Here is a 104,539-nt window from a genome sequence, read left to right on the forward strand (position 1 = left end):
GGGTGCTCTGGGTTGCGGAGCAGGGAAAACCCCGCCCGTAGGACCAGGGCCACGCAGCCAATAGGCAGAGCGATGTGAGTGGAGTGATTCTGCATCACGGCTCCGGGCCCGCGATTACATCATGTCAGTCCTGCGGGGATGGCGGACCGGCCACGTGGTCGCTCCGGAGTCGCTGAGACGTTTTCCTGAGCTCAGGCTGGGAGGAAACCGCAGGATGAGAAAGAAAACAAACCGGCCCCGGCATGGTTGGGCTCTGGCCACCGGGGCTACCGAGCCGGCCGGGCAGGCTGGTGCGGCTCCCGCGGGCATGGGGAGCATCTCCCCGAGCGGCTCCGGGCGTGCTGAGCCCGAACGCGGCAGCTCCAGAACGGAGCATCCCCGTCCTGCTGCCCCTCGCTCGGCCAGCTGGGCTCTCCCAGAGCGAGCCCCCGGCTGTTTCCCACCTGCCAGCACACCTCAGCGTGCCATGCTTCGTGCCCAGCCTCTGGCATCCTGCCTGCCCCGGGGTTTGTTTTGCTCCGGCAGAACGCGGCGTTAATCATTAATTTGTGTCGCAAACCGATTCAAAAGCCTCTTCTCTCCTTCACTGCGTGTAACTCGGCTTTGCCAGTTGTCCCTTCCTGAGAACTGCAGCTTGGGGAGGCACAGCCAGCTTTGGTGGCACTCCAGTGGAGCCCCACTCCAGGTTTATTTACCCTCGGGTTAAATGGGGAAAGGTAAATGACCTGTGGTCATTTCCTATTTGCACTGGCATCCAAACCTGCTGCCCAATGTCAGACAGCAGTAGCACTCAGCTTGCCCCAGGCTCTGCCCATGCGGGGCTCGGTGCCATGCTCTGTGCCCAGCCAGCAGCCCACGGTGGAGGGCAATGTGTGATGTGTGGAAGCCCCCAGCCCATGGTGGGAGTTTGCATGGTCACTGTGGGAGCAGGCTGGGAGAAGAGAATCCCATCAGGGTCCACAAACCTGGGCTCAGTTCGGGGAGTTGGATCACCAGAGGCTGGAGGGGCACACATGGGAAAAGCAAGTCCTGTGTGCTTGTGCTGCTCTTAAACTCTTCCCTTTGCACCCACTCTGGCCCCTGTTGGAGGCAGAATTTGGGGGGATCTTTCCTTCATGAGTGTAACTGTGGGGCTGAAGAGGACAATGTAGTGAAGTCCCTGGAAGGAGCAGCCCCCGCTCCCAATTCCCCACTCCCACGGCCCCTGCTCCCAAATCCCCCACTCCCACAGCCCTCATTCCCACAGCCCCTCCTGCACAGTGCTGGACATTTCCGACCCGGTGCTTTTTGTGTGATTCTGCCCTGTCAGGGCAGCAGCAGCAGCTGCACACCTTTCCCAGCAGATCCAGGCCAGGAGCCTCCCTGAATGCATCCCACACTGAGCCGGGCACATGATCAGTGAGGGGTAAACAAGCTGGGGCAGGGCTGTGTAATGCTAATATGTAGCTACAGGGAGGGGAAACCCTGTAGCTATTCCTGCTATTCCACACCCCCTTCCCCAGATTTTAACAATCAGGGTGGATCTCCTCGTGCAGAACAGAAGGCACCATTCTGCCAGCCTGGTTTGGTTTTGGCCAATGCCACTTCTCTGGGGTTCCTAAGCTGTTGCTCTTCCCTCTCTGCCTATCAAACCTGCCATCATAATGGGGATGTTGGAACAAACTCCTGTCTGATGAGTCAGGAAAGGGGCCCTTGGATGGGCTGGGAACATCACCCATCTCTTTTCAGGTCACCAGGGGGGTGACCCACAGTTGCCCTCCAAGGACTATCAGTTAAGCCCTGCCAGGTGGGCAGGCATCCCACCGAGCACCCAGGGTGGCACCCATGTGTCTGCCTGATGCCACCTCCAAAGATGTGCCAGAATTTAGTGGGACACGAATTCAGCAGCACTGGCAACACAGCACCGAGGGCAGCACGAGCCATACAGTGACACAAAGAGCAACTGCTGGGGACAAACCTTCTCCCAATGGGAATATCCAGGTTCTTTCTCCTGGAGGAGAACAAGGACTCCCAGTTTTGACATCTGGTGGGTACTCAAGGGCTGCACACGTCCCCTGTGCTCAGGCCAGGCAGTGGAGCCAAGCGAGTCCCCAGCTGACAGACAGACAGACAGACAGACAGACAGACAATAGCAGCCCCAGCTCACACTAACAGTGTATTTATTGGAATATCTCACATGCAGGAACCAAGGAGATGATTTCTGGAGCAAGTTAAACAATGGCAGATTAATACAGTTGTCTCATCCTTAACGGAAACACCTTCTACTTGAATACAGTGATGTTTTAGTGTTGGGTTTCTCTGCTTCTTGTGTATTTTGTTTCTCTTTACATAGTCAATCTCTTTACACAGTTATGTCCCCTCTCTCCCCCTACCCCATTCCCAAACAAAAAAATATCCAGTATCTTCAGTAAATAAATATTATCCACTTTTATCTGGAAAGCCTACAGCTGTAATATACAGAGAAGCTATTACACAGGTTACGTTTGTAGGGTTAGCAACAGCTCATAGGAACGTGTAGGGAATGAGGAGCTCGTACTCATAAAAACACGGAGCAGGGTGGGAATTCTGGAGTAGTGCGTTTGCCATGGGCTAAAGAGAACCAGCAGCAGAGCTCGGTGCTGCTCAAGGCCAGCTGGCTCTTGGTGACACACAGCCTCACCTCTCTCCAGGTGAGGAGGAGGAGGAGATGTGTGGAAGCTGGGGCTGGAGCAGGCAGGCACAGCCTGCTCTGGAGGCTGCGGTTTGGGATGGGTGGCTGGGAGGGACTCTGTGGGCACCTCGTCTCCTGGGCTGGTGGGAGCCCACAGCAGAGGAAGGGTTACCTCCAACACAGCTCTAAATCCACTCACTGCTTCACTATTTCCATAAAAATAACTGTTCTGAGCTGGTTTTTTTCCAGGGGAGGCTCTGCAAGGCTTGTGGTCAGCCCTGAGGAGGTAAACAATGACGGAGCTGGATGGGGATGGACGGGAATGGAGATAGCACAGACAGTTCCCACTCCAGGGCTCCCAGCTACCACAGGAGACTCAACAACTCACTGGATGAAACAGAGTGCTGGAAATCCATCTTGTTTGCTCTCCTGGGCTGCACATCCTGTCTCTGTAGGTGACACCAGGAGAGCAGGGCATGGAGGAGCAGGGACAGGCTGCGCTGCTCTGGGAGGGACCATCACCCCTGCCCTGGGCCTGAAACCACGGCCCGGGTCTGTTCTTCCACCACTGGAGGGAAACATCTCGCCACCACAGCCAGCTCCCAGTCCTCCATTTTAAAGTGGAAATAGCCAATGTACCCCATCAAAAAATGCTGAATGAAGTCAAACAAACAGAAATCCTCACTAAAAAAAATCCTTCAGCTTGGAGGTGCAAGACCAGCCCTGGGAATGACAGAGCTGGTTTGAGAAGCACATCCTAGGGATGGAGGCTGTGATAATCAGAAGGGAAAAGGTATGTTGGAGGCTACGTGAGGGTCCCAGTAAGGACCAGTCTCAGCATTTATGCTGTTCCCTTTAAGAGACACCGTGCTACGTTTTTATGAGCAGTTCTCCTATGAGCCTTACCTACACCCTAAACACCCTAAATGTCTGTACAGCACATTGTTACCTATTACACCTGCTGAAGATGCAGCTGAAATCTACACAGAACAATTTTTAAAAACCCAAAACCCAAAGGATATATTTAAATAGAAACCATTGATTCCTTACATCTCAGCACATGAAGAGTTAACAGAAGAGGTTAAAAAACACACTGGAAAGAAAATATATAGACAAAATAAATATTTTAACCTAGAACAGGGCACGATTAGACCTTACAAAGGACCCCGAGAATAATTTAGTGTCATTGAGTGTCAAGCTGTGATTCCTAATATGCCTAGAAAGCACTGGGATGTTATTTCTTATGGAAAGTGGATCAGGCTGCAGCTCCACCCCTGTTCTCCCAAGCATTGGAGCCACATGAGTCCTCTGCCCACTTGCACAGAGGAAGCACTTAAGAGTGAAAGCAGAGGAGGGATAAATCAAGAAGTTGGTCCCCTGAAGTGAAAAACCCCTTCCCTTTCCCTCAAACAGTTCCCACTGCTCCGGTTTTCAGCAGACCGCAAGAGGACAGGGAAGATGAGAGATCCTGATACAGGATATTTGGGAAGCTCTAGCGTAGCTCTTGTATTTGTTAAAGAAGGTTTTGGGCTAAACCACCTGTTCTGCCACACTCTGTTCCCTTTGGTGCTTCCAGCCCTGAGAGCCAAGTGTGGTGGATTTGGGCTCCAGATCCATCCTGGGTCCTTCCAAAAGTACATTTCCTCCCTAGGAAGGCATCTCCTGGGAGCTGCCCTACTTCCAGCAAAGCCACCACTTGTGCTGGTGGCACCTGCAAGCTTTCCAGAGGATAATGCAGAATGTCAGCAGGGACCATGGGTTGCCTGGGGCTGCACACACCAAAAGAGCCCCCTGAGCTCTGCCAACACATGCTCTGTATTTCCCCCCCAGCCCCAGCCTATTCTCATTCCACCTCTTTTCCTCCCAGCTGGAGAGAGCAATCACCGACAGCTCTGCAGAATCTTCCAGAAAGGGACCAGATTCTCCCTAAAGCAACACCTTGGAGGTCCCAGGACAGGTTTAGTGTGACAGAAAAAAGCATTAAATGGGGCTTGGCGACAGTGACATCCGTGCCACTCTGCACCATCTGACAGTGTCCCCATGCCTGAGCAATGCGATTATCACCTCTGGCTTGGCAGGGAAGCTGGATTAACATGCTTAGAATCACCTGATGTGGCCATTTACAGGGTCAATGTGTTTCAAGGATTTAGAAGAGAAAATACACACTTAAAACACCCACGGAGCTTTCTGCATTGACAGGAATACCAGCAATTCATTCTGTGCTGGTGAGACTGCTCAGGCCATCCCCAGATGCCGTCTGAAATCAAATCAGCCTTGCCACAGAAGTTTCCTCAGCTTTCTGGGAGCTGGTGGCCACATCTGACATGTTGCAGCAAGCTGGCAGTGCCAATCCCTGAGCGCTGGGCTCACCTTGTGTTGAGCAGTGAGGGCAGTGGGTGAGAGCAGGAGTGTGCAATGCAGCCAAGGCAGAGTGTTCCATTAGCCATGGAGAAGATGGAATGGGAGAAAGCCTCTGCAGACCCACACAGGAGGGCTTCAGCTGGAGAGACAGCCAGCAAGTGGGGAGAAAAGCTTGATCCCCAAGTTATCTCCATCCTTAAACTGGTTTTGCCTGTCCATTTGTAAGCTGTGCCACACAGAGCAGTGATGAGGTGCCACATCAGCGCAGAGGGGTGGCAGGACAGCCCTGCCTGGGCCCAGCTACATATGGAGGGATCCTGGAAGAGGCTACAGGCAGGGCAGGACAGAGAAGACAACGAGCAGGGAGAGTACAGAGTGAAACCTGACCTGGGATGGCCTGGAAATCCTGCACCAAACAACATTTCCCTTCAAAGATTAATGTGTCCGCTGTCAAAGTCCATCAGCGCTGCAATCAGACATTTGGTAACAGGCTTTGTGTGTCACAACATCCCAAAGGGGGTGGTCCTCAGAGAGTATGGTATGGGCTGATAAAATGCTATGCTCAGATAAAAGCTTCTATCACTTGGCCTAGAACAACTTTCAAGAGAGCTTGACACACATCAGCATCCTGGGAAGCTCAGACATGTCAGGTCAGAAGGAGATTGCCTAAGCCAAGGAACACCCTGAGGAAGAGGGGTTGGAGCCTGCTGCCTGCATGGGCTTTTAGCTGATAAAGTGCCTCTCTGTCAGGATGGGAGATTCTCCTGCCATGCACTGCTCAGCTCTCTCTTTGATCCTGCCTTCCTGCACCACTGGCTTCCTCCCAAGGAACGCGCTGGGGGACGCGGCGATGGCTGGAGCTGCCTGCTCCAGCTCTGCCTGTCAGCCCAGCAAGGCAGGCACACAGGCTGGAATCCCTTCTGGCAGCCCCAGAGGAGCAGGAATCCTGGCCATGCCTCTGGCAAGCAAGGGAGTATGTTTGCTTGCACAGAGACTGCAGCCCCGTAGGAGCTGGGAGTTAATGAAGGGCAGAAGGATCAAAAGACATTCCAAAAATTACAAATAGCACAGTCACAATCATTTCAGCACTTTCTCAGGCCTAAAACTGGAAGAAAATGAGGAGTTTCACCTCCAGCACAGGCTGGCACAGCTAATCCCTCCATGGTAACCACTTCTCTCAGCGTTCCATACAAACCTCTGAGGTTTGCTCTTTTCCTCATCCCTACCCCCAAGAACCAGCATATCTGTCCTACCAGGCATGGCAGGGAATCCAGGAAGCTCAGTTCACACCCAATCCATGAGCAAGTCCCATCCATCTGCACGGATGTTTACACCAAATGCAGAGCTCTAGAGTCACCAAAGAAGGAATCTAAGGTAAGGAGAAAATAACCAAGCTATTTTAAAAGGCAAACACACCAGGAAAATTCCTGTGTGAGAATGGTCTCCCAAAGAACGAGGTGCTTCCTGTGCCATCGTTACAGCATCCACTTAGCCCAGCATTTTCCATCCTTATCAACTGCCAGAGCTACTGGACATGGCCAACAGACTGCTTCAAATTAGAGCAAGCCCAGATAAAACACAAGGCAAAAAATACCCTGTGAGATTTAGAAATGAAACGCCACAGAAAGTGGGGAAAAGCGACCACCATATGGTACCAGGAGATGTGTGAGTGGGAGAGTAAAGGATTTTAACTTGTGAAGCACATGTTGAAAGGGGAACAGTTGTTCCTTGCTGTCGAATCCAACACGAAAGCCAATACATTAACATTTTATCTAAAAATAAAGACACACTCCTCCTGAACATTCCAGCTCAGTCAATTACATGCTGATTGACAGAGCCGTCTACTTGGCAGGACCTGCCTACAGAAGAGGATGATCCCTACATAAATTGAAGGGCAAGGCTGCTCTCTTCCCCCTGGGCTTTTGTTTCAGCCCAGTGTGACGTACTCGTGCATTCTGAAGGGGTTTTCAGCATCAAGAGCTGGTTTTGTGCAGCTGGGACAGGAAGGAGGGGATTAAGCGAGTGCTGGAGAATCGTGGTCTGGCAGGAATAGTGTTGGATTTAAATAGAAAGAGTCAGCTCGTGGGGGTGGATCATTTGGGGAGGGAGGGAAGGGGAAGCAAACTATGGAATGGGGGGGACGGGAGTCGTTGTTAGCCAAGGACTGTGGGAGGACAGAGTGGCCGTGCGGCGACATCGGCCGGGCGGAGCACAGGGGCGGGAGGGAGGGCGGCTCCGCGCCACCTTCACAGTGCAAAGAGGGCGTCCTCCGAGCGCTCCTGCTTTTTCCTGCTGGAAGGATTTGTCGGAGGGGTGGGGGCTTCCAGGGGAGGGGATGGCAGGTTGGGAACCATCTCCGCCGCTTTGGCTCGCTCTTCTAAAAATTTGTCAAACTCTGCAATGTAAAAACAGAAGGAAGACAGGTAAGAATGGGGCCCGTGGGTTTGGCCCCAGGGACAGAGGTTGGCAGGGGCTGAAATTCCAGGGCCTGGCATCCTGTCGGGCTGTGTTTGCAGGCACGAATACTGGTACAGCCTGACTTCCTCGGGAAAGGGTACAGCCGTCCTTGGAGACACCCGAGCCCAGGCAGCAGCTGGAATCAAACCCACACGATGCCACCGGCTGTGACAGAACCAGGGAAACATCATTCCAAAGGGCTGAGCAGCTTGGGGACACATTCCTGCTGGCACAAACACAGAGCACAGCCAAGGAAGATGGCAGGGAAGCACTTACAGCCAGGAGGGCTCCTCACACCATAAATATGAACCTTTTGCTGTGAAATGCTCTCCTCCTGCCTTTCTGAGCATGGAAGCATTTGCTGGGGAACATCAGGCTGGGAGAAAGCAGCGTCTCAGCAGGGATCAAAGCAAATTCCATCTGAGCACTAACCTGGGAATGGCTCATAGCCAGGGGCATCTCTGCTTACCTTCACTGGTCACTCCTTCTTCCAGTTCGTTGCCTTTCTGCAATGGAACAAAAAGGCACATGAGCACAGGCACTGCTTCCCCTTCCCTGTCATCCCCTCCAGCTTTAATACAACTGGACAGTTTCCACCACTTGTTTCCACATATTAACCATGGGAGCAGGGTGACCTGGGGAAATCACAGGGCTCCCACCTCGGGAGGCCAGTGGGGACTGACATTTCACTGTGCTGCAGATCAGGAGGACGAGCACTGAGGTGCCTCTGAAGATTGCTGGTGGACAGCTAAGCTTTCCCTGTTGGATCTGAATGTCAGTCCAGCGCTATTTCCCCTTCAGACAATAATTCTGGTCCAAATTTGAGCTGTGTGAGTCACACACACACTGTACCAGATGGCATCTTTTCTGTCATACAGTCCTTTAAAAAGTCAGGACTGCGGTTTGCATTGTGTCTTCAAGTAAAATGCCCTTTTAGCTGACAAAGGACACGTGCAAAATTGTTTGGGGTCAACGTTCCTCTTGTGAGAGTTCGTTTTGGGTTTCATACAAAAATATAGCAGCTTTCATGTGCCCATGCTGCACAAAGACAAGACTGGGGTGAGCTGGATGAAGGATACTGACAGCAGCTGGTGTTTGTCCATCAGAATCAAAGGCTGGGAATGCCACAGGGTCACTGCATTTCCACCAGTTTGTGCATTTTGCATTTCAATGTGCTTTTCAAATAATAAAATTAAAAGTCCAGGGATAGGCATCCTTGTCAATCTATCAGGATGTTTAAGATGGGTAAAAATACTGGTTGAAAACCTCATGGTGAAACTGCTTTGAAAAAGTAAAGTATTTGTCTATACTTGGCTTCTCTACCAGGAGTGGGATCACACTGACTGTCCTCACATTTTGGAGCCTGAGCATCTCCTGGCTCCTAATGCACTGAGCTTTCCAAAGGTTCACACAGAAGCCTCTTCACAGGCAGAGCTGCTGTTTGTCCCAGTGTACCCCAAAAAAGGGTAAGGAAATATCAATTATCTACCCTAACCTGCAGCTTCCTTGCCTGGGAAGCAGAGAATTGAAATGAGCTGTTAACAAAACAAGGAGGAGGGGATCCAGAGTGAAAAGCAAAAATCCAGTCCAAATTTTCACAGGCATCTCTCTGCTGCACCCACACAGGCTGGGATGGGGACCCAGGGACATCCCCAGGCTTGCTCAGGCATTTCTAGGACACTTCTCTGCTTTGTTCCTTTTGAGCAAGTCTGTGCTGGGGATGACAGATGCACAGAGCTACCTCCATATCTCTCCATCAGATCTCCTCTCCCTCTAAATTAATTTAAATGGCAAAGACAAAAGTTTACTGGTTAAGCAGAGTGGACATGCTACGTTTACTGTATTTCTTTAACAAAATGAGGCCAGTTTGTAATGAAATTTGAAAGTGACTCCTGTAGCAAGGCCTGACAAACCTACCTGCAGCTGGAACCCAGTGACATTTCAGAGCCAGCCAGTCAGTCTGCCAAAATCAAACACTGAACCTGGAATCTGTTTAAGCACTCCAGGCACCTTGGGAGAGCTGGAGAATTTTCTTCCTTCCAGTAGAGCCAGCTCCTCCAGTGCCAGAGCACAGGGCTGACGTGCCAGAGCGTGCCTGCAGCTCTGCTGAATCCCACAGCTCCCAGCTGGGAGCTGAGCAGGCAGCTCAAGGGGCTGGGGGACACCCTAAGGAGTTGGGAGTTTCTGCCTCAAGCTGGAAGAATGGAAGGAGATGATCCTTGGGGATATGGTGAGTGCAAGTTCAGCTCACTAAAACCACGTTGAAAAGAACAATGTGAACACAGCCCACCAGCCACCTCCCAAAATGCACTTGGCTGATTTGAGTCATATGCTTACACTGAAAAAAACCAAAATAGAATAAATGTGTACTAGTTTATCCTGCTTAAACCAAGTGTGTGTTGGGACAGCAAAACAAACTCCAGGGTGAAGGCAAAGCTACTTTAGTTCTGCTTTTTGTTTGTTTAATAATTACTAGACAATAATCATTTAGGTGAAAGTTATAAACACTGAAGAGAGACTGTTATAAATTTTTATTATTACTATTATGAAACATGTTACGATTGCCTGCCAGTTTAACAAAGACATCTTGATTTGAAAGGAATCTAAGCCCTGATCCAGCATCTCTTAAAAGCATGCCTCAACATAAGCATGAACTTAGATCCTGTCTAAAATAATGAAGCTTTAAACATGGACTTTAAGAAAAATTTAGGCCATATTTAATGCTTCCCTATTTGAGGATCACAATCCCACGTTTTCTGGAACATGTGCTATTCTGTGATGTTCACATGCAGAAGGGAAAATAAAACAGTTCAGAAAAAAAGTGTTTTGATTGAATTGCTGAACACGACCCTGACTCCTCTGCTTAGATATTTCTTTCAAAGGGAACCAAACTCTCTGTTTGGGAAGTTTTACTGCTTCCTGCTATGAGAAGTACCAGGAACTCAGCAATGCATTGAAATTTACCCGTGCAAGTGAAAAATGAAAATATAAAGAGTCTCACCAAGTCGGTACTGAGCCACTCCTCAATGTCATCCATGACAGAGGACTGTGCAACAGGGATCTAGGGAGTGCAGCGAGAGAACAGCAAGGCAGGCAAAAACCAAAACACATCCACAATCATGGCCACAGAGCGATGGAAAACGCCAGAAATAAGATTAAAAACAAAACAAAAACAAAGATGTAAGATGTGCTGGAAAAAAAAAAAAAAGAAGGCAACAAAATATAAATGGCATTTCAAATTAAAGAAACAACTTGGAAAGGAAATTATGAACAACAAGGCTAAAAAAAAAGGAGAAAGATTATGGGGAATGACGTGACTGGATGCCAGTGTAAGATGAGTAACTTCTCGACCACATATTAAAACCATCAAGATGGACTGATGATTCTAATCTTGATCGTGAAATGCTTTTAAGGGTAGAATACTGGATATCAGTTAGGTTTTGAAATGTTAAATTTACACCTTTTGTTTTTTAAAATGGGTATTAGCCACAGTGAAGGGTTAGAAAAAAGAGGGGCTCAAAGTCTTCAGGCAACACTCCTATGAAAACAAATTGGTTTTCCGTGCAGGTGGAGAAGTCAGAGCCCAGGGTACAGTCATGCTTCCTCCCAGATCCTCCTCCCACCACACCACCAAGCCCTGGCAAGCCTTGGCACAAGGGTTTAAAGCAAAACTGTCCCAGCTCCCAGTTCCCATTCCTCTGCCAAAGGTGACCCCTGGCAGCAGAGCCCAGATTGTGCCAGTGCAAAGTACAGAGGGAGGAAGAGGATGGGGCAGAGGAGGAGAGCACAGCCCCAGAGCTGCAGCAGGGCTCTCCAGAGCAGGTCAGGCTCCAGGGATAGTTTAACAGTCAGGCATGGAAGGCTTGCCTCTGCTCCTGCAGTGGAACTGGTCATGATACCAGTGTGATTACAACAGGCAGCACAGAGGCTGCTGAAGGGCAGCGATGTCACGCAGTGCTGAGGGTAACTGGGTCAGCAAAGGGAAATTACTGAGTATTAGGTGTAGAATTTCCTGACTTAACTACACTGCTTAAATACAGCAGAGGCCTGCCGAGGTAAACAGGAAAACACCACAATAGATCTGGTAAGGACAACCTGAGAAATAGTTGGAAAACAATGTCAGACATGCGAGTTCCAGGCCAGGGCACGGCAGCAGAGCAGCAGGGCTGGCAGGAGGAGACCTGGCACTGTTAGAGGGACTCTCCTAGGCAGAAAAGGTGTCAGGGGTTCTCCACAGCTTTGCCTGAAGCCTCTCACAGGAATTGCCCACCCTGGAAGTGATAAAAAAACCTTGTGGATGTGGTTAGGACATGGCTTAGTTGTGGCCTTGGCAGTGGTGGGTTAATGGTTGGACTTGATGGTCTTGGAGGTCTTTTCCAACCTTAATGACTCTGTGATTCAATAAGAAAAGCTGGAAGAGGCTCTGCAGATTAATTTCCTGGGAGATGGAGTTTTCTCAGGCATTTCTAGCAGGGGAAGATGGACAGATGCTGGATCACACAGGCTGAGGCTGTTTAGCAAAGCTCCTCAGGAATTTTTTCACAGAATCAAGTGGCCCTTTGTACTGAGGAGGCCAGTTAAGCCCTTGCTTGAGGTGAGGTGTGCTAAAGTGGGTTAGTTGTGTCCAAGAAATCCAGAGCTCAAGCCAAAGCATCTCCCCCAAAGAGCAGCACCAGGAAGGTGGCTGGGCTCTGACTTGACAAGTCACTGGACAAAGTGACAGTCCCCAGGGTCAGAGGTACAAGATGTCATTTTGCTTCCAGTGAATTCATAAAGATCCCAAACAGAAAATAAATTCCTGCAGTTTCCTCTGGAATGGGCCAGATTTAGGATAACTGTCCCTTTCTGATTTCCTGAATCATGCACACACAACACTATCACAGTGAGCTGGCCACTCACAAGGGAAGAGCTCTAAGCACCTTCCAACACATTCCTTCCCAAGGACAAGTTGCATCTTGTAAAACTGTCTCCTTGGTTTAACAGCTTTATAAAATACTGGCTTCAGAGATATAAAGTAATGATTTTATTCATCCTACAGCAACCTAAAACCTACTGCAGAATTTGCACTGCTGCCTCTCTCTTGTATTGCTTAATCCTGTGGAAGGTGCAGCCTCTGAGCTGTTGCTTGGGTTGCAGCTCAGAAAGGTGCCCATATTTCTCTAAGGATAAGAACATGTGCATGGAAGGGAGGAGGGAAAAACCTGGTTTATTTTTCCTTTTCTGTGAATAAAATTTACAGGAACACAGGGGGCTCCAAGAGAGCTGGAGGGGGATTTTGGATGAAGGCCTGGAGTGACAGGACAAGGAAGAATGGCTTTAAGCTGAAAAAGGGTGGATTTAGATTAGATATTAGAAGAGATTATTCCCTATGAGGCTGAAGAGGCCCTGGCACAGGTTGTCCAAAGAAACTGTGGCTGCCCCATCCCTGGAAGTGTTCCAGGCCAGGTTGGATGGGGCTTGGAGCAACCTGGGATAGTGGAAGGTGTCCCTGCCCATGGCAGGGGGTTGGAATGAGATGATCTTTTTTTCCAACCCAAACCACTCAAGGATTTTATTAAGAGCAGCTGTTCTAAAAAGTGTGGCAGTACTGTGCCCCTGTATTAGAAGGAACAGCAGCTCAAATCTTGATTATCCTCAAAACATGACAGATGACTGATCAAGTACTGAGTTCCTGAGAATCACGGGACTCTTGAATTTGCAGAAGTCCTCGAAGAACAGCTCAGCAGCACAAGAGTTTGTGCTGTGGTGTTTCGTAAGAATTGTAAAAAAATGGAAATAAAAAAAAGCAAAAAAAGGAATTCTACTTTCAGCTACAGCTACTTATAACAAACAAACAAAGCCCTCAGAAGTGCAAGAGCACTTCTTGCAGAGAAGCAGACAAAGCTGTAAGATAAACATCTGAGTGTGTCAGCCGTTTGCTATTCAGCACTGACCTTTTAAAAAGCTTTCCCTGTCTCCCAGCACACCCACAGAAGTGCTGAGGGTTCCTATCTATTGCTCCTTCCATGCACAAACTTCCAGTTTACCTTCCTAAGACTCTGAGCCCCATTTCCTCATAAAACATGGGTTACATGTGTCAGGTTTAATTTGTTCAAGAATAAAGAGGGAGGAAACTCTCAAAGAGCAACTGGAAATTTTAAATTATTTTAACGATAACATTGTAACATTTATTTTTCATTTTAAACTGAGAAGAGAACGTACAGAGAAGCTCAGGTTTTGCCAGTCGGTTGGGTACTTGGCAAGTCTTCCCCTTTCAGAAGCCCTAAACTGAAAAATGTGCAGGGGAATTTTGTTATAACTAACCCCTAAATCACAACAGAGGCAATATAAAAATAAAATAACTAGTTTACACCTTAAAAAAAGACAACAGTTTCTGGGAACAAGCAGCAGTGGCTGCCACAGACTACATGGAAAAAACTCTGGAATGGGACACTGCCTTGTTGATATTTTGATTATGCAAACTTGCATGGTCTAGTGAAGCTTTCAGTCTTGGCAAGAGAGCTCCCCAGATAGTGCAGGCTGCAAGAGCTGTTTGTATAAAGATATTGTGATTTTTTTTTTTTTAAGTCTATACTTACAGTAAATGGAAATTAAGTCACAAAATATTTTTGGGTACTTCAAGTAACTGGCTCTAATTAAAAGCTGGTCTGATTGTTTAAATTCCTTTTTTATTTAGTCTTTGGAAAATCCTACAAATGGGATCATCTCAACAGTCCTGAAAGAGAAATGGAAAAGGAGGGCTGGGAGAACAAAAGTGAGTGCTCAATCCCACAAAACCCACAGGAACCTGGAATTCAAGTTCCTACTTATCTAAGCTAGATTGTGTTGATGTTCCCACTAGCAATCAAAAGCCAAAGAGTATTGCCAATATTTTTCCTCAGAAGTCATAAAATCCAATATTCTACCCTTAAAAAGACGTTTAAGGTTATTATTATCACATTTTATTTCTATTAAAAATGATCCCACTGGAAAAGAAGCAGGTATGAAATGACAATTCAGGTCTCTAGGTGAGCTCATTAATGTTCTTAAAATGTTTAACAAGGTTTATGCTAATTGTTGCTAGACTACTGCCTTGTAATAGCTTAGTTAATTCCACTTCTTTCTAGATGTTTAACAAAGCTGACACCAGTTCTGGGTTAGTTGCTACTCACTCCCCCTCGCTGGTTAGCAGTAGTAAAGGTCTGTCATTCCTACAGCAGCACTAGGAGCCCACTAGCAGGTTACTCCAGCTTACTACTACAGCCTTACCATCTATTTAAAGCTGTTGTCATCTTGAAATAGCTGCTTGGCCTCAATATTGGGCCACGCTTGACTTTATGTGTAAGGATTAAATGAACTCCTTGGTTACTCCTGAGTGTGTTTGCACCCTGCAGGGCAGGGCAGGAGCTGGGCTGCAGCGTGTCCCCAGCACAGCCAGGCTCTGACAGCTGTACAACAGCAGCCCATCTGCATGTGACTGCCACTGCCACTGCCACCAGGGCTTGGGCTGTCCTTGCACAGTGCTCTGCAAACACCACGGCTGCCTAAGGAGACCCCCGTGCTCCTCGGCTGAGGGGAAGCTCCCGCTTGCCTTCAACAGGGAGAGGGGTCCCAGCACAGGGAAGAAATGAGATCTTCACGTGTCTGGTTTTGGGCTTATCCACAATTCAAGCACTTCAGTCTCCAAGAAGATGATGTTATTCAACACTCTCATGTTACCCAAGTCATTTCCACATCTCAGATCCTATCTCTCTCTTGAAGGCACATAGTGGCATCCCACTTGGTTACTAATTAACAGAGGTTTCATTTAATCTTTACTCACCTATCTTCCCTACAAAGAGGGCTCTCCTCTCTAGCCAGGCATGCTGCTGACAGTCAAGATAGAATGCTGAGTGGTGTTTTTATCACTTTCTGTGAATTCTGGTTCAGTTTCATCCTTCCCCTGCCAGTGTCCCAATTAATGTCCTAACATGGTGGCTTAAGCAACACCTACTTCTCACTTTCATAACAAATAACCCATTTGGTATGTGAGTGGGATGAGAGATTATTCTAAGAAAGGAATATATTAATGCAAATCTCTGTCCAATCTCATGAGAAGGGAACTGAGACCACCTGCACTAAAATGTGGCTCTGTGGTAAAGTCTGTGCCTGATTTCTGCTGATACAGACCCCTGTGTGAGACCTGCAAAACCCAGATCTGCCACTGAACAGCTCACCTCCCATCCCTCAACCATATAAAAACCAGAAAAAAATTCTGCCAATATAATTTTGTCTATTTTATAGTTTTGTAAGTAGAGCTGAGATGGATAAAAGTGTGGCTTGTGTCTGTCTCCAAGGTTCTGGCATCATCTTGATGGCAGAACTGAGCCACAAGTTAACTGGAAACAAGAACAACACCACCAAATTCATTGGGAGAGGAGAGCCAGAGACTGCAAAGGTGTGTGGTGAACTGGGATGCAGAGAAATGGAGTGGGAAGGACTCAGCCCAAAGCTGAAATGTATCACAGCTTGTAGAGAACAATGTCAGGTCGTGAGGGATGTGAGAACCACTCTGGCAGGTGGAGAATTCCTTTAGAGTGGTCTCAGTGTTGTGCAGGCTCAGGCAACAGCAGTGTCAGCTCACCCCTTTCCTCACCAAAATACAAAAAGTACCTCACAGAGTGGCCACATCAAGTTCATACCTGGGATTCTAGTTATCCACTGGCATTGTAAATGCTACAGGTCATATTAATAAACACTGTTAAGAACTACAGCCAGTTAAGAGAGAAACAGAGTTAATGATTAGTTTAGTTTTATTTTAGGTATTTCTCTCTTGTATTTAGCATACAAACAAGGTGACAGGTTTGTAAGAGCAGTGACTGGTTGACAGCCAGGCCCCCTTCCCTCCCCAAATCCATATGCCTCCATGAATGCTGCAGTATCCTTTTTCCAGACTGAATAACCACAAGCCAATGAAGGAATATGCTGTTTGCTTTTTTAATAAAGCAGTGGTGTGAGTGGTGTGAACAGCAGGGGTGCTGATTTCATGCTCCCCCGCTCTTGTAAACAGTGGAAAGGCAAAGAAGAAGAACTAACTCAATCACTGGATTATTCATTATGGATGAACATCTAACAGTGGCACAGCACACCCCTGGCTGCAACAGAGCCACTGAACAGCGAGAGCCTCTGTGAGCCACAGCCAACAGCATCCGAGGCAAAGCTGACACTGCTGCTCATTTTACAGCTTTTCACCCTCACCTTGTGAGCTGTGGGTGTCTGACAGCACCAAAATGACACTCTGGCTCCCAGGGACAGGTACCCACAGTGGGCTTATCCACGTGTGTGAGCAGCCATGGGGCTGCTTTTGGGCAGGCAGATACAGCACCTGGCCCATCACTATGTGTGCACCAGCTGTGCAAAATTCTGCCAAATTTCCAAGCTGGCCCTGAAAAATAATCTGGATTAGCCCTAAATCCAGAAGAATAAACGCAAGTGTTTCACAGAGTAGATACTGCACACTCTGGATTTTCTAAACTTACGTTTTCTGGGATGTTTCTCTTTTTTAAGCACTGGGCAGCTTAGTCTGGGGCATTCAGGGCTCTCCCTGGAGTGAGACATTCCTGCTCCTGGTGCCCAGCCCCACATGCTGCCCTGCCAGCACACCCCAGAGCAAAGGGAATTCTCCCTGCACTTCTCTGAACTCAGCTGCAGCCAGGACTGTCTCAGGAGGATTTTCTACAGTTAGGTCACATTATTGGTACTAATCTCAAACACTTAAAATGATGGATTACATCGTCCAAAAAAAAAATGGTCTTAGAACTTGGCTTTAAGGCATAGCTGAGGGTATTTTTCCTTTCCTCTGGCTTCTGCACCTAAGGAAAGCTTTGAACTTCTCTCTGCAAGCACATTGATGAAGGACAACTTCAAACAAGGTCAGAATGTGCACAGGTTCAGTGATCTTCAGAAGCCTGATTTTATCAAGGCACTGGCATCACCAGACACAGGAATTAAATCCTTAAAGCCAGAAACACTATTGTACCTTTTGGAGTCTGATTCCTAATGCCAGTGAGGTTGAAGATGCCAATCTGGGCAGCAGCTCTCCCATTCCCTTTCTTGCATAAAGAATGATCCCTACATTACTCAATTCAATTCAATATGATCCTACAACTTCCCCATGTTTATTCCAGACCATGAAGCTAAGTCCTACCAGAAAAAGCTGCTTTACAGACAGATAGCAATGTCCTCTTTATGAATAAGATCCATGAGACTTGTGTTTATCCCTCGAAAAGTGGATACTGCATAAATAAATCAAGACAGTAGAAGGAACCAATTGGATCCCCAGGCCTCCTCTGAAGGTGACGTGGGATCCTACAAATGATTCAGTTATTTAGAGGTCTTTGTGCTGTATAAAGCAGAAATTGGTGCAAATCTTTCCCTTTGCCCCGGGTAATGATGCAGGTGGGAAATAAACTCCTTGTACTGTCCGATTTGAAGCGGTTCAACAGGGCAGGACGAGAGGTGAATGGAGGATGGTTATTCTAGGTCAGGGACTGGGGTGGGCAGGAGGAATTGCTTCACTGGTGAAGTCCTCACCATTCCTTGTGTAATTAGCCACTTGTCTATGGGCTCCATGTCTGAGTTCCCACCTTTACCTCTCCTCTGTGTTGAGAACAGAAAGGTCCATAAAGAGAGAAACCACAGCAACAACCCGTGATAAAGTAATAAAACAGTTAAAAACTTCACATACACAGACACACACAAACACACACAGAGTTGCCTACAGTAGCTTCTGGCAGCAGCTGTGTCCCCCTCTGCCTGTCAGCTCTGTCCATAAGGGGACAGACCTCACCCAGAATTCTGCACTTCCTACAGACAGTTCACAGTGTTTTAGCACTCTCTCCATGATGTCCTTAAAGATAAAAACAATAATAATAAAATAAACCAATCACTGGCTAGTAGTGAGGCTGATGTTTGTCATCTTCTTAGAAGAAGGAAAAGTGAGGCTGTGCAAGCTACTGCAGGCAGTGAGACTGCACTGGAAACTCTTGTGTCACAGTCTGTGGAGTCCCCCTTGTTTATGAGGCTGTGGGTTGCAGCACCCCCTGCTCATGTCCTTGACCTCAGCAGACAGACTGTGCCCCACACAGACAGCACAGCAGCTCTGCAATGGTGTTGAGTGGAGGGAAGTCAGGGCAGTTTGCTGCAGTGTCCTGGCAGCCTTTCAAACTGCCCCTCTTGAAAAGCACAGAGGTTAAAGGACTGCTGATGCATCCAGCTCCCCTGAGCAGGCTGCAGACTGCATGGCACAGCACCACCAACACTCTAAGATGGTTTTGTGTCCTTCAGCACCTCCTCCCTGAGCCAGGGGATGCAGAGTCATCTCCAGCTCTGGAGGGGCTTGTCTGGGCTCAGCAGAGTGCAGTGGCTCCAGCCCAGGACTGGGTGAGCTCAGCAGAGAGCCACTGGTGTGTTATGTACACCCCCCCAGACACCTGCACACACAGGACACCTCCCTGTCCCCATTAACACAGGTAATGGAGAATCAGCTGCAATCTTTTATGTCTCATTTTATGAGGAAAAAAAAAAAAGGGGAAATCATTCCAATTTCATCTACTCTCTGTGTAACAGCAGAGAATTGTTTCTTGGACACCTCTCCTCCCGGTTGTGATCATGCAACAACTCAGTGGCAACAAAAGCAATTCCCAACATGGAAAAGCAATATTAAGAAAACAGTGTATTTTTAGCTCATCTTGTTTCCAGCTGCTAAATCACATTAAAAGACAGCTAATGCCACGTGATCAGCCCCGTCTCTGCAGACCATTCTGAGAATGACTGCATTAGAAACGTCGGATGTGCTGAATTCTGCCACTGGACAACTGTGCTGGAACGAGACGTGTGTGAAGAATGTGTTGCAAAGCTTTTGGCTCCTCCCCAGAGCTGTTCTTAAATTAGCTCTACCCAAATTAAAGCCTGTCTTTTCGTTTACTGAGCACTGCCAGTTTTTTGCTACACATGCTGGGGCTGGTAACTTTAGGAGAGTTTAATTTTTATTTCCTTTAAGAAGAGACACCCACAAGCCTCACAACAGTTGAGAAAAAGTGTTTACCAATTACAGAGCGACTGCATTTCAAAACGAGCTCTTCTGATTACACGTTACAGTCTCTAGGTCCTTTGAAAAGAGGCCAAAAGTCTCGACATCTCATAGCCCCAAGTTCCACAACCCAAAAGGCATTTACCCCAAAAAACTTTGACCTTCAGATGAGCTTAGCCACAGCCCTTTGACCTGACAGCACTTGGGGCACAGCAGCAGCTCTGCTGGTGTGAATGACATGTTGTGCTGGTGCCTAAAGCAGAACTGGCTGGGAAGAAAAGTGTTAATAAATAAAGACATGACCCTGAGGCCACGGGGGGAATACAGCCCCCTTGACCAGATAAATGCAAACCCCTTGCATTTGGTTAGCCAGGAACAAAGAGCAGGATCTCAAATCCTTCCCCAGGTCCTGCCAGTAACAGCTCAATGATACTGGAGGCTTGGGATGTCACACTGGATTCAGGAATTCCTGTGAAGGAATATTTCTGCCTCCTCATGCTTCTCCTTTTCCCTCAGTACTGCTGCCATGAGATTTTGTGGGGCTGAGCTCCAGCTGGTCATGGGGCTGACCTGGGTTATAAATTGCCCTTCCTGCAGGAGGACAGGGACAGGAAGAAGCAGGTAGGTTTGTGGGGTGGGGGATGCTCTGTGAGAGCTGAGGCCCTGCTCCCACTGAATGATGGCCTGGGCAGGCAGGCAGCTGTGATCTGACCCCAGCTGGCTCCCAACACAAATTCTCCCTGGCTTGGAGCACAAGCTGCCAGGCATGCTAGCTGCCCAGAGCACTCCCACTTCATGAAAGAACCAGGGTGGGATCAGCCAAGGCATGGGGAGGCAAATCTCCCCGGTGAGAGGCATGTGCACACTGCATTGGCTCTCCCATGCTAGCTGGCTCTGCCGTGCTCCCTAGCGGTCATCACAGCCCAAAACTGGACTGGAAAAGGCTCTGGCTCTGTCCTCTAAAAACTCTCACACAGCTGTGTACAAAAGAGCAGCAGTTTTTAAAAGCAGGGTGGTAGAAAGGGGTCGAGGGATGATCTGAAAGCTCCTTCACTTCTGCCTTCAGTGAGGGATGCAGACAAAGCTGCCCAAGCTCTCTCACCCGTGTTTGAAGTGTCAGCTGCTGTGAGGTGACAGCACATGGGGCTCTTCTGCCCACACAAGAGAGCAAGAGCCTGCCCTGGGCAGACAGAACAGGCGGCAAGCAAGGGCAGCTATGGCAAGGAATGTGAAGCATTCAATGTCTGCATCATTTCTCTCCCTGTAACTTGCTTGTGTAACCATGCACTTGAAGCAAAGTCTAGTAGATTAAGACTTTCATAAGCAAAACCAAACCAAGCCAATGCACATCAGTGTTCACAGGATATTCCCCATTTAATTCTTCTCAGCAGTGATTCCAGCTGCAAGGACACAGGAGAATTTACCCACTATGATTCTGAAGTCTTTTAGACTGAAGTGCAGCATCCCTTTAGAGATCATTACTGAGCAAGTATTTGCTCCCAGATATCAATTTCAAAATAGCCATTACTACCACGTTGCTGGAATACAGAATGAGAATCTCAGTCAAAGCAGCCACCTCCAGCTCAGATTCCACGTGGATAACAAAACTCAGAGCTGTGACCTACCCCTCCTGTGTTCTGTTTCCGAACATCCAGGGCAGATGCCAGTCCTTTGACAGCCTGTGGGTCCTCGTACGTCACACTGGAAGAGAAGAGCAAACCACAGAACTAGCAAGAAACTCCAGCAGTCACCCATCAGCAGTCATGGAATCATAGGAAGGCCTGGATTGGAAGGGATGTTAAAAGATCATCTCATTCCACCCCTGCCATGGGCAGGGACACCTTCCACCAACCCAGGCTGCTCCAAGCTCTGTCCAATCTGGCCTTGGACACTTCTAGGGATGGGGCAGCCACAGCTTCTCTGGGCAACCCGTGTCAGTGCTTCACCACCCTCAGAAGGAAGAATTTATTCCCAATAATCAATTTAGCCCTTCAAACTCTCTTAGTTTGAAGCCATTCCCCTTTGTCTTGTCACTCCAGACCCTTGTAAATAGTCTCTGCTCATCTTTCTTGTAGGCTCCCTTCAGGTATTTGAATTAGGTCACCCCAATTCCTTCTCTTTTCCAGGCTGAACAATCCCAATTCTCCCAGCCTTTCCTTATAGGAGAATAATACCCTGGATACCCTGATTTACTCCCCTGGGAACAAAAAGCACATTTTTTTTCTTAACAAGACTTGGAGGGTACTGTGTGTACCCCAAGGAGAGGAGCTTGCTCTGTACAAAGACCACCCATCAGTTTTGGAAAGCACCTTGAAGCAAGGAGAGTAATATCAGCATTGTGAAAGGCAGGCAAACAGGTCACGAGGCACCCTAAGAATGTCCAGGAGCAAGTGCAGGACTGTGAAAAGAGGCCTGATTGCAGATTATGTTTAACAAAGACTTGGAGATGACATCTGGAAGCCTGACCTTGCTGTGTGCATCGGGGGAAGGCAGAGCGAGACTCAAAGAGAGATGAAATGATGCAACTGCAGTGAAGCAGACAAAGGAATGCACTATTTACAGAGCTGTTAAAAGCTTCTTAAATTGCAATGCAAAAGGGACATGTAGCAGTCAGGTGACAGAGGCAGCAGCAGCATCTCACAGAGCACAGTGGTGAACCATGAGCTGCAGCAGACACAAACACGTGCCCATAAATCAGCTCCTGGGAGGGGGGGCCTGAGCAGGGGGAGCCCTCTCTCCTCCTCCTGCTGGCTTCTCCCAAGCTGTGAGCACAGCACCCAGAGCTCTCACACCCAGAGCTGTCACCTACACGCCACAGCAAGTCACACTCATGCCTCTCCTCCTCCCTGCTGCTCTGTTTATACAGTGCACAATCCAGGGAAGACAGAGCAACCCTCCCTTGTGAAATCATGGATGATCTGTGCTCCTTGTTCCATTAGGTACGGGTGGGAAGAGTAGTTTTGTGCTTCATTTAGCACAAGAGACAGAGGAACCTTGATTAGATCTCTCCTGCAATGCATCTCCTTTCTAACTGCACATTAAGGCTCCCAGCCCAAAATCTCCAGTGGTGGCTTACCCCTCTACATGACAGAATTTCTTCTGATACCATGGCTGAGGCAGTACCAATAGCTACATTGATAACTGCAAATAAAAGAGCCCAATAAATTTGTAGGCTCGAGTTTTCTAAATTTTTGATAAACTATTTAACAGCATTTCCTAGCTTGAGACAAGACATTGATGATGTTCTGACTACTTTCTCTAATGTGTGAAGCCAGGAGGCAAGAAATAATATATGGAAGAAAAATACCTGAGTGTGTCTTTTATTGAAGATCACTTGACAGGGATCAAAGGATTTCTTAGTAAGTGCATAGATTTATTTTACATTAAAATAATTTGACCTGTTAAATGCCCTTGAAAGTGCCAGATTTGCAGCTCTAGAGATGCAAGCCCTATGCATATAAACAAATTAGGGGTAGCATGAAGCCAGGCAAGCTACACTGCCTTGACAGCCCGTGAGAGTCTGACTGGGGCCAAAAGGAGAGTTAACTGGATGGTAATTCTGTTTCCAAGCCTTTGATGACAGTAATTCAGTCACCAAAGCACATCCATGACCTTCAGGTGAAGGACCCTTCTGCTCCTGTATCTCAAACATGGGTGGATGGGATGACAAGCCTTTAGGAGAAGGCAGGAGTACAGGCCAGCACACTTCCAAGTTTCCAGTGAGCTCATTAACTAAGACAGTACCCAGCCAATCTGCTCTGTCCAGCAGCAAGAACTTCTCCACTTGTTCATATTGATAACAACCAAAAGGATAGGGATTGGATTAAAAGCACAAAAACATGCACCAAAATTACTTTTTCAGTCTGAAGTCAAGAAGTTTCACATTTATGCCCTTAGAAAACAGCAGTGCCATGACTCAGTGCTGAAGACAACTTACTTCTTTCTCTGCTCAGCCAAGGAGCTGCCTCTTGTCTGTGCAAACATGTCAAAGTCATCACGAGGATTACTTTGCTGGAGGGAGCTGAGTGTGCCACTGACACTGTTTGTGCCCAAGTCTGCAACCAGAGGAGAAAAAATAGTGAACCAGTAAAATAGCAAACTATATGCAAACACCATCATCATTAACAGCTGCAGCACTGAGGACAGTTTTGTTCAGGAAAGGCTGGAGGATGCTAATCAGGTGTTCTTAAAAGAAAAATGTAGAGATTATCTAATTCATCTTGGAAGTAGCACTCCATAAATGCTCCTCATCAAGAAGCCAGCATTTGGGAATTGGTGTGAACCTGCTGCCAATATCCTGAGATATTTAGTGGTCACTAACACAGTCCAAAATTTTGGGCATGGACAGTAGTTTTCTCCTCAATAAATATTTCTCTCAGTGACTGACTGTGAAACCAACACTTTCAAACAAAGGGATATGGTATTGGTGCAGTGCTGAAAGAGGTGGAGAACCTTCAGTCAAACCCAGCGATCCAATCACACAATCTTTGGTTTGATTTAATGCAAACCACCTAAGAGTTTCATAAAACCTTTCACCCAAAGGTTTCAAATATTATTTGTAGAAGGGTAATCAAGAACATCAGCAGGCTGATTTCACAGAGAACTATAACTAAGCAGAAATAGAAGTAGTAGTACAAGTTCTACCATGAACAACAACCTGCACCCTCTCTGCCAGTCTTCCCTCTGATTAATAAATCCCTCCCTTTGTGCCAGGCTGGTTCTCAACTGCAGATTGCCACAGTGCAGGAGAGTGGGAATGCCTTCTAATCCCCCTGTGAGCAAAATACCCAAACCTTTTAGAGGCCACATGGCAACATTAATAGGTAGAGGAGAGCTTGATCTAGATCAGGCACTCACCAAGGCCTGCAAGCTGTGAAGAAAGTGAAGATGGAGGTGCTGAGTTTCCAACCATTGGGCTCACCACAGCTGGAGAGCCAGGACCCAAATCTATTAAATTATCTTCTGTCACCTCATTCAGTACCTGTCAGGACACAAGAAACACAGAAGTTACAAATGCCAGAAATTTCTTCTTGCAGTACAACATTAAACACCACAATTGTCCACATTAGGTATAAACTGTTTTCAGAAACAAAACTTCTTTGTTGTGACTGAAGTGTCAATACAGAGTCTTTGCTGAAGAAATGGTAAAGCACAGTAAACAGAGGAAATAGTTATGAATGCAGAAGAGAAAACATAATAGAAGTATAGATTCATCATGAACTCAGACCTTGAGCACTATAAAACAACTACAAAAGAATTTTCATTTAAAGAATAATTAGAACTCTTCAGCTTGGAAAGGGCTGCTTAAATAGGAGATAAGAGTGGTTCTTAAAATTATGAATGGCAGGAAGAAAATTAACCTGAACAGTGGTATTGTAAGACACAGTGAAGAAAAATTAGGTGAAGCAAACAAAAATCATTAAGTGACTTGATCAAATGTAAACAAAATATTTGTTATATATAAATGCAAAATAAATAGGTAAAAATGTATAGTGAAACTGTGGAACTTATTGCTTAAGGACATTGTGAACTCCTAAAGTCCACATAGACTCGAAAGCAATCAAAAAAGTTAATAGAGGAATGAAAATTCATCAAGGATTGTAAACATAGAGATGTTTTACTGTGAAGTGACTTCCTGAGCTAAAAGTTGTCCCTTGGGATTTGCCACATTCTTACTTTTCCTGGCATCCACCATTAGCCAGTACAGGCAGGACACAGGGCTGGGCAGGTAGAAGGTGGGATACTACTGATAGCACTGCAGTTGGTACGAATCAAAGGAGTGAGGTGTGATACTACTGGTAGTACTGCAGCTGGTATTAGAGAATCAAAGGAGTGAGGTGTGATACTACTGGTAGTACTGCAGTTGGTACGAATCAAAGGAGTGAGGTGTGATACTACTGATAGCACTGCAGTTGGTACGAATCAAAGGAGTGAGGTGTGATACTACTGGTAGTACTGCAGCTGGTATTAGAGAATCAAAGGAGTGAGATGCGATACTACTGATAGTACTGCAGCTGGTATTAGAGAATCAAAGGAGTGAGGTGTGATACTACTGGTAGTACTGCAGCTGGTATGAATCAAAGGAGTGAGGTGTGATACTACTGATAGTACTGCAGCTGGTATTAGAGAATCAAAGGAGTGAGGTACTTACTCCATTGCTGGCGTTCTGTGTTGAGCGTCCCGATCTGTATCGTTCAAATCTGTTCAGGAAAAAAACCCCAACACAGATTATCAAAGCCACCAATAAATAATAAAAAACATGAGTTTATAACCAAGCCATGACATGCTTGCCACTGAACTTAGTTTTCTCTGGCTCCAAAGGGAAGTCTGAAAGCTTAAACTCCAGGTCAGGACAAAAGGAGGATTGCTGAGAAGTTGCACTCTAGGCAAAGGTGGATTTTAAGTTGACTAATCTGATCTTGCAGAACAAACATGCTTGAAAACCACTGCAGGATTTGTCTTTTGGTTTGGGGGCTTTTTTTAATCATTAAGTGCTTTGTGACAGACTGTTGTGTGAGCCAAGGGACAGGAGGAACTGCAGCAAGATTGATGCTCACAGCTCAACAAGCCAAGCACTGCAGCTCGGCTCACTCCCACTTACCAGCTCCCTCTTGCTGCAATAATGTAAATGAGGAGCCATGTGTGTGTGGCACAGCCCAAGCCAGGCACACGTGGCACGAGGGACAATGGGCAGCAGATTCATTGCTTAAAACATCCTGAGACAACTCAAAGATGGTCACAGCCTATGCTCAGATAGGTTGGTACTTTCCAACAGGAAAAGTAATGATGTTGGATAAAACCTTGGTACTTCTAAGGAGAAGATGTCGGGTTAGTCAAGCTCTGATCTCTTCTTTATTCTGTGCATCTGGGGCAACAAACCTAAACCCAGCTTTTATGAAAGTCTTCAAGGCCAGGCTGGATGGAGCTTTGAGCAACCTGGTCTAGTGGAAGGTGTCCTCACCCATGGCAGGGGGTGGGATTAGATGAGTTTTGAGGTCCCTTCCAACCCAAACCATTCTGTAATTCTATGAACTCAAAACAGCAGGGGAACTACCTGCTCCCATAGCCTGTCTGAGGCCAGTCTGACCTCCTTCCTCACCATGGAAAAGCACCATGATTTCTTGGAGGTTTGAATTTTTCAAAGTAGTTTCAGAAGCAGTCTCTCTTTCCAGCAAAAATCATATAATCTTATGGGTTTTCTCCCAGATGGACAAAATACAACAGGGAATGTCAAGCAAACTAAAATGTTTTCTTAATGTAACAGAGGAAAATACAGACTTAAAAGGCAGCAAAACCAAATTCAGGCCCAAATTTCAATTTTAGGAAACTGTGGGTGTTTGCTATTACTGGAAATCCAACTCCCTTTGCTGGAAACCTAAGACACCTCCCACCTCATTTCTCACCAAAAGGCTTCTGTTCATTTACATCCCAACGCTTCACAGCAAAGGCCAGAGCTCCTGCTTGAGTCACTGATGGAGCTTGGTCCCTGTGCTAGAAATCAGCATGATGGATGGGGAGCTTTTGGAATAGCAGAGGAGGAACTGGAATTTATTGAATGCTCAGACCAGTGCAGCTATTCCACCACAAATGGCTTGCTAACATCGCTCAGCTCCCTTTTCATGAATAATGACTACAAACACATCAGCCACAGTCAGCAAAGTCGCAGATGGGGGGGAAATAGAAAAAATATTAAGGGTGACCAGACTAAACCTCAGTGATAGTTGCACTCTGCCACTTGTAGAACCCTGCTTGTGCATGAAACACACACCATTTCACACAAAAAGCCAGCGTTTGTTTCAAAGTTTGCCCCATCTCCTCTGAACGACAAAATCAAAGGCAAAATCGAGGGCACCGAGTCGTCTTTGCAGCCTTTGCCGTGACAGCACAAATTCACAGATCTAGAGTCTAATTTATTTTTAAAAGCTTGAGAAACAAAGCCCTGTGCTAAGAGCAAGGAACAAAGGCTACTCTTTGGTGCCTCGCTCCCCAGGCCTGTCATTAAGGGGAAGATTAAACTTTCCCAAGACTGCGGCATCACGTGTCACCTCCTGCAGCAGATGTGCCTGACAGCGCCTTTGTCTGACATGTCGAAAGACCTGTGCCCCAAGTCCTGTCCCTGGGGATGATTCCTGCAGACCAGCTCTTCGAAACATTAGCTCTGCACAAGACAGGCTTTTTTTGTTTTTCAAGATTTTAAGTGTTACTTAAAAACAAATCCTTTGCATGCTCAGTGCTCCCGCCCACCTCAGGCAGCTCCCCTTGCACCAGCACTGGGACTGAGAGCTCAGAGATCAGAGGGCAGAGAGAGCTCATGGGAGCCTCCCTAAGCCAGGAAGCAGCACAGAGATTTGTGCAGAGCCTGGGCTAGCAGGGGAACTAGTGACTGTGGCTGAGCTATTTTTGGTCCCAAGTCCCTACACCTGTACAGCCCTGCACAAAAGGGACTCGCAGACTCGAGCATTTTCACAAGGTTGCATTGCATTTTATGGATATGCCCTACAAAAATTCTATGCATAGTACAAAAAAAAAAAAAAAATCATAGTATTAAAAGAATCAACTGAAACAGGAATGTTACCATAAAAGGCCATAAAAACGCTGTGTAAATGGTTCCTGTGGTTTGGTTCTCTGTGTCATGTTAGACCCTTGGCCCAGAAGGCCCAATTTCACCAACTGACCTATTTTATTCTTATGTGAAAACCCTGAATGAATGTAAATGGTTGCTGGGAGAGATGCCCCACCTTTCATATCGGAGGAAGACGTTATTTAAATCATCATTCACATGCAGCAGCTCCTCTGTGACTTCTTCATTGGACACTCGTGAGATAAGCTCCACAATTCTCTGCTGCATGGCTCTGCAGGTTCGGTTCAGCTCCTAGGAGGAATGCATTGTGCACACACAGTCTGATAAGCAACAAGCAATAAGTAGATTTAGTTGAGCTCTGTTCACAGCCAAACATATCCCCCAACTGAGAAACACTAAGACAAGTTTATCTTTGCATGATTAAATGTCACCCAAAAGCACATCTAATCAAACGCCCTTCAAGAGATGCTGGCAGAAAACCTTGAGGGCCTATTCACAATTCAACTTCCTGATTCTTCTTTAACTCTGAGTACTTCAGAAAATAAATATCTGTATTTTAGTCATCTGTTTTAAGAATAAAACATGTTAATACAACATCTTCCCAGAAGAAAGCTTTCAAGGAAAATTCAATCTGCTCTTCCTGGCAGTATCATCCTTAAAAACTAAATGATGTGTAAGGTGGAACACGTGGGGGAAAAAAGGCTCATCAGGGCTACCACAAATACTAAGTGTGTGCTAGGACAAGAACTCACCAGCTTCAGAGAACATGAGGGTAAAGACAAACCAAGGAGCAGGAGCATGAAAAGGTGAGTGTTTCACACACCCTCCAGCACTGAGACACACAGAAATGTTCCCTTCCACTGAGCAAGTGCACTGACAAGAGACTGCACAAAGGCAATGGGGAGTTTCAGAAGAACATTTTAAGGAATGCAGAGGGAGGGCATTTATTTTAAAAGCCTGTCATCAAGAAATCTAGATTTCAGTTTGCCTAGACCAGGACTTCTCATGCTTCCAGGACATCTCTTCCATCACCAAATACTTAGCAGAATTCTGTAGTCCTGAAAGGCCTCAAGACTAAAGGTCAAACTGGTCTGCTGAGGAGAACAGCAAGAAGAAACATGACGTATGGCAGGGTGCCTCTGATCAGGCCAACGGTTTTACTTCAATAAGCACTGACACATTCCAGCTAAAGCATGTCCCTCTGTCATCTTCCACTCCTCCCAGCTCCACTTCACAGCAAAAATTCAGCACTAAACAAGGATGACTTGTTGGTACACAACCTTCAGGATGAAAGCAAAAATGTGTTTGTTTTCCTTGCATGGTCTGACATCCTAAGCTCTGGATAAATTTCACCTAGTGCAATCCAGCTGCCTTAACAGCTTGAGGAATGTGTTCTCCAATGTCAGTTTTGATCCCATCACTTTGGAAGCAGATTGTGACATTTCAGAGGTTTGTTTGCTGCCTTTCCGAGAGGGCTGACAGTACCTATCTATTCTGCTCAGAGCTGGCTCTCTCACAGGCTGTTTACATTTGATTGTTGGAGAAAATGTCAGGAATTATTTAAGGAGGAGGGCTATATAAACCTCAAAGCGAGGAGTCCTTGCATGCAGCACCCAGCTCAGAGCCCTCAAAAGGCTAACCATCCTTTGTGATCAAAAACGGGTTCTCCCCAGCTCTGTGATTCAGATTTAGGCTGCATCAGTCACAGAAGGGAACCAGCTGGAGTAAAGAATCGTTGCTGTCACTCCATTTTATGATCAAGTTCTTTCACCTTAAAGCTGTGCTCTAAGGTTACACTGTCAAGATGCTGGTGGCTGTTTCTCAGTGTAAGCAAACTGTTCGATTTCGGCCTGTCATGGTTTCCTGGAAGCTGCTTTTGTTTTGAGCAGTTCGACCCAAATGGGCAGTGACTGAAAGGCTCTTTATTGCAGAGCCTCTCATCAGCTGCCATGATGGCTCTGAGACAAACACACAATGCCACTGCATGGGAGAGACCAGTTTTTGGATGGATTTCAAACTCTGATGTATCACAGAGAGCAATTCCCTGCCTTCCTCCGAACGGATTGCTGTGGGAGCCCATCCTCCCTGCTGGAGGATCAGAACAGAAAGCTATTTCTGAAGCTGTGGAAAGGCAAATCCCACCCTAAGGGCAGCAGCTGGAATGTCAGATTGCAGTGCTCCTCATCTGTGGGACTCTGTGACTTTCCTCAGCCCAAAGGCCATCCCATGACCACTAGCCTGGGGAAATAGGTGTGAAGCCTGAGACACGAGCTCATTTTATACTGTATTCCTTCTTGAGATGCACAATGCTGCAATGGATTGCAGAGAATTCCCTCCTGATTACCCAGTCTAGCCCTCTGGACACCACAGAACCTCACCTGAGCACTTGCCTTAAGACACCACACCTTCAGGAAAACACATCTTCTGGAAAGACAATCAGTTCATAGATAAAATTTCAAGTGGTAGAGAACCCACAGACCCTTTGCATTCTTTGGTCCAGATGGAAATATGGAGTGCTTTTTCCTGCATGGTGACTGGGAATGTTTTGACACTGTACAAGTGGTGATGAGGAGTGTAAAAGAAGCAGGAATGCTCAGGGCTTACAGAACCTGTGGCAATTCTAAGCTGCTTAGTGGTAAAGGAGACCTGATATTCAACATTGGGAAAAATTTCTAGCTACACAAAGAGGAAAGCACTGGAACAAGTTTCAAGGGAAGTCAGGAAATCCTTGTCACTGGAAGCTTTAACAAATGAAAAAAATCAAAGTGATGGCACTTGCCAGGGTCAGGCACAGCCCAGATCCATTATGAATCCAAGCAAGGGCTGTGGAGTGAGCTACAACAAAACACACCCCCAGAGAAACACGAGCACAGAAAGGATCAGAATCATATCTTCTAGGAAACTTACCTGGAGTAACTCAAGGTCTGAGGAATCCTCTTGTCCAGGTACCATTTCTGTCAGCATTTCAGACATCACTTTTGTATTCCCACGAACAATATCCAGCTCACTGCGCAGCCGGGCAATCTAAATTGGGGTAACAAGACAGCAAAACACTGCATAATCTTTTAGTTGAAGCAGTTCATTTTCAAGAACTGACTTTGAGATATCTCTGGTTCTGTCTGACTTGATATCTCAGGCTCCAGACATTCTAGCAGGAAAAAACCAAAAGAGATAAAAAGTTTACCCAGGAGAAAAGGAAGAGAAAAAGAGAAGAATTATCATCACAAACCCAGATGTGCTGTGTCTGTATGGAAGGGAAGCAATTGCAAACAGCACCTAAAGCCAGACCTTGGCTGTGGTGCCTCATTCCAGTGTGGGGAAAGATGTACATATTTTAAGTAGAATCTTTGGCTCTGAAGTTATCATTTTGCAGGGAGAAAAGAAAATCCTCTATTAGGGCATTTGCAAGGGCTTGACTTCCTGCATCTGCAAGACATTCTGTGCCTTGAAAGGAGAGGGGCTAATGGGAATAACTGCTAAAATACTGCTGAGAGGGCTGGACCAGCAGATTGCGCTGCCATTACCAGGCCACAGAGACACATGCACAGCCCAGATTTTACAGTATAACAGGAAGAATGATTACTAAGTACAGCCAGACCTAGGAGACAAAGTCCAAAGGGTTAAAATGAAAGTTCCTCTGCTAATTAATTTCTAATTTGCTTTGCTGAAAGAGTCCCACTCGAAAGAATCAACATGCCAATACCTGTTCAGAGTTAGCAGTGATGGGACCAGTCACGTTCAAGGCTGGGGCCTGAGGAGCAGAATAGGCCGTTGGAGAGGACGAAGAGTAAGAACTGCTGCTCATCCTTTGCTGAGACTGGGAATTGTGCATATTTGCTGCAGGATCAACTTCAGGAACACTCTGCCACATCAGAAAGACAGGAGTTCAAAAGCTGAGCTGGGACAGCACTTGCTTTGTCAGCAACCTCAGGCCAAACAGGCTCAAATATAGAACATAATTGCACCTTGTGGGAAAGGTCAGTGCAGCTACTAGAAAAGACTGGCAGCTCCAAAAATCTTCCATGCCCATCTCTTTTGACCCAACCCACAAGCATTTAAGTCCATTTAGTTTTACAAGAGAAGTGAGAAGCAAAATAAAAACAAGAGGCAAAGAGAAATAATTATAAATTCTTTTAAACTAGGAATTAAGTTGCAGGCTTCCAAAAAATGATGTGATACGTAGATACTGAATTTAATTAACCTTGACACAAGAATTGTAATCTCTCAGTCCTTGATCACTTGCATTTGCTGCTTCAAAGATTCATTAACTTCAGTTTTCAGAGTGAATAATCAGAACACCTGTGATCATTAAGTTGCTTCCAAGCAGCAGTTCTGTTGACTTTCCAGACCTAACTTCCAGAGGTGTAAAGTTCTCACATTACTGTGGGATCAGAGAGATTCAGACTCTGTACACCCCTAATAGACAGGCAGACCTTGGCTCAGGGTTATCACCAAAAGAAGCAGCCACACTTTTGAGCAAAAGAAGTAAATCTCAATCATAAATCCTGCTGGGCTCTCTTTGAAGAATTTAGTTGCATTTGTTTGGTGGTTTTATGGTACAAGATTAAATGTTACAATTTACAACTCCTCAGATTGATGATTGACTCAAGGGAGGAGATAGCTTATCAGTCTGTATTATGCCCCTCTTACATGCCCTTTCACTATTAAAATGTCCTTCCAGGAGTGAGAAAATGAGCCAAATTCAGATAAATGGGAGAGGAAAAACGAGTAGTTATCCAGCTACTTAGACATCCTGGGAAAACACGCCTGGAATTGCAAGGCTGTAGCTTACCCTCTGTGGTGTGTGTATTGGAGACAGAGCATCGAGATCTGCCATGGGGAACTCGATGCCTTTCCTCTTGAGTTCTTCATAAATGTGCACTACTCCAGTTAAATCGGGGCTACTTCGGAAGGCATCAGCCCAAGCCTGGAAAACACGAGGGATGATCCATAAACCTTTCAAATGAAGCTCCAGCCCCACCATGACCTCAGATACTGACTGTAAAAGCTTTCATAGATTTCAGCTTCAAAGGAAAACTGGAATCATCAGACCTGGTCTAAAAGATCCGGCAAATATTAAGACAGTCACCCATACATTTTATTCAGATATAAAACAGACAGGAACCCAGTGCAGAGTAGCTCTGAGTAGCTCCTGACATCACCAAAATCTGTGAACATACATGAAAGTCTTTTCCCATCTCCTCTCCTCAGCAGTGATTGATGCTGATCTTTTCTGGCATATTGTACAGCAAATGACCCACCAGAAAAGGTCTGTGTGAAAGATTCAACAAATCTAACCAAAATTCCCAAAGCTGTACAATCATCTCAAGTAATCTTCATTCACTTTGTGAAACATCCTCATTTGTTGCCAAAGGAAAAAACAGAGCAACCAAGTTGTCTTCAGTGTTTTATTTGGACCAGACTTAAATTTAAAAAAAAAGGTCCTTTCTGAGGTTCTTGTCCTGTGAAAGAGACAGTCCCCTGAGCAGCAGAACTAACGACGCCTGGGCTCTGACAGAGCATATCCAACACTCAGGACACCCCAGTGTGGCACAAAGGATGAGTTTAAAAGAGAGAAATTCCCACAGCCAGAACATTCATAATATCTCTCCTGCATGAATTCTCTGGTGTCTAAAAAGACTTCAATTCACATTTGAGCTTTTCCTTCAGTGGGAGTCCTAAGTGCTTCTCTTGGCTAGCCAGCCTCCCGCACTCACGAAGCTGCTGGGAGCACGGCATGCTAAAAGCCTCAACCCCTCTCACTTGTGTTGGAAATGAACCAAATATTAAAAAGGTAGAGGAAGGAAAAACTGAAATACTATGACTCAATTAAAAAATGAAGCATTCCACAAACCCCCACATGTGTGGAGCAGGGTATCAGTGTGCTGGATCCAGAACTACTGCGAGACGCACGTGGGCTCAGAACTTAATTCATTTAGTCATCACTTTTACACTAATTCTTTGACTATTTTTACTTTAAAAGCTCTTTGAGCCATTTTTTATATTTGAGAGAGCAGAAATCCAAGATAGAAAAGTAAGATAAAAAATAATATTAATTTTTAACTTGCATTCCTATCCTGTTCAATTCTAAGAGAGCATTTCCTACCATCTGCGCCCAGGAGACAATCCATTATCAGGTGCAAGCAGACAATCCTGGGTTTGCTTCTCAGCTTTGTTAAGAGTAAATTAACTGCATCAACTGTTCTGATGCAGTGCAAGCCCAAACAGCCCTGCATGAGGCAGAGAAAACAGCTCTGACAGCACACAGCCATTGTTTCCTTGGAACTGACCTTCCAAAACATCCCCAATTCTGATGGAGGTTTTGACTGCACAAGTAACTCCACCTTTGCCATTTCACTGCCATTTCAATTTACATCAGAAGCCATCTGAATGATGCTTCTACATAATGGTGTTCACCACTTCAACTCTATTTGCAAGCAAAAGTGAAAAGTGTTAGGCAAGGAATGTTCTATTTAATAATCATCACTCAAAAGAAACTTAAGAGGCAAAAATATGCTGCATTCTGTCCCCAGTTTTTAGTGAAGCTTGTTTGTCCAGGAGGAAGAACTAATGCATCCCCTCTTTCACTGGCTTCCTGTGGATTTTGCAAAATGATCTCATTTCATCTGCACTCCACCTTTTAAAAATATTCTCTCTTCTGCAATTCTCTTCCCTGGAGAAAGGAGACACTTCCATTTGTATTCTTCTTCACCTGAGCTGGGAGCATTATCTACATTAGTGTGTCTCAGAGGTCACAAGCAGGACAGGCACTATTGTCCTAAGTGCTGTCTACACACATTGTAAGACAATCCCTGTCCTAGACAGCTTACAACCCAACCAGGTAGCTGCAATATCAGCTCTGCTTTATGGATAAAGAGCTACACTAGAGCTTAGGAGACCTGCCCATTGTCCAAACACGTGTAGGACAGAGGGGAAACTGAATTCAGAGCTTCTATAACTTTGGGCCAGATTATCAAACGTAGATATTTCAGGATAAATCCCACAGTGTGCCCAAACGGGTAATTTAAATACCATTGTAAATCAGGCCCCTAAATTGGGGACCATCCCAGTGTTTGGACACTGGATGACAGGCCAGCTCTTACCAGGGGCACAGTGACAAGGAATATTTCCAAGGCCTCCTAGCAAGGTGAAGAAGGAAGGATAAGCACTGTGTAACATATGCTAATTCATGTACACTGGGAAATAGGTTGAGAAAGTGAGACACAAGATGCTCAGCATCTCAAAACAAGTCTCTAGATAAGAAACTGGATGGCAGCTTTATCTACCCTTTTTATGGAAAGGCCCATGAATTTCCCAGCTGTGTGCCTGAAGATGTGTGCTGTTTGTACAGTTCTCTTGCATGCTTCCAAGTCTGGGCTATTAATCCTCTCATTTCCTTTCTTATTAATTCCCCAATAAAAAAACCTGGATATAGAAAGGGATAAATACAATGTTGGTGGGACAAAGCTGAGATCAGCCCTCTGGGACGGGGCTAACTCCAACCCCAGGGAGCTCTCCAGAGCACAGCCTAAGCTGAGTGAAGCTGTCACGAGGTATTTTGGGGGTGTGTGTCCATAGAGCACCTGGGATGAGTGGCTGCCATCACTCTTCCAAACTTGTCAGGCAATCTGGAAAACAAAGTCCCCTGCCACCTCCAGCTAAAGAGACACATACAGAACCCACCCACAGGCAACCTTCATCATTTTCAGGCTTTTTATATCAAAAGGCATTTAGTACCCAGAGTGAGGCTTTTAGCTCTACTGCACTAAGTCTCCTCAGATAAAGCTCTGTTTAATACACTGAGGCAATGACTGTGGCTTTCTGATTATGTTACAAATACTCCCATCTTAGCTGCATTCACCACTGGGAATCCATTTAAACCCAGAGCCCAGCAAAACCAACATTCCCTAAAATAACATGGAAACACACCCAGTTTATCTTTATGAGACAGTTTTTAACCTCATCTCCTGGTCACTGCATGCATCCACTCTCCCACCAAGGGAGGCAGAAACCTGAGGGCTCAGTCAGATGCACAAGAATTGCTTTTAATAATTTCATTAATTTTGTGCTATTTTTTTTGAATAGTCACAAAATCATATACCAGAAATAAAGGGACCCCAAAGACCCCAACTCAATGCCCATTAATTCCACCACCCTACCTATTTCCTGTTTGAAAATCACTTATTTACATTGTCATGCTCTAAGGATGCCCTATCCCTGTATCCAAATAAAAAATAAAGCAGCAGAAATCCAAGTGCATGCTTTGCCATAAAAATCAGAAGTATATCTGGCAAATGATGCTGTGCATTTGTAAATACCTCCCCACAAGGAACACTGCAGCAGGTTTATATCATTTTAAATACGCAGTGTCTTTTAGTCTCTGGTGTATGCAGTAGCCTGTGGAAGCTTAGTGATAAAGCTTCCTATAATTGTCAGATTTCCTCCAGGCAGCCACCAATGTTTCCTCATGTGTGGCTAATGGTTTGTGGAATTAACACGGCTGCTTATTGTTGTGCTGCACAGAAGGAGAAGTGGCAGACAGGCCCATGGCTGAACTTCCCACTGCAGGCAAGGATCTGACAGTGTGCTTTTACTGCACAATAACCACAGAAAAGACACCAAAAGCATTTTAATTCCTATATGGTCATTTACTTTTCTATAACCATCTTTGAAAGGAATGCAGAATGCTTTCAAATGGGGGGGAAACAGCTCCATTTTCCGGTCAGGGAAACAGACACAGAAAAGCAAGTGTTCTGCAGCTGACACCAAAAGCACAATCCTCTGAAATCTCCTGGCCTCAGATGACAAGCTCATCACCGAGGCAAGTCTCCAGCTTCTAGATATGACTGTTAAATTGCAAAAGCATCCATTTACCTTTTATTAAATCCCCCTGTTTTAGCGTGGTACCTCTCTGACTAGAATCCAGACAGCCCTCCCTGGATAAAATATCTATGTGTGTACATGTCTGCTTTTCCCCACCAATCTGGATATATTGTTTGAGTTTATATATAAAAAACTTGCCAGATTTTTAACGATGACAGCATGTTTAGTGATGCGTAGCATCGAAGCAGACAGTCCTTATTTCAGGCAGCAACATATGGAAGCAGAGACAAGCTGTGTACCTGAATCAGTGCTAGGACTTTATCCTGTACTATAGTGGGGGGGTTGTTCTTGGGTGAGATGATTTTCACCAGAACTCCATCGATGAAGTCACGGTTTGCCACCAAGACATGGAAGCGATGGCCACAGTTCTTCACACAGGTCTCCAACACCTACACACACAAAGAAAACCCAACATTCATTGTTGGAGCAAAGCTTGATCACACACACACAGCACCTGGTTTTTAAATTTATTTTAGATGTTTTGATGAGAGGGTGAGAAGATAGAGGGGAGATTACATTTATACTCTTACTACTCTTCTTCCCCAGTTTTGCCAGAAGACTTCTCTACACACACATTCAGCTGTACCTCACCCACTGTTAACATATCGGGCATTTTTGTGATCCATCTTTCCTATTTTCAAGGTAAAGAAATAGAAAGTTTCTTTGTCTTCAAAGCAGAACTTTCCAGCCAGTGCAGCTGAACAGCCAAGTACACAGCAGCACATCAGGAGCAGGTAAGACAGAGGACATCCTGTCACAGTGAGATATTATCGTGCTGTGCCACTCCACCATTTTCTATGTGCCTGGAACACAGCTGGACCCAGTTGCTCCGAGCTATAAGCCATGTTTTAGAGTTGGGAATTCAGGTGAATGATCTTCACTCATTCAAAACACTCCCCTGTGAATGCTCTGACAGGTTATACTTTGACACATTTTCCCCCTGCAACCTAGCTGGAGGCACCTTCCACTTGCCATTCAACTGCCATGGAAGAACAGCTGTTGATTTCTCTCTGAAGAACATGATTAGCATGGAGATAAATCCAACGCGTCACTTCTCCTTACAGCCATGCCTAATAACCACTGCGGCTCTGTACCGAGGAATCTGTAATTACTCTCCTCCTTCAGCCACTTTCATCAGCCATGATGACACGGGCTCATTCCTGATGGATTTTGCTCTTTCCTGCACAATGGATAATCTCATGGTTTGGACTTTGGTAATCTGTCAAAATGACAATCCAGGATAGGAAATGGCAAGAAGACAGAAAGTACGGTTACGCCTCGTCAGGGAGATGCAACAAGAGCTCTGTGAAAGAATCATGCAGATCACCTCCCCACAGCAGGACAACTCGATCTAGTTACTGCCAGAGCCCAGCACCCCACTCAGGAGGGCTGCACTACCCAGGAAAGCTCCAGCTAAAGCCATCAGCAGGAAAGGTCACTGCTAAATTATCCCACACCTTAGCAGTGCTGTCTGAATGCACAGAATATAATTTACACTTTATTGAGTGAAATTAGATCAGCATAAATTAATGCATTGTCTCCTACAGAGATTCATTCACAAGGGAAATTGTGCATCAGCTACTTATGAAGCTGAAAATATGGCAAGTTCATCGTCCTCACTCGCAGATACGTCCACAGCTGTTGCCTTGGAGTGGAGGAATGGTTGGACACAGGGAAATGAGAGTAGAAAGGAAAACCTCAAAGAGTAACAGACCCATTTGAGCCACTTTAACTCTCCTCAGTCAGTACTTGGGATGAATAAGAGCCACGAAAAGAAGCAGAAATCAATTGAGTTGGAAAACCACTATGCAAAGCTTCCAACAGCTCTCCCCAAGGAAGTGAGGAGGCAATTGGAGAGAAGAAAAGGGCAGAGCAGTGGCTGTTAAAGGAAATAGTGTGTACATTCAAGAGAGTGCCAGGAAGAGGAAAATGACAAAAGGGTTCTGCCCTTTGAAGCATTCCAGCCTGCCCCCACTCACCGTCAGCGCCAGCATGACCTCTCTGTAATTTTTGTTTCCATTCAGTCTCTTCTTCAGCGCTCGAATGGCATCCTTGGGCCTGAAGGAGAAACACACCATTTTAACAGACAGCTCAGACAGGCTTTTCACATCCCATAAACTGTGGGAAAATGAATCCTTTGCCATTTCCAGCTGGACATAAGAATGTGGGTTAATTTCAGACCATCTGACTATAACCAAACCAGGGTTATGGAGAAATACGTGAGGAGACAAGGCACCACAGAAATCAAGACAGGAGGAATGCCCCAAGTCTCCAAAAATTCAAGCTGTTGATTAGGCAGGGAAGACTGACAGCCACTCTGACAAGCCCAGGGAATAAGAGCAGTGATCAGTTCTCCTGCAGACTGCAAGCAGCAAAGCTTTCTGGTGCTGGAGGTGTGGCAGGAAAGCTGTCTACACAAACACCTGAAATTAAAGGCATTCCAAAGAGAGACACCTGCTGAAAAACAAAGGTGGCACCCTCTCCAAAAAGTTTTTCATGCCAGCCCTCCCAAGCAGAGACTGACCACAGAAACTATCACAGAATCATTTGAGTTAGGAAGGCCCTCTTAGGTCATTGAGTGCAACCATTAACTCAGCACTAAGCCCACCACTATACTACATCCCAAAATGCCACATCCAGGTGCTTTTTGAATCCTTCCAGGAATGGTGGTTCCACCACTTCCCTGGGCAGCATGACCCACTGCCTGACCACCCTTTCAGTGAAGAATTTTTTGCTAATACATCATCTAAATAAGTTGCTCTCCTGGCACAACTTGAGGCCATTTCCTCTCATCCTGAATCCTACAGGTACTCATCATACAGTATTTTCTGAGAGCAGGAGAGGTCTAAGGAGCAGGAAAACCAAGCAACTGATCTGCAAACTGCATTCACACCATGAGCATCTGTCCCCAGCCTCACTGCACCTCCTCACATGCTGAGTACAACCAGAGGAAGATTGTGTTCAGGGACCTTTCCAAGTCTGCTGAAATGGCACATACCCTTCTTCTGTCTCGTTGATAATGTCACAGATCTCCATGTTAAGTGTCCAGTCTTCACTCTGCAAAGAGCCATCTGTGGCCTTTTCTGTAAAGTAAAGAAAAATAAATCTTTTCATATCTTCCTGATTAGGTCTATACCTCAATCCATCTTCAGTTACTCTGAGCTGAAACTATTCAGTAACCGACAGAAAAAAACAAATCCCTGCTGACAGTAAACAATGTCAATCCTTCCATCCTGGTTTTAGGGATCAGCATAGAGGTTTCCAGACAGAATCAATTATCCCTCCAGCCCACATACATGGGCTGTTCTTCAAAGACTCCTGAATTCCTGGGAGAGTAGGAAAATGTCAGCTAATTCAAATTTAAACTCTTCAGATGCTGCTTTGCTGGCAAGTTATGAGCTAGGAAAATATCCCCCCAAACCAGTATGACCTCCTCCCTGTTTCAGCAGATAATACCTCCACATGGATTGAGGGAGGAAAAACAGCAACCTGGAGACAGAATTCAAGGAATTTCAGCATGAAAAGACCCACTAGCATGAGAAAACATTTAGCACGTAACAGTTCAGGTCATGGTATCATGACATCTGCCCCATGCTATGTCCCTCTCCATGCTGGGGCTCTGTACACACCTCCCAAGCTCTGCCTTCCTCCCAGACCTTCCCTCACTATTTTTGTGGCAGGTTAAGTCACTCTGGCATCACTCAATTCCCAGGGAAGGATGACCTATAGCACTGTGACAGTGGCAGATGCCAACTGCTGGCAGTTTAATTTATAGACGTCTGCAGGAGTAGCATAACCATAACTTGTAGTAATCAGTTGACAAGAACTATTTCCTCCTTGGGATTTCCTCCTAAATCAATATAGTTCTGTCTAGCAGTGCCTGGAACATCCCTGGAATTTTTCACACTCCTCACTTGCAGTATTCAAATCCTATCTGCTACCCACACTCAGGAATGATGTCAAGTTGAACATAAAAGCCTGTCACTAGAAAGATCTAAAAAGGGGACCTTTGAGCCAGGCATGACCTTCTCTAAATTACTCTGGGTTTTTCTACAGATCCCTGGCATCCAATGCTGGAAGGCAAAGGGGGTAAGCAAACCCACTTTTAAACATTTCAAAGCAGAAACAAAACCACAGGTACCATCCTCTCCAACTCTCCTTCTGTCTACATCTAACCCCAATCTGTACCCCAGGACAGGGCAGACTTTGGAAAGACCAGGCTCCAAGGACTTCACACATCTCTTTTTGTTTACCAACAGTGGTTTTTTCCTATTAATATTTCCATCACTGTGACTGAGGATACAGATGCCCACAGGCCATAATTATGGGACATTGTTTAGGGAAAGACTGTGCCTGGGTAATTCAAATTTCAGTGACTTGTCTACACCAAAATCATGGTTAAAGCAGCTCCACCAGGGACAGCAATTACAGAAGTTTGAGACAAACCAGACAGCTATGCAAAACCCCAGAAGGGAGAGCTGAACAGAAGGGAGAGGACACCATGGAAAAGGAGATTATGGAACAGGAAAATATTTGTTACAGACTTCACTTCTCATTCTGAGAAGCAGCAGTGCAGTGTAATCATTTGGGAGGGAATGGAGCCTGAAAATCTCCCAGCTGGATCTTTTTCAGCCATCACCACCTCATGGTAAAGTTCACTTTGGTCAATGAAAAGTCTTTATGCTTGAGAGATGCACAGCTTCCATAACGTCCAATAAATACTGGACAGGTTACTGAACATTTTTAAATTACTGCATTTAGAGTGCAGGCAGAGCTGTTTAATGTTTTCTAAGATACAGGAATTTATCTTTGTGCAAAGCTGCTTGTAAGAATCACTTCTGTTAGTTGCTTTGTGCTCTTACAGCCTACATATGGTTTTATTGCTACAGAATGTGATCTGCCTTCACCTCCATATAATGCTTATCAGTTAAGAAAACATTTTATTCAACATTAGAAAAAACCCTTAACATTCAGAGATAAAAATAAAAAACATCACTACATCTGATCTGCTAGAGAAGGTGATCCCCAGAGCTGCAAAGGATTTACAAGCCAAATGCTCCAAAATAAGAGATTGTGCTTTACAGAGAGAGTATTCCTTAAGCTGGGCACATCATTTGTTTCCTTAATCTTAAACTATATTAAGAAATTTGTGTGTTCTTGACAGTATTTGGCATCAGGCAGCAACTTAGCAATGTTCAGTCTCTCTGGTCTGCTATAATCACTTTTTATATATGATTTTGGGAAATGCTGAAATGCTGATCCTGCACAAAGTTGTGCTGGCAGCCAATTCACTCGCTGGTCTTGTAAAACCCATGGAGTTAAGGCTTATTTTGACAAAATGTGGATATGGGAGCACTCCATAGGTAAAAAAAGTGGTATTTTGAAGATAGCAGAGTGAAGAGATGCTGCTGCAGCACTGTACAGAGGTTAGCACTAGAATGCTCATCTGTGGTCCCTGATAACCTTGGTCATATTCCCTTTTTGAGATACTCCAGGAAAAACAAAATCCCCTTTCTCCCAAAAAATTGGTTACTACCTTTTTATTTTTGCATTTCTGCATACAAAGCTGAGACTGTGTGGGTTTAAGACATAACAGTTGCCTTCTTGAGAAATAGTTCTTTTCCCCTTGGGTAATTTTTAATTCGAGTAAGAGTCAGAAGCTAATTTTAGCCTCTTCTTTAGCAACAGAGAGCACACGAGCACTTGTCATCTGGAGTTGTGTGTCCTTTGTAGGGTGTGTGACCCAGATTTGCTGCTGCAGTGCTCTCAGCTGTACAAAGGAGTTCACTGGCTGCAGAGAAGGTTTGGGTGGGATTTGCCTGAAGAGCTGCATTGTGCTGCGACGAATTGAAAGCCCGCAGAGCTCTTCTAGAACCAAAACACAGGAGGTTGTAATTCTGGATTTCTAGTGAAACAGCTCTGCCTGCACTCAACTGTAGGAGAATCCCTACCCAACACAGCCAAAATGCAGGAAATTAAAAATACTCAATAACCGGTCCAGTGTTTCATGGACACTTTGGAAGGCTCCTCCTCAAACAGCACCCAGATACAGCTGACAAGATTAAACAGATTTTGGAAACTAACACAGAACAACAAAGGAATGGCACACAAATCATGCAAATCCCCTTTGAAAGAGTAATCAGTTCCTCAACCTCTTCCACACCCATTAAAAAGCACCAGTTCATTCACATATGAACTCTGGAATGTGACCAAAGGATTCCAGGGTGCAGTAAGAAATGTTACAAGGGAAGGTAATGAGGAGGAGTTTGCCTTGAACTGAAGAGTTTATGGTATAGTTTAATTGCATCACAGAAGGGCTGGCAGCTCCCAGCCTGGTGCCAAGGGCTCCTTGCACAGCTCCTGCCTCAGGAGCAGCTCTGATGAGCACTGGGATAATGCTGGGTTTGTGTCTCACACAGAGACATGATACCACCAGTGAGATTATCAGAAAGTCTCTCTCTGAAACAAGATGCTATCAGTTCCCACCACGTGTCCCAAATTAAAGCATAAATGTTCTGGTGGGAAGAAAGACAATCTGGCACTCCATGCCTGACACACAGCAGACCTTGGGCACTGCATATGCACACACAGCATCAGCTTATCTGTAGTCTGTGAGGAAAAGGAGAAAAAATGGTGCTATTTTTTTCATTCACACCTTCCCTCTGAGATCCAACTCTTGTGGCCGCATTTCCACGCTCTGCCAAACGGCAATATCAGCATTTCCCTGCTCATACTGAAATCCTGTATAATTTACAGCACCCAGAGGGTTCAGCAGTGTAAAGTTCCCAGTACAAACAGTCTCAGTGCACACACCCCCAGCCAAGCCTCTGCCCAAACAACCTGCTCTGACCTGAGATGTCACCACAAGGAAACCAGGTCAGAAATTCCCGTACAATCACCATGTAACAAACAGGTTACACAGGGCAGGGCAGCAATTAGCTTCTAAATGCAGGAAGAAAACAGAAGAACTTTTATCACCCATCCTGAAACCAAGGCAAAAGCGAACTCCCAGAGAAGCACCAACACTGGTTATCCTCAAGAAGCTCCTCTCTGCTCTCTTCAAGCCATTGTACTGCTCCATCTGCATGTTTGTACAGCTGAGATTGGAATTCTGACTGCTGGAAGCACTGAGAGCAGCTATTCCAGCCTGAATGATGACAGCACCAGGCTAAAAATCTCTCCAAAAGTCCATCTATAAGTACCAGTAAGTCTTTATGGTGCTGTAAAATGGTCTTGGGAGAAAAGGCAAAAGGGAAAGTTAAATGAGGCACTTTGCTAGAAATAACATGAAATGGAAACAGCACAACTGCAGTTTTCTGTTTGAATATCAGAATCTCATGAATGAACAGATTCTTGTGTTCAGAGAACTCACAGTTTTCTCTCTTGGGTCTTCTCCAGATGTTGCTTCAGAGACTCTCAATTCATACATTTGGGATGAACTACACACACAAAACCACCTTCTATTTATGCAAGAAACATGCACACCAGTGCATAGTGTTACAGAGATCCAAAACCAAGAAAGCTCCAAGTCCAAACTTCTCCCCTTCCCTCCAACAGTGTTTGGTGTTCAAATAGCACAAAACATCTTAGGGTTTGTGGTTGTTTTTTCTGTTTTGCTTGCAAGTTCATAAGATTGCACATCTTAGATCTTTGTCTTGTCTCTTAACAGTCCACCTGCCTACCAGCTGTGCTCCACCACTGAAATTAGCAAATCAAACAGCCAGATATGTTATATTTCACTCTGCATAATAAAGATCAGAAGGAGCCACAGTATCAGCAGGTTTTTGCTTCCATCCTGCTGGCTCCCCTCCCTTCAATGCAGCGTTGCTCTCTCAGAAGTGAGGGGCATCTGCTGAGGGTAAAAGCAAAATGCTTTTACAGACTGGGCTTCCAGGAAAATAGGAAGAGTTTTGCAAGGCAATGCAAACCAGACAGGATTGTTCAAACGAACGGGACAATGACATCTCTGAGCTGTAGCCTATAGAACTGTGTTACACTTCAAAGCACCATTACATTTCATGACTGCAGTTGTCTCTCTTGGATTCAATCATCAATGACCCCCACAGCACCATCAATAAGATCCAGGAAAAGACCATACAGAGGCCATGGAAACGTATTTCAGCTGTCCAAGCAAAATGAAGATAAGACCAAAGACCCCCAGCACTCAAAAAGCTGCTGAGTTCCAGGCATTTCACTTGGGAGACACAGACACACTCAAATAACACACTTGGATACTCCTGGACCCAACTGTCTATTCTTGTTTCTCTGTATTTGCTTTTAAAAAGACAGTCACGGCCACTTAGACATTATGGTAACCAACAGGAGGATTGTTCCTTTTTATCAAAACACTCCTATTAAAATATAAATGTGACTCATTCAAAATTCAAGATCAAAACTCAACTCTGGAGTGACTTACTCATAAAACCCTGCCAGCTTCTTTGTTAGAGCGCGCAGCTCCAAGAGCATTTTTCAATTAGCCACCTCACTGCTCCAAGTCCTTTTTCTACATTCCTTATTTCACACTGCTCTGAAAATGCTGAGCTTCACACTTCCCAGGAAAAAGGCAGTCAGCTAGAACAAACGGGCTCAATCTGAACAGCAAAGCACTACAGAAAACGTGATCTGGGTTGGACTGCTGCAGCACCGGCCACCACTTGTCATGACCACTGTGATTTTTCACTTGGTTTTTAGCTATGCTCACGCTAAAACTCTTTGGGATCAAATAATTTATCTTCCATTCATTGTTTTGCCAAAGTTTCTGGTGCTGAATAAATGAATAGTTGGTAATGGCTGCAGAGTCTGTGTTAAAATAAAATAAAGAGACTCTGTGGACAGGCACACGTGCAATCCTAAAGAGTATTTAGCTCGAGTGCTGTTGGAAGGCACAGCAGTAAACTGGGAACTGTCATTTTCTCCAATTAACTTTCAGGTTTTCTTCTTTTTGAAGGTGCCACCCAAATGCCAAACTTCCTCCAACCCGGTTTCCAGATCACACATACCTGCAATCATGAATATATAGTACATAATTACTGTGCCTTTTTAAGGACCTCATGGTACTCACAGTCATGCTACAACATTCTCGTGATTTAGATATGCTGCAGAAAAAAACATCACCCACAAATTCAGCCTCTCAGGTGCAGGAAACTCCAGGTGATTAACTGAGCATAGCTGCACTGCAGGGTCAGAAGCAGAGCAAGGTGAATGGATTAAGATATATTAAACAAATATTAACAGCTGTACAACAAAGAAGACTTTTCTTTCATACTCAGATCAGAGCTTCACCTGAACAAAAAGAAAACCAAAACAGAAAGCCTTATAATAATATCAGAGCAGGCAAGGGAACATATCAGCATGGCTCACTTAGTTTATCTCATCTCAAAGGTCTTGATACATTTGCAGGGTGTAAAACCAGTTGGACCTTCCCATCTGCAATTGTATTGCACAAGAAAGGCCTGGCAGGACAACCTGGTCCAGGCAGCTTCTGTGCTCAGATGTCTCTCATCTCAGGCATAAATGGTAGTTTAGTCACAGTCCTTAAAAGCATTTGGAAGCTGGATCCCAAGCAGAACGGTGTGTTTCTATACAATAAAGACTTTTGTTATGAATCTTCTCCCTGAAGTTCCCCCATCAGCAGAAATTGTTGCTGCTGACAGCAAACTCCACTGAATGACATGTGTATGTGAGTTGCTCTCTTCCAAAACAGATGGCAGAGAGACACTACTGCTTCTTTAAAACACAGCGAAATCCATCTGACTTCTCCATTCTACACAGCTTTAGAAACAAAGCACAGAAAGCCACCTTCCTCCCCTGCCCTGACACTCATCAGAGCTCACATGTTGACCCATGTACTGTAAATAGCCGTCCTTCAGAGCGAGGTCATACACAAGCAGCTCCCAGCTCATCAAGCCATTTGCATGATTCAGAGGCACTTTTCCCCAAAATTCAGCCTTCACTGCACGTTTCCTCATCTCTTTCAGCAGTGACCTTGGGTAGATTCCCACCTCGCTGCCAACCCACGATTTTCAGATGATGGTGCTACTTTCTGATTGACAAACAGGGCCCTGCTCACGTCAGGAATCGATACGCCCGAGCCTTCAATCACAAATGTCAAAGCAGTTTTCAAATCTGCACCCTGTATTAATGGATTTTAATGGATTTGAATGGGGATGTTTGATTTACAGTGGGGGAGCAACAAATCAATGATCCTTTATGACATGTCACATCTCGTGACAGTGTCCCCTGTCCCGTTGTGTCGGGGGGATGATGACTTGCCACTTCACAGACATCTGTGATCTATTAGGCAACACTTCCAGCAGTCTAATATCATCCCACTCGGAGTGTCCATCTTTCTTCTTGGGATGAGAGGCATGAAAGCATAAATTAAAATCTCCTGAGTGATGAAATGGTCTCCTTCAGATTTGCCTTTTCTAAATTTAACTGTGACTGCTGCGACGTGTCCGTACCATTCTGTGTGGGAGAATTTATCAGCACAGTGTGGTTGTAACAGGTCAGTGCATCAGGATGGGTACCCAAATCTCCTCCTCCTTTGAACACTGTCCAGCAGCCAGTGTTTTATAACACTGATCATCAACATTTAGTCATTTCCATAGCCAGACCTTAGACTGTAGCCCACCATTTGCCAAAGAGTTTTCATCCTGTTTTATTTTCTGGGATTTGGATGGTTGGAGGGGCTACCTCACGCCTTAACTTGGGCTACCAGTTCCTTAACTGGGAATCTCAAGTATTAAAGCACTGACATACTGGATGAATAACATCTGTTGATTAACACTAGAAATACCAGATTTTTAACAGTTTTGGCTCTCTGAAAAACCTCAAAAAACAAAAAAGAGGCTGAAAATATCATTTTCCAAACACCCATTAGTATCTGAGAACTACTCACATAGAGAATCCCAATAATCCAAAACCAATGACTGCGTTAATTTTTCTTAATCCCAAAAAAACTCAACTGCTAAAAAAAAAAAAGCAGAGAAAAAAAAGATTCCATTCATTTTATCAGCCTTAACTTATGGATCTCAGAGAAAGTAGAAAAGCAGGCAGAAAGGTATCACAATTCCATATCCCAGCAGCACAACATGCTGTAATCACCATCAAGAGTAAGGGGCTGTCCTGATCTGTGACTATCTGCCCCATTCAGGACTTCAACAGCAGCCAGTAATTACAGGTGAGCCCAAAAAAATGACTTTATGAAAAGTTATGGATGATCAGTGTGTCAGTGAGCTATATTTGAAATCTATCAGCTCTTGATGGCCAATTTTGTACTACATGAGTAAAGCAAGTTCTAATAACTCACTTGGGACTTCACTCCAGTACTTACAAGCTACGTGCTTTTCATATTCATAAAACAAAACTAATTGCCTTTCATGGATGAAATGTTCTAAGAATTTTTAATCCATGTCAGCTGCAAACTCTAAAAATCCATCCCCATATATTGCAAAATCCCCCTCCCAACTGCTCACTTGTAACATGTTTGCTGCAAACAAACTATGAGGCAGAAAGATTCATCACGCTCCTACATTAGAATTATTTGTATTATTTTTTAGAGGTGACTCCTAAAATCAGTCGCCCATATTTTCACATGCTTAAAATAAACTGAAAACACTATTAAGTGAGGGGAAAAAATAGGCAAAATCACCCATTTATACAAGAAGTCAGTCACAAGAAGAGGTTTATTCCTTTGCTGCAGCATGCTACATGGGATTTTTAAGCAAGTGTTCACACGTGGTAATTAAAATGTGTTACAAGTGAAATGAAACAACTCCTGCAGTAACTGTTCCACGTGCATGTTCCTACCCCCAGCTCTCCTACAACTAGGAAGGTGAGAGCTGCATCCTCTGGAAAACCCCAGTTATCCCACATGTAGAGTGAACTAGACAGAGGACTCTGCAGCTTTTCAGAGTTGATGGGTTGTGTTTTCTAGTGTGAAGGCTTCAGTTTGTATTTCAATTTTTCAGCCTTCCCTTGCACTGCTCTACAGAACAACAGCAGACCTGTGCAAAAGGCAGCAAGCTCCAACCCCATCCCAATTCTCCAAAATCTCCACGGCTTGAGGACCAGCACCTGGAATATCTGGAATACTCTAAGTGTTTTCACCATGGGAGGAGGGAAGGGCTGGCTCCTCTTCCTCTAGGTGACAGGAACTGCTTTTGCCATGCTGTGGTCACTGTGGAAAGGCTCCACTGCCAGCTGCCCATTCTGCTTGCTATGCCTGCAGAAGCTTAGCAGATAAACACTCCCAAGGAATCTCAGGAAACCCGAGTGCAAATCAGGCAACAGCAATAACAAGACACGTATGTGCAATCCCATCTTGGGGGCTGAGAAATGTGGATTTCTTGGTCTCTAATAACCCTACTAAAAATTCTGTTCCATTTTTACAGCCCCGTTTTCTCATGTGCTACTGCTGTAGATAAGCCTGAAAAAGACTGATAAATAGAAAATGTAAATACCAGAAGTTTAGGTCAAGTATGCAAATGCCTATTTCTGAGACTGTCATTTTAATTTTGCCTTAAGTCCCCATTCACCAACTTGTGCTATCTAGGCACACAACTTTGCAAATTCTTCAGGTCAGGAGCTGTCCCAATCCATTTCATGTTCCACTGCAATTGCCTCTATTACCTCACACCATTAGTGTGGCAAAATTAATAAAAATGCAAATGTATTGGGGGACTGCAGCGTAATTTTGGAAAATAACTCTACTGGTTTAACTGTTTTGGACAGTTAAAATTCTAACTAGAACACAAATTTTGAGCAAAGCTTACAAACATTTTGGCTTATTTTACTTGTGCAGCAGGGAAGCAAACCCCAGCAATGAAATAGGCTGATCTGGTGCAGAGTATGGACGGGAGGGTAACCTTCCCAATGAACATATGCAATATTTTGGAACTGCAGAGAACCAGCTCCTCCTGCTTGGGAAAGCCATGAGGATGAACAGCCTGCCCAGTCCACTGTGACCAGCTCTGGCCAAGGTCAGCCTCTCCTGGGCTTTCCCTCCTGTTTCTGGGTGAACTCTCCACTTGCTTTGGGTTTAATGCTCATGCACACTGTGCACATCCTTCCCCTGGGCCCAGCAGCAGCTCCCTGAGCAACCAGCAACTGTGTAATGCTGCCTCTAATGAAAGGGAGCCTTCAGAGGTGCAAAGGCTGAGCCAGGCTGCCCCAGCTCCCTCCTGGTGATCACCACAGCCAGGAGATGATTCTGCATCCAAACTGAGCTTTGCTTTAAGGAATGCTACACGTGAAATACCTCATTACTCACAGCAAGACTCCAGGCCAATACCCATTAAGGAACCTGGTAGGAAAAAGGGGTTTTTCTACTCATTGGCTATGCCAAGTCATTGGCACGGATGGGGATTTAAAAGGCAGTTTTAATTATAGTAGGTAAAACCCACAGATGATCAAGCTGCAGTGTCAGAAAACCATCAGAACTGAACACTGACCCATTTGGGTTGTTTGCTGAACTTTAATCACTTTCCAAGTCTGACAGCTGCTCAAACTTAATTGCTCATTACACTTGTAAATAAAAACTGATCTCACTCTCTGATTAGCCAACCATCTTATAGTTGCCATAACAACTCCTTGTCTAATAAGTGATTTCAGATTTACCATTATTTGTACTAGCAGAAAAATTCACAAAGGTCTGAGTTCGCTCTTTTCAGCAAAATACCCTTCTAATTAAAACCACAGAAAATCAGTAGAGAAAGGGCAGCTCAAAGATAATGAAAAAAACCCAAGCTATTTACTACAACAGCTTAAATGTGAGCTCAGGGTAACACAAACCCAAATACATGCTGCATCCAGCCCAACCTCTACATCCCACTATCAATCTTCTTATTATCATGCTTATATCCCATAACAACTGCTCAGGAAAATACCAGACAGAATTCAGGAAATAACTCAGGTCACAGTGTGGAGATGGATTTCAAAACTCACTCCAGATGAAATATTCCAATAAAATTCGCATATTTTCTCTCCTAATCCTTAAATTAGGAACCAATTAACTGGGGAAATTCCTTAACACTCTGTTAACTGATCAGAGAGGTTTTTGGTGAAAACTGAGGAGTTAAGATCCTCAACAACTTACGTAAAAGAGGGGAAATTGTTGAGCCCAACAGATTGCAGTCAGCGAGGTTTTGGAGGAAAAGCTACAACATAGTATCTCATCTCTGGATCATCTCAGTCAAAACCTTAGGCGGGGCTTATTGGACAAAACTACTAATTAAAGCCCTGCAGATGTTCTTAAAAAATTATCTCTACTTCAGTAAGTATTTGGTCACCAAACCTTAAGTGAAATGCTTCTATTCAATATACAGATGTATTTATTAGTCTCAGAGGACAAAGCTATGAAATATCTCTCACCTGTAGGCTCAGAATGTCATAAAACTTTCCAAAATTTGCTGGCAAAGCTGCTGAAGCTTGCAATATATTTAATATGCTCAAGGTAGCTTTTTGTGTTTATGGGCAAAGAAAGGCAAGGTAAAATAAATGCAGAAAGCTCTAAATTGAGACAAAATAAAAGTTTAAAAAAAAGGATCAGGAAATACCAGATTTTCAAAAGGGACTTTCTGCACTTATTAAGTTAGGCAAAAAATGGGAATTTTTCTTTTTTTGTTATTTGGGTCAAATAGGAAACCAGACACATTTCTTGCAGTAAATGCATCCCATGAAAATAAAGAGGATGCAACATGTTCAAGTTAACATGTTCAACATTCCTGACCACATTTGGGATGAAACAAAGTCTTTCCTGCCTTAAGAACACGAAACCAATGCTCTGAAAAATTCTTGGTATTCAAACACAGTTTGAACAGCTTACAACACAAATCTGTGCCTTCACTTTGTGTATGTTTTCTTTGATCTGAATCTGAAAAAATAATTTCTTCCCGAGCTAATTTAACCCAGAAGGTTTCTGAGGTCCAGCTGGGGAACAGGCTGCCCAACTCTCAAGGAATAAGCAGGCTACAAGGTAAACCACTTATTCAACAGGTTTCTTCTAAGTATCTCCTCATTTCTGAGTCTCCTGATGCTCCCTGAGACCACACGGAGCTGCCAACTGCTGTGAACCAAGAGCTACAGGAGCCTGGGTAAATAGTCCATACACAGCCATGCCAGGAATTGCTCAAACACAGACAGGGCATGGATTTTTTTCATCCTTAATCCTGGATTTTGAAATGAGCTATTGCATTGTGGAGCCCACCTTATAATTCTGGCAGGTAGAGAACAATTGTGGAGTATATATTTAAATGTAAAGACAATGCTGCCAAGTAATAGACTGGCTGGATTTATTTGCATTTCCCCTTCATGAGCAGTGGGAAATGTTACCTACAGCTGGAAGATCTGACCCTCTGGGTTGTATAAAAACATGAAAGGAGCTCCTCCTAAGGGAAGAGAGACCCAGCTCTAGCAAAGCTTTTAGACCAGTATCTTTTGTGCTGAAGAATCATCAATTTTAAAAGAGCCTTTTGCCACTGGCAGTAACTGAAATAAATGATGGGGCAGGACCATCAACAGAATAACTACACAAATACAGAAGATAAGCCTGATCTATCCTTGGTAGGATTTTTATGCTCAGCAACAAGTTTCTTTTACATAGAAAACTAGGAATTCCATAGGCAGATGTAAATGAGAAGGAGGAAAACCAGTTCTGGATGATCTGTGCTGTGTTTCACAGGCTTCTGGGTCATTTCCTCGCTTCACATTTCCCACAACTTTCTCCCTGTGCTCTTCAAACATTTATGCTCTTATCACCTACCCATTGTACAGATTTTAAACCCAAACACAGAGGATGAAATTACTTTTTGCCAAGCAGGAAACCCCAGATGAGGAAGGAGGTTTCCAGGCCAGCCTTGAGGAGCCCCAGCCCTGCAGGTATCAGGCAGCACCTTCCCATGGGAGGATCATCTCACCAAAACTTCTGCAAGAGCTGCTGTTGTCCCTCCACTGATCACTGTCACTGAGAACACCACAAATGCCTTCAACACCTTCAAAAGTTTTTCATTAAAAACTCAACATAGTTTATGAAATCATAGGAAGGTCTGCCTACCTTAAAACTGTTCCTCACTGAGGAAAACACAGAGTACTTTTATGGGGGAAAATTGTTTTGGATGAAATATTACATCAGTTGGAAGGGTTTGTGGGGATTTTCTGTGGTTTTAAGGCAAGCATATTTTAAATATGCAGTTGAAAAAATCTGCTGAGTTCATGAACAGAGCAGTACCAAACTGGGAACAAGCTGTCCTCACTCTCACATATAGATGGCTATTAGAAGCATATGGAATATACATTTAAGTGTACCAGGCTGAAAGAGATAAAACAGCATTACCCAAAAATACATGTTATAATACCTTCATGAACTACAATCTGCTTTTGTGCCTATAAAATAAATCCAGTCTTAGTAACCCAGTATTAAATGGCATTATACTAATTACCCAGCCTCACACGTGTACGTAGTTTCTCCAAGTTGCCAGACTCATGACTCAGTATTTATTTGCTCCTTTAAAGAGCAAAGATATCCATTTTCCTATTTCATGGAGATTGTCCTTACAGCATAATCCATTGTCATGAAGTGAAAGCAGACCCAAATAATCTTATAAAACTAAAAGCACTTTATCAGGCTCTTTTTGCATGACAAGCACAATTCTGAATGAGCAGTGGGGGGCTGGATTTCTAAAAACTGACCAGCTACAGGAGTACCTAGAAAAGTATTTCAGCTCTGAGGAGAGAACTTCTTGTACCCTTTTCACTGCAGGCAAAGGCAAAATTCATCTTTTTGATACAGCAAGAAAAGTTACTGCCACCTTGCATGGAGAAAAGCTTCCCTTAGAATAAGGGACAGTGCTTCCGTGGTTGTGGGTAAATGCAAAGGACTTTTTATTTTATTATAAGGCAATGAATGATGAGGGAGAAGATTCAGAGCCCAAAAGCACACTGCAAAAATGATATTTTACGTGGACCACATCCTAAGATTATAGTGTACACTTTAAACACTGATTTCTGGCATTGGGGAAAGGCTTATCTATTAAAAAAATATTTCACAGCACAGCAAAGTAGTAAGTTTACTCTGAAGGGAACTTAGGGAAATTGTGGACAAGAAAGCCTGGATTAATGCCTCCCACAGGACTACCATGGGCTGCTGGCTCTAATGCATTTCTCTGTTCCTACATGTAGTCATCAACTCAGTTATTTAGGAACTGTTTTTATTCTAAGAATCATAAAAATCTTAGAGATATAAGAAACCTGAAGAAAAGGCTCAAGTGCTTCTTACGGAGGGAAAATAAAAGGTGTTTTAAACCCCTTGAAGCACTTTCCCATTAAAAGGAAAAAAAAATAAAAGAAAAAAAACCAGGGGGGGAACAAAACAGCGGCTCTGAAAACAGCCTGTATCCACCATATATATATTATCAATTTAACAGCCTTGAATGGAAACTGCAAGTGCTTTGATAAAAATCAATTGAAAAGCTGTCTGCCTCACTGTTGCTTCAATAAAGTGCCTCTGTATCTTTTGCTGAAACCTTGTTTTTGTAGCCTCCTTAAATCACCACACTGTTTCTCCTCCAAAAACAGACTCCAAGTGCCCAGACCAGCACTGTGCATTGAAACTTCCCTTCTGCAGCAGGGATCAGGGTGTAAACCAGCAGCACCTGATCCCCACTCCCAGCCACACAGGACAACTTCATTTCTACATTGTTAAATGCAGAAACTGTTCTTCATTTCTTCATTGTTAAAAATTAACTTTCAAGTCTCGCTGCACTTCATTCAGGTGCTGAACTTCACTCCCAGAGGCCTTTGGCTCTGGCTTAGGCAGATTCGGGGCAGCAGTGAGAGGAGCTGAGTTCAGCAGCACACACAGCCCTGACCAGAGCCTGACCAAAACTGACCTGGATGCCCCTGTCCAGCACCCTGTGAGGAGCCCATTTCACACCTCAGTGCCCCAGGTCAGCCCTCTGCACCTGCATGAGGGGGCAGCAGCAGGGTTTGCTTTGGATTCAAACAAAGGAGCACCTTCCTGAAGCCTTTGCAAAGTCTCCAGAGTAAAACAAACAAAAAAACCTAAACCAGGCTTCCCTGCATCCTCCCATGTAAGCCATATGGCCACTCTCAAATAAGCAGAACGGCCAAAAAAGAGTCACCAGCACTCCCCATTCTTGTAATTCAATCTGCTTTAATCATCAGAGATGTTTTCACTAACCTGCAGCAAGGGTATTTGTTCTAATAACCTTGAATAGAGTGGTGACACTTTAAAGATGGCTCCACTGAACAAAGAAAGATAAAAAAGCAATTTATGGCAGGATGGTGAATCTCAAGGCAAATTCCCACTACTGTAAATTGCAGCTCTTTCTCTAGGCCAATCCCTCTCCACACACCAAGCACTCTGTCAGAGCTGCTTTACTACACATCTCCCTGCTCTTCTGCTCCTCACTGCTCAGGATATTCCTCAAGAAGGTATTTGCAGTGGTGATTGGAAAAAAATAAACAGTTCAGTCAGAGGAACTGGGCCAGCACCCAATGGCACAAAGGACCTTGTCAACCTCAATGTACTTGGCAGCCTATGAAACCCAGGGCACCCAATTCCACCCTCTAGACTCTCACCAGCCTTCACAAAAACCTTCTGAAAAACACCTCACAAAACCTTTGGGAAGTACTGGATTCTGCTACAAAATCCTGGGTGAGATTTTTGGTTTATATGTCAAATGATGCTATAAGCTCCCTTCACAGCAGCCTCCAGGTAAAAAGCAAAATGGAATGAAAATGTTGGTTTTTTTTTGAGTTCAGGAATCTCTCAGGTACAGCTGCCTGCTTTTCACACAGCCCCACCAAAAATCAACCACTCTTCTTCTCAGGAGAGGACTTTGTTGGAGACACAAGGGCAGCTGAGTGTCCACAGGTCCATCAAAGTATTATAGCAAAATTAGGTGAGGTTTGTAATTAGCAGCCATGGTGATGGCTTACATTGTTTCTGCTATGTCACCTCTGGGAGTTGAATAGAGGGTACCACACAAGCCAGTCCAAAAATCAGGTAGGTTTCAGCCATGAGGAACCTGGCTGCCATTTCAACTGGCATTTCAGATGCAGGAGACTCTATCCATCTCCATTACAAATCCTCTGAGCTCATCCTAGCATTACTTTCCCACATTAAGCAAAAGAGTTAACATAAAAAGCCTGCCTAGCTTCAGACATTATCCAGATAAAGAGGAGAAAAGAGAAAATCCCTTGTATTACCTCTCTCAGCTCTCCCCAAACCTTTTCTGACATCTTTGTTCTTTCAGACCTGGCATTTATCTGCAGATATTATAGAGCCCTAATTAAATCTTCTCGTGAACCTCTGCTACTTCCTGGCAGAGAACACACATTCTTGGTGTGCTGATGGACCTACAGGATTTTCTGCACCTCTCCCTTATGGTGAGTGTTAGGCCTTGCTTGAAAACATCACAACTGTGTACAACACAATATGTTTAAACAGAAATACAAAATTATTCCATTTCTTTCAAAGAATGAAGAGAAGCATAAGTGAAAATTATATTCCACAAGCTCATTGGAAAAACAAACTGTGGAAGCACTGGGCAAATAGCAGTGTCTGAGAACAAGGCATGCTTTTGTTTTACTGCTGTCTCAGAAAGGGATAACTGGCAGCGATAGGAGAAGCAGAAAAATTTGTCTTCCAAAATAAAATCTGCAGTTATCTCTTCCCCCTGGGAGTAAAGAAAAACATTCTGAAAGTGCAGCTGAATTTTGCATTAAGGGAAGCTGCACACCTCACCTTATCTGATGGAAGCAGCTCAGTGTTCAAAGCCTCCAAGCTGGCAGCGACTGCTTGCTCAGCGAGGGAAGGGATGTGAGAGCTGTGAAAACCTTCAGCTCTGGCCTTAAACAGGCAGAAGGCTAAAAAAGCAGATTTTACCACTCCTCCTTCCCTGCCCCCCAACAATTCTTCAGTTCCTTCAAGCTGATGCTAAGAGAAGTTGCCAATAAAGAGGAGAAAGTGATGCCTTCCCTCCCCAGGCTGAGGGCAGAGGCCTGGCCCAGCTGTCCTGGGTGCTCTGATGGCCAAACACAACGAAGCCTCTAAAATCACCTTTCTCTTGAGCTGTTCTCGTTATTCTCCTCTGATTCCCAGCACTCCTCTCCCTCAGCAGAAGAAACAAACAGCCCAGATGGCTGAGGATAAACAGCAAGTTCTACATATGCTCCATATAGCCTGACAAAGAGAGCCCAGCCACGCTCCAAGCACAGCGTGAGACTCACCCAGGCAAGGCCCTCTCACCTCAGCCAGGGCTGTCCCTGCACGTGGGCATGAGGAAAGGACTGGAAAAGAGGGTTGAGGCCATCAGCTGATACTCTGCAAAGTTCTCTCCACAATGGTTTTCAAAGACTTCCATCATTCCATAAATTAACAGAGAATAGCTATAGGCTGGACTGTGCATAGCTGTGTGTTATAGAAGCACAGAATGGTTTGGGTGGGAAGGGACAGTAGAGATCATCTCATTCCACCCCTGCCATGGGCAGGGACACCTTCCACTATCTCAGGGTGCTCCAAGCCCTGTCTAACCTGGCCTGGAACAGTCCCAGGCATGGAGCAGACACAGCTTCTCTGGGAAACCTGTGCCAGTGCCTCCCCACCCCCACAGGGAAGGATTTCTCCCCAATATTCCATCCACCCCTATTTTCTTGTCAGTTTGAAGCCATTCTCCCTTGTCCTGTCACTCCAGACCCTCTCTCTCCATCTTTCCTGCAGGTTCCCTTCAGATTTGGGAAGGCCACAATCAGGTCACCCCAAGGCTTCTCTTTCCCAGGCTGAACAATCCCAATTCTCCCAGCCTTCCCTGGCAGGAGACATGCTCAACTGAGCATCACCTTGGCTTTGGGACTGCCCTCCCTCCTGCACTGCAGGAACCTGAGCCAGCCTCTTCCTTCCCACTGCAATGTCACACATCTTAAATTTCTTCAGGGCCCAACAGAGGAAAGCAGGAGGCGCTGGGAGCCCACCCAGCTGAGATGAGAACTCAGAGTTACCAAACTCTGCACAAGTGATGCTCAAGCTTTCTCCTTTCTCTTCTTTGCCCCAGCCATGGCAACCCAGAGCAAAACATGAGTTGCCAGGAAAGAACACATCTGTGGGAGGGAGAGAGCAGCCACAGCAGCCCAGGGAGGCCTTGACTGGCCACGCAGTGAAAGCTGGCTCAGAATAACCTGCTAATGGCACCAAAGCATTACCAGAACCACAACTCAGCCTCCAGGCTGGAAAACCAGCACTCATTTGTGTCTCTAGGCCACATCACCCCCCTGCCCACTCAGAGGCGCAGGGAGGGTTCAGTACTTTGGGAAAGAGTGCATCAATGACTGGGTGGTCTGGAGGAAGGCACTCAACTTCAGGAAAAGGAGCTGGGGGATGCAACAACTTTCCTGCATCCATCTCGACGTAGAGTCGCTCTCTTCTCATGGACAGCAGCCTGGTCCCCAGACCTCCTCCGCCCTCTGATCTCTCCACGCCCTCCACTAACCCCACAGTCCTGCACTGAGGCCTCCAGCTCTCCCCGAACGCCTTCCAGCCCCTCCAAGGCCCTGGAACCCCTGGCACCCCTGCTCCCCAGAGATCCTCCCACACCTCCAGAGCCCCCAGAGCTCCCCCACCACCCCCAGCCCCACCATCAGCCCGCACTGATCCCCATAACCCCCCAACACCTCTCCTAAGCCCCGGAGCCCCTTACTGAGCCCACATTTCCCCCATGGACTCTCACAGACTCTGCCCCCACCGCTCCCACAGCCCCTCACGGACCCCCAGGGCCCCCCCAGCCCCTCAGCGACCCCCAGAGCCCCCCGCTGCCTCCAGCCCCGGCCGTCGGCCGAAGCCCCCGCGGTCTCCCCGGGCTCCCCCGGGCCCCTCCGCGCTCCCCAGGCCGCCGTACCGAGGCTCTGCCCCACCGGGGTGCTGAACGGGTTCCCCAGCAGAAACTCCATCTTGGGATGACAACAAACAGCGGCCCAGCGCCCACCCCTCCCGCACCGCGCCCTGACCGACAGCCGCGCGCACCAACCACAGCGCGCTCTGGCAGCTGAGTCCCGCCTCCCTGCGTTCAATTGGACATTTGCAGGACGCGCGGCAAAACTATTGGTTAAAGAGCGTGTCCATCACTGTCAAGAGAGGGGCCCGCCCCCACAGTAGTCCCGCCTCTTTCCCCGCCCTCCCTTTGATGGACAGCGGGGACAATGAGGCTGCCATTCCCCATTGGGCAAAGTCCGAACCTATCTGTAAGATTATTGGGCAAAGAGAACGTCAATCATTCGAGCCCTCTCCGCCCCGAGGGCACGGTCCCGGAGCTGATTGGCTGACACGGATTTCTTGCGCTCTGATTGGTAGCTGACCTCCCCACCCCCTCCACGCCCATTGGAGGCTGAGCCGGTCACGTGCCTCCCCTAGCAACGCACCTGGGCTTCCTTAGCGACGGGCGCTGAGGCGCGGGTGGGAACCGGGAACGGGAACGGGAACGGGAACGGGAACGGGAACGGGAACGGGAACCGACCCATACCCCTGGAGACCTGCGGTGAGAGGCCTGTGGGGCCGGGATCGGGGCCTCGGTGGGTCCTTGGAGCGGGAGGCGGCAGCTCCTTCCCACCCACCGGGCAGGGGTGGCTGGAACCGGCATTGACCGAAGAAACGCTGGACAAGTGACATCCCTGGAGTGTCCAGGGCCAGGTTGGATGGGGTTTGGAGCAATCTGGAACAGTGGAAGGTGTCCCTGCCCATGGCAGGGTGTATTTAGTGCAATACAACAGCAGGGGTGGCACTGGATGAGCTTTAAGGTCCCCCCCAACCCAAATAATTCTGTGATTGTACAACAAGGAGAGAGAGGAAGCTCAAGGATGGATAAATCCAGAGCCTGCTGCTCCTCGGTGTGTGCTGCACACAGCCACAGAGAGGTCTGGATTGTTAATGAAATGCCATAATGAGAACAGAACTCTCCAAACTCTGGCATTTATCATCGCTGTCCTATGCAAAAATAAATCAGAACTTGCTCTGTAATTATAAACATCTTACACAAGCAAAAGTTTGGAGATTCGAGTCCTTCACAGCGATTCATTAACTCTGCACAGTTTGAAAAAGACAAATAGTCTCATTGCCTCCAGGGCAACATTAGGGATACTTAAATTTCCATGAAAATTTTCTTCACTGAAAGGGTTGTCAAGCATTGGAACCGGCTGACAAGAGAAGTTGTGGATTCCCCATCCCTGGCAGTGTCCAAAGCCAGGCTGGAGGGGGCTTGGAGCACCCTGGGATAGTGGAAGGTGTCACTGCCCATGGCAGGAGTGGAATGAGATGAGCTTTAAGGTTCCTTCCCACCCAAACTATTCTGGGATTCTGTGATTCTATGACTGCTGGAAAGGGATTTAATTTATTTTCATTTTCATTTTTATAATCACTGCCAGGCAGTGATTTAATTTATTTTCTTTCCTGTCCTTTAAGGCTGATTCCTTCTCACAATGACTCAGTTTTTCAATAATATTGAGCCAAACGTTATTGATGATGAAATACTTCAGAAAGCCATTGAAGAGAAGTGTCCAGAGGACCTTGGAGATATTGCCAGAAAGGAAAGTATTAACGTTAAGGTTGTGACAGAGATACAATTTAGTTTTAAAAGTGAGTACCAGAATATATACAAATTTTTCCTCTTCTTTTCACAGAAGTGGGTAACTGGCAATTAAAGAACCATTATTAGCTGGGATTTATTATGTGAAAATTAACATCGGGACTTGGACTTTTGCTCATACCTGTATAAAGGAGCTTCATCAGAGGGAGCTTTTGCTGATGGGTGACTTCAGAGCTGCTTCACTTCCCACTCTCACTGTCACTGCTGTTCTCATTTAACATTTATATTGTGGTGACACCTACAGGCCACAGCCCTGTTGGGCCCCTCAGTTCGTGGCCAAACCCAGCCCTGGGCGGGCTCTGCCATGGCTGGTGGTTGTGTGGGAGCTGTTGGGGAGATTTTGGTGCTTACAGTCCAGTCTGATGGCATTCTCTGCTCATCCACACCATTACCGTGGCTTGCCTCTTACTGTCAAACCTGTCGTAAACTCGCACTCAAAAAAAATGGAAAGGAAGAACATTTGGATCAATATTTGAATATTTAAAGGAGGGGGGTAATTTCAGTTGATTATTCTTTGTGTGCTCCAGTAAAATAATGTGTGTATGAGTTGATTTTCTTAGAAAATATTCCATTGACCTGATCCTGCATAGATTTGTTTGCAAATCCAGAACTGTATGAATATTTTGTGCATGCAATTCCTTGGTTTATGGTGCCCTCACTAAATAAGGACAGCAGGACAGCAGGTGAAATCTTCTGGGAAGGCATTGCAGGGGAAAGAGAAATGGAAGTGAGAATATTCTGTATTTCCTCTCACCTTGGTTCTGACCCTTTGCTGTGGTGACCAACAGCCTGCCCTTGTCATTCTGTTTTTGGAGGAAACTAAATGCAGGGATATTGATTAGCTCTAAACTGCAGCCTTCACAGAAAGAGAAGACTCCAACCCTTCTCCTGTGCTGAGGATCCCAGGAGCAGGAGAATCATTTACAGCAGCAGGAGCTGGGCACTGCTGGACTGCAAATGCAGGGAAAAGCAGAGGCTCATCCCAAACCTCCTGCTTGCAGCTGGAGAGGAAGATGAAGGTCAGGGCATGCTGGCAGTGGGTTCAGGAAGGCTCTGGAGTGCAGGACCACGCTCAGCATCCCCTGCACGCCTGGTTGGCCTCACTGATGAGCAGCGTGTGCTGAGCAGGACACTGAGGTTAAGTGGGCTCTTCCATTGGGATCTCATCCAGCCAGGGCACCCCTGAGCTCTCCAGGGCACTCATCACACACTGCAAATCCTTCTGCAGGCAAGACTGGACGTGTTTTCCTTGTGCAAGGCAGTGTGGCTGCTAAACAAAGCTGGCTCACGTGGAAAGCAATTTTCTATTTTTTTTCTTTTTTTTCCTGTGGCTTTAGACATCCTGCAGATTGCCAATCTGTGGCCATTAGAGAATCTGACTAAACTACAGCTGGACAACAACGTGATTGAGAAGATAGAAGGTCTGGAGACTCTGGTTCACCTTGTATGGCTTGGTGAGATACAGGCAGGGGAGGGTGGATGCCTTTGCAGGTGCAAAGCAATCTGAGATAAAGCAGCATGTCACCTTCCCTCTCAACACCACTGATAGGAGCTTACCCTGGGAAGGCTGTCAGCTGTCTGTGTGTCTCCTTATTTGACTGTCAAATGTCAAAATGCCTGAGTATCGGAGCTGCAAAACAATCCTTCAAATGTTTAAAAACTGGGTTTAGTACATTTGGTGTGGCAGGAACAGGAAGCTGAGGTTTCAATGTTGTTTCCAAGGTTTCTATTGTGTTTAGGGGTGACTTTCAGGAATATTTATGGAAACACCTCTGTGATTTAGAAGCCTGAATTCTGTTTTCAAAGCTGCTGCAGGCATCCCAAAGCCTACAGCCCCTCTACCCTTAAGGGCTGTGTGTCATCATCGTCCCAAGGAGTGCCCATCCTTGTGGCCTTGTGTGACTGCTTGCAGCTACCCAGATGCACAGCTGAGAGCATTCCCTGCAACTGCAGCCACGTTGCTGGCTGGAATTCTAAATATATCCTCAGCATGCAGGGCTGGAGCTCATAATCACATTGTGAAATGTCTAATGGGCTCTCCCACCCCGTTGTCTGCACAGTTCTGCTCCAGAGATGACTGAGGCACTTGTGAATCACCAAGTGATCAGTGTGAGCACAGTGTTTTGAAGCACGCTCTCGTATTTTGTTTGCCCAAAGGCTGCAGTGGCTCAGCTGCTGCTGTACAAGTGTCTCAGCCACCCAAGAGACCTCATAAACTGGTTTTGGGCTCTTGGCTTGCTCAGTACTAATCCTCAGGCAAACCCTGCCCTTAGTCATGGTGAGTGTAGGTGTTAGGAGAGATGTTCTGGCAGGGGAAGAGGACATTTCAATAAGTGAAACAGCTGAAGTGAGCTTTGCATAACTCCACTGACATGGAGCTGCCTTGTCTTAGTGCTCTGGGAGTGACCACAACTGTGGCAGGACAGAGTCTGCAAGAAACAAGAGAGTGCCAGATTTATCACAGAAATTCCCCTCTAAGGGCATTTCCCCACCTCTTGTTTTGTGTTTCCCCATAAGGCAGAAGTCCCTTTCGGGCTGTATATGTGGACTCTGCATGGATTAACTTCAGCTTTTCCTCTCATTTAAAAGTTTCACAGACAATTGCAAGGAGGAGATGGGAATAAAGGATGATTTAATGCTGAGCTTTTCCTGTGGGACCTGGGCCACCCCTGAGAAAAACCTGTACATAAACTCCTGCATCCAGAACTAAAGAGCAGAATCAGGGTGTTCTGCAAGAAATAATTTAATGTTTGATTTATAAATTCTTCCCCAGACCTGTCCTTCAACAATATTGAAGTAATTGAGGGCCTGGATACTCTTGTCAAACTGCAGGACCTCAGTCTCTACAATAACAGAATATCTACAATTGAGCACATGGACACACTGCAAGAGCTGCAGATTTTCTCCATAGGGAAGAATAACCTGACCTTTCTGGAAGATGTGAGTGTTCCCTGGCTTTGCAAATATTCCCTGCTGAAGGATCAGATATTCTAAAACTGCCATTTGCCATTGTGTCCAAGCCCCTCTTTAGGTGATAAAATTCTCTTTAGGATTTCTAAGTAGTCTGAGCTATGGTTTTGGTCCTCTGGTGTTAAGTGCTTACTGCAGCCATTTTTCTTTTAGATTATTGACTCATGGGGGCCCAGATCTGTGACTGCTCTCAGCCATGGCAAAATTCCTATTGGCTCCCATGAAAGCTAGAAAAGGAATAAATGGCTACATATGAGAAAAGGGGGGAGGCTAGGATTTATTTGGGGTTCTTTAGAGGGCATCTTACCAATTTAGGACCTGTGATTTGTGCACCCCATCTGCCTTCTCTCTCCACCCATTGTCTAGTTATTGCCAACGTGAATTTAAGTATTTCCTTTCCCAAAGCCATTAGAAACTCATAATTGACTGTCATGTGAATTTGGCAGCAGAGCAGAATGCATATTGCAACTCAACTGTAATAAAAGCAATAAATTCCAAGGCTGTGTTTCCCCAGCCCTGGGAAATACAGAGCTCTTTCCCTTTGGCACAGGTTATCTACCTCAGGAGGTTAAAAAGCTTACAGACACTGAACCTCAGTGGGAACCCTTTCTGCAATGAGGAGCACTACAGGCTCTTTGTTGTTGCTCATCTTCCCAGCCTGGTGTACTTGGACTTCAAGCTCGTGAGAAACTCCACGGTGAGATTTCTGCATTCCCTGATTGGGAAATCAGGCAGCAGCATCTTACAGAGCCTTTGCTTTGTTGGTGTGCCAGCAATATTCCAGCACTGGGGGCAGGTTCCCTGCAGAAATCAGGCTCACAGAAACACACAGTGTTTATTCTGCTTCCACATAACAGCTGTGAACCTGTAGGCCAAATTCTGTCAAATCTGACAGAGAGGTAGAGGTGTCAGAAGCATGATGTCTTCACAGATTTTGTGAAAATCAGCAGCTGTGTGTGGGAGAGGGGCCTGGTTCGTGTTGCCACAGAGAGGCTGCAGTGTGAGTGCAAGTCTTTCTTAGGGAATCTCAGAGGAAATCAGTCTGGAGACGTGGATCCAGGGGGAAGGAGCCTTGGTGGTCCTGCTGCTCACAGAGTGATTTGTTTCAGCAGCAACCTGACAATCCAGGCAAGCAGGTGCCTGGATGCACTTCCCACTTTTGATTTCTGAGAATAAGACACTTCATCCTCACCAGTAACCTGTGGAGCTGCTTTATCATCCCAGGGCTCAAAGGAACAAAGATGGGATTTTTTGTTCAGGGTTTGTTTGCTTTTTTTTTCTTAGCAACCAAAGAACATGATTAATTGTAAATTTGCTTGGCACAGAGCAGGAGCTGTACTTGGAATGTACATTGCTCTTACCATAGGACTGGAAGGGTTTTCCAGGTCATGGAATGCAGTCCCTGCTCATCAGGGATGTCTGAGAATTGCATACTTAAATTTGTCAAGCTTCAGTTTCAAGCTAATGAGGTTCTTGCCCCTGGTACTACCTTGCCATCCACTCCTCCAAAGAATCTGCTCCTCCCTAGAAAATGAATTAACCTCACTGACTGATCAAATTGGAGCTCAAATTCTAGAAGTCAAAATAGAACTTACTGCTAAAAGAGGAAAAAAATCCAAAAAACTCTAAAGATGAGAAAATGGAGAGAGAAAAGCTTCCTGGGACTGAATTATCTCAGATGCATTGAATGCAGAAACAGAGAAATATGCCAGCAAAAAATGGGATGAGGATTAGATTAGAAACTTCATAAGTAGTTTAATAAAAAGCCCATGAGGAAATGGAGAGGCAGATGCCACTCTGGTGCATGCTCTAGAAAGATCACTTGCTTACACCCTGACTCACTGAGCAATGTAGGCTAATCCAATACAAATATTTTATTTATATTTCTCAGGGAAAAGCTGCAGCTTTAAAGTATCAACATCTTACTAAGCCATTGGAGCAAGAGGAGGCTCAGGTCCTGGCTCTGCAAGAGGTAGAAGATGCAAAGCAGAAAGAGCTGGAGCACCAGCAGGTGAGTTTTCTTTGGCTGGTTGTGTGTTGTCCCAGGAGAAAGGAGCACAACACATATTGACTTGTGTTCTCCCTGCCTGAAGATTTAATGAGAGGTTAACTTTGACTCTGCTGAAACTAAGGCTCAGATTAATCTCTGTGATCTCTGAATCTTATCTTTTGGGTAGAAAAGGAGCTGCTGTGGAATACACATGATGTGGGGGAACATAATTCTTTGGGCTGAACAATGAAACTACAGAGAGAGACCCTGCAAAGCTGAATAGTAAATCATACCCAGGGAGCTTATCAGCCTGACATGAGATTAGGAAAATTACAGCTCTGAGGGAAATGTTAACATTTTCATGGTGAAGTGACTTTTTTTTTTTCTCCTTCCCACTAAGTCAAGCTTTTCATTAGTTTTATGGTTAAACTCTCCAGGACATTTGGAGATCACTGTAGTCCTGTGACCAGGCTGAAAGCAAGACCAGGTGGAATGGTGCTTTCAGTTGTAGCCTGGCTCTGTATTCCAGACCTCTGGAAGATCAGAGTGGCTTCAGTTTAGTGTTGAGTGCCAGGGAGGATGCAGCAACTCTTCCCTTTGTACCTCCCCAGAGTTCACCAGCTCCTTATCTGAAAGACCAAATAGCCTTGCAGTCAGTGTTTGTATTGGTGATGTCTTGGACTGGCAGGGGGCACAGGTTGCCCAGAGAAACTGGCACCCCTGAAGAGTTCCAGGCCAGCTTGGATGGGGCTTGGAGCAGCCTGGGATAGTGGAAGGTGTCTCTGCCCATGGCAGGGGGTGTAATTAGATGATCTTTAATGTCCCTTCCAGCCCAAACCATTTTATGATTCAGTGAGCTGATACAAGATTAAACAGAGTTTTCTATCCTTAGGCTACAGAGCTGCAGCAGCAAAGCCCCTGGGGTGGGTTTCACTCCAAGTGCTTTGGTGGCTTGGTTGGTGTTTCTGCTGTGTTCATGTAACTGTGTCTGCACCCATGTTCTGCTGCTGCTGAGGTTCTTACAGGACAGACACATCCTGAGCACTGGCACCAGGCTGGCATCTCTATTTCACTTATTTTGCTCTGTTTCTCTTCAAAGGCAGCCTTTGTTGAGTACCTGAATGGACCATTCCTGTTTGACAGTCTGCATGAAGAGGATGGAGAAGCCACCAAACTGGTTTCCCTCCCTGGAGTGGAGGAGCTGCTGCAGGCATATCCTTCCTGGGTTTGGAATACCCACAGCTAACAGGTAATGCCTTGAGTTGAGAAGGAAGTGGATCCACAGGGACTCTTCATCTGTTGCTTTTGTCCAGAGCTGAAAGCTACATTGATCTAAGATCTGAGGCAGTCTGTGTTCAGTTTTGGAACAGTACCAAAAGTTACACTGCAAGGCTGTGAGACCACTGACAGCTTTAAGGCATGATATCTTGTGAAATATGAGGGCTCCAAACAAATGGTTTATATTACTGACAAGCTGGCCAGCCCAGCTTGAGACATCCCATTTGTAAAACCACTCATTTCTATCCCCAACAGGTCATGAGATCCCAGCTTTTTAAATTCTCACTGTTGTAATTACCATATTCCTTTTCCTTCCCTTGAATCAAACATGATTTTTGTAGCCTCCTTTTCTGACCCTTCAAGAATCAAGACTTTGTACTTTCTTTAAGTCTGGAATCCACTTAAAGTTTAAAATGAGCTGGAAGATAAATCTCTGTCTGTTAGATTGTAAGAGCACAGTTGCTAAAATCATGTTGAAATTGAAGTGGTAGGAGATAGGAACAGACTCATCAGAGTGATACAAGTCACATATCTCACAACCTGCCAGAACTGGCAAAGGGAACTTTCCAGGCCAGCACATTTTTCTGATCATTGCTCCTACACGGGGGAGCAGAAAGCAGACACTTTTTTTTTTCCCTTTTTTTCTTTTCTCATTCAGATTAATAGAGTATTGTCAAGGCCAGTAACTTGACCTTCCTTAAAATTGCATTACACTGTTGGAGAAAAATGCATCACAGCTTAACTACAATAGACTCCAGAAACAATTCCATTGCCAAGATAATAGCAGAAGAAAAATTGACGTTATTTTTGTGATGCTACCAAGTCAGTAGTTTATTCTGTGCTCTGGCTGTGGGCTCCAGAGCTGTATTTATTAACTACACAGGCACTGTATTCACACTTGTGAAGACAGATAGGGTTGTAGGCTTCCTTCTGCTGCTGTGTCAGAAGAGTCAGACAAGTGAATGTATTTTCTTCTCTTCCTCAAGGCCTTTTTCCCCCCTCAAGTTGCCATAGCTTTCTCCATACCCTTAAGGCAGCAAAATCCCATGCATAAAACGTGAGTGGGTGACCCAGCCCTGCCCCAGACTGAATATTTGGCAGCTCCCAGCAAGAACCACAGAGTTTACATAAAAGTAGCTCGTAGCTCTTGTTGCTCAGATTTGCAGAGGCAGAAGGAACACAATGTGTTGCTCCACTGAACAAGCAAAAGACCTTGACTCTGCTGTCACATACAAGGAGGAGTTTGTCTCAGTTTGTGAGAGCCTGTATAACTATGGACTGGAAGAGTATGAAAAACGAGAAGCTGAAGTCTCTAAATTCTACAAAAGACTCCATGAAATTCTGGCAGTCAACCAGGAAGAAAGCAAGAGAATAATCTCAGACTTTGAGAGTCGGAACGAAAGGGTAATGTTATACTTTTGTTTGTTTGATACATGATTTCTCTACATCCTGTACAATTAAAGTCGCAAATATTTAAGAAAATGGAAATGCTCAACCTTCCTTTTAGTTTAAATATTTTAATAAGTTGATTTTTAAGATAATTAGATAGATAGATGTTTACTGCTACTCCCCTTCTTTTTGAAGCTCCAATAACTCTTCCTTCATTGAAAAACCAGGAAGAAAAGGAAGGAAATTGCAGGGTATTCAGTTTATTTTCAAGTAATTTTCTGCCTCAGTTCATTTTCTCAACAACAGCTCAAAGAACTATAACCAGAAAAAATTAGAGAAAGTTATTTTAATGTATTTCTAGTCCTTTAAAGCAGAAACTCTTTTCATTCTGCTCGACCACAGCCACCCATTGTGGCTGCTCAGGGCGTAGCTTCTAGCTGGATCCCTTTCTAACCATGTATAATAGATGGATCATGATTTTGTTTCCACAGGGGGAAAAAAAAAAAAAAAGTAAATAAGGGAGGGCTGAAGCCTGGTAGCACTGTGAGCTGGGAGAGCAAGTCCCTGACAAGTGACACCAGCAGAGTCACAAGCGCTGGCTCCCGCTGGAAACCAGGTCACTTCTATTGCAGTGCCTGTCACAGGCTGACAGCTGCTGAGTCACTCTGCTCCCAGGGCCTTGAACCCTGCTGACTCACGCTGGAAACCTGCAGCCAGCAGCTTTAGGAGCTGGCAGCACCGCCAGAGTCACAGAACTGCAGGATGGTTTGGGTTGGAAGGGACCTTAAAGGGCATCTCGTTCCTAACAGAAGTTTGATTTGAATATTCAGTTGACTTGTGCTTGAATTCTCACTGTTACCTTCCATGAAAAAACCCTAAACCAGCAAAACAAACCCTGCAAAACAACAACAAAACCCAAATATTCACAGCTGAGGGCAGATTTTACCCCTTCACCTCTGTTTGAGCTACAGGCTCAGCTATGGATTGGGCTGCAAGGGGGAATGGCCTAAAGCTGAGGGAGTGGTGGCTTCGATGGGATATTAGGAAGAAATTGGATTAAATATTAGGAAGAAACCCTTCTCTGTGTGGGTGGGGAGGCCCTGGCACAGATTCCCAGAGCAGCTGTGGCTGCCCCTGGATCCCTGGAAGTGTCCAAGGCCAGGTTGGAAAGGGCTTGGAGCAGCCTGGGACAGTGGAAGGTGTCCCTGCCATGGCTGGGGGTGTGACTGGATGATCTTTAAGGTCTTTCTCAACCCAAACCATTCTGGGATTCTGTGATTCTCTATAAACAGGACAGAGGGTTCAGCATGCCAGTTTTCATATAAATATTAGAGGAGTTTGTATCAAAACCAAACACAGTGTTTTAACATCATTTCCCCATCATTTAAAATTGCTGGAGGAGTTCAAAAGGCACAGAGGTCCCAGCAGACTGCAGTCTGTGAGCTGTTCTTAGGGCTGTTTGTCTGTCTGTAATCCTTTCATGTAAACTTGGGTAACCTGTAAAATCACTGGGCTCTCTGAAGTTGGTTGTGGAGGATTAAAGGCCTTGAACTTTGAAGTTATTGCTCCCAGAGGTGCAGCTTGAGTGGTTCTGGAGCCTTTTGAGCCTCCTAACTTGTTTACATTAGAAAAGAAGACACCTTGCTCTCCCCTTCCCCCTTTTAAACTGCAAAGTTTGGGTAATCCACCCCATTTCCAGACACAAGCCTTGGCAGGGGTTTTTAACAGAATTCTTTATTTCACCCCATTCCATTCCCTCTCAGGAGAAGTGGATTAGACATCATAAAACATATATATTTTCCCTCCTTTTTTAAACAGTTGATTTTTAACTGATTTTAAACAGACTTGAAAATAACACATTCAGCTCAAGAGGATTTTTTTTTTTGATCCAAGCAAACATAAATCTTGCCTGATGCAAAAGTGCCATCAATACATAATTCTGAAGGGCAATAAATCCTTGCTGTAAAAGGAAGGCAGGCAATGATAGGTATTCCATATTCAGAATACTAAATCCTGACCCTACTGGAAGTCAGTCAAGATTCTCCTTGGCAGGAAGAGGATCAGGATTTACACCTGCCTTTCTTTCTCCAAAGCAATTGTTAATTTCATCTTCACAGCCAGCAATGTCAATAATTAAATATTGTTCTTTTTTTTTTTTTTGCTTGAAATGAACAAAAATTGGAACCATAGAAGGAGCAAAGTCTTCTGCTGAGTGGAGGATGAGGAAAAGTTTTCCCAATCCCCCTGCAGTAGCAAAGCTCAGAACTGTTGACTACCCACTATGTAAATCTGGAGACTTCCCTGAATCATCACATTTCATTTCAGCTAATCAGCAGCAGGAACTTTTCTCACACATGTAACAAGTTAATTAAATTGCAATGGAGTGCTGAACACAAACTATAATTCATGTATCTCTGTGTTTAGAGGCTGGATGAGCTTTATCAAGACGGGAGTGGTGAAATTGCTGACTCTAAACGAGCCCAGGGCAAGGAGGAGATCCAGCAGCTGTGGGATGCACTCATGACCTTGGAAGCTCTGGTATCCAACGACCTGGAGGTGAGATCCAAGCTCACACCCGTGGGACCTCACAGCCAGAAGGTTGTGGGGTCACCTCTCTGTCACTGCAGCCCTGTGTAGCAGTTTGCTCACAAAGAGGGGGGCCCAGGACTTCCACTCAGGAATAGGTTTCATCCCCATCTTTTCCTTTCTCTGTTCAAAGTTGATGGGAGTGAGATCAGGCCCTGGACATTGCTGCCTTCCAGCAGATTTCTGTTCCTCAGAGCAGAGCACAGTATGTCCATCACATCTATCCAAGCTGATTTCCCACACTTGAGAGGCAGGGAGGTTGTGCAATGACTTTATAGGTCTGCACAAGTTGCTGCATAGCATGGGGTATGCATTTGGAATTCTAGAGGTGTCATTCTTTGAAGCTGATCTTTGCTGTAAGATTACACACATTCCTGCTCAGCTTGCTGCATTTGCTTGCATAATAGCTGCCTTTTCCTCCCCAGCCTTTTCCTCAAGAACTAGGGCAGGGCTGCTGATGAGCATCTTCATCGAAGGCAAAAACCCAAAATAATCTGTTTAAAAATGAGCAGGCAGGAGCTGTGGCCTGTGTGCAGCAGTTTAGTTTTGTGAGCATGGATGGCAGAAAGCAGCAGCTCAAAATGGATCCTCACTGCATCAGGACTGTGCCTTTTTAGTATTTTCTGAGTTGGCCCTTACATATCTGATGGGATGAGCAGAAACATTTCTCCCTGTGTGCCCTGCTGGATTTGCAGGATTCAGCTACCAAGACATTTAAGTGCAACACTTCACAGATTCTCCATCAGCCATTTCTGAGAGAGGGAACAGGCAGCTGTAATTTTAATTTCTGAGGACTAAACCAAGAGCTGCAGTAAAGCCCAGGCAGAGGTTGTGCTTCTGACAAGAGGCTCTTCATACAGCCAAGGACAAGGAGGCTGCAGCAAGGCAGGGGATGGGAATGCAGCCCTCTCCAGGCACTGCTTAGGTGACAAAAGATCCCCTGGCTTACTCCAGACACTTTAAATGCTTAAGGCAGTTCAGTTTCTGACTGTGCTAATAACAGCAGTGAGTCCAAATTACAATAAGTTGTAGATTCCTCCTAGACTCCCTGACTCCCTGTTATGTTTGTGAAAGTTTTCATTGTGATATTTCCTCTTTTTTCCCTCTGTTAAGGAACTGTTACAGGATTTTAAAAGAAGCATTGATGTCACAGCATCAACATTCACTGAAAACATTCAAGGGATATATCCTTTTCACAGTAGGTTGGCCTGGACCTCCCAGTCATGCACCTACACCTCACCTCACCTCTAAATCCAAAAAATGAGGCTCCAGTATAAAAACTTTGGGGTTTTTTTATTTTATTCAATAGAAAATATCTTTTCCCAGCCTTAAGGAACGGTCATTTAAGGTGCCTATCTTCTTTATGTGGAGACTCTGGAGAGCACAGAAAGATCTAAATTCTACTGTGCTGAAAGTCTGTAGGATTTCACCCTGTTGGGAATCTTCCTTTCTTCTCCATGCAGAGAAGACAAAACAGAGGGAAGATCTGGTTAGACTGTTGTCTAGGTACATTCCTGCCACAGCACTAAATGAAATATCTTCAATTCTGGTTGAATACTCTTTAAATGGTGCTCATTTTTGTATTTTTGATGTGTGCTGAAAAAGTTATGTGAGAATACTGAAGTGCTTGAGTGTCAGGTCACGCTGCTTTAAATCTAGAAATCTGATGGCCTGGTGCAAATAACTGCAGAGCATTCAGAGCTTAGCTGTCACCTGGAGGCCTCTTCCAATTTCCCTGGCAATTCCTAGGTCCTCTCTCAGTCCTCTGTCATATTTGGCAGTAAAGATGAGACTCGGTGTGTGATTAGGAACTGAGAGTTTGTATCCTGATATCCTGACACCTCAGCAGCCTCTGGGAGCAGCCAGGCTCATTTCTGCAGGATCCCCCTGTGCAGACACTCAGTCCCAGTTACAGGAGGTGATTTAATCCCCACAGATGAGTGGGTGCTCAGCTTTTTCCTTAACCACGTTCTGTACGTTCAGCCAGTGCCGGGACCTGGAAAATCAACACTTTGAAAAGGTGATGGAGATTGTCCAGGCCACCCTGAAGAAAATCAGCCTCTTTGAGCTTAAAGAGGATTTTCCAGATGATCTTCAAACGGTGAGGGCACCAAAACAATTCATCTCTCTGAGAGTAGGCAAGAAAATGAGGCTGTAGCCTCTTCTCTGAAGGGACAGGATTTCCAGGAGGCTCAGTGCTGCCAGAGCCACGCCTGAACCACAGCATAACCTCCTTCCTAGAGGGTCCACCTGCTTGGCTGAACTGTGATGCCTCTGAGCATCTCCACTGAGTAGGACAGGGGATAACTGCACTGCAGGTTTCCCTGGGCACTGCCAGAGCTGGTGGCAGCAGCAGGAGAGGTGCTGAGGAAATCTCTCTCCTGCCTCCAGCACAACTCACTGCTCTGGCTGATTTCCAGGCACTCAGGCAGCATCTTTGCTGCACTCCCTCACAGCTGGTTTTGTTCAGACTCCCCCTGCTCCCTCAGCAGAATCCCAACACTGCTCTGAATTTCTTACACCAGGGCTCTGTTTGCCCCAGTGATTTCAAAATCCCTTCCTGGAGCTCCTGAGCCCATGAGCTGATCTGGAGGCAGGACATGACACTTTAAATGGAGCCTTCCACCGAGCCCTCACTCTTGCTGTGCAAACAAAGATCCCAGGAGCCTTTCCAAAAGCACCAACACTGTTTCAGTGCTCCACTCAGCAACACTGCTGCCCTTTTTGCCTCCATAATTCCTTCATTTAGTGGCTAAATTACTTAAATTTGCATTAGCTGTGGTTTTGCTCTGTCCAGATTATCCCAGCCCCCTGTCACTGCAGGTAATCACAAACTGACAGACACAAACCAGACCCCTGAGCCCCCGGGGAGCTGCTGCTTTATGGCCTGTGCAGATGGTGGTGGTTCTGCACCGCTGCCCTGCACCCATTTTGCTTCACTGCCATCCACTCCCATGGAGAAGGGAATTCATTTACCCAACAGCTGCACTTGGCTGCAGGAGGAGCCTCATTATGGGCTAGCAAAGCTACCCTCTATTTAGAGCCACGAGGGAAGTCACTGCTTCCATTAGAAGCTGGGACTCTCCAAAAATGAAGATTTACAGCCAGTGCCAGCAGTGCAGGAATCCCTTCCAAGTGTGATTTTCCATTTCCAGGCATGCTGGAGCATATACAGCCTTTCTTCCACACCAGCTGCACGGCAGCCCTGCTTGCACTGATCTCCCCATTCCAGCACATGGGGCCAAGGCTGCTGCCTCTGTTTCCCACCTGTGTTAGGGATAATGCCCCCTTACACCACAGCAAGGCCAGGGGTACAGCCCTGGATTTATCCCGATGAGAGAAGGGATTTGCCAGGTTGAGACAGAGAGTTTCTCCCTGTGAGCACTGCTGTGCTGCTCGTTCATTGTGTGCTCTCCCCTCCTCTCATCCTGTCACGTCATCTCCCAGCTCTTTGAGGACAAAACCACCGTTGTCAACATCATCAGCGTGTCCCACAGCATCCGCCTGCGCAAGATTGATAAGCGGGAGAGCGACATGCTCTCCAACACCTACCAGTGGCAGAAGTCAGTGATAGAGAAGGTAAGAGACCCTCACACTCAGGGGACAGGGACACTGAGGAGGGACACTCCCAGGTCTTTGCTGGACCTTGACACGGCTGCAGATTCACTGGTTGGTTTCAATCTGTCCAGGCTTTCCAAACCGAGAGCGACAGAAACCGCGCCTGTATCGAAAAGATCATTTCCCTCATGAACACTCTGCAGAAGGAGCTGGATAGCACAGTGATCCTGAAGCCTAAAGAATAGGGCTGGGGAGCTGCCTCAGCTGGGGCACACAGGACAGCGCCCAGCAGGAACAGCTGCCTCTCTATGGCCAAGCTGTCTGGGACATTTCAGAACAAATGCACATTTCTTCCGTCCACCATAAACTGCAAATAAAAGCGATTTCTTGACTGTGGAAAAGCATCCAAAGCCCAGTCTCTTCCATCACATGGGCACAAAGCCTGTGCACACAACTCAGACCTGGTCACAAGGGGTTATGGATCAGCTGTGAGCTGATTGAACCAAATCATTGTAGCATATAATGCCTGAAAGCTTCGGTACCTGGGAGCTCAGTGGCAGGAACCTGTGAGCTGCTGGCACGAGGCAGCAGCTCAGGAGAGGAACACTCTCCATCAAACCACCCCCGAGATAACAGCAGGTTTCCAGCTCAGCAAGCACAAAGCTGGCGGGGGCTCTATATGCCTGGGAGCCTCATCCTCTCACCCCTTCTCGCAATCAGCTTTCTGCAGCGTGAGCAGAGCAGCCCCCAGCCAGCAGGAAGGGAAATCAATGGTTCCACAGGAGCGACAGCCGAGTGAGGAGTCATTAATTCCCCTCCTTGCTCGGTGACAGGCTGCTCCTGAGGAACGCTGCCAGCCGGGGCGCTGCTGCTCCAGGCAGGCAGCAAGGAGAAGGTGGGAAGGTTAAATGAGAAAGTGGCTCTGTGTGCTGCCAGGGGCAGAGCAGGTCTCAGAAAAGAGAGAGCACCATGGCTGGTGCTGCCTGGTAAACACAGAGTCAGCTCATCATGTTCTGTGCTTCTGAAGATGGCTGGAGCCCAGATTTTACCCCTCTTGCTCCAGGACTACACAGTTGTCTCCTTGCTGCCTCCTCAGCTGCATGGAGTGGTTCACACAGTAGTTAGTGTCTGCTCTGGTCTGTGATTTTTAATACCTGGAGCCATCCCAGCACCTGCCCACAACCTGGCAGCTCAGGACCCACCCCACAGTTTGGTGAGTAAGACAAAGACACTCAGCTTTTGGTACCTCACAGGGGCAAGTCTTTAATGGAACACAGAGACCCTGGTGTTACAGACAGGCACGCCGAGGGATGAACAACAGATGCAGTGGAGTCTGTTTTCAGATTTCCATAACAAGTGTGTGTCAGGAGCTGGCAGCTATGAAGACATGTGGCATATGCTGGGTATGTCTGTGCCGTGCCCTGCCCAGGAAGCTGTTTCTTCCGTGGGAGCTCCTCTGATGAGTTACAGACACCAGGAAAGGACGGAGCTGCTGGCTTGAGGATTCAGAGGAAACTCACCTTGACCTCTCCTCCTTGTGTGCTGCACTGCAGCAGGCAATCCAACTCGAGTTGCCCACAAAACCACAGCACGTGAAGCTGATCCCAGGAAAAGTGGAATGGCAGGAAGGTAGCTACCATCCACTGGGTCAGGCCAGCAATTCCCAGCTGGACATTTTCTTTCTGTGCCCTGCCCAGCTGCCTCAGTCCTGCAAGAGCTTGTGTTTTACAGTTGAGCTCTCTGAGCAGAGGTGAACAAAGAGAGTCCCAGCTGCAGTGCGGGCACGCAGCTCACACAGGTCGTAGTCATGGGCCCACTCCACGTTGCCCCAGCGCCGTATCTGAAGGAGAGGAGGGACATGGATCATACCCAAAGCACCTCAGCAACTCTGAGCTTCCCTTCTCATGTTTGTGAAGCACAGGTAACCCTCCCCTGCCTCAGGAACTGAGATGATCCTTGACTGCTGAGGCAGGGATATCTCAAGATCAGGATCTGCTTCATCTGTACTGGGGTCTGAGGCAAAGCCTCTTAACGGGAGGATGAAAAGATTCCCAACTTCAGCCACTTTTGGGACAAGGAGAGCTTCACACCAAGCTAATTTCCAGCAAGCTTGATATCTTGGTGTCTACCAAAGCCTCCAGGCTGGATAACCCTCAGCAGGAGAAGTCAGCCACAACTTTGCACTTCAGATTAGAGAGGGAGAAAAGCAGCCATCTGGGCCCTGTGAAAAGAAACTGGCAGCCCTGGGAGCACTCTGGGCTGGTGTGCCCGTGGTGCTGCTCTGCAGCAGCACGCTCCAAACGCTCTCAGACACAGAGACTGGTGGAGTGGAACATCTCCTGCTATAGCAGGCACTTCCCCTGCCAGTTATTTGTGGTGGGGGATGCATTTGTCATGCTGAGATTATTGCTATTTGAATTATAGGGCTGTTTTGTAACATAATTTACCTGGTATTCTTCCTCCAGGCGAGACAGAAGCACAGCTTTCTCTACTGTAATGTGCCTGTCAATCAGGCTCATGGACAGAATCAGCGATTTCAGCTGGGTGATTACAAATTCTATACCTGGAAGGGAATAACCCAAACCAAACAAGATTCATGGCTGTTTTCTGCAGCATTACAGCAGCATCTTCACACACTCTGAAGAGACAGGCAGGCTGTGGTACCCCCTCAGGGAGGGCCAGTGGTCCTCCCACCTGCACCAGGGCACTCAGGTCTGTGGTTAACACCAGGCACAAAGCATTCTGCTGGCCCTGCCACCACAGTGACAAAGGCCATGCCCTGGACACCACCTCCTTTTATTCTGCCACAACCCTTCCCTGTGCAAAGGGGAGAGATATCCATCCAGGCTCAAGCATTCTGTGTCTTTTGTGGGTTTCACTGCCAGCTGCTCATTCAGGTCTGGAGCAAAGCAAACCTCCCTTCATTTCTTTATCTTTTGCTGTCATTCAGATGATTCAGGCAAGATTAAGTGGGATATAAAGATAAAAAAGTGAGGACAGTGCACAGTGTGGGCACTTTGGAGTACTAAGCCTTATTTCTTTTCCTGGTAACAACAAAGCTAGGGATTAAATCATTAGAAGGTTTGGCATTAAAGAAGTTACTTGTGCTAAGGTGGAGCAAGCACCTCATGGGACAGCACAGTCAGATCCTGAACACCAGTGACACTGAAGAGAATCCCTGCCTGTGACAAAAGCAGGTCAGGGCCTGGCCTGCAGATTTAAAACATAAACCTCCACACTTGGAGCAGGAGAAGAAAAACATTCCAGTCATTCTCCTGCCCTGTGGAGAGGAACCACCTCCTCCTCAGTGGCCCAGCCCCACTCACCTTGCAGGGCCCACATGTTGTAGGATGCCAGATGGCTGACAAAGGTCTCCTTGGTGCTGGCTGGAATGTTTGGCCCCAGGATGCTGGTCGAGGAGCCAATTGTCACATTGTACCTGGAATGATCACCCAAACCCTCAGCAAAGCCAAAGGCTCATGGAGCTTGAGCTCATAAAGCACCAGAGCTCCTGGGCTGAGCAGGGCAGGGCCTTAAGCAGCCAGGAACCCTCTGAGCTCTCACCTTTTCTCAACCCAGGCTACCACGGGATCCCATTCATTCTTCTGTAGCTCTGCCAAGGCTGGAGGCTCCTCCACACGATAGCTGGGACATGACAGAACAAAACCACCCTGGATGGTCACCCCCAGGCTGGGACACACCTCTGGGAAGGACACTGACCCCACCAGACCCACAGCAAGTGGGACAGGGACCTGCTGTCCACCCAGGCAATCCTCCAACTCTTCCCTAAATTCAGTCCTTTTTGTTATTCCAGGATGGACAATTCTGTCTTACTACAAAACAGAGCAGTGAACCAGCCAGCTGAAAACTGCAGGCAGCCCCAAGCCACAGACTGAAGTGAGGTTTAGCAGTTAGAGGAGGGTACAAACCTCGCTGCAACTTTTTGTGGGGCCACTCCTGCTTCTCCTTGCCCAGTGGCTCAGCTCAGCATTCCCTGCTTCCCCAGTCTGACCAAATCCACAAGGGCAGGTGGGGGAAGCCTGTTCCTCTCTCTCCACAGGAACTGTGCAGCTGCCAGTGGAGGTTGGGACAGGAGCCTGGGCATGAACAGGCTTGATCCTACAGCTCACGGGGACTTTAAGGAATGAAGGGCATTTGGGGACTGGTGGTACAAGTAGTCTGAGCTATCTGTACTGGCACAGGAATACCAGGGACTGGCTGACAGATCTCCACAGGCCTTTCAAAGATGTTGGTTTTTTTCTCCAAGATCTTCATTTCCCACTGCTCTCACCCTTGCCCAGTGGGGAGGTGTCCAAAACAGAGTTCAACAAGGGACAAGATCCAATGTTCCTTCTTTGGGTGCACAGACTCCAACCAAGTTTGCACACGCAGGACTGATCTAAACTAATTCAAACCCTCAGGCAAAAACCAGCAGAGATCAGAGCCATGCCATGACTGGGGGAGTGCAGATGTCTTCCCTGACTTTACCCAACCCTCTTTCCAAACTCCAGCTGGGTCCCCATCTCATACCAGACCGTGTCTGTCTCCAGGAACTTCACAGCTGCTCGGATCAGCTGCGTTTTGTTTCGCTGCGTGGGATTGTCCAGCGCCGTGTTGCACAGAGTGGTCTGGGGATAAAAGCAGTTGAAACTGCTGTTATTCTTATTCCAGGCTTGAAAAAGCAGCAGCTTCCATGGTACAATGCCAAGAAGAAGCAGAGGGATTTGTGGCAGATGAACAACTGAGGGGTGCAGGGCCACAAAGTGGCTAATGTAATAGGTGTCCTCTCAGATCTTTCAGGATCCCTGCAAACAGCTCATTAAGCAGCAGGGAAAAGGGGCATGGATTGCTCCAGAGCTCAGTTTCCTCCTGCCCTGCACTATTCCCAATAACACTGTCCAGCCCCTTCTCAGGTTCCCCTAGTGACACAGATTCCCTCTAGACAGGCACCTGGCCAGCCCAGAGGAAGCCCCAACTTTCTGCTCACCAGGAGCAGGACAACCTGCTGCCACCACACTCTGCATTTGGAGGTGTCAGCACTCCACCCTGCCGTGCTCACCAGGTGCATGGTGTAGAACTTGATGGTGTCTTTCTGGGAATCCCACTCTGTTGCCACTGCAATGGCCAAGGCCTCGCTGGGCACAGTGAAGAGCTTGGCCTGGGGCGTTTTCAGCTTTCGGTGGTCCAGGTTTATTTCAAAGCCTCCTGGGGAATCAGAGTAGAAATCCTGGGGAATCAAAGAGGAGCAGGCACTAAGGAACAACAGACAACCCCACAGTGGGAGCAGATTCAGAGCTGGAGCTGACAGGAGCATGGAACCAGGAATACTCAGGTGAAAACTTGGATACACTTGGTCCTGGAAGCTGCTTCCCACCATGCAGCTTTGCTGTAGATGAGGAGGGGGCACAGCAGCTGGTGACAAACCTGCCACTGACACAGCCTGGGCTGCAGGTGCTGACGTGGTGGGGGGTGATGACACCTCTCCCAGGGATCAGCCCCTCCATCCCATCCCATCCCATCCCATCCCATCCCATCCCATCCCATCCCATCCCTGTGGCCACACTCACCTTCCCCCTGTGAGATGCTCACATTCTGGTAGAACCTCTTCCTCTCTGAGGACAGAAACACAAGGCAAAGAGAACATTCAGAGGGCAAACAGAGAATGTTCAGCCCCTTTCCCTGCTCCCCATCACAGCTCAGAACAGACAGAGCTTTGGTGCTGTCGAGGTAACCTGGTAACAAAAATCCAGCCCTTCATCCACAGTTCCCAAGCTGTGAGCTGCAGTGAGCTCCACTCAGCAGGGAAGCAGCAGGGAGCAAACAGAACCAGCTGCACTCCTGCCAGGCTGGGGGCTCAGCTGCCTCAGAGTGTGGCAGGGCTGGTTTCTCAAGCAGGCCTGTCCCACCCCTCCTCAGGAGTTCTGCTTCAGGGCCAACCTTTCCAGATTCTACAACTACAGACACACTGGACAAATTAATCCCCAAAGGACAGTACAGCCCAAACATGCCAGTCCAGCTCAGGAATATACCTGCCCCACCTACAAGGTGAGCCTGAGAAAACTTCAGGTCTCATTTTAGGAGCAGCATCCTTGGCTACCAGCACTCCTGACACTGTGAGAGCAGGATTCCACCCAGGCTCACACCCCTCCCACAAGGCAGGAAGAATCCACGAGCCATTCCCTTGACAACAGCAACCAGGTTGTAAATCCCAAACCCATAAATCTGTCTCGTGAAGGGCACAGCAAACAGGTCAGGCTGCAGGTCTGCTATTCTAGGCTAAAAACAGCACATTCCCCTGGGGAAATTGAAGGATTTTCTCAGGCTCGGTGGCCTGTGAGCTTCGGGGCCTCGGGCACAGTTCTAAAAACAGATTAAAGTGTGTGTACCTCAGAGGAGCCCCGAGGCTCATCAGTGACTCCCAAAACCTTGTCATGAGTCACCACAGCTCTGCAGCCTCACCTCCGACAAAATGAGATTAATTTTCCTGTTCTCAAACCCACACGATTCCAGCAAAGTCTTTGGATGGGATACATGGGCCAGAACACACCTGAACACCCTCGTCTGAGTCCCATTCCCTCAAAATCCCCAAAACCCAACAAAACACAAAAACAAGTGTAACAAACTGGTTCGGTGAGAGCTCGGCCGTGCTGCCAGCGAACCCTGCCCGCTCCAAACACACATTAACGGCAAGGCTCGTTAATAAAAAATAATTAACGGCACGGAGGGGAGCCCCAGCACCGCTCAGCGGCCGTGGGGAGCGCGGTCCCCGCGAGGCCGTGCCGGTCCCAGCCCTGCCCCGGCTGAGCCCAGGGAAGGATCCCCCTCCCCAGACGGGGCTGCGGCCGCCCCTGTGCTCCCTCACCTGCCGGCGGGGCATAGGCCCGGCGCCCGCATGACCCCACCGGGCCGCTCCCAGCATCTGCAGGAGGCGGTCGTGGGAGCCGAGCGGGCGGGGAGTGGGCCCACCACAGCCGGCGACAGCCGCGCCACATCGCGACAGACGACATAACGACCTCGTCCCGGCCGCACTCAGCGCCGCTCCGTGGGCGCCGCCATCTTGCCGGCAGCCGCGACCAATCCGGGCCGCCTGGATTAAAAGAACTACATTTCCCAGCAGCGCCAGGCGGCAGCCCAACCAATCAGCGCCCGGCGTCGTGCCAACAGCCAATCTGGGCCAGGGGACGCCCCTCAGGCACGCGCGCGGGGGCCAATGGGAGCGCGCGGAGGCGCTGCCAGGAGGCCCCGACCCAGCGGCGGCCGAGGCGTGAGGGAGCGGAGCGAAGCGGAGCGGGCGGCGTCCCCCGGCCGCACCCCGGCCCCGGCCACGCTGGCGCCCGGGGACCCCCCCGAGATGCCGGTTCGGAGCGAGAGGCGCCGCGCTGGAGGGGCGGGGGGCTCGGCCTCCTCCGCTGCCACCGGAGCGGCCGCCAGCAGCCTGGTGCCGCCGCCCCCCATCAACACGGCGCAGCCTGGAGTGGCCACTTCGCTTCTCTACAGCGGGGCCAAGTTCCGCGGGCAGCAGCGCAGCAAAGGCAACGCCTACGAGGTGGAGGTCGTCATGCAGGTGAGGGGGGTGGCGGGGCGAGCCGAGCTCCGGCGGGGCGGGAAGGGCCCCCGCGGCCTTAAGCGAGCAGGGGACCCGGTGGCCTCAGGCCGCGGTGGCCGTTCCCGCCCTGCCGGCCCCTTGCGACAGCAGCCGCATCGCCCTACCCTCGGTATGAGGAGGGATTTCTTCACGGTAAAGGTCATTAAACATTGGAACGGACTGCCTAGGGACGGTGGTGGAGTCACCATCCCTGGAGGTGTTTAAGGAAAGACTGGACGTGGCACTCAGTGCTCTGGTCTGGTTGACACGGTGGTGAATCAGTCACAGGATGGGCTGGATGATCTCAGCTCTTTTCCAACCTCAGTGATGCTGTGATGATTCCAAGCCGGCGGGGTATTTTTATGTTCAGTTCTCCACGTTCCTGGTGGGATTTGTTGTGGTGGGGACATCCCATGGCTGCTCAGCTCCACTGCACGCTGACACCTCGCAGGGGCTGGCTGTGGTTTTGTGCTTAAAAACGCTGCTTTTGTGCTTAAAACCGCTGCTTTTGTGCCGAAAACGTGGCTGTTTTGCATGTGTCAGCTGAGGAGAGGGGGCTGCCTGCTCTCCCTGTGCTGAGCACAGGGAAATGTTGCAGTCCTTTGATCACAGGTGGAGAAGATCCTTCTTCTCACGGGTGGAGGTTTGCACTTCCCTGAATAACTCACTGCGTGTTTTGAAAGCAGATCTGGAGATGTCAGGGAAAAGAAAAAATCCCTTGGAAAATCCCTGCTTTTAAAGGAGCAGGCAACCCCTTGCCTAGTTTCTGCACAGCACAGGCAGAGAGATGCAGCCTGATAACTCAAAATGCAGGTGGCATAAAAGCTTTAGATTTAGGAGAGAGGCCTCCTGCAAAATGCTGGGGGTGTGTGTGATTCTTCCAGGGATGCTTTTTCTTGGAGAACACTGTGAGTCAGATCCCTTCCGGATGGAAAGGGGATTTGCTTCCTGCTGGAGAGTTCTGGGCAGAGGGTGTTGCCTTGGGAGCAGGCCTGGGATGTGGAGGCTGCCAGAGGTGAGCTGGGCACCTGCAAATGATCTTGACAGGTGATTCCCATCATGGAAAAGGGCTGGTAGTATGAATATTGGGCAGTGGGTACCAGCTGGAGCTGAAGTTATCCTTGGAAGGGTTAGGAACTGCTTTGGATCCAAGCATGCACCTTCATGCCTGTTTTTATGGTTGGGCTTTGCACTCTTTTCCAGCATGTGGATATGGAAAACTCCTATCTCTGTGGATACTTGAAGATTAAAGGCCTTACAGAGGTGAGTGTTAACTGTACAGCACCACAAAGAGGGGCTGTGTGAAGGCTTTTTATTTTCCTGGGGGGGTGGGAGAAGCTTCTGCCAGAAATAGGAAGTGGATGGATTGGATGTTGTAGATTTGATCACAGGGTATCAGCTGGGGGATGGTGCTGGCTGTAAATGTCACAGGTGATCATCCAGCTGGGAGCTCCATGGAATCATTTAAAGTTGGAAAAGCCCTCTAAAAATCATTGAGTCCAACCACTGACCCAGGACACAGCCAGGTCCACCACGTGCTTGGGCAGCCTGTTCCAACATTTAACCACTCTTTTAAATTGTTCCTGATATCCAATCTAAACCTCCCTTGGTGCAATTTGAGGACATTTTTCTTGTCCTGTCCCTTGTTCCCTGGGAGCAGAGCCTGACCCCACCTGGCTGCACCCTCCTGTCAGGGAGTTTGGAGACTGAGCCCCTCAGCTGCTTGTGCTCAAATCCTTCCCCACAGCCCAGCTCTGACCTGGCTCCTGGCTTCATAAAGTGAGGAGAGAGGCAGAGAAAGGCTGGAACAAGAGAGTGGAAGGCTCAGCCTTGGAGAGGTGTGGGGCAGGACGAGGGATGGGAGCAGCAGCCTCACATTGCCCAGAGCTCTCCCTGGGAGATGCTTTTTTTTGCTGAGTGCATGGAGCTTTGTCTGCTGTTGGGTTTGTGCCTGTAGGTGACAATTGTGAGCCCACCTTTGTCTCCCCTCTGCCAGGAGTACCCAACCCTCACCACGTTTTTCGAGGGTGAGATAATCAGTAAGAAACACCCGTTCCTAACGCGCAAGTGGGACGCCGACGAGGACGTGGACCGTAAACACTGGGTGAGTAAATCTGGGGGCACAGGGGGGCTCTGGGCTGCTGGTTTGGGGAGAGCTGCACTGTGTGCCCATGCAGGAGCTGGCAGAAAGGCCTGGAGACCTCTCTGTTCTGGGATTTGGGGATGATCTCAGCAAAGGAGAGGGAGGGGATACAGTCTGGGGTAAACCATTTAGGGAAAATAAGGGGATACAAAGACAAAACCATTATAAAACATAAAAACACACTACAACACCTCTCCTTTTTGCTGTCTCCTTCCTTCTCCCACTGGGATCTTTGCAAATCAAGGTCTCTTCAGCAAGCTGTGATCTGTGATGAGGGAGGGGATGTCTTGTTTTCCACTTGTTGGCCACAGGGTGGGAAAGGAGCAGGAGCAATCCCCATCTCCTGACCCCCTAAGAGAACGCACTCCTTATTTTTGGAGACTCATTGCAAAATGGAATGGAGAAGGGGAAAGGGATCCCACGAGCACTGGTAGGGTAGTTGGTACCTGTGTCCCTGCTCAGGGCAGGGTGTACCTGCTGCTGTGTTTTGAGGCCACAGCAGCCACCTGATCACCCCCCCGCCCTTGACCTTGGCTGGTGTTTGCCAAGCTTTGATGTTTGTTAAATTTCTGTCAAAATATCTTCTTCTGCAAGTGCAGGAGCTTCTCCAGCCAGGCTGGATGTTGCTGTGAGTGTCAGTAGATTTCCTTCCTAAACAGCAGCTGGTACTAGAAGTTCTATTCCTGGAATAACCATCCTGGTTTGTTTTTTTGTTTTATTTTTTTCCTTTCCTTTTTTGTTTCAGGGAAAGTTCCAGGCTTTTTACCAGTATGCAAAAACATTTAACTCTGATGACTTTGATTATGAAGATCTAAAAAATGGGGACTATGTCTTCATGAGATGGAAGGTAAACCCTGCCTGTCTCCTCTGCTGAGCTGCTTGCAAAGCACTGACAGAGACTTGAGGTGTCAGAGCTTTTCCAGCTATGAAGGTTTAATGAAAGATCTCACCCTGCCAACCCCAAAACCCACTGTACTTGCAAGTTCCAGTGTGACTCGTGTCTAGCCAGCTAATTGTGTCCTTAAGGGCTGCAGTCGTGGCTAAAAACACAACAGGAAAATCTTGCTTGGTGATGCTCCAGAGGGTGAGAGAACTGCTGTCTCCAGTCCCTGTGTGGGGCCTGTGTTTGATGCAGCCTGGCCACTCTGCAGCTCTGTTCTTCAGCTGGGATCATCACAGAGTCACCGTAGACTGGTTTGGGTTGGAAGGAACCTTAAGGCTCATCTTGTTCCATCCTCCTGCCAAGGGCAGGGACACCTCCCACTGTCCCAAGCCCTGTCCTTGGACACTTCCAGGGATCCAGGTGCACCCACAACTTCTCTGGGCACCCTGTGCCAGAGCCTCCCCACTTTCACAGGGAAAAATGTTGTCCCAATATCCCATCTAACCATTCCTCTGGCAGAGCCATTCCCTCTCTTCCTGTCACTCCATGTCCTTAGCAAAGCTCCTCTCCAGCTTTCCCATAAGTGTTGAAAAGCTGCAGTGAGAACTCTCTGGAGCCTTCTCTTCATTCTCAGGCTCTGACTCCCAGTTTTGCAATGGATTTCTGGTTTGCAGAGGACAGGTGTTGAAACTGATCCCTTGCACTCTTAAAACTCATTCTGTTCTCAGTTATCTGCTTCCCTGTGAGGTCCCTGCAGGGCAGGTGTGAAGGGACACTCTGGTCTCTGCTCTGGGCTGCTGAGAGTGCAGGGAGTGCTCAGCCAGGAATGTCTTCATGTTAATGGGTGCCGATATTTGGGCTGGGAGGGGAGATTGGGATGGGATGGGGCTGTATTTGACCAACATTTTAAGATGCAGCCTGTGTTTTGAATGCAGGAGCAGTTCCTAGTCCCAGATCACACCATCAAGGACATCAGTGGTGCTTCCTTTGCTGGTTTCTATTACATCTGCTTCCAGAAGTCAGCAGCATCTATAGAGGGCTATTACTACCATAGGAGTTCAGAATGGTAAGGAAGTTTCCTGCCTCCTGAAGAATTAAACCAAGCTGTGACTCCTCTCCTGCTTGTCCACAGCCTTGGGAGTGTCCAGGCAGGAGATTCAGGCTGGTGGTTGGACCTTGGGGCTGAAGGGAGGGGTGTGGGCCATGGCTGGCCTGAGCTGGCTGGTGTAGTCCATTGGGGTGGTATGAAGTGCTGCCCTTATGGAAAAGGGAAGGAAATTTGGGGTGGCAGGTTGGAGGAGGGAAGGTGATACAGGGTCTGGAGAAGTGCTGTGAGGGAGCTCAGTTCTTTCTCCTCAGGAACAGCTTGGTTGCTGCTCCCTTCAGGCAGAAATCTTGTCAGGCCAATGTTTTGTATTCTGAGGTCCTTGGAGTGTTGCTGTTAAGACAAGAGAACAGTCAAAGCTAATTGGTGGGTTTTTTGTTGGAGACAAGTAGCTATGGAGAGCACTTTTCCCTTGCATCTTTGTCATGAGCAGCAGGTGGATGGCTGGAAACTCTCAGGGGGAGGGAAGGAACCAGGAGGCTTTCAGACACATTCCCTCTAGCTGAGCTTTGAAAGACTCATGTGTAATTTGCACTTGTAGCAAACTGTTTGAACTTGAAAGTTGTTGAACTTCAAAGGGAGTCCAAAAAACCACCACAGTCAGCCCACCAGGAATGCTGCCTTGCTGCAGGTGGCTCAGAGGGACCAGAGTGGGAATTACAACATCATTAAGGCTGGAAAAAACCTCCAAAATCATCAAGTCCAGCCTTTGACCCAATACCACCATTCCCACTAAACCCTAAATGGAATGTCTGATTTCTGAGCACTTCCAGGGGTGGTAACTCCACCACTTCCCTGGGCAGGCCATACCAGATCTAAGCCACTCTTTCAGTAAGGGATTTTTTCCTGTTATCCAACCTGAACCTCTCCTGGCACAACTTGAGGCTGTTTCCCCTTGTCCTATCACCAATTTTGTGGGAAGAGCCTGACCCCCACCTGGCTGCACCCTCCTGTCAGGGAGTTGTGGAACGATGGGGCACAGGAGGAACGATGCTGAGTCCTGGCAGGATTTTGGAGTGTGGGAAGTGGGTGTTGAATGCCTGAACACCCTGGGGCTGTAAAGGGGGAGAGAAGAGCAGCCAGCAGAGTGTGTGCTGTGTGGCTGCCCAGCAGGATCTCTGTGTAACCCTCTCCTCCCCATGTCCCCTCTGTGGCAGGTATCAGTCGTTGAATTTAACGCACGTTCCTGAGCACAGTGCTCCTATCTACGAGTTCCGATGACAGCTGCCCACGGCTGAGAACGCCCAGAAGCAACGGGGCAGGAGAGCATGGCCTGCCAGGAGAACTGTGTCCCTGTGGGAGCACGGCAATGCACGCTTCTCTCCTGCCCTTGGACTCCAGAGAGAGAGAAAGAGAGCCTGGATGTGAACTCACCAGCCCGAGGAGCTGCTGGAGCTTGATTCTCCCTCCTGTCGAGTGGCCATTTGATCTTTACTCTGGTTTTAAGCTACTTTAATGCACTTTCTTGTTGCACAGCTCGTTTCTCTGTCACTGAAGTTCCTCCCGGCTCTCCTCTGGAAGCTGTTTCTCAGTAGCTGGAATCAGTGCTCTGGTCTCTAAATAATAAGGAAATGTAAGCGCAAGGCTTATATTATCCTTGTTATATCCTGATCTGGGTTGAAATCACCAGGATTCAGGTTTCTTGCCCAGATTTCCAGCTCTGATGCTCTCAGAGCCAGGTCCTGGGTGTGAGGCTCAGCTGAAGAGTCTGTTGGGGAGTGTTGGCTGAGGTAAGGCTGGAGTGAGGCTTTGCTGGCTAACAAGGTTAGCTGGAGCTGCAGATCTTTCAGGAGCACCAGCCCTTTGGAGCTGGGAGCTGTTCCTGTGTCTGGATACGCCATTGGGAATTAATTTGATGTACGGACTTCCAGGCTCTCAGTAAAGTGGATCTGAACTCTGCTTGTAGGTGTATATTTGCTCTTTACTTAAGTTAAGGGTAAAAAAAAAAAAGTTAAAAAAAAAGACAAAAAAAAAACTTTTATTAAAAAAATATATCTATTTTTATGGTTCCTTTTCCAAAGGACCCTATGGCAAATGCACAAGTACTGGATTCCATGTTACTGTTTTCACATTGAAAACCAGGAATGTCTGTGTTTTTATATCTGTGTCTGTATCCAGCTAAGCTTTGGGAACATAACCAGAGCACCAACGCTGAGCAGCATCACCCTGGGACTGCTCAACGTTTGTACTCCCCCTTCATGCTTCACCACCACTGCTTGACACCTTTTTACAAGGAAAAACAAGAAAAAAGTTTAAAAAATAACCCTTCTCAGTAGCTCCCTCTGGCTCTGAATGTTCCAGGTGACAGAACTTAAGGCTCCTGTGCCAAAGCGTGTGTGTGTGTGTGTGTGTGGGGTGGTTTTTTTTAAAGACACTTTAAAACTTGGCCTCAGTTGTGTTTTTACCTTGTCAGCCTCACCTGTGGGGCTTTGTAAGAGTTTAGTTTGCCTTTTTTCTGGCTGTTTTAAAGCCCAGCTCCCTCCAGGCAGACGCGTGGCATGGCTGGTGCTGAGGATGGATTTTCCACCTGGGAGAGGGGATTGAAGCCAGCGCGAGGTGCTTTGGGTTTTGCTTCTTTTTAACTAATTTCCCTTTTGGCAGCAGTTATTGCTTGTTTAAGCCTTACTGAGGAAGGATTCAGGGCTTGGAGAGCCCTTTCCTCTATTCCAAGTTGGGTTTGGAGTGCTTGGTCTCGGGAGATGATGCGGAATTCGCTCGCCCCGCACGCGCTGCTCTCCGTGGATCAGCCCTTCTCCCTGGCACCCACATGGACAGAGGTGCCTGGGAGAGGGAGGGAGGAGGAGAGACCTGGCCCTTCCCAGGGACTGGGGGCTGCTGCCTTGGCTGTGCTGGAGGATGTGCAGGGACAGCACTGAGGTGATTTGGGGCTGTAGTAGAGCACTTGGGAAATGTGTTCCCGTTTTAATTCGCTCCTCTTGGAGAAACTCAGCCCCTTTGGAGGAGAGGGTGGTGCTGGGAGATGTCCTGGTTTTTAGAGGTGAAAACAGTGGTGCTGCTCCACTGTGACCAAGTGTGGGGGTGAAACCTCCTTCCCAGGTGCTGTGTGAGTGCAGGGACCCAGCTCCAATGGCTCTTCCCAGCCCTCTGGAGCTGTCTGTGCAATGCTGGTGGTGGCACCAGTGTCCCTGTGCTCCCCAGGGCTGTCAGTGCCAGAGGGACACTTGGGTTTCTGATAAGGTTGAGTTGAATTAACCCTGTTGGTTGGCAGAAGCTGAGTTAGGATGGTCCTGGGGGTGTTTAGCACCTGTAACTATCCCTAAACCAATGAGTTGGGTTTTTTTTTTTAAGACTTGATACGTTGTGAGAAGGGTATGGAAAGAGCATCCTGCTCTGTGCCTGCCTTCTTCCCACCATCCTGAAGGGAATTTCAGCTTAGATCCAGAGCTGTCTGGATATGATATGTGGCAGGTGCAGAGCAGGTTGTGGAGCTGAGGGTTCTGCAGGGGCTGTTGGTGTGTGGATTTTCCCTCTTCAAAGGCCTTTGCTTTGGTTTTTCCTTTTCTTTGACCTGTTTGAGTTGAGGGGAGATGTTCTGTACGTTGTGGTGTGGTGAGAGAGAATGGCCCAGGGGAGGATTTGGGGGGCAGAGATGAGAAATGGGGTGTTTGGGCTTGGGAGAGGATGTGGTGTCTCTTGAACCACTCTGGCTGCAACAGGGTGTCCGTGTGGGGGCCGAGGAGGAGTTTTGTGGAGCGATCAACATCCAAATTAAACATGAATTCTGTTGAAGGGGTCTGTGTCCGTGTGTGTTTGTCCACCACAGCACTTCTGGTTCCAGGGGATTGCTGTGCTTCATCTCCTTCCTTGAGGGCTTCTCCAGGAATTCCAGCAGCTTCTGGTGGCCTTAATTCACAGACTCTCAGAATCATTAAAGCTGGAAAAGACCCCTGAGAGCATGGAGTCCAGCCTGTGACCCATCCCCACCTTTTCACATCCAGTCACGTCCAGTCTTTCCCTGAGCACCTCTAGGGATGGGGACTCCACCAATCTCCCTGCACAGGCTGTTCCAATATCTAATCACCCTTTTGAGGAAGAAATTCCTCCTGCTGCCCATCCTGAGCCTCCCCTGCCCCCCTAAGGCTGTTTCCTCGTGTCCTTTGGCTGCGTGCCTGGGAGAGGAGCCCGATCCCCCCTGGCTCCACGCTCCTTTCAGGATCCAGCCTTAATTTGAGGAGCAGGAGGAGTCAGTCCCGCTGAGGGGCTCTCCTGCTTTCTGAGACCTGCCCTTTGAGCCTGTCCCTCCTGTCCCCGCCGCTCTCGCCCCCACCGGGGTCACCTCCCTGGGGACCCTCCCGGTGGCCCCGCGGTGGCGGCGGGCGGAACGTGGGGTGCGGGGCTCGGGGCGCGGCCGGAGCTCGCAGTGCGGCGCGGCCCGGACGCGTGACGGGGACGGACGGGCCGGGCCGGCGGCGCTTCCGGCGGGCGCGGAGCGGGGCCCACCATGGGCATCCTAGAGAAGATCTCGGAGATCGAGAAGGAGATCGCTCGCACGCAGAAGAACAAAGGTGCGGAGGGCGGCCGGGGGCTGAGGGAGCCGGGGACAACGAGCGGGCGGGTGGGCTGGGCGTTCTGGGGGGCTGTGGGGGGCACGGGTGGGCTGTGAGTTATGGGGGGCTGAGAGGGGAGAGGGGGCCGGGGACTGTGAGGAGCCCGGGGGTCAGGGGGGCTGCGAGCTACGGGGCCTGGGAGAGAGCCTGGGGGTCAGGGGGGCTGAGAGCTATGGGGGCTGAGAGAGAGCCTGGGGACTGTGGGGGCTTGGGGCTGTGGGTCTGGGAGGGGCTCTGGGGAGAGAGGGGACGGTCAGGGCTGTGGGGAGGCAGCAGGGGGGGTTGTGAGGCTGGGGGGTCTTTGGGGTGGATCGGGGTGCTGGGAGCTGGGGCAGGGTGGGGAGCAGGGTGAGCCCTGGGGCTGGGCTGGGGGGATGTGTGAGGGGGAGGAGGACTCAAAAATTTGCCTTTCCGAATTTTCGAGTCTCTTTGCCCTGTGCTGCAGCCGCAGCCCCCCCGGAGCTGGAGGGGGAAACATCTCAATTCCTGCTGGCACAGGAGGAGGCTACGGGTGTTGAGTGGTCTGGGGGCTCCCCGTGGGCTCTGCCAGAGCTGCTGCTGGGGCTGTGGGCTGTGTAAATAATAGAAATAAATCCGAAAGCTTTTGATTTCGTGCTCTTATCTTTTACAAAGTGAGACAACCACCTTCCTTTTTTTCTGGTTCAGGTGTAGATTCAAGTGTTTTGCTAAGAATAAGGCAGTAAAGTACTTTCACACATGAGCTCTTGTCTTTATTTTTCCCTCCTCTTGTCAACTTTTAATCTGGTCAGTTTGGGGTGCTGAATGTGAGCAGGTGTAAGGAGGGGCTGTTTCCAACAGGGGCTGCTCCCCCTGTGACCTCTCTCTCCTGAACTGCCTCCCTTCATTCCTGCACCTGCTCTCCCTCTGCTTTGCTCCTTTAACTCAGGAATTTTTTGGCTGTTTCCCTCCACTCTGACCCTTTGCAGCTCCCTGGCAGGTTTGCTCTCAGTGCCCAGGGCTGGTGATGGAGCAGCTCTGTGCCTGGCACTGCTTAGGATACTGACCAAGATCTGTCAGTGTTTCCTTTTCAGGAAAGTTCTCACTCCCACAAGTGCATCACAGCAACTTTGTGCTGTTGGGTTTGTGTCATTGCAGCCACTGAGTACCACCTGGGCCTGCTGAAGGCAAAGCTTGCAAAATACAGAGCTCAGCTGCTGGAACCTTCCAAATCCCCGGCTGCCAAGGGCGAGGGCTTCGATGTGATGAAATCAGGAGATGCCCGGGTGGCTCTGATTGGATTTCCTTCTGTGGGGAAGGTCAGTCAGGGCTCGTGCTCCCTGAGCTGTCGCTCAGGGCTGGTGCTCACTGTGTCTCCAGCTCACTGGGGTTTGCAGGGGCTGCAGAGCAGCTTTGGGATCACAAATGTGGAATGGTTTGGGTTGGGAGGCACCTTCAGGCTCCTCTGGTGGGATCCCACCTGGAGTCCTGTGCATGGTTCTGGTGTCTCCAGCATGAGGAGGATGTGGGAATGTTGGAGAGAGGACTGGAGAGCGGAGACAGGCTGAGAGAGCTGGGGCTGGAGAAGAGAGGGTTGTGAGGAGACCTCACAGTACCTGAAAAGGCTGCAGGGGAGCTGGAAAGGGATTCTTTGTCAGGAACTGTAGTGGCAGGAAAAGGAATGGATTCACACTGAAAGAGGGAGAATTTAGGTGAGATATATGGAAGGAATTCTTCCCCATGAGGGTGGGGAAGCCCTGGCACAGGTGCCCAGTGAAGCTGTGGCTGCTCCATCCCTGGCAGTGTCCAAGGGCAGGTTGGACAGGGCTTGGAGCACCCTGGGACAGTGAGAGGTGTCCCTGCCATGGCAGGGGTGGAATGAAATGGGCTTTGAGGTCACTTCCAGCCCAAACCATTCCATGATTCTGTGATCTAGCTGAAAGTTGGAGATGGGGAAACACTCCTTCATGTTGTGTGCTCTGCCCTGTGGACCTTGTTGTTGCCTGAAAGTTGTTCTTGTCAGCCCCAGCAGTGCTGAGGAAAGAAAAAAAACTGATTGACTTCAGTTCCATGGCAGTGTCACCACCTCAGTCCCTGTGCCTGGAACAGCCACAACACAACTTCCTCAGCCCAAGGAGCACTTTGGTGTTGCTTGTTTTGCTGAACCTTCTCCTTTTCCTGCCTGCTGATGCTGATCTCTTGCCTTTCAGTCCACGTTTCTGAGTTTAATGACCTCGACTGCCAGCGAAGCAGCATCCTACGAGTTCACCACGCTGACCTGCATCCCTGGAGTCATAGAGGTGAGCAGGATCCTTCTCCAGCTCTGGAAAGATGTTTGTAGGGGGATAGAATATAAGAAAATTAAGATAGTGTAGAAAGTAATCTCACCCCTAAGGAGCTGCAGCTGGGCCAATTATCAAAGATCAGGAACAGGCCTGACTTTAGCAGGCCACAGCTGTAAGCAATGAGAAGAAGATGCTATAAAAGAGTGGGGTGGGCCCTTGAGAAGGGAACTGGAGTCAGTTGGCTGCTTTGTGAAGAAGAAAGAGTGAGTGCTCTGAGGAGCTGCCCGTGAGGAGACACCAAGAAGATGTGGAACTTCTGTGATAAGGAGACAACATGTGGAACCCCTGCAATTAGATGACAACAATTGTGCTGCTAATAAGGAGCACACACATCCAAAGGTATCCAAAGCTGAATTTTGCTTTAAACTTTTCAGTGCTGATATGGCACTTCCCTGAACTCTTCAGGATTGGCTGCCTGATCAGGATTTTTGTGCTGCTCTTGGACTGACCAGAGCAATACCACAATTCTCAACTGAATTCTGTATAACCACTGTCAGTGCCAGTGACCAGCTGGCTGCAAACCTTGACAGATTTGTTTTTAATGAAGCTTTACAGAGGCAATCTGTGCTGTGATCACTTTCAAAACAAAATGCAGCTCTTCCTGTCCTTGAGGGGTTTTATTAGTGGTGACCTCAGCATCCATCAGTAAAGCAAATGATAAAGGGCATCAAACTGAAAAGTGTCCAAGAGTAATGAGGAAATCTGGGTCAGGATGGAAGGGGGAGTTAAATAATGAAAGTAACTGTATTAGTGGGAAAAGGAGTTTAATGTAACACATTCAAGCAGAGCTGTGAGCTGCAACAAAAGCTGGAGAGCCAATGCCTTGCAGATCCTAGGAATGAGTGTCAATGGCTTGTAGATCCTAGGAATGAGTGTCTCCTGGGGTTTTTACCTGCAGCACACCTGAGCAGTTTGATCTGTCACAATCAGAGATGTGGCACTTGTTCATTACTGAGTTTTCTCATTAGACCAATAAAAGAAGAATTGTTCTTCCTTTCCATTCCCTGAATTTGGGAATGTGTGACTGCTGCTGTGCTGTTTTCCTGCTGCTTTGTCCAGCTGCAGTCACAGGATGCTTTAGGGGGTCAGGATCTAATGCAAGCTGTGTGTGCTGCTGAGCACAGCCCACAACTCTGGAATTTGCCTCAGGACAGAGCCATGAGCTTTGTGCAGAGTTCCCCTGGCCTGCCAGTTCCATCCAATCCCACTCCCCACAGGATGGGGACCCCCAGCACGCATTTGGGGCTTTTGGGGCAGCTCAGGTGCCCTGCAGGAAGCTTTCAACTTTGCATCCTTCCATTTCCCTTTCAGTACAAAGGAGCCAATATTCAGCTGCTGGATCTGCCTGGAATCATCGAAGGAGCAGCTCAAGGTTGGCTCATGTCTGTGTTCATGTGCAGGAGGGATTTGCCCTCAGTAGTGCCCCTGGGTGTCTCAGATACACACAGGTTTCCTGGGCCAAGAGTTCCTGCATTGTCTTTCCAAATTTTTGAGTCCTTGATCCTATGTGAGGCACGATTCCTGTCCCTGAGCCCACAGAAGGCTCTATATGTAGCACAAAGATGGTTTTCTGGAGGTGGGAGCCAAAGCAAGCCAGTCACTTCTCACGTCCTTGCCTGAGTGTTAAGTGGCTCATCTGTTTTCTGGTACTGAGGAAATCTATAAAAGATGCTGGAGAGGTGGAGGGAGAATTACAGCTAAACACTAACCTTGTTTGAGTAATTCCCTGAGCTCCTGCCAGTCCTCCCATGACTCCTGATTCTGGGGAGAGATGTTGGCTTTGTCTTTCTGTGTTGTCATTGTCTTCATTGTCTGGTTGTGTCTGAAAATAGCTTAGGAAATCAGGGAGTCATGGAACATCTGGGAAGGGACCCACAGGGATCATCCAGTCCAACTCCTGGCCCTGCACAGAACACCCCAACAATCCCACTCTGTCCAACAATCCCATCCTGTGCCTGGTGTTGTCCAAACCCTCCTGGAGCTGTGGCAGCCTGGGGGCTGTGCCCATTCCCTGGGGAGCCTGGGCAGTGCCCAAACACCCTCTGGGGTGAAGAACCTTTTCCTAATATCCAACCTAACCCTCCCTGACACATCTCCAGCCATTCCCTTGGGTGCCTAGAACATTGTCTGTGTTTCCGAAGGCACCTTCTGGCACTGATCTCCTCTGTGCTGAGCTCTCTGTGCTGCTTGGAGCTGCTGCCAGGGCTCCCAGCAGCTGACTGCAGCCTGAACAGCACTGCAGGGTGTTTTTCCTTGCTTTCAAGCTGCTGCATGGGGCAGGAGTCCCCTGTTTGTCAGAGAACTGAGCTGGTTGCTCTTGCTGATGTGCATCCCCCTCGTGTGTCCCCAGGGAAGGGCAGAGGCCGGCAGGTGATCGCCGTGGCCAGGACAGCAGATGTTGTTATCATGATGCTGGATGCCACCAAGGGTGAGGTGCAGAGGTGAGTGTGGGCTGGGCTCTGGCCTGGAAAACGTGCCAGCTCCCTGAGGAATTGTGGAGAGCACCTGGGGAATGAGGAGTTCAATTATTGAGTACCAGATGGGGGTTGTATCCTGTGACTGTGTTCACAGGGGTCTTAGGATGAGGGAAGAGATGAGGATCTGACCCCATGTTTCAGAAGGCTTGATTTATTATTTTATGACATATATATTATATTAAAATTATACTAAAAGAATCGAAGAAAGGATTTCATCAGAAGGCTAGCTAAAAATAGAAAAAGAAGAATGATAACAAAAGCTTGTGGCTTGGACAGAGAGTCCGAGCCAGCTGGGCTGTGATTGGCTGTTAACTAGAAACAACCACATGAGACCAACCACAGATGCACCTGTTGCATTCCACAGCAGCAGATAACCATTGGTTACATTTTGTTCCCGAGGCTTCTCAGGAGAAAAAATCCCTAAGGAAAGGATTTTTCAGAAAATATCATAGCTACAGTATCCCATGAGAAGCATCCTGCTGACTGGAGTGGGGGCTCAGCTGGAGGGAAATTCCTGCAGCACTGTCAGAGATGGGAATGTCAGCCTGGATTGCCACCACAGACTCTAACCTGCATTAGGGGGGTTTGTGGCACGGCTGTATCAACACAAGAATCAAAAAGGGAAAGGTCTGGGTGTCACCTGGCCATGCTCAGCCTCACGGGTGCTGTGTCCCTGCAGGGCCTTGCTGGAGAAGGAACTGGAATCTGTAGGAATCAGGCTGAACAAGAGCAAACCAAATATCTACTTCAAGGTGAGGCTCCCTGAGCTCCTGCAGGCACAGCTGGTCTGCTCAAAGCTGAGCTCACTCTGTGCTGCCCCATGTGTTGGACAGGCTGAGGGGGCTCTGGGATTTGCAAAATGTTCTTACATTGTTTTTTTGCCTCCTGCAGCCCAAGAAAGGTGGAGGCATCTCCTTCAACTCCACTGTCACATTGACTCAGTGCTCTGAGAAGCTGGTTCAGCTCATCCTCCATGAATACAGTATCCTTTCCTAAAAGGGGAGACCCTTAAGCCATCAGCAGCTCATGGTTTAAGTGCTTCATGCTGTGGGACAGCCTTGGTGTCACTTTGGTGGTGGCTGGTTGGCAGCAGGCTGTCACAGGGAGCTCAGCCCGTGTGGTGTGTTGGGATTTGGGCCTTGACAGTGTCCACCTCAGAAATCTTCAACGCTGAGGTCCTGTTCAGAGAGGATTGTTCCCCTGATGAGTTCATTGATGTGATTGTAGGAAACAGGGTCTACATGCCATGCCTCTATGTGAGTATCCTGGGCAGCCTGGCTTCTGTCACACCCAGCATCTTTTGTGTGCCAGAGGAAATGTTGGAACTTCACAGAATCATGGAATGGTTTGGGTGGGAAGGGACCTTAAAGCTCATCTCATCCCACCCCTGGCATGGGCAGGGACACCTTCCACTATCCCAGGCTGCTCCAAGCCCTGTCCAGCCTGGCCTTGGACATTTCCAGGGATCCAGGGGCAGCCACAGCTTCTCTGGGAACCTGTGCCAGGGCTTCCCTGCCCTCACAGGGAAGAATATTTTCCCAATATCCCACCTAACCCTGCCCTCTCAATTTAAAGCGATTCCCCCTTGTCCTATTACTCCATGCCCTTGTTCCTGGCTCCCAAAACAGTAACGATTTGGGGTTTAAGAGGTGGAAAACAGCTCAACAGGGAATTTTTTATAGGCTTTGGATGTGCAGCCGTGCTGTGTGTGTTTCCTGGGCCCTCTTGTGGCTGCTGCTGCCCTGGAGCAGCAGAGATTCCAATCCTGGTGCTGGAGCTTTGCTCCCACGTGTGGAGCCTCCGACTCCCCCCTGCTGCCAGCTCTGTGCTGAACTTCTCACGTCGGGTCCCTTGTGTGCCAGAGGTCCCTTTAGGGCTCTGTTTGTAGCCACTGGGTCTGTATAAAATCAAAGAACATGTTCCAAGCCATCCCAAAGGGAGAATTTTAAAAGGCCAAAAATTTATATTCAGGCTTCTGAATTTTAATAGTTTGTTTTACTGAGAGTCTTGGCTTATCTTCTGACAGGATCTGTGTTTCTGTTTCAGGTGCTGGAGCTACCTTGTTCTTTGTACATGTTGCTGAACTGCCTTGCTAAGGGCTGTGTTGTTTTCCCTCTGGTTTAGGTTTATAACAAGATTGACCAGATATCCATGGAGGAGGTGGATCGTCTTGCTCGGAGGCCCCACAGTGTTGTCATCAGGTAGGAGCTGTCACGTTGCCTTTTCTGCCTGCTGTGGGGTTCATTTCACACCCCTTTCTCTGGCTTCTCCCAGGGCTGCTGGGGTGAGAAGCAGAGCTGCTGTGCAGCTTTTCCCAGATTTCCTTCCCCTGGAGAGGCAGGCAGCTTCTCTGTGCTGTCTGCAGGACAGAGTCAAACAATCTGGCTTGTTTCCTTGGGAGTGCTGGTAGATCTGCTGGGGCTTTGCTGCTTCAAAGCTGTTCACCCTTGTGGAATCATGGAATGGTTTGGGTTGGAAGGGACCCTAAAGCTCATCTCATTCCACCTCCTGCCATGGGCAGGGACACCTTCCACTAGATCAGCTTGCTCCAGGCCCCATCCCACCTGGCCTTGAACATTTCCAGGGATGGAGCCTGAAACTCTCTGTACAACCTGTTCCAGTGCTTCTCCATCCCTTTAGTCAGGAATTTCTTCCTAATATCTAATCTAACCCTGCCCTCCTTCAGTTTAAGGTCATTTTACCTTGTGTTTTTCCTTTCCTTGCCTCATTAAAGACTTTCCCCTCATTCTCCAGCACTTTAATAAAGACATTTCACCTTGTTCTTCTGGCTCCCTAAATCAGAGCAGCAGTAAACAGATGACCCTGGTGTTTTGCAGCTGTGGCATGAAGCTGAACCTGGACTACTTGCTGGAGAAGCTCTGGGAGTACCTGGCACTCACCTGCATCTACACCAAGAAAAGGGGACGTAAGTGACTCCAGACAGGCTGCCTGCAGGGCTGGTGCCTTGGGAATGCTGGAATTACACCCTCCCTAATCATCCTTCAGCTCTTGGGAAATGCTTCCTGCTCTCTCTGGTCCTGCCATGTGTGGATCCCACCATGGCCTTCCTGTTGTATTTTACACAAGCTGAATTTTCATAAGTCTTTGCAGGATATAAGGGAATAAAGTGTGCAGGTTCACAGCTTTTACCTTGTTATGCACACTGTGATGAACCCACAAATTTCCTGTTCCTGCTGCAAGAAATTTGGTGATTTCCATGCCCTTGGAGGTGCCTTTGAACCTCCTTTTGCTTTATAACCCACTTGCAGCTTCTCCCAATGATGAAGGCACATCTCTAACTTACTCTGTTTGCTTGTGAGCAGCTGAACTTGGGGGGATGTGAGCAGATCAAGGAATTTTCTGAGCTTGTTAAGCTCTGAAATCTTGGGGATTTTGGTTTTTCCTTGAGCAGGTGTGTTTTGACTTGGGTGCTTTTGTTTCTCTTAAGTCAAGGGTTTGGGATGGAGTCATTGCAGGTGGGTTGTGAGGAAGCTGCTGACTGTGTGGAGTGGGAAATGGCACTTGTGGGTGGTGGAGAGCTGATTTGATGCTTTTAGGTACTGGATCCCTGTTCTGTCTGGGAGCAGGAAGGAGGAATTTGGGAGTAGTTAGCACAAGGTGATGTGAGATGCTGTCAGCATTTTAGAACACACTTGATAGAAATCCAATGCTTTTTCCCCCCCTTCTGCTTCTCCACAGAGAGACCAGACTTTACAGATGCCATTATTCTACGGAAAGGAGCCTCTGTGGAACATGTGGTAATTTTTCTGCATCTTTTACATTTCCCTCTGTGCAGAAGGCAGTTCCTCCTGGACCTGCTGTGATTTGTGTTCCACAAAGCTCAGGACATGTCAGTGTTTGGTTGTGCTTCTCCTTTTGTTGCCTTTTATCTGCCTCAGGTTTCTTTCACAGCTGCTATAAAAGGTTTAAACAGTAATTATGTAATGCAGCCCAGTGAAAAAGCACATGGAAACAATGGAATGAGGCTTTATGTGGGCTGGTGATTCCTGTGGCTGTTCTCTATGGTTTCAAGTGCTTTTAACCAGCTCTTAAAATCTTTATTGTAAATTCTGGCATAGACTTGAGTTTGTTTTAATTCCTGGGTATTGAAAAAAAGTTGTTTGCAAAGAGGTAAATGTAAATATTTCAACTCCTCCTGCCTGTCTGTCTTGCAGTGCCATCGGATTCACAGATCATTAGCCAGCCAGTTCAAATATGCCTTGGTGTGGGTAAGTGTTGGACAGCAACTGGAATCCCTGTCCTCAGGTGTCTCTGACTGGTCTCCTAACCCTTCTCCCCCTTTTTTGCTTTAAAGGGGACAAGCACAAAGTACAGCCCTCAAAGAGTGGGCTTAACCCATATGATGGAGCATGAAGATGTCATTCAGATTGTAAAGAAGTAACTGCTGGTGCCTGGCCTTGCCTTTAATCACTGCAATTGGAACTGACCATGTAAAAACAAAACAAATCGCACCAAAAAAAAAAAAAGAAAAAAGAAAAAAAAAAAAAGAAAGGAAAAAGGGAGATGTGTTCCAGAGCCAAGAAAGCTTCTGTGAAGCTCCTTCTCTTGGAGGAAGGCAGAAAATGAGGCTACTGTGCTTGCAGGTGGGGATGGGGAAGATGGGTTTCCATCTGGCAGCATTTCAAGGCAAGTGATGTTTCTTAAAAATTTGAAAGGAGCCAGTTCTTCTAGGGCACAGTTCCACAGCCAGCAGTGTCCTGCCCCTTGTGGGGTTTGCACATGAATCCATGTGCATTCCCAGTGGGAAATGTTTGGGTTTGTGTGTAAAAATCTGGCCCTGTGCTTTGGGCTGAGAGAACATTGCTGATGCTTTGCTCCTTATCCATTCACTTAATTTAAGCATTGATCTGAAGCAGAACCAGAGTTCTCCCTCCCCTGCTCGCTGGACACGTCTTTGCAGCTGAGACAACCCCAATTTTTAATAGTCCCACCTCAATTAACATTAAAACCTGGCACTCTGTGCCTCTCCATAGCCTTGCAGTGGGATTTGTAGGACATCCTGGTACTGAGAGATGAGAAATTAAACTGGTAATGGTTAATTAGCCTGGCCAGACTGCAGTGGGGTACGATCCAAGAGCTGTAGTCTGGGGTGAGGATTCACTTCTGGCATCTCACTCATTGAGGAGCTGCCTTGGGAGCTTCCCCCTTTGTTGGGCAGGAGTTGTCCTGCCCTTCAGTCCCCAAGGTGGAGGTCTCTTCAACCATGTCCCTAAATTCCAGTTGCAGCTCTCTGGAGCTCAAGGTACCACCCCATGCTGTGAGTTTTACCCCAGCCCTGTTAAACATTGCTTGTCTGGATATTGTTCATCAGAAATCTGGGATTTTTGTAATCATGCTTTTCCATTGAATACTGTTGCTAAACAATTCAGAGTGCCTGATAGAGGACAGCTCTTGCCTTCTGGGATCAAGAGCTGCCAATAGCTTTTATTTTCTTTCATTGGAAAAGGGTTTGGTCTGACGTGGATGCAGAACTGTGAGGACAGGTGTGACACCTGTCTGAACAGGGTTCCTCCCCTCCTCCCTGCTCCTCCCCACCCCTCACAACCTGATTGAGCAGAAATGGAAGGATTATTTTATTTGAGAAAATAAAAAGTTGTTATTTCATGTGAATGATGGATAGATGGCTTGGTTTGTTTCCTAACTCTCTTTTTTACCTTTGGCCACCTGAGGAATCCTGGATGCTGCCACGGGAGATTTAGGGGGCAGTAGAAGGTGAAGTGGCTGCAAGAGACTGGTGGTGGGAGTTAAACAGATACTAAACACAGTGCCCAAGCTAAGAAGGTGACTTTGAACTCTGTAAGTTCCCTTCCTTGTTCCTGGCTTTGTTCACAGCTGGAGTGCAGAGGAAATCCTGACCACGGAGAGGAGAACGAGCATCAAATGATCCCCATTATCCCTGGCTGGCAGTGGAACACTGGCCCTTCCCGGTGTGAGCTGGGTGGGATGCTGTTCCAGCACATTAACTCACCCTTCCCATTTCCCATGAAGGTCACACAAGGCAGAGTTGCCCTCACAAAGACTAATTTTGGTTTCGTTTTGTCCCTGAGTTTCTGACTTCCATCCAAATCCTGCAGCCTGCCAAGCCTTGGCACAGAGCCGGGCAACCAGAACTGCTGACAGGGCTTCATGCTCAGCCCAGGTAGTGCTGGGAGCCAGGGGCTGCTTGGTGTGAGGCTGAAATGCACAGTGTTACCTGCTAAAACCTGTCCTTGAATAGCTGCTGCTACCTCAGTGTGGGTTTCAAATTGATTTTGGCATATCATTGTTAAAACCCCCTCTGCCTAATTAGCTTCATTTAGGAGAATGGGCATTTTATCCTCTTCAAAATGAGCAGATACATGATTAAAATTGGAATGGGGATGAAGTAAAAATAGTTAAGCTAGAAGAAGCCAACTTCTTTTTTCAGAGAGAGTAGCTTTTTTGGCAGCAAGTTTATAGCTGCATTTGAAAATGCACCATTTAATTGCAGTATCCTTCTTCCAGGAGCTTCCCTAATTGTTCTGCACTTATGTTAAAAGCAGCAAACGTTGCAGTTCGTGCTGGAGTGAATTTGCCTCCAAGAGATCTCCAAGTCCTGAAAAGATCCAAAGGGCAAGGGGGAAATCTGCTGTAGCATTAGGGTTATACTGGAGCCTCCTGAGGTTCATGGAATTTGCAGCATTTCAGTATTTAAAGGGGCTTGTAAAAAACATGAAGAGGGACTTTTCACAAGGGTGTATACTGACAGGAAAGTGGGAATGGTTTTAAATTCAGAGGAGTGATACAGATGAGGTGGTAGGAGGAAATTCTTGCCTGTGAGGGTGGTGAGGCCCTGGCACAGGCTGCCCAGAGAAGCTGTGGCTGCCCCTGGATCCCTGGAAGTGTCCCAGGCCAGTGCTTGGAGCAAACTGGGATAGTGGAAGGTGTCCCTGCCCAAGGCAGGGAGTGGAATGAGGTGAACTTTGAGCTCCCTGCCATCCAAACCATTCTGGGATTGTGTGCATTGACCAGAGCCCCTCACTGGGGAGCTGCTGAAGGGAAATGTGATCAGACTCTCCTTGTGTGTTGGGAGAAGGGCTCTCCAGGACGGTGGGTGCAGGCAGGAGCTGTGGATTTGACCCCAGAAGAGCAGCACCCTGCATTTCTCTGCTGTAGGAGGAAAGCCTTGGCTGAATGATGCTCATAGAAAGCTGCCCTCAGCAGCCCTGCTCTGTGCTCCTGCCATTCCCTTGCTCTTCCAGGCTCGTTCGTGCTGTTCCCAGGGGCTGTGCCCATCCTGCCCCATCCTACAGGTGAGGAGCAGGGTGGATCAGCCTCCCCAGAGCCCATCAGCCTCCCTCCATCTAACGCTGCAGCCAGCGACGGCTCTCGAGGCGTGCTCTGTTTAAAATGCCTGTTCCAGGCAATCAAGCAGGTTTGATTGGCTGAACACTCCTCTTATAATTTAATTTAGTCAGGAATCGTTTGCAAGGTAATAAAGAGTGACTCTGCCTCCAAATACATTCATTTAATTCAATGAGAGATGGTTGCTGCGGCAGGCTCGCCTCAGCCAGCTCCCCTCACCCCATCACGGTGACATCTCAAAGTGCTGCTCAGGGCCGTATATAAGAGTCACGATCCGCAGTGACAGCTTAATTGTCTCAAATGCTGACAAGGGTCACCCCAAGCAGCCATCGGGAGTGGCACGGAGCCGGCTGGGGAGGCTGCGGAGGGGAGGATTTATGGCTGGCAAATAGTTTTGAATTCCTCTGGTTGCGCCTGCTAAATGATGAACCTGCCCCGAGGGGATTGGGGCTATTGATTGTAATTTGCAGTTAAGCCCTCGCGTTCTGAGGAATCAGCATAATAAATACCCACCGCATTACGGCTGGGACGTGCCTGCCTGCAGGAGGAGGAAGCCGAGGTTTTCCCGGCTCGGGTGCTGCAGCACGATGCTCTCTCTGCCCCTGCATTTGGCAGAGCCACAGACTCCAGCACTGCAGGAAAACGGTCCCCAGTTTGGTGGGATGCCGGAGCCCAGTGCTGGAATGGGGAGAATGGAGCGTGGTGAAGGCAGGTGGAGTGTCCTGCTCATCCAGGGAGGAGAGGATGCTCTGATATTTTTGGGTGTCTAGATCCCTACCAGAACCTCTGCAGCTGGCTGGTCCCAGCCCACCTTTGGAGAGGGGTGTGAGGAGGTGCATTTGTTCCTCACTCCCACGTTCTTTGATTTCTTCCAAACTCCCATTGGTTTGGGGGCCTAGAATGGGTCAGGGCCATTTTCCAGCTGTTCACATCTGGGCTACACTGAGGCTCACCTATGTCCTGAGAGGGATGTGGGACAGTCCAGCTGTGTCACCAGGGGTGCAAGGGACAGGGACCACGGGAGGAGGAGTCCCTCACCCCTCCACCCCTGCAGCTCTGTGAGGGAAGATCAGCTCCCATTGCTCTGCTCACGAGTGGAGATGACAATAATAGCACTCATCAAATATGCAGCAGCCACGGTCCCGCAGCTGCCAGGGGAGGGGTGGGGCCGGCAGAGCACCGAGGCAGCCCCACGCCATGCAGGGCAGCCCCAGGTGAGTGGCTCTGGGTGCCCCACATGGGTGGCACCTCCCTTGGGCTCTGTGTGCCACAGGGGCTTTGCTGGGAAGGGACCTTTGCGTGTGACGGTGGCTTTAAAGCGAGTGCTGCTGTTCAGGTCCAAGTGTGTGGTGTCCCCTCACCCCTGCCTGTCCCTGCCTGGCTGCTTGCTGTCTTTACCCTACCTTATCTCACCTTCTGCCTTCCCACCTTCTCCACAGCCCCACATTCCCACTGCCCTCCAGAGCAGAGCAGCCTCTGCTGAGCACTCCCTCCTTCCCTGGAACCCTCTACCCCATGTTTCCCATCGTCCCTTCCCCACATTCCTTCTACCTCGGGGCTGTTTTAGCCCAGGAAAGCTCCTGGGCTTGGCTTTGGGACTGAGGTGATGGCACAGGGCTGTGACCTGGCTCCAGGGCTGCCAGCCAGCACATTCCTGGGTGCACGCCAGCATCGTGCCCAACTGCTTTGTTCTCCCAGCATCTGCTCTGGCCTATCTCCTCCCAT

At 47.4% G+C, this 104,539-nt stretch overlaps 5 protein-coding genes across 7 annotated transcripts; 3 read left to right on the forward strand and 2 right to left on the reverse strand.

Annotated features, from left to right (window-relative positions):
• Nucleotides 1-2,142: 2,142 nt before the first annotated feature.
• TOM1L2 (target of myb1 like 2 membrane trafficking protein) lies at nucleotides 2,143-58,982 on the reverse strand. 3 transcript variants are annotated; one of them, XM_066561272.1, is made up of 16 exons: nucleotides 58,896-58,982; nucleotides 39,980-40,064; nucleotides 38,961-39,039; nucleotides 37,221-37,370; nucleotides 32,891-33,025; nucleotides 31,802-31,960; nucleotides 31,006-31,122; nucleotides 28,256-28,389; nucleotides 25,669-25,717; nucleotides 24,375-24,498; nucleotides 23,455-23,572; nucleotides 21,143-21,218; nucleotides 18,020-18,085; nucleotides 10,470-10,529; nucleotides 7,938-7,974; nucleotides 2,143-7,406 (listed from the first exon to the last, which is right to left on the reverse strand). In XM_066561272.1, exons 1-16 carry the CDS (start codon nucleotides 58,945-58,947, stop codon nucleotides 7,258-7,260), a joined length of 1,590 nt encoding a protein of 529 aa, XP_066417369.1. In that variant the 5' UTR covers nucleotides 58,948-58,982; the 3' UTR covers nucleotides 2,143-7,257. The 3 variants fall into 3 exon arrangements, with proteins under 3 accessions (XP_066417369.1, XP_066417370.1, XP_066417371.1); XM_066561273.1 differs by lacking the exon at nucleotides 18,020-18,085; XM_066561274.1 differs by lacking the exons at nucleotides 10,470-10,529; nucleotides 18,020-18,085.
• Nucleotides 58,983-59,488: 506 nt separating this feature from the next.
• DRC3 (dynein regulatory complex subunit 3) lies at nucleotides 59,489-74,810 on the forward strand. Its single transcript, XM_066561007.1, has 13 exons — nucleotides 59,489-59,531; nucleotides 60,452-60,625; nucleotides 61,973-62,089; nucleotides 63,409-63,575; nucleotides 64,156-64,302; nucleotides 65,497-65,616; nucleotides 66,695-66,806; nucleotides 68,102-68,277; nucleotides 70,687-70,818; nucleotides 71,962-72,032; nucleotides 72,826-72,949; nucleotides 74,296-74,427; nucleotides 74,538-74,810. Exons 2-13 carry the CDS (start codon nucleotides 60,469-60,471, stop codon nucleotides 74,649-74,651), a joined length of 1,569 nt encoding a protein of 522 aa, XP_066417104.1. The 5' UTR covers nucleotides 59,489-59,531; nucleotides 60,452-60,468; the 3' UTR covers nucleotides 74,652-74,810.
• An 833-nt stretch (nucleotides 74,811-75,643) lies between these two features.
• ATPAF2 (ATP synthase mitochondrial F1 complex assembly factor 2) lies at nucleotides 75,644-81,474 on the reverse strand. Its single transcript, XM_066560829.1, has 8 exons — nucleotides 81,269-81,474; nucleotides 79,974-80,018; nucleotides 79,466-79,611; nucleotides 78,937-79,034; nucleotides 77,971-78,051; nucleotides 77,733-77,845; nucleotides 76,854-76,969; nucleotides 75,644-76,246 (listed from the first exon to the last, which is right to left on the reverse strand). The coding sequence occupies exons 1-8, from the start codon at nucleotides 81,411-81,413 to the stop codon at nucleotides 76,109-76,111; spliced, it is 882 nt and encodes a 293-aa protein (XP_066416926.1). The 5' UTR covers nucleotides 81,414-81,474; the 3' UTR covers nucleotides 75,644-76,108.
• A 142-nt stretch (nucleotides 81,475-81,616) lies between these two features.
• Nucleotides 81,617-89,872, forward strand: GID4 (GID complex subunit 4 homolog). The gene is made up of 6 exons (XM_066560754.1): nucleotides 81,617-81,970; nucleotides 83,195-83,254; nucleotides 83,988-84,095; nucleotides 84,880-84,981; nucleotides 85,953-86,083; nucleotides 87,280-89,872. Exons 1-6 carry the CDS (start codon nucleotides 81,617-81,619, stop codon nucleotides 87,341-87,343), a joined length of 819 nt encoding a protein of 272 aa, XP_066416851.1. The 3' UTR covers nucleotides 87,344-89,872.
• A 673-nt stretch (nucleotides 89,873-90,545) lies between these two features.
• Nucleotides 90,546-101,101, forward strand: DRG2 (developmentally regulated GTP binding protein 2). The gene is made up of 13 exons (XM_066560601.1): nucleotides 90,546-90,648; nucleotides 91,807-91,967; nucleotides 92,859-92,948; nucleotides 94,305-94,365; nucleotides 95,344-95,434; nucleotides 96,150-96,222; nucleotides 96,362-96,452; nucleotides 96,629-96,726; nucleotides 97,595-97,671; nucleotides 98,308-98,396; nucleotides 99,170-99,228; nucleotides 99,646-99,699; nucleotides 99,786-101,101. Exons 1-13 carry the CDS (start codon nucleotides 90,585-90,587, stop codon nucleotides 99,870-99,872), a joined length of 1,095 nt encoding a protein of 364 aa, XP_066416698.1. The 5' UTR covers nucleotides 90,546-90,584; the 3' UTR covers nucleotides 99,873-101,101.
• Nucleotides 101,102-104,539: the final 3,438 nt, after the last annotated feature.

The sequence above is a fragment of the Molothrus aeneus genome, chromosome 16 (assembly GCF_037042795.1).
Source record: "Molothrus aeneus isolate 106 chromosome 16, BPBGC_Maene_1.0, whole genome shotgun sequence".
Lineage (NCBI taxonomy): Eukaryota > Metazoa > Chordata > Aves > Passeriformes > Icteridae > Molothrus > Molothrus aeneus.

Excerpts from the sequence above, each read along its gene's own strand:
- TOM1L2 (XM_066561272.1), bottom strand. The coding sequence starts at position 58,947 with ATGGAGTTTCTGCTGGGGAACCCGTTCAGCACCCCGGTGGGGCAGAGC. Across the intron at positions 40,065-58,895 it reads CCCGGTGGGGCAGAGCCTCG|AAAAGGCCACAGATGGCTCT; the intron begins GTACGGCGGCCT and ends TTTACTTTACAG. Across the intron at positions 24,499-25,668 it reads CACAGAACGCCAGCAATGGA|GTACTGAATGAGGTGACAGA; the intron begins GTAAGTACCTCA and ends GTGTCCTGACAG.
- GID4 (XM_066560754.1), top strand. The coding sequence starts at position 81,617 with ATGGGAGCGCGCGGAGGCGCTGCCAGGAGGCCCCGACCCAGCGGCGGC. Across the intron at positions 84,096-84,879 it reads ACGTGGACCGTAAACACTGG|GGAAAGTTCCAGGCTTTTTA; the intron begins GTGAGTAAATCT and ends TTTTTGTTTCAG. Across the intron at positions 84,982-85,952 it reads ATGTCTTCATGAGATGGAAG|GAGCAGTTCCTAGTCCCAGA; the intron begins GTAAACCCTGCC and ends TTTTGAATGCAG.
- ATPAF2 (XM_066560829.1), bottom strand. The coding sequence starts at position 81,413 with ATGTCGTCTGTCGCGATGTGGCGCGGCTGTCGCCGGCTGTGGTGGGCC. Across the intron at positions 80,019-81,268 it reads GGCCTATGCCCCGCCGGCAG|AGAGGAAGAGGTTCTACCAG; the intron begins GTGAGGGAGCAC and ends TTCTGTCCTCAG. Across the intron at positions 79,035-79,465 it reads AGTTCTACACCATGCACCTG|ACCACTCTGTGCAACACGGC; the intron begins GTGAGCACGGCA and ends TTTTATCCCCAG.
- DRG2 (XM_066560601.1), top strand. The coding sequence starts at position 90,585 with ATGGGCATCCTAGAGAAGATCTCGGAGATCGAGAAGGAGATCGCTCGC. Across the intron at positions 96,223-96,361 it reads AACCAAATATCTACTTCAAG|CCCAAGAAAGGTGGAGGCAT; the intron begins GTGAGGCTCCCT and ends TGCCTCCTGCAG. Across the intron at positions 99,229-99,645 it reads GAGCCTCTGTGGAACATGTG|TGCCATCGGATTCACAGATC; the intron begins GTAATTTTTCTG and ends TCTGTCTTGCAG.
- DRC3 (XM_066561007.1), top strand. The coding sequence starts at position 60,469 with ATGACTCAGTTTTTCAATAATATTGAGCCAAACGTTATTGATGATGAA. Across the intron at positions 70,819-71,961 it reads TGGTATCCAACGACCTGGAG|GAACTGTTACAGGATTTTAA; the intron begins GTGAGATCCAAG and ends CCCTCTGTTAAG. Across the intron at positions 72,950-74,295 it reads TTCCAGATGATCTTCAAACG|CTCTTTGAGGACAAAACCAC; the intron begins GTGAGGGCACCA and ends GTCATCTCCCAG.